Source organism: Xenopus tropicalis, chromosome 5 (genome assembly GCF_000004195.4).
Source record: "Xenopus tropicalis strain Nigerian chromosome 5, UCB_Xtro_10.0, whole genome shotgun sequence".
Taxonomy (NCBI): Eukaryota; Metazoa; Chordata; class Amphibia; order Anura; family Pipidae; genus Xenopus; species Xenopus tropicalis.
In genome coordinates this window covers 2780982-2913939 of record NC_030681.2, presented here as the reverse complement: position 1 = coordinate 2913939, position 132958 = coordinate 2780982, and the positions used below count along the sequence as shown (strand labels likewise).

At 49.7% G+C, this 132958-nt stretch overlaps 6 protein-coding genes and 1 long non-coding RNA gene across 14 annotated transcripts in view; all 7 read right to left on the bottom strand.

The window, feature by feature from the left end:
• Positions 1-27636: 27636 nt before the first annotated feature.
• On the bottom strand, positions 27637-48463 carry cmtr1 (cap methyltransferase 1). 2 transcript variants are annotated; one of them, NM_001130342.1, is given in 24 exon segments: positions 28361-28830; positions 29592-29700; positions 29793-29905; positions 30700-30747; positions 30923-30991; positions 31945-32036; positions 32220-32342; positions 32442-32573; positions 32820-32888; positions 35107-35164; positions 35324-35380; positions 35492-35680; positions 35908-36040; positions 36977-37073; positions 37209-37327; positions 38262-38460; positions 38882-38954; positions 39389-39483; positions 39573-39644; positions 40192-40284; positions 43152-43310; positions 43501-43652; positions 44246-44388; positions 48434-48463. In NM_001130342.1, coding segments are annotated over 12 exon segments (1512 nt in total). In that variant the 5' UTR covers positions 44382-44388; positions 48434-48463; the 3' UTR covers positions 28361-28830; positions 29592-29700; positions 29793-29905; positions 30700-30747; positions 30923-30991; positions 31945-32036; positions 32220-32342; positions 32442-32573; positions 32820-32888; positions 35107-35164; positions 35324-35380; positions 35492-35496.
• Positions 45274-47485, bottom strand: LOC116410850. The gene is made up of 3 exons (XR_004222688.1): positions 45728-47485; positions 45572-45649; positions 45274-45512 (listed from the first exon to the last, which is right to left on the bottom strand). It is a non-coding gene; the product is annotated as an uncharacterized LOC116410850 (long non-coding RNA).
• A 2479-nt stretch (positions 48464-50942) lies between the features above and the next one.
• naglu (N-acetylglucosaminidase, alpha) lies at positions 50943-67837 on the bottom strand. The gene is made up of 6 exons (XM_031902281.1): positions 67203-67837; positions 59104-59251; positions 58403-58549; positions 58234-58319; positions 56001-56257; positions 50943-52835 (listed from the first exon to the last, which is right to left on the bottom strand). The coding sequence occupies exons 1-6, from the start codon at positions 67607-67609 to the stop codon at positions 51601-51603; spliced, it is 2280 nt and encodes a 759-aa protein (XP_031758141.1). The 5' UTR covers positions 67610-67837; the 3' UTR covers positions 50943-51600.
• Positions 67838-70928: 3091 nt separating this feature from the next.
• On the bottom strand, positions 70929-83451 carry LOC101734906. The gene is made up of 6 exons (XM_031901849.1): positions 82953-83451; positions 82513-82584; positions 80711-80776; positions 73659-73730; positions 72860-72910; positions 70929-71777 (listed from the first exon to the last, which is right to left on the bottom strand). The coding sequence occupies exons 1-6, from the start codon at positions 83035-83037 to the stop codon at positions 71578-71580; spliced, it is 546 nt and encodes a 181-aa protein (XP_031757709.1). The 5' UTR covers positions 83038-83451; the 3' UTR covers positions 70929-71577.
• A 7905-nt stretch (positions 83452-91356) lies between these two features.
• LOC100493854 (alpha-1,6-mannosyl-glycoprotein 2-beta-N-acetylglucosaminyltransferase-like) lies at positions 91357-95818 on the bottom strand. Of its 2 annotated transcripts, XR_001169408.3 has the most exons (3): positions 95672-95818; positions 93114-94854; positions 91357-93083 (listed from the first exon to the last, which is right to left on the bottom strand). XR_001169408.3 is itself a non-coding variant. In XM_002943531.5 (2 exons), exon 2 carries the CDS (start codon positions 94833-94835, stop codon positions 93570-93572), a length of 1266 nt encoding a protein of 421 aa, XP_002943577.2. In that variant the 5' UTR covers positions 94836-94854; positions 95672-95818; the 3' UTR covers positions 91357-93569. The 2 variants fall into 2 exon arrangements, 1 of the variants encoding a protein (XP_002943577.2); XM_002943531.5 differs by having other exon boundaries at positions 91357-94854.
• A 7011-nt stretch (positions 95819-102829) lies between these two features.
• rnf8 (ring finger protein 8, E3 ubiquitin protein ligase) lies at positions 102830-111696 on the bottom strand. 5 transcript variants are annotated; one of them, NM_001142100.2, is given in 10 exon segments: positions 102830-102911; positions 102999-103579; positions 105361-105565; positions 105741-105848; positions 106729-106818; positions 106904-106969; positions 108328-108376; positions 108956-109014; positions 109872-110000; positions 111209-111373. In NM_001142100.2, coding segments are annotated over 9 exon segments (1029 nt in total). In that variant the 5' UTR covers positions 111296-111373; the 3' UTR covers positions 102830-102911; positions 102999-103343.
• Positions 111697-113479: 1783 nt separating this feature from the next.
• The window catches only part of crip3 (cysteine-rich protein 3), a 21453-nt gene continuing 1974 nt past the window's right edge, over positions 113480-132958 (bottom strand). Inside the window, 9 exon segments of one of the 2 annotated variants that reach the window (NM_001015811.1) lie at positions 113480-113657; positions 113702-114773; positions 115707-115780; positions 116016-116073; positions 116459-116553; positions 116656-116727; positions 117107-117235; positions 124100-124157; positions 127141-127235. In NM_001015811.1, coding sequence (NP_001015811.1) covers positions 115719-115780; positions 116016-116073; positions 116459-116553; positions 116656-116727; positions 117107-117235; positions 124100-124157; positions 127141-127235 — 569 coding nt within the window. In that variant the 3' untranslated portion in view covers positions 113480-113657; positions 113702-114773; positions 115707-115718. 2 annotated transcript variants of the gene reach the window in all.

The following is a 132958-nucleotide window of genomic DNA, read 5'->3' as shown; positions in this document are numbered from 1 at the left end:
TCTCCATCTTGCCCTACTGTCTCCATCTTGCCCTACTTTCTCCATCTTGCCCTACTGTCTCCATCTTGCCCTACTGTCTCCATCTTGCCCTACTGTCTCCATCTTGCCCTACTGTCTCCATCTTGTCCTACTGTCTCCATCTTGCCCTACTGTCTCCATCTTGTCCTACTGTCTCCATCTTGTCCTACTGTCCCCATCTTGTCCTACTGTCTCCATCTTGCCCTACTGTCTCCATCTTGTCCTACTGTCTCCATCTTGCCCTACTGTCTCCATCTTGTCCTACTGTCTCCATCTTGCCCTACTGTCTCCATCTTGTCCTACTGTCTCCATCTTGCCCTACTGTCTCCATCTTGTCCTACTGTCTCCATCTTGCCCTACTGTCTCCATCTTGTCCCACTGTCTCCATCTTGCCCTACTGTCTCCATTTTGCCCTACTGCCTCCATCTTGCCCTACTGCCTCCATCTTGCCCTACTGCCTTTATCTCACACTGTTACATCTGCTTCCAACCACCCTTCCTACTGAAAATGCCTGCTCTGTGGAGCCCTTCTATGTTTAGTCAAAAAAACAAAGGACGGTGCAGGTATTGCACAATGAGCTGGACTGTGCTGCCCCTGGCAGGCTGCTGTAGGTACTGCAAGAGGAGTTGGACAGAGCAGAGGGGATGAGAGAAGGTTAAGCTGCCCATAAACTTAGTTTCATATGATTTTTGGACCGTCTGTGGGCTCAGAATTATCATCCTAATAATTTGTGTACCATGTTGATCGGACAGGTTAGAAAGTATCGGACGGATAATGATAAAAACTGCGCATCCCTGAGATCCCATCAACTATGGCACATAGGGATTCCCCTGTACTAAGCACAATTCAGCAGGAACAGCCCCCTAAGTTTGCCCATAGCCTGTACAGAGAGATACCATAAAACTATGGCACATAGGGATTCCCCTGTACTAAGCACAATTCAGCAGGAACAGCCCCCTAAGTTTGCCCATAGCCTGTACAGAGAGATACCATAAAACTATGGCACATAGGGATTCCCCTGTACTAAGCCCAATTCAGCAGGAACAGCCCCCTAAGTTTGCTCATAGCCTGTACAGAGAGATACCATAAGACAATTACAGGCTCTTGGCTAATTGCACGTATGACAGGGAAGGGCTGGGAGTTCTGGGCAGTAAATACATGAAAACACCACTGATTCATGTCGACTGTTACGAAAATTGTTTCACTCTGTTTCCAGCCAAAATCAACTTTCGCGAGTGTTACCTAAAGCCCCGAGTATCCGGCTGAGCGGGATCCAAACCAGGATTAGATGAACAATACGGCACTGAGTAAACAGATTATACACATACTGGAAAATACCAACCCAGATTCAAGGGCAAGTATACCTTACTTCTAATTACTGATTAGCTACTGTCTGCTCTCCCTTAATTAGACAGTACAGTATGGGGGTACAGCTTATTGTGTGCCCAGAACATTCCTTCTCTGTATATTTGTATTTATACATATGGGTAGGGGGTGCCATAGTGTTTCCCTTAGACAGTACAGTATGGGGGTACAGCTTATTGTGTGCCCAGAACATTCCCTCTCTGTATATTTGTATTTATACATATGGGTAGGGGGTGCCATAGTGTTTCCCTTAGACAGTACAGTATGGGGGTACAGCTTATTGTGTGCCCAGAACATTCCCTCTCTGTATATTTGTATTTATACATATGGGTAGGGGGTGCCATAGTGTTTCCCTTAGACAGTACAGTATGGGGGTACAGCTTATTGTGTGCCCAGAACATTCCCTCTCTGTATATTTGTATTTATACATATGGGTAGGGGGTGCCATAGTGTTTCCCTTAGACAGTACAGTATGGGGGTACAGCTTATTGTGTGCCCAGAACATTCCTTCTCTGTATATTTGTATTTATACATATGGGTAGGGGGTGCCATAGTGTTTCCCTTAGACAGTACAGTATGGGGGTACAGCTTATTGTGTGCCCAGAACATTCCTTCTCTGTATATTTGTATTTATACATATGGGTAGGGGGTGCCATAGTGTTTCCCTTAGACAGTACAGTATGGGGGTACAGCTTATTGTGTGCCCAGAACATTCCCTCTCTGTATATTTGTATTTATACATATGGGTAGGGGGTGCCATAGTGTTTCCCTTAGACAGTACAGTATGGGGTACAGCTTATTGTGTGCCCAGAACATTCCTTCTCTGTATATTTGTATTTATACATATGGGTAGGGGGTGCCATAGTGTTTCCCTTAGACAGTACAGTATGGGGGTACAGCTTATTGTGTGCCCAGAACATTCCTTCTCTGTATATTTGTATTTATACATATGGGTAGGGGGTGCCATAGTGTTTCCCTTAGACAGTACAGTATGAGGGTACAGCTTATTGTGTGCCCAGAACATTCCTTCTCTGTATATTTGTATTTATACATATGGGTAGGGGGTGCCATAGTGTTTCCCTTAGACAGTACAGTATGGGGGTACAGCTTATTGTGTGCCCAGAACATTCCTTCTCCGTATATTTGTATTTATACATATGGGTAGGGGGTGCCATAGTGTTTCCCTTAGACAGTACAGTATGGGGGTACAGCTTATTGTGTGCCCAGAACATTCCTTCTCCGTATATTTGTATTTATACATATGGGTAGGGGGTGCCATAGTGTTTCCCTTAGACAGTACAGTATGGGGGTACAGCTTATTGTGTGCCCAGAACATTCCTCTCTGTATATTTGTATTTATACATATGGGTAGGGGGTGCCATAGTGTTTCCCTTAGACAGTACAGTATGGGGGTACAGCTTATTGTGTGCCCAGAACATTCCTTCTCTGTATATTTGTATTTATACATATGGGTAGGGGGTGCCATAGTGTTTCCCTTAGACAGTACAGTATGGGGGTACAGCTTATTGTGTGCCCAGAACATTCCTTCTCTGTATATTTGTATTTATACATATGGGTAGGGGGTGCCATAGTGTTTCCCTTAGACAGTACAGTATGGGGGTACAGCTTATTGTGTGCCCAGAACATTCCTTCTCTGTATATTTGTATTTATACATATGGGTAGGGGGTGCCATAGTGTTTCCCTTAGACAGTACAGTATGGGGGTACAGCTTATTGTGTGCCCAGAACATTCCCTTCTCTGTATATTTGTATTTATACATATGGGTAGGGGGTGCCATAGTGTTTCCCTTAGACAGTACAGTATGGGGGTACAGCTTATTGTGTGCCCAGAACATTCCTTCTCTGTATATTTGTATTTATACATATGGGTAGGGGGTGCCATAGTGTTTCCCTTAGACAGTACAGTATGGGGGTACAGCTTATTGTGTGCCCAGAACATTCCCTCTCTGTATATTTGTATTTATACATATGGGTAGGGGGTGCCATAGTGTTTCCCTTAGACAGTACAGTATGGGGGTACAGCTTATTGTGTGCCCAGAACATTCCTTCTCTGTATATTTGTATTTATACATATGGGTAGGGGGTGCCATAGTGTTTCCCTTAGACAGTACAGTATGGGGGTACAGCTTATTGTGTGCCCAGAACATTCCTTCTCTGTATATTTGTATTTATACATATGGGTAGGGGGTGCCATAGTGTTTCCCTTAGACAGTACAGTATGGGGGTACAGCTTATTGTGTGCCCAGAACATTCCTTCTCTGTATATTTGTATTTATACATATGGGTAGGGGGTGCCATAGTGTTTCCCTTAGACAGTACAGTATGGGGGTACAGCTTATTGTGTGCCCAGAACATTCCTTCTCTGTATATTTGTATTTATACATATGGGTAGGGGGTGCCATAGTGTTTCCCTTAGACAGTACAGTATGGGGGTACAGCTTATTGTGTGCCCAGAACATTCCTTCTCTGTATATTTGTATTTATACATATGGGTAGGGGGTGCCATAGTGTTTCCCTTAGACAGTACAGTATGGGGGTACAGCTTATTGTGTGCCCAGAACATTCCTTCTCTGTATATTTGTATTTATACATATGGGTAGGGGGTGCCATAGTGTTTCCCTTAGACAGTACAGTATGGGGGGTACAGCTTATTGTGTGCCCAGAACATTCCCTCTCTGTATATTTGTATTTATACATATGGGTAGGGGGTGCCATAGTGTTTCCCTTAGACAGTACAGTATGGGGGTACAGCTTATTGTGTGCCCAGAACATTCCTTCTCTGTATATTTGTATTTATACATATGGGTAGGGGGTGCCATAGTGTTTCCCTTAGACAGTACAGTATGGGGGGTACAGCTTATTGTGTGCCCAGAACATTCCTTCTCTGTATATTTGTATTTATACATATGGGTAGGGGGTGCCATAGTGTTTCCCTTAGACAGTACAGTATGGGGGGTACAGCTTATTGTGTGCCCAGAACATTCCTTCTCTGTATATTTGTATTTATACATATGGGTAGGGGGTGCCATAGTGTTTCCCTTAGACAGTACAGTATGGGGGTACAGCTTATTGTGTGCCCAGAACATTCCCTCTCTGTATATTTGTATTTATACATATGGGTAGGGGGTGCCATAGTGTTTCCCTTAGACAGTACAGTATGGGGGTACAGCTTATTGTGTGCCCAGAACATTCCTTCTCTGTATATTTGTATTTATACATATGGGTAGGGATTTTATTGAAAATAAAAACATTACAAGTAAAATATAAACATTTCAGAAACAGAAAAGCAAACAAAAATGCATCACATTATTACTCAATGAAATTCAGAAGCAAAGAAGAATCACAAATGAAAATGTACATTTACCCAGAGTGCAACATTCTCTGCCTTTCGCTCAGTCTCTCTGGATTTAATGAAAGCAAGTTCCCTTACAATTGCCCCTGTGACTTGCCCCACCGCTTCCCTCTTCTGACTGAGGGTTAACTTGCAGCGCATATGCCACAGATAATAGCGCATAACAGATATTATAAGATACAGGGTTTCCGTAGTTACCGCGCCAGCACACTCACGCCCCACTATCCCGTACGCCATCTCCGTATAATTCAAGTTCTCCAAAAAACCCAAGTGTAAAGTATTTGCCAGGGAAGATTTGAGGCTCTTGGTAATGACACAGTCTAACAGAAAGTGCTCCTGGGTCTCATCCGTGCCACAGCCCCAGGGGCATTCCCTGTCCCCCACATTCAGATACCGTAGGTTCCCCCTGACAAACAGTTTCCCCTGGAGGGAGAGCCAAGCGTTATCCTGAAACTTTTTGGGCAGTCTCTTACTGTTTAGAAACTTTAGGCTCAGAGCCAGGGTCTCGCTCGTGCAGTCTCTCAGAGCAAGGGGAACACAAAAGAAAACCTCCAAAATCCTGAAATAAATGTTTTTCCTAGGGGCAGACTTGAGTTCCTCCAACCCTATGTGCCACTTCCTAATGAGCTTCAAGGCCTGAGCTACATGGGGTGGGACACAACCTCCTCTTATCCGGACACTCTTCAGCCTATCATTGAGCAGCCAGTCCTTGACAAAAGGCGATACCCAGGCCCTAATACTGCTCTCCCACAGAGAGTCATTCCCCTGAGCCATACCCCCAAGGTTACATTTGAGGAATATGACACAGAAGAAAGCCACCGGGCACAGCATGCCCAAACCTCCCTCCTTTCTCTGCAGGAAAGTTACTCCCCTTTTAACTGGGTTCAGTCTGCTCCCCCAGAGCATTTGGAAGAACAGACTGTGGACTCTTGCGTAGAAAGATTCTGGCAACAAGAAGATATGAGAGACAAACAGAAGCAGAGGGACCAAGAAAGACTTGATAACGTTAATCCTTTCCCTATAGGTCAGCCTCCAAGCCTTCCATCGCTGAACCTTTGCTGCACAGGCATTCAGTTTCTCATCCCAATTTGCCTTTGCATCATCGCCCTTCCCAAATTTTACACCCAAGATCTTAATCCTCTCTGGGGCTACAGGGAAGTCTTTTAGTTGGAAACCCGGCTCTTCCTCTAAGACCCAAAAAGCTTCCGATTTTTCTTGGTTGACAAGAGACCCAGAGGCCTCTGAGTAGCTTCTGATGTGCTCCATTACCATAGACGCCTCCTCTGGTCTAGACAGAACAATGGTCACATCATCCGCGTAGGCTACTAACTTAAAGGGCTGACTCAAGGGAAACCGAACACCCTCCAATGCACTATGCTGTAATGCTCTTAGGAAAGGGTCCAGAGCAAACACATACAAAAGTGGACTGAGAGGGCACCCCTGTCTTACCCCTGCTCCCACCTCAAAGTCTTTGCCTCTCCAACCATTAATCAATGGAAAGCTTCTTGCCCCTTGATACAAAGTCTGTAACCATCTGACAAACTGACCCGGAATGCCGTATTTCAGCAAAGCAGCCCATAGGTATTGGTGATTAACTTTATCAAAAGCCTTTGCTTGGTCCAAGGTCAGAAGATACTTTCCCCATTTATGGACTTTGCACCTCTCTAAGGCCTCTCTTATTGTAAGGACTGCTCCAAAAATGCTACGTCCCTCCACTGTGCAGTACTGAAAGGAAGATAGTAAAGTGCCAGCAAACTTACTTAGCCTTGAAAAGAGAATTCTTGCAAGAATCTTTCTGTCAGTGTTAAGAAGAGCAATGGGCCTCCAATTCTCAACATGCCTTGAGTCCTTCCCCTTTGAAAGCAGGATCAAGGAAGAGTATCCCATAGAGGGAGGAAGACTACCCTTCTCCAAACTCTCATTGAAGACTTCAACAAGAACAGGAGCAAGTTTGTCTTTAAATCTTTTGTAAAACTCTGCTGTTAGACCATCAGGCCCTGGGGCCTTTTTCTTTTGCTGTTTGTCTATGGCCTGAATCACCTCTTCCAGTGTTATTTCTGCTTCCAAAGTGGAAAAATCCAAATGATCAGTATTGGGACCTGGGGTTGCCTTCAAGAAAGCCTCGGTCTTTCCCTTATCCAAAACTCTTTCCCTGAAAAGCCCAACATAGTAAGATCTAACGGCTTCCAAGATCCCCTCCCTTGACTTATGAAAATGACCCTGGGAGTCATAAAGACCCTCAACCAGCTTTTTCTCAACAACCTCTTTGCAGTTCTGGCAAGGATCTGGGCAAACAGAAGCCCCATAGTCTCTTTCCAGAACCAAAGACTTGTACCGGCTGTACTGATGTTGCCTGATCAGTTGCTTGAGTCGGTTTCGCTTTTCAGCCCCCTCCCCTTCCGAAATACAGATCTCTAGCTCCTTTCTCAAGGACTGGTACCTCCTCTCCTTCTCCCTCCCTTTTTTATAAGAGATAGACTTGAAGAGGGACCGGAAAGAATCCTTGGCTGCATCCCACCATACAGATAGAGAATCATACAGCTCAACCTTTGATATCTGCACCAGCAGCAGATCCTCAAAAAGATTGTTCTGCCTGTTCTCCTTCCAGGGAACCTACATCAAGTCTCCATAAACCCCTCCCAATCTTGGGCTGGTTCCGGATACCATACAGAAAGGAGAGTACCGAGTGATCTGAGAACTCAACGGCCTTCTCACAGACCTCTGTAAAAGATTCACCTTTCTTAACAAAAATCATATCTATTCTGCTGCTCCTCTGCCCACAGAAATACGTATGTTTGCCTGCCCGACCCCCCCATGTGGCCACATCTACTAAACCCGCATCCTCAGCCAACTTATTCATAAATGAACCCTCATATTTACAGAATCTGCCAGTCCTGTCTACTGCCCTCAGGACTTGGTTGAAGTCCCCTGCCAAAATGACTGGACTTGATGTATACAGGTACGGTTTGATCTCTAATAAGAGTACCCTTCTCTCTGAGGGCCCCTGGGGGCCATACACATTGATCAATCTGATCAGATTCCCTTGGAATACAATGTCAAGCATCAAACAACGCCCAACCTGGATTTCTATGATTTTTTTAATCTCCAACCCCTGAACATTTTTGAAAAGTATTCCTACCCCTCCTGCCGGCTCCTCAGCAATAGACCAAAAGGAGGGCCCGTGCCACCAATCTCTTTTGGCTTCAAAAATCTCACTTCTGGTTGTGAGCCTGGTCTCCTGCAAGAAAAGGATTTCAGCCTCCACCTTTCTAAAAAAATCAAAAGCCAAAAATCTGGTCTTCCTATTCTTGATGCTACAGACATTGGCTGTAAGGAATGGGATAGGATGATCCATCATTAGGTCTTGTTTTGCTTCTGCCTACCACCAACCCCTTCATCACCCCTTCTTTCACCTGAACTTTTGGGGTACTCTCTGCCCCCTCCAGGTCAACCACCACCTCCTCCCCTGGGGACTCTGCCTCCTGACTCTCCTCCCCACTCTCTTTCCTCTCTCTTTTTTTCCTGTCCTTCTTTGCCAAGGCCCTAGCCTTCCTCTCCTCCTTCCTCTCCTCCTCCCGCAGCCTCTCCTCCTCTTCCTCAGCGAGATCCCCCCAGGTTTTACCATCTGGCAGGACAAATCTGTTGTCTGTTGCTACCGTCATTTTTGGGGGAATGTTTTTCCTTTTCTCTGAGGATTTTCCCCCCGCCACACTCCACTCCCCTTCTTCTCTAGGCTTACTGACCCTCTGCTCTCCTTCCTTTTTCCCACTGTTCCCCTTGGGTAACCTCCCTTGTGCCCCACCCATCACCTTAGTAACTGGGGCAGAGGATTCAGGCTGCACAGCCTCCCTCTCTGGTTCCACTACCTCTGAGGTTTGATCCCCTTCCTCCAGAAGTTCCATTGAGAGGCTCATTTCCTCCTCCAAATTAGAACATTCTGCCACCATATTGTGCCAGGCGTCGGGGCAAGAGCTGTGGGCGTGGCCTAACTTTAAGCACAAATTGCAGCGGATTTTCTGGCATTCCTTACTGGGGTGCCCAGTCTCACCACAGAGGGCGCACTTTAGAACTGTGCATTTAACTGCAAAGTGCCTGTTTGATCCGCACTTGAAACACACCCTGGGTTGGCCGGGGTAGAAACAAACGCCCCTGTCCTTCCCAATAAAAAAGGAATTGGGGAGGTGCTTGGGGACATGGAGATTCATGTGCAGTTTGACCTGCACCTTCCACCCTCCTACCCAGAAACCCTCCTCATCATACAGTGGGGTGAAGGGGGACAGAACGGTGCACTGTCTCTTTAGCCAGATCAGCACGTCATCCGGGTGCACAGACTCAGTCTTAAACATGATGGTGACTGTCTTGGTGTCGGGCCTGGAGACTGGGGTCACCCTAAACCCCTCCCACTCTGGGGCGCCTTTCTTACCCTCATACCTGCGCCAGAAATCATCCAACCCCTGAGACAGTTTGAAGCCAAGATCAAACTCAGTGTCTGTGACACTTATCAGCCCACTTACGTCTGCAGGGGTAAAACCCAGGGACTGTTTGATGAGATTCCTGCCCACAAACCTGCGCCCCGGGAACTCACCCCTCTCCTTCTCCCACTTGATCTTCACTACATTCTTCCTCCTACTGGCAGCACTCTCACCCGCCATAGAGACATTCTGCTGAAACAGTCTCTTACCATCCCAGGCACCTCTCCTCCCTTGTGCCCCTTCACTCTTGGTATTTACAGGGGGATTCCCTGCACCCTCTGTGGCACCACTTTCACCCACTCTTGCTGCAGCATCACATACGGTTTTATCAGTCAATGGTGCAACCATGTCAGTACTCCCTGCAGCCATATTAGTACTCCCAGCAGCCTTGTCAGTACTCTCAGCAGCCATGTCAGTACTTTCAACAGCCATATGAGTACTCCTTGCAGCCATGCCAGTACTCCCAGCAGCCATATGAGTACTCCTTGCAGCCATGCCAGTACTCCCAGCAGTCATATGAGTACTCCCAGCAGCTATACCAGTACTCCCAGCAGCTATACCAGTACTCCCAGCAGCCTTGCCACACTGCACACTCACATGAGGCACACTCCCACCAGACACACTCACAGTATTAACATTATTGCATGGCAAAGAATCAGTCAGTGGATCCCAGGAATCCGCACATGACGGACCCCCATTCCCACCCGCAGGAGTCACAGTCCCTTTAGGAAAAGCAAAAGAGTCTTTCAAACCCTTTTTCAGTTGGTTTCTCTCCATTTCCTGGAACCTCCTGCGGTTATGATAAAGCTCTCTCCAGGGCTCTATAACTGCCAGAACCCCGGTAATGTTACTTTCAATGTCCTCCAAGTCTTTGTTTAAATAAGCAATTTTTTCAACTGCTTTTGCTCTCTGTGCCCCCCTAAGGGCCCCCAGTCCAGCCACCATATTGTCTATACTCCCCTCCAAAATGTTCCTTTTCTCCTCCAGAATGTTAATGTCTCTCAGAGCCCTGATGATCTGGGTCTGATTGGGCCCAGCTGAGCCCACAGTCTCTGGCTTCCCAGCGCCATTGCTAGCAGCTGTCTCTCCCCCATCACACAGGTGTATTGCTCCTACCTGGGCCATTGCAGCAGTCTCAGAACTCTCTCTCAGCGCCTCCTCAGCCACTTCCATAGCCACACAGCCTGCGGCCTCAGCACTTTCCATGGCTGCCTCGCAGCCTGCAGCACTTCCCTCCTGGGTCCCAGCATGCCTTGCAGCAGCTTCCTGGCTTGCCTCTGAACTGCAGCTCCCAGCAACAGAACTGCCGTTTTCCGCAGCAGAACTGCAACTCTCTGCAGCAACCTCGGCTTGGTCGTCCAGGGTGTTAGCTCGCTCAGGGACCTCCATTACAGATGGAACGCCGCACGTGCCGGTACTTTCTCCTTCCTTGTCACTTTTAGCCATGGCCTTCACCTCCTTGCGCACCTCACTGCTCTCAGCCGCTGCTGCCAGATTGGGGGGAGCCGCCTTCCTGCTGGATCTCAGGCAGATCCTCACTCCTTTACCCGGAGTTACCACAACTTTCTTCCTCATTCTTTTGAGGAAATTTTTTTGGGGAAATTGCAGAAAAAAAATAATTCTCCTGAGAGAAATCCTCACAACCTGCAAAGTTTGCAGGTAAAAAGCACTCCTCCCAGACCCAAAAAGGGCCTGGGAAACCTCACCAGTCCCTGGAGCTCACCATCACACCTCCTGCTCAGTATGGGGAGTACAGCTTATTGTGTGCCCAGAACAATTCCTTCTCTGAATATTTGTATTTATACCATATGGGTAGGAGGTGCCATAGTGTTTCCCTTAGACAGTACAGTATGGGGGTACCAGCTTCATTGTGTGCCCAGAACATTCCTTCTCTGTATATTTGTATTTAAACATATGGGTAGGAGGTGCCATAGTGTTTCCCTTAAGACAGTACAGTATGGGGGTTACAGCTTATTGTGTGCCCAAGAACATTCCTTCTCTGTAATATTTGTATTTAATACATATAGGGTAGGGGGTGCCATAAGTGTTCCCTTAGACAAGTACCAGTATGGGGGTAGCAGCTTATTGTGTGCCCAGAAACAATTCCTTCTCTGTATATTTGTATTTATAACATATGGGTAGGGGGTGCCATAGTGTTTCCCTTAAGACCAGTACCAGGTCATGGGGGTACAGCTTATTGTTGTGGCCATGAAACATTCCCTCTCTGTATATTTGTATTTAATACATATGGGTAGGGGTGCCATAGTGTTTCCCTTTAAGACAGTACAGAATGGGGGTACAGCTTATTGTGTGCCCAGAACATTCCCTCTCTGTATATTTGATATTTATACATATGGGTTAGGGGGTGCCATAGTGTTCCCTTAGACAGTACAGTATGGGGGTACAGCTTATTGTGTGCCAGAACATTCCTTCTCTGTATATTTGTATTTATACATATGGGTAGGGGTGCCATAGTGTTTCCCTTAGACAGTACAGTATGGGGGTACAGCTTATTGTGTGCCCAGAACATTCCTTCTCTGTATATTTGTATTTATTAACATATGGGTAGGGGGTGCCATAGTGTTTCCCTTAGACAGTACAGTATGGGGGTTACAGCTTATTGTGTGCCCAGAACATTCCTTCTCTGTATATTTGTATTTATACATATGGGTAGGGGTGCCATAAGTGTTTCCCTTAGGACAGTACAGTATGGGGGGTACAGCTTATTGTGTGCCCAGAACATTCCTTCTCTGTATATTTGTATTTATTACATATGGGTAGGGGGTGCCATAGTGTTTCCCTTAGGACAGTACAGTATGGGGGTACAGCTTATTGTGTGCCCAGAACATTCCTTCTCTGTATATTTGTATTTATACATATGGGTAGGGGGTGCCATAGTGTTTCCCTTAGACAGTACAGTATGGGGGTACAGCTTATTGTGTGCCCAGAACATTCCTTCTCTGTATATTTGTATTTATACATATGGGTAGGGGGTGCCATAGTGTTTCCCTTAGACAGTACAGTATGGGGGTACAGCTTATTGTGTGCCCAGAACATTCCTTCTCTGTATATTTGTATTTATACATATGGGTAGGGGGTGCCATAGTGTTTCCCTTAGACAGTACAGTATGGGGGTACAGCTTATTGTGTGCATTATGCTGGGTATTCCTGATCTCTACTCATACAGAGAGACAGACAGAGAGACAGACAGTCAGAGAGACAGCTCCTGTGTAACTCTACGTGGTGGAAGTCACACATGTTACTAATATCCGGGCCCAGAACTCTCGGCACCAATGACCCAGAATCCAGTTTAATCTCCCAGCAGCTCCCGAGTCTGTGTCTGTGTCTGTGCCCAACCGCAGGGAGGAATCTGCCCCCCCACATGAAACAAACTCTGGCTCCCCTCTGGGCTCATTAAGTTCATTAGACACGGGCCATTAGCCGGGCTCATAACCAATGGGGGCGGAGCTGAGTCATTTTCCACTTAAGCCAATTACAGAGCCGTCAGACTGGGACCCTTTCCTCTCAGTGTGGGGCAGGATTTACTATCAACCCCAAAGCCTCAGGGAGAATCCAGAGCGAGAGGGATGGGTGGGATTCTGCCCCTGGGGGTGATAGTAAAAGTGCACCCCCTGCTGGCACCACTCAGGATCTTGCAGCAGTTTGTGGGCAGAGAGTCCAATTGGCCGGAGTCTTAGATTTAAGTGGGTTCCATCTTGGTGCATGTGGGGTTCCCTCTATGGAGACTTGGGGGGTATTAGTGTGTGTAGCTGAGTGCCCGGTGGCGCTCTCTTACCTGCCCCGGAACTGCCCCTTATAAAAATATACCCCCCCATGTGTTGCCCTCAGTAGGAGGGAGAGTCACCGACCAGTAACGTGTTGTCTCTTCCCCAAAACTGCCAGTAACCAGAGATTCCCTGTGTGGAACTGTAACACTAATCTCACCCTGTTACCCATCACTCTAACCATTCTATCTCATTATCTTCGTCTCCTCTATTCTAATCATTCTATCCCACTCATTATAACCATTCTATCCCACTGATAATAACCATTCTATCCCACTCATTATAACCATTCTATCCCACTCATTATAACCATTCTATCCCACTCATTATAATCATTCTATCCCACTCATTATAAACATTCTATCCCAATCTTTATAATCATTCTATCCCACTCATTATAATCATTCTATCCCACTCATTATAACCATTCTATCCCACTCATTATAACCATTCTATCCCACTCATAATCATTCTATCCCACTCTTTATAAACATTCTATCCCACTCTTTATAATCATTCTATCCCACCCATTATAACCATTCTATCCCACTCATTATAACCATTCTATCCCACTCATTATAACCATTCTATCCCACTCATTATAACCATTCTATCCCACTCATTATAATCATTCTATCCCACTCATTATAACCATTCTATCCCACTCATTATAACCATTCTGTCCCACTCATTATAATCATTCTATCCCACTCATTATAAACATTATATCCCAATCTTTGTAATCATTCTATCCCACTCATTATAATCATTCTATCCCACTCATTATGATTCTATCCCACTCGTCATTATGATTCTATCCCACTCATTATAACCATTCTATCCCACTCGTCATTATGATTCTAACCCACTCATTATAACCATTCTATCCCACTCGTCATTATGATTCTATCCTACTCATTATAACCATTCTATCCCACTCGTCAGTATGATTCTATCCCACTCATTATAACCATTCTATCCCACTCGTCATTATGATTCATCCTACTCATTATAACCATTCTATCCCACTCGTCATTATGATTCTATCCCTCTCACTTGTATCTAACCCTTATATCCTACATATTTTCATCCCTCAGCTTCACTTATTCTGATCTAATTATAATCACTTTATCTTTGTGTCTCCATAGGTTCCTGGCCGACCCCCCCACTACTACTGCTGTTTGCCCCTTAGCCCTTATTACCCTTTCTGTCTGTAAGTTACCCTCCCACTAAGATTGTAAGCTCTATGGGGCAGGAACCTCCCTTCTCTTGTCTCTTTGTTACTTTAGTGCAATGTTCTTTTTATTTATTTGTATAAATTGTCCCGTATTAGCATTCTATCCCTCTCAGTTTACAGACATATACTCTTACATTCTACCCCTCATTCTAACCATTCTATCCCACACATTCTATCCATTCTGTCTCTCACATTGCCATATACAGTATTTATGCCTGAGAGACTGGCACTTGTTCCTGAGAGCGCTGCTTCTGTTGGTCAGTTGGGTGCAACAGATTGGAACCCCCCTTTATTGACACGGACGGAATCTGCTGATAGAACGTGACCCCCATTTGAAAGTTGGAAAGAGGCAGAAGAAGAAGGCAAATCATTTAAAATCTATAAGAAATAAATAACGAAGACCAATTGAAAAGTTGCTTAGAATTGGCCATTCTATAACCTACTAACAGTTTACGTGAAGGTGACCCCCTCTTCTTTAAAGGAGAGCCAAACCCTAAAAATATGGCTAGTAATGCTGTACAGTGTGGGGGGATTGGCTGTGCTGCCTTAGTTATTGGCTCTCCTGCAGCTGCTGTTGAACTACAATTCCCAGCATCCCCACGAGCCCTGATATAAACTGGGCCAGACCCTACTTGCCTTAATACACCAGAACCAGTAAAATCCTGAGATGCCCCCACTCTTCCCCTCATCTGGCTGCATGGGGGGGGCCTCGTTAGGGGCCCATTAGAAAATCCAGGGCGGAGAGTTTGACCAATCAGGTGCCTTATTTGCTGTGTGGGCTCCTGAGGGCCCCAGTGCTGCCGCTATGCCGGTGCCCTTGTATTCAGCATTGGGTCCTTTTGCTAAATGCCCCCCCCCCCCCCCCCCCCCCCAGGATCTGTGGCCCTGACTATTGGAGCCAGTAGGGACCCGCAGGGGGTTCTGTTCAGCACCAATAACTCCTCGCTGTGCTGGGACTGGATCTGGCGGCCGCGCCGGCTGTGGTATGCGCAGAATTCCTGGGAAAGGCGCGTCCGTAGCTCCCGGCACAGATGGGGGGGGAGGGGGGGTCTCGGGTGCCAAATACGGGCGCCGCCATGTTGGGTTCTACTTGTAGATTAAATGCCCATCAAATGTTTGATTTCAAACATACAGCCAGTAAATGCCACCTGCGGATTGGTTGCTATGGGTTACTAGACCAGGAGCAAACTTAGCAACTTAGATAACAATACAGCAACTTATATAACAATGCATACGTTATTACAGGGCAGTTTGTTCCATGGGTACCTGTGTCTCTCGGGCTCTTGCTGTACTACATTACCCATAATCCTCCACCAAACTCCTCCCCTCAGTGCCATAGGAGACATCTGTAATAAGCTCATTCCTATACAATATACTCAGTTTATTCATCTATTGATGCGCTTAATTACATGGGCACATGATCGCCAATTGCTGTATAATTAATGGATTAGCAGATCATGTGACTGGGTACATGTGACCTGTGGAATGAGTCAGGCACCAATCAATAGTTACTATAGGGCTGCTGTACAGGGCAGAAGGTACAGCAGCTTTTTATTTTACAATTCACTGGTAAATGTGTAATGCCCTCTCCCTCTGCCCCTTATCTACCCCATTCCAGCTCCCATTTAATACATTTTATTCTTTCTTTGCCCCAATCCACCCCAAATAAACCCCATGACCTACCTGCCTGTTATTAATCTGCCCCCTTGCATTACCAGTTTACCAGTTTATGCAGTTTATCTTTCCCTGTGCAAAGGCAGAGCTATGATTGGCTGCCCATCCTATTGTCTTTCTGGGGACCATTCCCCCCCCCCCCCCCCACTCACTGGTACCACTGACCCAACCGGATCTATGAGGAGCCCCAATAAAATATACAATTACTTTTAGCCCAAATATTTATCAAGTGTTAATTACCATTAACAAAGCAGAGGGGTCTCCCAACCTCCCGGTCTGGTTCTGCCCTGGTTCTGGCACCTATGGGTGAGACAATCGGAACCTCCCGGTCTGGTTCTGCCCTGGTTCTGGCACCTATGGGTGAGACAATCTGAACCTCCCGGTCTGGTTCTGCCCTGGTTCTGGCACCTATGGGTGAGACAATCTGAACCTCCCGGTCTGGTTCTGCCCCGGTGCCGGCACCTATGGGTGAGACAATCTCAACCTCCCGGTCTGGTTCTGCCCTGGTTCTGGCACCTATGGGTGAGACAATCTGAACCCCCTGGTCTGGTTCTGCCCTGGTTGTGGCACCTATGGGTGAGACAATCAGAACCTCCCGGTCTGGTTCTGCCCCGGTGCCGGCACCTATGGGTGAGACAATCGGAACCTCCCGGTCTGGTTCTGCCCTGGTTGTGGCACCTATGGGTGAGACAATCGGAACCTCCCGGTCTGGTTCTGCCCCGGTGCCGGCACCTATGGGTGAGACAATCGGAACCTTTCCGGTCTGGTTCTGCCCCGGTGCTGGCACCTATGGGTGAGACAATCTGAACCTCCCGGTCTGGTTCTGCCCCGGTTCTGGCACCTATGGGTGAGACAATCGGAACCTCCCGGTCTGGTTCTGCCCTGGTTCTGGCACCTATGGGTGAGACAATCGGAACCACCCGGTCTGGTTCTGCCCTGGTTCTGGCACCTATGGGTGAGACAATCGGAACCTCCCGGTCTGGTTCTGCCCCGGTTCTGGCACCTATGGGTGAGACAATCTGAACCTCCCGGTCTGGTTCTGCCCCGGTTCTGGCACCTATGGGTGAGACAATCGGAACCTCCCGGTCTGGTTCTGCCCTGGTTCTGGCACCTATGGGTGAGACAATCGGAACCACCCGGTCTGGTTCTGGCACCTATGGGTGAGACAATCGGAACCTCCCGGTCTGGTTCTGCCCCAGTGCCGGCACCTATGGGTGAGACAATCGGAACCTCCCGGTCTGGTTCTGCCCCGGTTCTGGCACCTATGGGTGAGACAATCGGAACCTCCCAGTCTGGTTCTGCCCCGGTTCTGGCACCTATGGGTGAGACAATCGGAACCTCCCGGTCTGGTTCTGCCCCAGTGCCGGCACCTATGGGTGAGACAATCGGAAACCACCCGGTCTGGTTCTGCCCCGGTTCTGGCACCTATGGGTGAGACAATCGGAACCTCCCGGTCTGGTTCTGCCCCGGTTCTGGCACCTATGGGTGAGACAATCGGAACCTCCCGGTTTGGTTCTGCCCCGGTTCTGGCACCTATGGGTGAGACAATCGGAACCTCCCGGTCTGGTTCTGGCACCTATGGGTGAGACAATCGGAACCTCCCGGTCTGGTTCTGCCCTGGTTCTGGCACCTATGGGTGAGACAATCGGAACCACCCGGTCTGGTTCTGCCCTGGTTCTGCCCTGGTTCTGGCACCTATGGGTGAGACAATCGGAACCTCCCGGTCTGGTTCTGCCCTGGTTCTGGCACCTATGGGTGAGACAATCTGAACCTCCCGGTCTGGTTCTGCCCCGGTTCTGGCACCTATGGGTGAGACAATCGGAACCTCCCGGTCTGGTTCTGCCCTGGTTCTGGCACCTACGGGTGAGACAATCGGAACCTCCCGGTCTGGTTCTGCCCCAGTGCCGGCACCTATGGGTGAGACAATCGGAACCTCCCGGTCTGGTTCTGCCCCAGTGCCGGCACCTATGGGTGAGACAATCGGAACCTCCCGGTCTGGTTCTGCCCTGGTTCTGGCACCTATGGGTGAGACAATCTGAACCTCCCGGTCTGGTTCTGCCCCAGTGCCGGCACCTATGGGTGAGACAATCGGAACCTCCCGGTCTGGTTCTGCCCCGGTTCTGGCACCTATGGGTGAGACAATCTGAACCTCCCGGTCTGGTTCTGCCCTGGTTCTGGCACCTACGGGTGAGACAATCGGAACCTCCCGGTCTGGTTCTGCCCCAGTGCCGGCACTTATGGGTGAGACAATCGGAACCTCCCGGTCTGGTTCTGCCCCAGTGCCGGCACCTATGGGTGAGACAATCGGAACCTCCCGGTCTGGTTCTGCCCCGGTTCTGGCACCTATGGGTGAGACAATCGGAACCTCCCGGTCTGGTTCTGCCCCAGTGCCGGCACCTATGGGTGAGACAATCGGAACCTCCCGGTCTGGTTCTGCCCCGGTTCTGGCACCTATGGGTGAGACAATCGGAACCTCCCGGTCTGGTTCTGCCCCGGTTCTGGCACCTATGGGTGAGACAATCGGAACCTCCCGGTCTGGTTCTGCCCTGGTTCTGGCACCTATGGGTGAGACAATCGGAACCTCCCGGTCTGGTTCTGCCCTGGTTCTGGCACCTATGGGTGCGAGCCAGACAGAGGAATTCCCAGCTGCCCAACCCCGTGCCCCACACCCAAGGGCAGTGACGCAGGGAATGTGAGGCCTTTAATGCCCAGATATTTATTATGTGACCCCACCCGCCTGCGAGGGACAAACACAGGGGCGGCCATTGTGGCCTCATCAGTGGCCTCGTTACTGTTTATTTACTGTTTCTCCTTAGTGATTATTATAAGAGGTGAGAACTATAGACCTCCGGCCACCAGGTGGGGCTCTAAAGCTGTTCCATTGGCTTCACAACTAGGGGCCCCCCTGGAATTATACACTTGGAATATAAGTGCACCCCTGGGGGCTGGGCCATGTTGGATTTAGCCAATCACTGATAAGATATGAGACAAGTAGCCCCGCCCCCAGACTGTCAGAGCCCCATAGAGACTGACACATGGGGTTCCCCAGCCCCAAATCTATAGCTGGGGGGCCATTAAACTGGGCAGAGGGAATCCCAGGAACTTTGGGGGTGCAAGGTGGCAAGTTAGGTCCTGAGGTCAACTAGACAGCTATGACTATTGGAGGCTTAATGATTAAGGGGGGGCACTGAAGATGCCCTGGGGGGGGTAAGTTTAGGTATGGCATGCTATGGGCACCACACCTTTCCTGCCCACACAGAAATGAAAAACTCGAGGGGGTTTATAGTGGGGGCAAATGGGGGTAAATAGAACGCTGCCCCTGCACCCCACTAGGTGGCGCCACAGGGACAAGTGAAATTACCCAGCCTTTTCCTACAGCTCCATAGAAACGCTGAGCTTTGCCCTGTGCCTGCAGGGGGCGCCACACTTGGGGGTAACAGTAAGGGACTCCCAGAACCCTGAGATTTGAAGGTCCCCCGGTAATTTGTGACGGCCCCGGTCCCAGTCCCACATTTTAATCTGGTCAAGTTCAAATTTGTAAAAATGTTGCCTTTTCCAATCAAATCCTTTTTCACACTTTATATGTTTTTCTGTATTTTTTAAATAGAATTTTTAGATTTTTTTAAATAGAAATAGAGGGTTTTTCTATTGGAAAATGAAACGTTATTATTGTGCGTAGCGGCGCAATTGCACAGATGGATGGGGGCCCATGGGGGGCGCTGCTGCCAAGGCCCTGGCACGTCCCACTGAGGGCGGAATGTGTGTGGCTTAGTGGTTCCCAGTCTCCCGTCTCCCCCAGGTTTATCTTTCATAACCCAAAATGAATAACTGAGCAGGAAATGGGGGAGAAGAAATGTCACTTTCTTTCGGTTGCGGAACATTCCGGAAGGCTCACATGTCCTTCAGCAGGACCCCAGGAGTTGCAGGAATCTCATGTAACAGGAATTGGGTCTAGACGCGGTCTCCCCCCGACTGCTGAGTCACTCGCTGCTTCTGTCTCTTCTGGCAATAAGGGGGGGCTGAGGGCAGGAGGAATGGGGGGACTAAAGGCAGGGGTATTGGGGGCTGAAGGAAGGAGGAATGGGGGGTAAAGGCAGGGGTATGGGGGCTGAAGGAAGGAGGATGGGGCTAAAGGCAGGGGTATTGGGGGCTGAAGGAAGGAGGAATGGGGGGGCTAAAGGCAGGGGTATTGGGGGCTGAAGGAAGGAGGAATGGGGGGCTAAAAGGCAGGGGTATTGGGGGCTGAAGGAATGAGGAATGGGGGGCTAAAGGCAGGAGTATTGGGGGCTGAGGGCAAGAGGAATGGGGGGACTAAGGCAGGGGTATTGGGGGCTGAGGGCAAGAGGAATGGGGGGGCTAAAGGCAGGAGTATTGGGGGCTGAAGGAAGGAGGAATGGGGGGGGCTAAAGGCAGGGGTATTGGGGGCTGAAGGAAGGAGGAATGGGGGGCTAAAGGCAGGGGTATTGGGGGCTGAAGGAAGGAGGAATGGGGGGGCTAAAGGCAGGGGTATTGGGGGCTGAAGGAAGGAGGAATGGGGGGCTAAAGGCAGGGGTATTGGGGGCTGAAGGAAGGAGGAATGGGGGGCTAAAGGCAGGGGTATTGGGGGCTGAAGGAATGAGGAATGGGGGGCTAAAGGCAGGAAGTATTGGGGGCTGAGGGCAAGAGGAATGGGGGGACTAAAGGCAGGGGTATTGGGGGCTGAGGGCAAGAGGAATGGGGGGGCTAAAGGCAGGAGTATTGGGGGCTGAAGGAATGAGGAATGGGGGGACTAAAGGCAGGAGTATGGGGGGCTGAAGGCAGGGGTATTGGGGGCTGAAGGAATGAGGAATGGGGGGACTAAAGGCAGGAGTATGGGGGGGCTGAAGGAAGGAGAAATGGGGGTCTGACTGATGCTGAAGGAGGAACAGGGGGCCAATGGGGAGCTAGATGGAGGCAGACAGAATAGGGGGCTGAAGGCAGGACATATGGGGTTTAAATCAGAGCTGATGGCAGACAGAATGGTGATGAGTCTAAAGGAGGGGTGGGGGCAAAAGAGAAATTTTGGGTCTTGAAACAGAAGAGATTGGGATCAGGAGCAGGAAGGATGGGGAGCAGGAAGGGATGGGGAGCAGGAAGGATGGGGAGCAGAAGGGATGGGGAGCAGGAAGGATGGGGAGCAGGAGAGATGGGGAGCAGGAGGGACGGGGAGCAGGAGGGACGGGGAGCAGGAGGGACGGGAGCAGGAGGGACGGGGAGCAGGAGGGACGGGGAGCAGGAGGGACGGGGAGCAGGAGGGACGGGGAGCAGGAGGGGCGGGGAGCAGGAGGGACGGGGAGCAGGAGGGACGGGGAGCAGGAGGGACGGGGAGCAGGAGGGACGGGGAGCAGGAGGGGCGGGGAGCAGGAGGGGCGGGGAGCAGGAGGGGCGGGGAGCAGGAGGGGCGGGGAGCAGGAGGGATGGGGAGCAGGAGGGACGGAGCAGGAGGGACGGGGAGCAGGAGGGACGGGGAGCAGGAGGGACGGGGAGCAGGAGGGACGGGGAGCAGGAGGGACGGGGAGCAGGAGGGATGGGGTAACGAAACTGCGGGGAATGAAGAGGGAACCCGGGAGCTGCTGCCTGGTCAGGAGGTGCCAGTAGCCTCGGTGCCATCACGGGGCCGTTGGTCAGATGTATTAGGGTTCCCCCACCCATTTCTAATAGACATAAAGGAAAAGAATCTCATTCTGTAATTAGTTTAATGTTACCTGCGGGGAAACCCACCCTGGGGCAAATTCATGCTGCTTGGGGGCAGATGGTGTGACTATCAGTGTATATTCTTTATGGGAGCTATACAGGATCAGAGTGGGCTGGCCGGGCAGGGGGTAAAGCTGGTGGGCCCCAGTGCCCTGACCCGATCCCTGGGGGGTGCAGGGGCCCCTGAGGCAGAAACCCAGTGGGCGGAGCTAGTAGGGTTTTGTGTTTTCCTTACAATATTATTCACTGAGACCCCTGTATTATTAGGGGCCCCCCTGCTGTCAGCGAGCGGTTGTTTTGGTAAGGGGGGGCAGTTGCTAGGGAGACTGCATGTTCCTCCCCCCACGCAGCTTTCCTACTGCTCATTCTGCCACAGAAGCCCCAGCAGAGCTGCACAGGGATTGGATGGATGAAGTTTGAACTTCCCCTGCAGCCCATCCAATCCCCATGTGGCTTTATCGGGACTTGCAGTTCATTGACAAATGGGCAGTACGGAAAGCTGTAAGGGCCAAACTTTATGGGAGATTTGGATCAGATTTTGTGGGTCAGATTTTACCAGATCTTGCCCCGAGATTGGGTTGGAGGCTACAAGATCTGATCCCCATTGGCAGGGCCGCCATCAGAAATCACGGGGCCCTTTCTGGGCCCTCCTCCTCCCACGCCCTGCCCCCAATGGCCCCTCCCCCAGTGACCCCTCCCATCAGTACAAAGGACACACAAACATTGGTAGCTAGGGCCTCCCTAATACATTGGTGCCCAGCAGCAGTGCCCCATATACATTGGTGCCCAGCAGCAGTGCCCCCATATACATTGGTGCCCAGCAGCAGTGCCCCATTGGTGCCCAGCAGCAGTGCCCCCATATACATGCCCAGCAGCAGTGCCCCATATACATTGATGCCCAGCAGCAGTGCCCCATATACATTGGTGCCCAGCAGCAGTGCCCCCATATACATTGGTGCCCAGCAGCAGTGCCCATGTACATTGATGCCCAGCAGCAGTGCCCCCATATTACATTGATGCCCAGCAGCAGTGCCCCCATATACATTGGTGCCCAGCAGCAGTGCCCCATATACATTGATTGCCCGCAGCAGTGCCCCCATGTACATTGATGCCCAGCAGCAGTGCCCCCATGTACATTGATGCCCAGCAGCAGTGCCCCCATGTACATTGATGCCCAGCAGCAGTGCCCCCATGTACATTGATGCCCAGCAGCAGTGCCCCATATACATTGATGCCCAGCAGCAGTGCCCCATATACATTGATGCCCAGCAGCAGTGCCCCATGTACATTGATGCCCAGCAGCAGTGCCCCCATGTACATTGATGCCCAGCAGCAGTGCCCCCATGTACATTGAGCCCAGCAGCAGTGCCCCCATGTACATTGATGCCCAGCAGCAGTGCCCCCATTGATGCCCAGCAGCAGTGCCCCATGTACATTGATGCCAGCAGCGCAGTGCCCCATGTACATTGATGCCCAGCAGCAGTGCCCCCATGTACATTGATGCCCAGCAGCAGTGCCCCCATGTACATTGATGCCCAGCAGCAGTGCCCCCATGTTACATTGATGCCCAGCAGCAGTGCCCCCATATACATTGATGCCCAGCAGCAGTGCCCCATATACATTGATGCCCAGCAGCAGTGCCCCCATGTACATTGATGCCCAGCAGCAGTGCCCCCATATACATTGATGCCCAGCAGCAGTGCCCCATATACATTGATGCCCAGCAGCAGTGCCCCCATGTACATTGATGCCCAGCAGCAGTGCCCCCATAATACATTGGTGGTCAGTGTGCCCCACAGCCCCCCCCCTAACACATTGGCGACCTGCACTTACATCCCCATGCGAATGGAGACAGACCCTTTTATAAGGTTGCACCCCGTGCGTACTGACGTCACATGTACACACGGGGCGCAACCATCCAGATAGCCAATGACAGGGCCCGGATTTTATTAAAGGGGGCCCGAGCGACTAAGAAAACTGTAGCGCCGCCGGGCCCCCTTTAAAAGTAAAAATTGCCCGGGCCCGGTACAGCTGTCCCCGCTGTGCCCCCCTGATGGCGGCCCTGCCCATTGGCTGTGAAGTCGGATCAGATAAAGTTCCTGCATCTCCATCCGACAGTCAATGGATTTCAATGAGAAACAAAAGTCTGTCAGACTCCATGAGATCCTTCCCACGGGCGCGGCCTGTCACATGACAATCTGTTTCCATAGTTACATAATGGGTTGCTACCCGCCCAGTTTTGACCCAGAGAGCCTGGTTTTCAGTCAAAACTACCTGCCCAGTTTTCCCAATTTAGATTGATGTGGCAATTGGCCTATCGCTGATCGCCTTGTCATAGTTCCCCCCCCCCCCCAACGCTTGCGCAGTTACACTGCATTCTGGGATAAAGTGGCACAGGGGTTGGTGGAAAGCTAATCCCACCCCCAGTCTGAGGGAATAATGGGGGGGGAGACATTTGGCCACGCCTCCCATAAGGTACTTCCGACCAATGGGTCTCTCTCTATTACAGGACCACAACTCCCAGCAACCACGGGGGGTTAAGCACCCAGTTCTGTGCCACGGGCCCCCGTGTCAGTGGCACCAATACCCAAGGGTGACCCTTACCTGGGGGGCTATGGGGCTGCTGGCTGTGGGGAATGTAAAGCAGCCCTGTGAATTATTCCAGGAATTTAGTTCCCCTTTAAAGCTTTTCTAAACTTTTCCACATTTTATGGATTTTTCTGTTTTTCTTTCATTGCTACAAACGCTGGAGAGTCGCGTTCCGGCCCCTGGAAACCCGAGCCCCTAATGTCATTCCTGTGGGTTTCCTATTTGTGGATCCCTTGCACAACCGGCATGGCAGCGCCCGGCCACAGCTGACGGACAAGTGGAACATTTTGCGGTGCAAGAATTTCACGTATTTCTGTAAAAGCAAATATTTCCCTTGGCTGCGGCTGGGGGGCTGCTGCACTGGTGTAACTGCCCCACCGCTGCCCAAAGGCCCGGCTATCCTCCGCTGTAACTGCCCCACCGCTGCCCAAAGGCCCGGCTATCCTCCGCTGTAACTGCCCCACCGCTGCCCAAAGGCCCGGCTATCCTCCGGTGTAACTGCCCCACCGCTGCCCAAAGGCCCGGCTATCCTCCGGTGTAACTGCCCCACCGCTGCCCAAAGGCCCGGCTATCCTCTAGTGTAACTGCCCCACCGCTGCCCAAAGGCCCGGCTATCCTCCGGTGTAACTGCCCCACCGCTGCCCAAAGGCCTGGCTATCCTCTAGTGTAACTGCCCCACCGCTGCCCAAAGGCCCGGCTATCCTCTAGTGTAACTGCCCCACCGCTGCCCAAAGGCCCAGCTATCCTCCGCTGTAACTGCCCCACCGCTGCCCAAAGGCCCGGCTATCCTCTGCTGTAACTGAACTACAACTCCCAGCATCCTTTAGAGTGCGATAAGGAAGCTCAGCAAGGCAAGGGAATGGATATAATTATTCAGGAAGGAATATGAAACAATTACAAAACAAATAGTGGTTAATTGGTTTAATTTGCTGTGAGGAGAAGCAGCAGGGGGGGGGAATGATGTGGGCACAGGGCAGGAATATATGGAAAGATCTGTAATTCCCAATACAGGGAGGCCGGGGGGGGGGGGGAGGCCATTAAATAAGCTTGACAGTAGCCAAAATAAACCCCGGCTGTAATGTAATGGGGAATGGAAGTGACCAACTGAATGGAAATATGTGGAGGGGGGAGAAATATTCTCGGCAAAAGAACCATTTCATATTATAAATATTATATTTTGTTAATTCCAACCGTGGCCCAATCACCTTCCCTCCCGGCATTCAGCTTAACTTACCTGCAGCACCGGCAGAGCAGAAAGGTTGCCATTTTGGGCCCCAAAACACTAAATGTGCCATTAACCAGCGACGCCATCATTTCCTATTCCAGGCTATGGGCAAACTTAGGGGGCTGTTCCTGCTGAATTGTGCTTAGTACAGGGGAATCCCTATGTGCCATAGTTTTATGGTATCTCTCTGTACAGGCTATGAGCAAACTTAGGGGGCTGTTCCTGCTGAATTGTGCTTAGTACAGGGGAATCCCTATGTGCCATAGTTTTATGGTATCTCTCTGTACCGGCTATGAGCAAACTTAGGGGGCTGTTCCTGCTGAATTGTGCTTAGTACAGGGGAATCCCTATGTGCCATAGTTTTATGGTATCTCTCTGTACAGGCTATGGGCAAACTTAGGGGGCTGTTCCTGCTGAATTGTGCTTAGTACAGGGGAATCCCTATGTGCCATAGTTTTATGGTATCTCTCTGTACAGGCTATGGCAAACTTAGGGGGCTGTTCCTGCTGAATTGTGCTTAGTACAGGGGAATCCCTATGTGCCATAGTTTTATGGTATCTCTCTGTACAGGCTATGAGCAAACTTAGGGGGCTGTTCCTGCTGAATTGTGCTTAGTACAGGGGAATCCCTATGTGCCATAGTTTTATGGGATCTCTCTGTACAGGCTATGAGCAAACTTAGGGGGCTGTTCCTGCTGAATTGTGCTTAGTACAGGGGAATCCCTATGTGCCATAGTTTTATGGTATCTCTCTGTACAGGCTATGAGCAAACTTAGGGGGCTGTTCCTGCTGAATTGTGCTTAGTACAGGGGAATCCCTATGTGCCATAGTTTTATGGTATCTCTCTGTACAGGCTATGGGCAAACTTAGGGGGCTGTTCCTGCTGAATTGTGCTTAGTACAGGGGAATCCCTATGTGCCATAGTGTTATGGTATCTCTCTGTACAGGCTATGAGCAAACTTAGGGGGCTGTTCCTGCTGAATTGTGCTTAGTACAGGGGAATCCCTATGTGCCATAGTTTTATGGTATCTCTCTGTACAGGCTATGAGCAAACTTAGGGGGCTGTTCCTGCTGCTTCAAGGTCCCAGTACAGAACTGCTGGAATCACAGTGAGATGAGGGAATAAAGAAGTTTATATTTTTTTTATTTGCTGTCCCCTGTATTTTCTATATATTCTGAGAGTTATCAACATCCACCCAAACTCTACACTGTCTGAGGCCTTCATTTGCACTATGTATGTATATACTGACTGTATAGATATGTATATACGTACCCACAGCCTGCTGCCCTGTATCTGTATTCCAGTCTATCTGGCTCCCTCTACTGGTCCATAATTGCACTGCAAGAGAAACAACACTGTATCCTGTGAGTGTGAGATATACACGGAGCCTCATACTGACCCAATCACATGAGTCCCTGTAAAAAGTGAATGTAAACACCCATATTGTCAGTCAGGGGCACTGTCAGTACCAACCTACATCTGTACCAACTACCAGCTATTTATTTCTCTCTGGGACAGGACCAGACTTAGTGCATAAAAGGAGATCTCACCATCAGCATAGGAAGGGGTTTCTTACTGTAAGGGCAGTCAGGTTATGGGATTCCCTACCAAGAGAGGGGGAATGAGTGATACATTGGGGGTGGGGAGGAAAGGGGATCTCACCATCAGCATAGGAAGGGGTTCCTTACTGTTAGGGCAGTCAGGTTATGGGGTTCCCTACCAAGAGAGGGGGAATGAGTGATACATTGGGGGTGGGGAGGAAAGGGGATCTCACCATCAGCATAGGAAGGGGTTCCTTACTGTAAGGGCAGTCAGGTTATGGGGTTCCCTACCAAGAGAGGGGGAATGAGTGATACATTGGGGGTGGGGAGGAAAGGAGATCTCACCATCAGCATAGGAAGGGGTTCCTTACTGTAAGGGCAGTCAGGTTATGGGGTTCCCTACCCAGAGAGGGGGAATGAGTGATACATTGGGGGTGGGGAGGAAAGGGGATCTCACCATCAGCATAGGAAGGGGTTCCTTACTGTAAGGGCAGTCAGGTTATGGGATTCACTACCAAGAGAGGGGGAATGAGTGATTCCTTGGGGGTGGGGAGGAAAGGGGATCTCACCATCAGCATAGGAAGGGGCTCCCTAGAGTAGAGGCAGTCGGGGGGTTCTGGAGGAAGTGGAGCAGAAGACGCAGGGGACACACGGAAATGATATTTATATTTGGGTCTCAGCAGAACAGAACAAAGCTCTAGAGCAGAACACGTAGAAACCAGATTTGCCCCTCGGTGTCTCCCACCACAGTTCATAATCACAATAGAAAAGTCCAAGGACACTGAGGGGGCTCTGGGGGGGGGGGGGGATGACGTGCAAATCTATTGGTGCAAAGGCGGTGGGTGGCACCAAGGACAGTTCTGGCCCAGACTCTGCACAACTTACAGCACTGAGCCGGGACCCACACGGGGCAAATCCAATGAGATCGGGGGGGGGGGGTCAGTTACGCACCAACATAATATTAACCCCAGACCCCCCCCATCGTGGTGATGCATGTCCAGTCTGGCTGATTTATGGCTCCCCAGTACCATGTGACCCACATCCTGCCAATGATTGGGCTCTGGCGCCGCTCCTGAACTTGGTTGGTTTCTTTTCTTTCAATCACAGCAGTCAAAAAAAGCTCCAGCCAATCAGAATAAGGGCTAGTTGGCCAAGTTCAGTTAAAAAAATATACATATTGTTTTCAGCCAATCAGCACCTCAGCCCAAAGCAGGGAGCAGGAACGGGGGAATTAGCAGGTATTCGGGGGGAGAGGCGGGTACCAGTCATGCAGGAATGTCCTGGGTGCTGGGAGCATTAAATGAACCGGGAATTCTGGGAGTTGTAGTCCTTGATAGGAAACGAGGGAGCAAAGGGCATAAAACCAAAGTAGGATTCACTAGCATATAATAATATGCAAAGGCCAGTAATCTGATTGGTTCCAGGGCAGTGCCAATGGGCAGTTCATGTTACTGGAACAGCACCCCAGGCCCCTACAGGGGACGGTGCTGGGGGCCCAAAAGGACTTTAGGAGCAGGTTAGAGCCGGCGCGGGGTCACTGGATCAGCACAGAATGGAGGTAAGTGCCGGGGGCAGGTAAGTCCCAGGGGCAGGTAAGTAACAGGAAGGCAGGAGAACCTCTCACAGTCCAGAACTGACGCTGAGCCTGTCTCTCGGGGCCCCCAGGGGCCCTATTACCTGTCTTCAGTCAGGCCGGAGGGGTAGCACGGATGATGCTCCTGAATGAACTGCAGGACGGTGTCTCGGGAGAGTTTGCCCGAGTCGGGGTCCTGCTTCTGGGACTCGTGGATCTGCACCCCTTCTCCCCACTCCCAGAACAGCCGCTCGTAGTAGCAAACACTGCAAAGGAACGGAAAGTGGGGTGAACCCAAGGGGCAGAAGGGCAACTGGGTGTCATGTTATAAGGGGGGGTTGTAACCAGGTGATTCTGGGTAGCAAACACTGCAAAGGAACAGAAAGTGGGGTGAACCCAAGGGGCAGAAGGGCAACTGGGTGTCATGTTATAAGGGGGGGTTGTAACCAGGTGATTCTGGGTAGCAAACACTGCAAAGGAACAGAAAGTGGGGTGAACCCAAGGGGCAGAAGGGCAACTGGGTGTCATGTTATAAGGGGGGGTTGTAACCAGGTGATTCTGGGTAGCAAACACTGCAAAGGAACGGAAAGTGGGGTAAACCCAAGGGGCAGAAGGGCAACTGGGTGTCATGTTATAAGGGGGGGTTGTAACCAGGTGATTCTGGGTAGCAAACACTGCAAAGGAACGGAAAGTGGGGTGAACCCAAGGGGCAGAAGGGCAACTGGGTGTCATGTTATAAGGGGGGGGTTGTAACCCGGCTGATTCTGGGTAGCAAACACTGCAAAGGAACGGAAAGTGGGGTAAACCCAAGGGGCAGAAGGGCAACTGGGTGTCATATTATATGGGAGGCAGATTAATATTGGGGGGGGAAGGAATTCTGGGAGTTGTAGTTCTACAACATGAAATCAGTAGCACCTTTATAGCAGTTAAGTAACCCCTTCAACTGGAAGCATCTAAACTGTATCTAAGAGTTAAATGTAGTTAAAAGCAGAGAGTAGTCCGACTAACCCAATGAGTTGACACTTACTGAAATGGCGCAATGGACTCCACTGGGACCACAAACTGTGAGGTCTGAGTCTTGGAGTTGTAGAAATATTTGCGTTTCTGCCCTTTGCTGAAGGCCATGGTCCAGGGATCTGCGAGATGATAAATACCGTAAGGTAACAAAGCAGCGCGTATTATAAAGCGCTATGGCAGCTTCCGGCACAGGGAATAAAGCCGCTCTCACCGTTTATAGTTTTGACAATATAGAGGCCACATGGCACGAAGTGACGGTCATCTCTGCCGGTGTAGGAGAGGCGCAGGAACCCCCCGGAGCTCTTAATGTGCTTCATTTCTAACCTGCAGATACAAACACGCGTGTAAGTCGGCCGGCAACTACATACGTGTTCTGGCATTACCCTCGGAACATATTCAAACTGTGACTGGGAAACTGTCGGGTACACGGCTGCATACGTTAGGGGCTGGGTACTTTACCTTGGGTCCCCAGATGCTGGTGGACTACATATCCCAGCATGCTTTCCTTCCTGATTATATGCTACACAATGCTGGGAGTTGTAGTTCATCAACATACGGGTCAGTACTGAATATCTCTGGGGGAAGGGAATATCCCAAAGCAGCAAACAGAGCGGTACAGTGTGCGTTATATGGAGTGTCTCCTTTAAAGGGGTTGTTCGCCTTTGAGGTAACTTTCATTTTCAGTTCCTTCAGGAGTTATTTGGTTGGTAGGGTCCAAGTTTTCTTAGCAACCAGGAGATGGTTTGGACGAGAGACTGTTAAATGAATAGGGGAGGGACTGAATAGAAAAGAAAATGACAAAGTAACGATAACAATAAACCTGGAGCCTCACAGAGCAATAGGGTTTGGCTGCCGGGGTCAGTGACCCCCATTTGAAAGCTGCAAAGAGTTGGAAGAAGATGCCAAATAGTTAAAAAACTATAAAAAAATAAATAATGAAGACCAATTGAAAAGTTGCTTAAAATTGGCCATTCTATAATCTACTAAAAGTGAACCGCCCCTTTAAGTTCTGGACATTTCTTTATGATGCAATTTATTAGGGATAAAGGTGAGACTGAGTGCCGGCGCCTGGGTGTCTCTAGCCGGCAGTCAGCACGGAGTTAAAGAGAGAACCTCACCGTAAAAAGATCTTTTCTATCTCTTCCAGCCGATACACTTCCTTCACCCTGAGAGAAAAAGACTGAGTTAGTGCCACTCTGCCCAGTGGGTAAATGGGAAATTGTGCCGCCCTAGTTCTGCCCCAATGCCCCCTGGGGCTTTGCTCACAGCCTGTACAGGGCAATTCCTGCCAGAAGCTTTAGCACAAGCCGTTTGGGTGGAGCCAACGAAACCGGCACCTACCTGATTGGATTCATGTCGGGCCGACTGGGCTTGGAAACTGCCCGAACGAACTTCTCTGCCATTTGGATTCTAGGGAAGAAAAGCTGAGAATTGTATTGGATTCAAGTCTGTTCCATAGGGGTTTGGTTACTGGTGGGGGTCTCTGTAGCAACGCACCCACAGCCCATTCCCAGGGGATTATGTTGTCAATTCAATTTTTATTTATTTGATCAAGAAGAAAGAGGAAGGGGAATCGGGGACACTAACGTATGGATACAAAGGAAAGGAATTAGGGTAAATAGCACAATAGTCCGGTATTAACGAGATGAGTAATGAACTCAGAGGCAGAGAAAGGAATGAAAACCTGCCTGGGGCGGAGTTACGTTTGGGAAATCAGAAGCCATTTTTGTACAGGGAAGATGGAAGAGTTGGGCGGGCAGAACCCAATGGGACAACGGGCGAAACAAATAGAAAATCCACGGGCGAGGGTTCTGTTACTGATGGAGCTTGTACAGGTTGGACAGATGGAGCTCCCTGAATGTTGGACAGAACAGATGAGATGGGGAAGGGGAGTGGCCTGGGCAAAGGGAGTGGCCATGGGGAAGGGAGTGGCCAGGGAAAAAGAGTGTGCGGGGGGGGAAGGAGTGGTGGCGGTGGGGGGGGCTGGAAGAGAGTGGCGGGGGGAAAAAGAGAGTAACCGGGGGAATGGCTGGGAGAAAGGGAGTGGCTGGAGGAAAGGGAGTGGCCGGGGGGAAAAGGAGTGGCCGGGGGAAAAGGAGTGGCGGGGGGAAAAGGAGTGGCCTCGTTAATGGCTGGGAGAAAGGGAGTGGCCAGGAGAAAGGGTGTGGCCAGAGGAAAGGGAGTGGCCGGGGGGAAAGGGAGTGGCCTGGTAATGGCTGCAACAAAGGGAGTGGCCGGGAGAAAGAGTGTGGCCAGAGGAAAGGGAGTGGCCAGGGGGAAAGGGAGTGGCCAGGAGAAAAAGTGTGGCCAGAGGAAAGGGAGTGGCCGGGGGAAAGGGAGTGGCCGGGGGAAATAAATGTTACCTCTGAGTAAAGTGGTGCGTCCGTACATCAGTCCCATTGAGAAACAGGACGTCGAGTACATGGATAGCACTGATCTTCCTCTGCGCCTTCCCCTGCACACAAACAAACACTGTCAGTCCCATGTTCCCAGACTGGCACCCAGGGCAAACTCTAACGTAAGGGGCATTAATCCCAGGCACTGCCTCTTCTACCCAAGTGACTATTTAGTGCTGGACAGAAAGGCAGTGGTTACGTAGGCGGGCAGACAAACCCCCCCCCAGCCCCTGACCAATCACCTCTCCCTTCAGTTCATTGACAATCTCCACAGAAAGCAGGGTGTCCCGGGGCAGCTCCGTTTTCAAGTCCAGTTTAGTCCATCGGTCGTTGGATCGGCCCCCCCAGGTGTAGATCTGAGAGCGCTGTAACGACAGAGAGACAGACGCCATCAGCGCGGCTACATAACGAGGCAGAAGCTCATTGGTCGGAGGTCTGTTTCAGCCAATAAGGAGAAGTCTCACCCCCATGCCGAGCAGGAACTTGGGCTCGCTCCCGCACACCATACACCGGTAATCAAACACGTGGATCAGCTTCTCCAGGGTCTTGGCAGTCAGAGCCGTCGGCTTGTAACTAAACACGTCAATGTTCTGGCTCTGAAAATGAAGAGAAATGTAAGTTAGCCCCCTGACGTCACCATGGGAGCGAGGGACCCCCAGCCCCAAGAGAGATCGCCCCTTTTGATTGGCTGAGCCACTGACTGACTGCTTAGGTCTGAAGCTGTAAAGCTGCAGGGGTCGGATTCTGCTCCTGACAGCAGTTCTATAGGGGGAAAACCTATAATGCAGCACCGACACTGCTATGGGGGACTCCACTAACTGTGATTGGTGGGTCCCTTGTACCTGAATCAGCTGGAAAAACTTGGTCCTGGGATCAGTGTTAGTTGGTGCCACTCGCGCCTGGTCCGGAATCTGAATGGAGCAAATACCATAGGCAGGGGGTTATTTTTATGTTTAATACAGTGCCAATTCCATGTATAATACCCCAGAACCCACAGCAGGATAAATACAGTGCCAATTCCATGTATAATACCCCAGAACCCACAGCAGGATAAATACAGTGCCAATTCCATGTATAATACCCCAGAACCCACAGCAGGATAATCATACAGTGCCAATTCCATGTATAATACCCCAGAACCCACAGCAGGATAAATACAGTGCCAATTCCATGTATAATACCCCAGAACCCACAGCAGGATAAATACAGTGCCAATTCCATGTATAATACCCCAGAACCCACAGCAGGATAAATACAGTGCCAATTCCATGTATAATACCCCAGAACCCACAGCGGGATAAATACAGTGCCAATTCCATGTATAATACCCCAGAACCCACAGCAGGATAAATACAGTGCCAATTCCATGTATAATACCCCAGAACCCACAGCAGGATAAATACAGTGCCAATTCCATGTATAATACCCCAGAACCCACAGCAGGATAAATACAGTGCCAATTCCATGTATAATACCCCAGAACCACAGCAGGATAAATACAGTGCCAATTCCATGTATAATACCCCAGAACCCACAGCAGGATAAATACAGTGCCAATTCCACAGCAATAAATACAGTGTATAATACCCCAGAACCCACAGCAGGATAAATACAGTTGCCAATTCCATGTATAATACCCCAGAACCCACAGCAGATAAATACAGTGCCAATTCCATGTATAATACCCCAGAACCCACAGCAGGATAAATACAGTGCCCAATTCCATGTATAATACCCCAGAACCCACAAGCAGATAAATACAGTGCCAATTCCATGTATAATACCCCAAACCCACAGCAGGATAAATACAGTGCCAATTCCATGTATAATACCCCAGAACCCACAGCAGGATAAATACAGTGCCAATTCCATGTATAATACCCCAGAACCCACAGCAGGATAAATTACAGTGCCAATTCCATGATATAATACCCAGAACCCACAGCAGGATAAAATACCAGTGCCAATTCCATGTATAATACCCAGAAACCCACAGCGGGATAATACAGTGCCAATTCCATGTATAATACCCCAGAACCCACAGCAGGATAAATACAGGGCCAATCCATGTATATACCCCAGAACCCACAGGTAATACAGTGCCAATTCCATGTATAATACCCCAGAACCCACAGCAGATAAATACAGTGCCAATTCCATGTATAATACCCCAGAACCCACAGCAGATAAATACAGTGCCAATTCCATGTATATAATACCCCAGAACCCACAGCAGATAAATACAGTGCCCAATTCCATGTATAATACCCCAGAACCCACAGCGGGATAAATACAGTGCCAATTCCATGTATAATACCCCAGAACCCACAGCAGATAAATACAGTGCCAATTCCATGTATAATACCCCAGAACCCACAGCGGATAAATACAGTGCCAATTCCATGTATAATACCCCAGAACCCACAGCAGATAAATACAGTGCCAATTCCATGTATAATACCCCAGAACCCACAGCAGATAAATACAGTGCCAATTCCATGTATAATACCCCAGAACCCACAGCGGGATAAATACAGTGCCAATTCCATGTATAATACCCCAGAACCCACAGCAGATAAATACAGTGCCAATTCCATGTATAATACCCCAAAACCCACAGCAGGATAAATACAGTGCCAATTCCATGTATAATACCCCAGAACCCACAGCGGGATAAATACAGTGCCAATTCCATGTATAATACCCCAGAACCCACAGCGGGATTAAATACAGTTGCCAATTCCATGTATAATACCCCAGAACCCACAGCAGATAAATACAGTGCCAATTCCATGTATAATACCCCAGAACCCACAGCAGGATAAATACAGTGCCAATTCCATGTATAATACCCCAAAACCCACAGCAGGATAAATACAGTGCCAATTCCATGTATAATACCCCAGAACCCACAGCAGGATAAATACAGTGCCAATTCCATGTATAATACCCCAGAACCCACAGCGAGATAAATACAGTGCCAATTCCATGTATAATACCCCAGAACCCACAGCGGGATAAATACAGTGCCAATTCCATGTATAATACCCCAGAACCCACAGCAGGATAAATACAGTGCCAATTCAATGTATAATACCCCAGAACAAACAGCCAGATACCCAGACTTACCCCCCACAGCTTCAGGCACTCCTTCCGTATATCCGCCTGGCGCGGCTCACTCAGAGTCCTAAAGAGAAAGACAAACCCTTGTTATTGGGGTGCACATAACAACCATTAACACTATGAACTCTTGCACTGAGGGATGGATAAACAGTCACACAATGAAGGGCTCATATTTAGGGGCCCCCTACAGTACAAAGCAGGGTATGAAAGACCCAGTACTTACGAATCTTGAACAAAAGCGTGAATTTTCGCCAGGGCCTTGATCTGCACTTCACAGTGGCTGGGGGGAGACAGAGAATAATTCCTCAGTGGGGCGGTGGACTGACAGACACCCCCCCGATGTTAGAGCTGTAGCAGAACCAAATCCCCCCACAGCAAGCACCTTTCTTACCTCTCTTACCTCTCATTAGAACGGACCATGTAGTCATAGAACTGCCTGTCCCCCCTCAGCACCTCCATCGGAACCACCAAACTGACATCCTGGTCCGAGTCGCGCAGGTGATTGAGTCGGCGATTTACAGTGAACAGGTAATTGCGCACGTCATCAATGCCCTCTTTCAGCCCCCGGCAAACCACGTATCTAACCGGGGCAAAGACACCTTAAATACCAATACAGAGTTGGCACGCACTATAGAGTACAGTCCCCGGGGTAAAGGTAATGGGGGGCCCAGAGCGTTGGGCATGTCCCGAACGTCTGATTGGAGAATACACTGCGACTAGATGATTAGATTAAGATTATTGGCTTATTGAGAATGGAAATATGCCACGTATTCCCCCTGGCACCAAAGGACAGGAAAATAAAATCACCTCTCGGAGTTGGCCGGCCGGCTGGTCAGGGGCTTGAATAGGCAAATTCGTTCGAAGCAGCAATACAGCAAGTAAATGAGGCCCACGCTGAACGGAGTGAATAGGTCGAAGGTCTTGCAGATGAAATGTCCCCCTGCAGAAGGCACAAGGACTATGGTGAGCCTGGCATACCGACAGCACTGCCAATCTGTGGTGCCCACGCCGGGATACAGAGGACCTGCCCCAGATGTGGCAGCAACAGTACAAAGGGTGGAAATGAAATGCAACAAATGCAGGGCTGAAGGGGAGGAGCAGCGAGGGGCAATTAGAAATAAACGGCCAATAAGCAGCCAATAGACTAGCTATATAGGTGTGAGAGTTACTATGTGACTTATATTATACACATAAAATGCCTGTGAGGCTGCCGCTGCCCTTCTCTTCTGTTTCTTGCAGATCCAGCAATCAGCCTGATGCACCTCTGTTACAGGGGCAGTAACTTTGGGCAACTTCTATAGTGAGCACTGACCTGGCCACCGGCTATTAGCTACACAAATATGGGGGTGCACGATCATATAGAATTGTCCTATATCCCACTGCATATTGCAAGTCAGATTTATGGGGAGTGGTGGGCAGACCTGACTATTTACCTAAAGGCGGCTATATCTGCCTGTGTATGGGAACCCTTGATGGGCCTGCCAGGGGCGTATTTATAATAAGGCACCCTGTGTCTTGGTCAGCGCATTTTGGGGGGCAGCCCTCAAGTGCCTGTATTTTTTTTTAATGAAAAATAGAAAAAAAATGCCCCAGCCTCTGGTGCAGATTTCCATAGGAAACCTAGCAACAGAGTGGTTACGGGCCGCAACGCCTAGGGCACAACCACACCTAAATACACCCCTGGGGCCTACCCAACCCCTATATCTGGCCTCAAGTTGTCAAGATCTCAATTGGGCAGGTTTGATTTTCCCGTTGGATCGTGGACTGCATTGGCCCTCAGGCCAACGGCCCAAATACCCGCCGTTTTAATTCGACCTATTGAATTAGCCCAAAATCATCCATTGTGGGGTGGGGGTGGGAGTTACAATACAGTCACCTGTCCGGACGACAGAGAGTCCCACCAGGAACTGGCACAGAAGGAGCTGCTTGCTGAGAATCTCCTGAATGTTCTCCTGCCCTTCCACAGAGAAGCCCTGCGGGGAAGCAAGAGTCCGGCTTACACCCTTTCCTATCCATCTCTGAGCTAAATAAGATCCCCAAACCCAACTGTTACAGAAACGCGCAGAAGCGGTTCTGATCCCACTGAAACAGGGCATCAGGGAACTTACACCATCCGCCATCATAAAGTGGACCCCCTTGTGCTCTGTGTTGTCGAGGATGAAGTTTCGGAAGGCTGTGATGTTCTCAGGGCGGGTAACATCTCCGTCACCATCCACTCCCCCTTCCCCTGGAAGAAGACAACAAGGATAGAGAAATGTGACAGACTAGCCAATCACCTCTCACTGCCCTGGTTAGCAACCCCAGGAAGTGTCAGTGTAGGCAGCGGTGGCACACAGGAAACAGGATGCACCTGGAGCAAAAATAATAGGACCTGCCTAAAATAACTGTATTTGTTCCCTTAGGCTTAAGGCATTGTGGCATTTTATTGCCAATAGATTAGCCACAACAGTACAAGCTAGAACCCTATATTTATTCTGCAGAACCTGTACCTGCCTGAGTAACAGCCCTAGAAGCTCCCCCTGTTTGTTTAAGATAGCAGCTGCCATTTTAGCTCAGTCTGACTTCACTTCCCTGCCTGCACCCTGCTCCTGGATCAGCTCTAGGCTCAGATTGCACAGCAGAAAGGGGAGGGGGAGAGAGATGAGAGGAAGAGGAGAAGGGAGGGGGAGAGATGAGCAAACTGAGACTAACGCTGTGCCCTGATGGAGTTTTCTGAGAGCAGAAGTCAGACACAGAAGATCATGTGTACAGAATAAAATGAAAGAAATGAGGTGTTTCTTTTCACTGAGGACTCTAAGTATTTATGGCTTTATTTACATAGACCTTTCTGATAAAGCTTACTGAGTTTGTACCTTTCCTTCTTCTTTAAATGCAATAGATGTGCAGACACCCTGGAGCTCATTTATAAACACTGGGTAAATTTGCATCTGGGCAGTAACCAATAGCAATCAGATATAGCCAGCTGCGCCAATCATCTGGTTGCCATAAATGACCCCCACTATCGGGCATGCACAGCATTACTGAAGCATCTGGGGACACCTTAACAAATCCCAATACAGGCAGGGGTAGGAGTCTGCTCCCTTACCCGGCTACTTGGCTCTATTAGAACATAGGAAAGAGCCCAGGAGCAGAAATAAGGAATAAAATGATTTTTTTCTCACCATAATAAGGCTCAAAGAGCTCACTAGGAGCAGCGTAAAAATCCTCCAGCTTGAAGTCATTGGGTCCCTTTAGGGTCATGCCGAAGCCCTTAGTGTGCCACTTCTTCCTCCATAGCACGTACTCCGAGAAGCCCCCGGGGCCGGCGCAGACGTCAGCAAAATACAGCAGCTCCGACTCCTTATCCTTCAGCTTCGGCCTCTGAAACACACAGCCAGTGGCATTGGGGTACAAACTCCCATTAAATACACACGTGACCCTCAGCCCAGCATCCAATTGGTTCCTCCAACTTCTCCTTTATCACTAGGTAGGCTAAGGAACGCACCTCAATAGGTATATAACTAGTACATCAGGGCTGTACTAATCACATAACTAGTACATCAGGGCTGCACCAATCACATAACTAGTACATCAGGGCTGCACCAATCACATAACTAGTACATCAGGGCTATTTTGTTTATGTGTAGCTGCTCTGCACCATTATGAGAGAAAGAAGGAGGCGGCTTCTGGGTAAATGCACTAATTACCATGATTGCTGGCTTCTGATTGGCCTACAGAAAGCTCAAGGAGACCCCCAACTAGCACAGAATTGGGCCCTTTAGAGAGGCAAACATTATCTCACCCCATGAGAGTCTTTAGGGTTGGTAAACATGTAGTCAAACACATGGTCGACGTTGGCCATTTTCATCGCTGCTCTGTAGGGAGAGAAGAGGTGTCAGTGAAGGCAGCACACTAGATACATTTAATATAAAGTCAATTCCCCAACAGAGAGACATTGTACCAAACAATGTAAAATCCCTAAGCTCCACCCCGTTTTCTTGTGAATTCTCCCACAGTTCCCTGCACATGTTATGTCAATAAAGGGAACATCACAGTGCAATGCATTGTGGGTTATGCAGTTCCTGCAGGCTGTCTGTAAGCGGTGGAGAAGTTGTTACAATCTGTAACATCAATGTTTTAGACCCTCCTCCCCTGCCAGGGATTTCAAATGAGGCAGAAAGAGAGGAACTGTTTTGCAGTTGGATTTCAGCCTATAAAATGCTATTTATTTCTACTCTTTGAAGGAACATATAACATTACTAGGGGTTTCAGTGTTGTGTGGGACTCTTTAGCAAATTTTCAGACCCACCGATTAAGGAAAAAGGCTCCTCGGATCATCTCGTACGGGTTGGACCGGGTCCTGGCACGTCTCATCTCCTCCCCTTCCAGCTCATCGAAGGCACTCTGCGAGCACAGGAGAAGCCTGATCTTACCCAGAGTGAAACCCCACAACAAGCAACCGACGGTATTGCGGTCTCTCGGGACGCTCTTACCTTGCACTCAAGCAGGTTGGTCAGGAGACTGTCCCGGCAGAACTCAGTCTCGTCGTCTATGATCAGCTTTCGCTACAGCACAATAAGGGGAGGAGTCGGCTATTACTAACGGGGGCGCACTCATTATAATAAAGAAACACTCCTATTCTAATGCAATTTCAAGGGAAACTATACCCTCAGAATGAAAATCTCACCAAACTGGAATATATATAACAGGAAGTAGTGTGGGAGCAAAAGGCAGAACTCTGCCCATTCATTGGCTGATGGGGCCTAGCATGTATGTGTGCCTTGGCTTGTTTTCTATTTAGGATTACCCAATGGCACATACTACTAAGTATATTTATATGAAAATCGTTTATTTAGATGAAACAGGGTTTTATATAGGAGCTGTTTATGCAATATATTTTTATAGAGACCTACACTGTTTGGGGGTATAGTTTTCCTTTGATGACAGACACCAGTAAGGATACAGTTAGATACAGTTGCAGTGATGCAGATACAGGCAGACACAGACATACAGAGAGGAGTGCTAGGCAGGACCCCATGTACCAAAGCAATTCTGTAACCTACAGAGCTGTATCACACTGCCCCCTGGTGTCCTAAACATGCCCTGCAGTACCTTCTCCACGGTCATCCAATCGGACAACTCGTCAGCATCTGGGATCTCAGTGGTGCATTCTGGGAACCAGTCCACTTCTTCATAAGCGGTAGCCTGAAACACAGAGAGAGCTCTAAATATTCGGAGAGGATTTTTTTAATGTGAAAGCAGTGAGATTGTGGGATCCCCCCTGAATCAGTGGTACTGGCTGATATATTAGATAGGTACAAGAAGGGGTTAGAAAGTGAGGGAATACAGGGTTATGGGGGACAGCTCTCAGTACTAGTAAGGGAATACCGGGGTATAGGAGATAGGTCTCAGTACAAGTGAGGGAATACAGGGGTAGGGGGGATAGCTCTCAGTACAAGTGAGGGAATACAGGGGTATGGGAGATAGCTCTCAGTACAAGTGAGGGAATACAGGGGTAGGGGAGATAGCTACCAGTACAAGTGAGGGAATACAGGGGTAGGGGGTAGAGCTGGGCGGTATGACCAAAAATTTATATCACGGTATTTTTCAAAATTATATCGGTATCACGGTATTTGACGGTATATAAATAAAAAATAAATAATAAATATTGGTGGCCCCCCCCCCCCCCCCAACCCAGCATTAGTAGGGGGGATAGCTCTCAGTACAAGTGAGGGAATACAGGGGTATGGGAGATAGCTCTCAGTACAAGTGAGGGAATACAGGGTTATGGGAGATAGCTCTCAGTACAAGTGAGGAATACAGGGGTAGGGGAGATAGCTCTCAGTACAAGTGAGGGAATACAGGGGTATGGGAGATAGCTCTCAGTACAAGTGAGGGAATACAGGGGTAGGGGGATAGCTCTCAGTACAAGTGAGGGAATACAGGGGTATGGGGATAGCTCTCAGTACAAGTGAGGGAATACAGGGGTAGGGGATAGCTCTCAGTACAAGTGAGGGAATACAGGGGTAGGGGGGATAGCTCTCAGTACAAGTGAGGGAATACAGGGGTATGGGATAGCTCTCAGTACAAGTGAGGGAATACAGGGGTAGGGGGATAGCTCTCAGTACAAGTGAGGGAATACAGGGGTAGGGGGGATAGCCTCTCAGTAACAAGTGAGGGAATACAGGGATATGGAGATAGCTCTCAGTACAAGTGAGGGAATACAGGGGTAGGGGGGATAGCTCTCAGTACAAGTGAGGGAATACAGGGGTATGGGGGATAGCTCTCAGTACAAGTGAGGGAATACAGGGTAGGGGGATAGCTCTCAGTACAAGTGAGGAATACAGGGTAGGGGGGATAGCTCTCAGTACAAGTGAGGGAATACAGGGGTATGGGAGATAGCTCTCAGTACAAGTGAGGGAATACAGGGGTAGGGGGGATAGCTCTCAGTACAAGTGAGGGAATACAGGGGTATGGGGGATAGCTCTCAGTACAAGTGAGGGAATACAGGGGTATGGGGATAGCTCTCAGTACAAGTGAGGGAATACAGGGGTAGGGGGGATAGCTCTCAGTACAAGGGAAACAGGTTGGGAGATACCCAGTACAAGGGGTAATACGGGAGGGATAGCTCTCAGTACAAGTGAGGAATACAGGGGTATGGGAGAAGCTCTCAGTACAAGTGAGGGAATACAGGGGTAGGGGGGATAGCTTCTCAGTACAAGTGAGGGAATACAGGTGTAGGGGGATAGCTCTCAGTACAAGTGAGGGAATACAGGGGTAGGGGGGATAGCTCTCAGTACAAGTGAGGGAATACAGGGGTATGGGGGATAGCTCTCAGTACAAGTGAGGGAATACAGGGGTAGGGGGATAGCTCTCAGTACAAGTGAGGGAATACAGGGGTAGGGGGGATAGCTCTCAGTACAAGTGAGGGAATACAGGGGTAGGGGAGATAGCTCTCAGTACAAGTGAGGGAATACAGGGGTAGGGGAGATAGCTCTCAGTACAAGTGAGGGAATACAGGGGTAGGGGGATAGCTCTCAGTACAAGTGAGGGAATACAGGGGTAGCTCTCAGTACAAGTGAGGGAATACAGGGGTAGGGGATAGCTCTCAGTACAAGTGAGGGAATACAGGGGTAGGGGGATAGCTCTCAGTACAAGTGAGGGAATACAGGGGTAGGGGGATAGCTCTCAGTACAAGTGAGGGATATAGGGGTAGGGGATAGCTCTCAGTACAAGTGAGGGAATACAGGGGTAGGGGAGATAGCTCTCAGTATAAGTGAGGGAATACAGGGGTAGGGGGGATAGCTCTCAGTACAAGTGAGGGGAATATAGGGGTAGGGGGGATAGCTCTCAGTACAGTGAGGGAATACAGGGGTAGGGGGGATAGCTCTCAGTACAAGTGAGGGAATACAGGGGTAGGGGGGATAGCTCTCAGTACAAGTGAGGGAATACAGGGGTAGGGGAGATAGCTCTCAGTACAAGTGAGGGAATACAGGGGTAGGGGGGATAGCTCTCAGTACAAGTGAGGGAATACAGGGGTAGGGGAGATAGCTCTCAGTACAAGTGAGGGAATACAGGGGTAGGGGGGATAGCTCTCAGTACAAGTGAGGGAATACAGGGGTAGGGGAGATAGCTCTCAGTACAAGTGAGGGAATACAGGGGTAGGGGGATAGCTCTCAGTACAAGTGAGGGAATACAGGGGTAGGGGGGATAGCTCTCAGTACAAGTGAGGGAATACAGGGGTAGGGGAGATAGCTCTCAGTACAAGTGAGGGAATACAGGGGTAGGGGGGATAGCTCTCAGTACAAGTGAGGGAATACAGGGGTAGGGGGGATAGCTCTCAGTACAAGTGAGGGAATACAGGGGTAGGGGGGATAGCTCTCAGTACAAGTGAGGGAATACAGGGTTATGGGAGATAGCTCTCAGTACAAGTAAGGGAATACAGGGGTAGGGGAGATAGCTCTCAGTACAAGTGAGGGAATACAGTGTGTCATTTTTCAACCTAACTTACTATGTTACTTTGTAATAACCTGACTCCATGTAGTGTTTGCTGCACTCACAGTGCCACTCACCTCTGGTTCCGTCCGCCAGTTTATATTCAGCTCTTTCTCGAACCCTTTCAGGACCATACCCAGACCCCTTCGGCCTTTCTGCTTGGAAGTTTCAACAATTTCTTTTCTGCCTTGGCCGAATTTCCCCAGCCCTTCGCCCTCGCGGAAGCCCATCTTGGCCTGAGAGAGAGAAACAAGGCAATGGTCACATTAGTCACAATGCAAAGCAACATTACAACATGCTCAACTGTATCTCACAGCAGTGGGAGCACAGACTATTTTCTAACCCACAAGCCCCCCCAACCTAATCAGAGACTCTGGGGCACTCAGCCCCCCGAAGCCTTGGTGAGAGTTGCCTGGAAGGGGTTACCATGAGTTTCTGGGAGACGCTGTTGTACATGGAGTAACGGGAGGAAGTGCCTTCAGCGAGAGGATCAGACATGGCGTCAATACTGGCAGAGCCAAACACAGGCCTCTTCTCTTCACTGTCACTGTCAGAGCTTGTGCTGCTCGTGGAAGACTCTGAAACAACAGGAATATTCTGATATAAACGTAACCAGTTACACAATCTAATCCCCCTGCTCCTACCCAATATTGCCCAGGAACGGCTCCTTGGGGGGGGGGGGGGGGGGGATATCACCCCAACTTGCAGTAAAGTGTGCCTGAGTCTGAGCTTTCAGCCAGTGCTACACATTAGAACTGCTTTCACCTAACCTATTGTTTCTCCTACTCCCATGTAACTGGAGGAGTCCCAAGCCGGACTTGGATTTCTTACTATTGAGTGCTATTCTGATACCTACTGGGAGCTGCTATCTTGCTCCCTTCCCATTGTTCTGCTGATCGGCTGCTGGGGGTGAGGGGGGGGGGATATTACTCCAACTTGCAGCGCAGCAGTAAAGTGTGCCTGAGTCTGAGCTTTCAGCCAGCGCTACACATTAGAACTGCTTTCAGCTAACCTATTGTTTCTCCTACTCCCATGTAACTGGAGGAGTCCCAAGCCGGACTTGGATTTCTTACTATTGAGTGCTATTCTGATACCTACTGGGAGTCGTGACAGTGTGTGCGCCATAATGAGTGATCCCCACAGTGAATGAGTAAGGAGATGCTCCACTCACCCTGAGTCCCATGGTTGCTGTACTGTGTATCATCATCAGAGGTGGAGCTCAGGTTGAGCCCTAACTCTTCAATTCGCTTCTTCTTGCGGCTCTGGACGCTGCTGGGCTGCTGCTCGGGGTCAGATCTCCTCTTCATTTTCCTGCTGAGTAAAATGGCAAACAGATGTGGCTGAAGTTCAATCAGATCATGAGCAACACAGGACACAATATGTAGGGGGTCCCCAGGGCGTCAATGTGGGGGGCGGAGCTTGCAGGATTCTGAGGAGCTTCATTGTAAAGGGGACGTTAAGCTTAATAATAAATTACAAATGTTGCACTTTATTCTGGGCTTTTGTACCAGCCCCCCAGCAGGGAAAATCTGTGCCCTTGCAGATGCCCCCAGTAGCCCCCCATCTTCTATTCTGCTGTCAGTCACATTACATGACAGCATATAAATCAGTACAGTCTGCATCAGAATTGATGCATATTCAGCCCTGTAGCATCAGATTCTATGAAAGATGTGACCTCACTTCCTGCTTGATTTGCCACGCCCCCTAAGCTTAGCTCCCCCCAGCAGCAGCCCAGAGCCCACTGAGAACGTGCAGTGCCACTGACACACAAAAGATGACCTAACAAGACCCAAGATGGGGGGCTGCTGGGGGCAACATTAAAGGGCTGGATCATCAAGATTAGTAAACAAAAATACAGCATTTCGCATATTCTTTCTCTCATATTGATTCGCGTGTAATTGGGACGGTTATGCGGTTGGTCTGTAACAGAACGGCAGAAAGAGAAGATGCAGAGCGGAGGGTGTATGATATAAACAAACAGGGTGCCATGGGCAGAGTCAGGAGCACCAATCGTAGAACAGTCACTTACACAGCACATGGGCTGCAAAAGCCCAAAGGAACCAACACACACCCAGGCAGGGAGGGCACAAGCGGATCCCTCGGGGCATCAGCGGGATGTTACTGGGCAGGAAGTAGGGGCCCCTCAGGCCTCACACACCTGTACAGAGAGGGACAGGGTCAGATTCACTGCTACCCCCCCCCCCCCCCCCCCCCGGGCTCAGTTCCCCTGTCAGTCACTCAAACCATCCTGGGACTTGTTAGTACATTAATCACTTGCCTATATCACTACTGCCCAGCCTACCTACCCCTTCCCCAGCCTACCTACCCCTTTCCCAGCCTACCTACTGCATCCCAGCCTACCTACCCTTCCCCAGCCTACCTACTGCAGCCCAGCCTACCTACCCCTTCCCCAGCCTACATACTGCAGCCCAGCCTACCTACCCCTTTCCCAGCCTACCTACTGCAGCCCAGCCAACCTACCCCTTCCCCAGCCTACCTACCCCTTCCCCAGCCTACATACTGCAGCCCAGCCTACCTACCCCTTCCCCAGCCTACATACTGCAGCCCAGCCTACCTACCCCTTTCCCAGCCTACCTACTGCAGCCCCGCCTACCTACTGCAGCCCAGCCTACCTACCCCTTCCCCAGCCTACATACTGGTGCCCAGCCTACATACTGGTGCCCAGCCTACATACTGGTGCCCAGCCTACATACTGGTGCCCAGGCTACATACTGGTGCCCAGCCTACATACTGGTGCCCAGCCTACATACTGGTGCCCAGCCTACATACTGGTGCCCAGCCTACATACTGGTGCCCAGCCTACATACTGCAGCCCAGCCTACATACTGCAGCCCAGCCTACATACTGCAGCCCAGCCTACATACTGCAGCCCAGCCTACATACTGCAGCCCAGCCTACATACTGGTGCCCAGCCTACATACTGGTGCCCAGCCTACATACTGGTGCCCAGCCTACATACTGCAGCCCAGCCTACATACTGCAGCCCAGCCTACATACTGGTGCCCAGCCTACATACTGGTGCCCAGCCTACATACTGGTGCCCAGCCTACATACTGGTGCCCAGCCTACATACTGGTGCCCAGCCTACATACTGGTGCCCAGCCTACATACTGGTGCCCAGCCTACATACTGGTGCCCAGCCTACATACTGCAGCCCAGCCTACATACTGCAGCCCAGCCTACATACTGCAGCCCAGCCTACATACTGGTGCCCAGCCTACATACTGCAGCCCAGCCTACATACTGCAGCCCAGCCTACATACTGCAGCCCAGCCTACATACTGCAGCCCAGCCTACATACTGCAGCCCAGCCTACATACTGCAGCCCAGCCTACATACTGCAGCCCAGCCTACCTACCGCTGCCCAGCCTACCTACCGCTGCCCAGCCTACCTACCCCTTCCCAACCTACCTACCCTTTCCCAGGCTACATACTGGTGCCCAGCCTTCCTACCCTTTCCCAGCCTACCTACCCCTTTCCAAGCCTACCTACCCCTTCCCAGGCTACATACTGGTGCCCAGCCTACCTACCCCTTTCCCAGCCTACCTACCCCTTCCCAGGCTACATACTGGTGCCCAGCCTACCTACCCCTTTCCCAGCCTACATACTGCAGCCCAGCCTACCTACCCCTTCCCAACCTACCTACCCTTTCCTAGGCTACATACTGGTGCCCAGCCTACCTACCCTTTCCCAGGCTACATACTGGTGCCCAGCCTACCTACCCCTTTCCCAGCCTACATACTGCAGCCCAGCCTACCTACCCCTTTCCAGCCTACCTACCCCTTTCCAACCTACCTACCCTTTCCCAGGCTACATACTGGTGCCCAGCCTACCTACCCTTTCCCAGGCTACATACTGGTGCCCAGCCTAACTACCATTTGCCAGGGCTCCTACCGCTGCCCAGCCTACCTACCATTTGCCAGGGCTCTTACCGCTGCCCAGCCTACCTACCCTTTCCCAACCTACATACTGCTGCCCAGCCTACCTACCCTTTCCCAGCTAACCTACCGTTGCCTACCCTTTCCCAGCCTACCTACCCATTCCCAATTTACATACTGCTGCCCAGCCTACCTACCGCTGCCAACCCTTTCCCAGTCCTCCTACTTCTGCTCAGCCTACCTACCCCTTTCCAACCTACATACTGCTGCCATTCACTGAGAAAATCCCCTTAAACCCTTTCCTATATCACTACTGCCCGGACTACCTACCACTAGGGTTGCCACCTACCCAGCATTTTACCAGCCTAGACACTAAGAGTGGTGCTTAATGCCAATATTCTTAACAGGGCAAAAACCATAAACCTATAGAAAGGCCGGTATTTATTTCTAAAAAAGATGGCAACCAACCCCTTCCCAGCCTACCTACTCCTTCCCAGCCTACCTACCCCTTCCCAGCCTACCTACCCCTTCCCAGCCTACCTACCCCTTCCCAGCCTACCTACCCCTCCCCAGCCTACCTAACCCTCCCCAGCCTACCTAACCCTCCCCAGCCTACCAACCCCTCCCCACCATACCTACCACTGGCCAGCCTGCCTACCTACTCCTTCCCAGCCTACCTACCCCAGGCCAGCCTACCTACCTACCTACCCCTTCCCAGCCTACCTACCCCTTCCCAGCCTACCTACCCCTGCCCACCATACCTACCCCTGCCCACCATACCTACCCCTGCCCACCATACCTACCCCTGCCCACCATACCTACCCCTGCCCACCATACCTACCCCTGCCCACCATACCTAACTACCCCTTCCCAGCCTACCTACTCCTTCCCAGCCTACCTACCCCTCCCCAGCCTACCCCTCCCCAGCCTACCAACCCCTGCCAAACCTTACCTACTCCTGCCCACCATACCTACCACTGGCCAGTCTGCCTACCTACTCCTCCCCAGCCTACCTACCCCAGGCCAGCCTACCTACCTACCCATTCCCAGCCTACCTACCCCAGGCCAGCCTTACCTACCTACCCCTTCCCAGCCTACCTACCCCGCCGAGCAGGCTCACTTACAGTTACACATGGGCAATGAGTGGATCCCAGGCAGGGAGCTATAGGGGAGGGGGCGTTCCCAGATGATTCCCTCCCGCAGAGCCGCATGGGGATTGGACAGGCGGGGGGAGCGCTCACACTGGGCCCAGCAGCCCAGCCAATCCCCCTTCAGCTCTACCAGAAGCAAAACCCTAGTGAGATAAGGATCAGAGCTGCAAGGTGCGCAGGGGACAGGGACCCGCAGGCTCCATAGCACTGCCCTGCCTTCCCCACACAGCGGGGGCCGGCTAACCCCAGTAAGCGCAGCCCGACACTCCCGCTTTCCCTCACGCTGCCCGGATCGCTATTTACATCTACCGAAAGCTGTTACTGCGCCTCCTGTTCTACAGCAAATCCCGCCGCCCCATCTCGCGAGAGTTTGGCGTCACGACTACACGTAAAGCGCAATGACGCAATCACGTAGCCGCCTTGTGGGAGTGACGCATAGAAAGGGGCGGGACTCGTCGTCCTTTTGTTCGCTCCTCCCACCTGCCTATTCTGTCAGCTTCCAATATTTCCTCAGAAGTGGTTTCTATGCGCTGCTCAGAGTTGGGCATTTTCCTCTAGTTTGGCTAAAAAGAGACGAGTTTTGAACAGAATAGGGAGAAATTATACAATCTTCTTACATTTTCTTTTACCTTGAGGGTCCGGGTGTTTGTTATAAACAACTGCAGGTTGAATTCAGGGACATAACAGGAGCTAATGTATTAGAAGATAATGAGTGACACTGACCTGCCCAATAGGCCTTTAGTGTGGTGCTTGAATTGGGTTCCACAGCCATGTGACCTGTGCTCTGATAAACTTCAGTCTCACTTTACTGCTGCGCTGCAAGTTGGAGTGATATCCCCCCCCTCACCCCCAGCAGCCAATCAGCAGAACAATGAAAAGGGAGCAAGATAGCAGCTCCCAGTAGGTATCAGAATAGCACTCAATAGTAAGAAATCCAAGTCCGGCTTGGGACTCCTCCAGTTACATGGGAGTAGGAGAAACAATAGGTTAGCTGAAAGCAGTTCTAATGTGTAGCGCTGGCTGAAAGCTCAGACTCAGGCACACTTTACTGCTGCGCTGCAAGTTGGAGTAATATCCCCTCCCCTCACCCCCAGCAGCCGATCAGCAGAACAATGGGAAGGGAGCAAGATAGCAGCTCCCAGTAGGTATCAGAATAGCACTCAATAGTAAGAAATCCAAGTCCGGCTTGGGACTGCTCCAGTTACATGGGAGTAGGAGAAACAATAGGTTAGCTGAAAGCAGTTCTAATGTGAAGTGCTGGCTGAAAGCTCAGACTCATCCCACACAAGCAGAGCAACCCCATTCCTTTTTGTCTCAGTAACACATCTCATAGTCACGGACTGGAATCTGAGCTGACTTGGAACATTCCGCAGTGGAAAGCCATGGGCAATTCTGCTATCCCTATATGCAGGCCAACATATTTATATAGAGACTGGCCCCCCCCCCCCCCCCCCCCCCCAAAAAAAAAATCACGAAAGTTAGTGTAGAACCCTATTGAGTGTTGTACTTTTTCTGAGTGTAAGGGGGTACTGCAAGCGAGGCCGTTGCCAGTTTGTCCAAGGGGAGAATATAGGGGATCAGAGAACCCTGTCCCGTTTCTCAGTCTGTGATCTCATCCCGCCTAGCTACAGCCTGGGAAGGGATACGGTTGGCTGGCTGCCCCAGTGCACGTCTGGGAGAGGTGTGCCTAAGCTTTGGAGCCAAAAATCTAGGGGCGGGCAAAGCAGTTTATAAAGGGAGCCCCTGCTGTTGTTTGCCAGTGCAGAGAGAGAGAGATCCAGAGTGAGCAGCCAGTACAAAGTGTGGTGTGTTCAGACTTGAAAGAATAAAAGTCTACTGGGCTACCAGGGAGTATAAAGTCCTCTGTGGAACTCTGTGTGTGTGTCCCCTGGAGTGAACAGGTATTGCCCAGTTGCCTGCTACATGGGAGCAGCCACCCCTTTCAACAGGGAAGGTACTCTGGGGCAGGTAGCGCTACCTGGGGGGACTTAATAGCTCTTGGGGAAGCGACTGAACTGATTTAAGGGTTGGGGTCTATCCAGATCCAAGTTGGGGCTGGGCAATTACAGAGACTGTGCCAGCAGTGGATAGCCTACACAAGTTCCTCAGGGCAGGATTATCAGTCATCCCTAAAGCTGTTCTACTTTCTATTTCAAAAGTTATATAAAGTTTGATATTGCTGCAAACCTGTGTGATTATTCCTATCGGGAACCCCCTTGAGGTGTGTTCCTCAGTGTCCACTAGGTGGAGGCACTGCGCTGTTTCCCAGTTCCCAGTATCAATATTTCACTGAGAAGACACATCTCCTGTATATACAGCCCAATATTAAGTGAATGTGCTAAGAAAGGGTTACATTAGGTCCCCCTGGTTCCAAGATCACTTCCCTGAACTAATGGGAGGGAACAGTTAGCTACAGCACTCCAGTCTTTGACCTAATCCTTACACTGGGACGATTTTATCTCTAAGGAGTAGCGCTCCACCTGCTGTTACTCTCTGGAAAATTGTTGAGGTTGGGGCCCTCCTGCTGTGGGCCTTCACTAGGCGCTGCTGGGTCACCTCTTTAGCAGTTCGGCCACTGTTACCCAGGGTTTCATATCCCTATCTGGTTGCAAGTTAAGGTAGGTGCTATTTAAGATGAGGCGCAATGTGAGGCTATTTGTTGAGGTCCCCCCCCCCCAGTATAAGAGTCCGAAAGCATGGCTGCTGATAGCCCATTTATACTTAACCTTTCCGGTTTGTCCCTTTTAGGTTCAGCCTGAATGGTTTAAAAGCAGGGATGAATAAAAACCTGGTTCCCAAATCCAAACCAAAAAGCAAACACAGATGAAGCCCATTCTTTTATTTGGTGTGTATACATTACTGTATTTACTGCCATGGAATTGGTGCTGCACGGTATTATTATACTAATATACCACTAATTAAGAGAAAAATTGTAGGTAGAACTATTGGTCACAGGAAAAGATAGGAATGGAGCAAAAAAAAAAAAAAAAATATATATATATATATATATATATATAACATTATATAAACCAAAAAAAAAAGTAAATTTAGCAAACATTCCGTGCAGGGTCAGTGATTCAGTGCAATTAGTCTTGGTCATGAGTCGGAATTCTTCAGGCAAAGCTCTGAAGGTTCTAGCTCTTCATTATGGTGTTAAATCTAAAGCGAGGGGCCATTTTGTTGCAGAAGAGGAGGCTGGCACTTCACATATATGGCCTTAGCAGAATGGGCTGCAATAGAGAAATGGTCAGGAACCGATTTTGAAAAACATGGAAGGGGAGGAGGGAAGAAGAGTCAGGATCCATTCCATCCCCACAATTTGTACCAGAAAGGACGGAAAATAGAAAAATACTTCTGTATAAAAATCAATGCGCAAAAGAAAAACTCCTCATTATAATAAAATCCCAAGAATTTCTGGAAGGAAATAAGGCACCGGAGGATAAAGTCATATTCGGCGACTCATAGACGTCCCCTGGTTACAGGTTCAGCTCGAGGCCCTTATTCCTGCGGAGGAATCGCTTTCGGGCGTACGGCTGGTACTTCAGATAGATCTTATTGGCTATCTCCAGGGTGTCTCCAGTAGGACTCGCCATGTACTCCTTGCCATTGTACACAAAGTCTTCTTCTAGGACAAAGACAGCCTTGTTGAACTTGTCCTGATTAAAGTGCTCCCCCTTGTTGAGGCTCTGAACGAGAAACCAGACAAAGAGGCCCCAGCGCTCGGTGTAATAGTCCTGCACCAACCCGCCATATTGCTTATTGGCATAGTCCAGGATGTTCCCCGTTGGCCCCCATAAGGTGATCTGGTTGCGCGCGTTCATGTCATACAAAGCCGCTTCGGCCGGAGTGGACGCCATTGATTTCGCTGCTTTTAGCCACGAGCCCAGCAGGAACCCGGGTTGGCTGGAAAGAAGACTATCAAGCTCAGGTAGAAGGTCATAAACCAAGACCCCTCCTGCAGTCATCAGCTGTTGAAGAGACTTTTTCCCATAAGCCTCCTTAATTTCCAAGTAATACTCGGAGACCAACTGCTGCACGGCCTCCCTAGTGATATCCACCAAGTCGTACAGGAAGGTGGCGCTCTTTCCAAGAGCGAAGGACGCGTTGTGCATGAACCTCCATGCCTCGTATATATCCGCCTTGTTATAGCAAATATCCGTGTTCATATTCAGAGACGGCCTACGTACCAGCGGGCTATGGTTGTGGTTGTGCAAAATCTGGGTGCAGTTGTAGACGCTCCTGAGGAGTATCTGCCATGCCATCCTGGCATCTGTATTGCTCTGCCCGTAGCGTCTGTCGGAATAATTGGAAATCCATTTGGTCAGGTTGATGGGTTGCGAGCTCCAACCGATTTCGTTCATAAACTCGTATATCATGTCATTCTGCTCAATGCCTTCAGGGGTTAACCCTGTGCCCACCATTGTAGAGTTGGGAAACTTGGCGGCATCAAAGGGTCCCCTATTAACTCCTTCTATGTTTCCAAACAAACCATGGTTCCCCCCAAAGTTATTAAGCATGCACCAGATGAACGGCTGGCCGTAAAAAGACTCTGTCGTTAGGTAAACGGGCACAGTCTCTGCGAACAGGTCCAGCACGATGATTCGGCCGATCGGCGCGCCGTGTAACAACGCCTTCGTCTGAGCCGGCTGCCAGAACGATGGGTTGTTTATAAACAGCCAACCTTGCATCAGCCATATGGCGTCCGGGTCAACTGCAAAGATAAGGATATTGCAAGTTATGGAATGCATCAAGCTGATTGATTTATATAAACCTTTCTGTATCCCACAAATGTACAGGGCTGTCCAACCAACACAGAGCCTTATGTGTAACGTCACTTATAGGGGTAGTTCCCCTTTAAATTAATTTAGTATGATATATAGATTGTAAGCTCTTATATGGATTGCAAGCTCTATGGGGCAGGGACCTCCATCCTCTTGTGTCTTTGACTCTTAACTTATTGCAACTGTATCTTGTATTTATTTATTTATTGTTATACTGTGTATTTATCTATTATTATCTTAATAACCCCGTTTGTATTAATGTATTCTACTGTACAGCGCTGCGTACATAAGTAACGCTTTATAAATAAAGCTATACATACATGTAGAGGGTGATATTATATTAGAAAATGGTCTTCATTTTTTATTATTTGTGTATTTTGCATTATTAACTCTCCAGTTTGGAATTTCAGCAGCTATCTGGTTGCTAGCATCCACATTACCCTAGCAACCAAGCAGTGATTGGAATGGGAGACTGGAATGTGAATAAGAGAGGGCCTGAATAGAAAGATAAGTAATAACAAATGACAATAACAGTAACATTATTGCCTCTCAGAGCAATATTATGGGCTGCTGGGGGTCAGTGACCCCTATTAGAAAGCTTGAAGGAGTCAGAAGACAATTCAAAACTGAAAGCAGAAGAAAAGTCAACTTGTATTCATAGGGATCAAGGTGGCCAACCCCAAACAGCACGAGGACCAATTACTGGGTCCTGACCCATAGGGCAAGAACCCCTGTCCTACTGGGAAAGCAGGAAGAGGAGCAGCTGACTTGTACTAATGGGATTTGGGAGGAATATGTTAATAAAAACAATAAAACAAAGCAAAGTCCTTGTAATAGAGATGTATAATGCAATGAAAAATGCTTGTTTTGACACAATTTGACCCCTTTAAATAGTTTCAGTAACAAGGGGGGGCACCTGGGGCTACACTTTGGAGACAGTGCCTGTATAGGAGTGTGTGGGGGTCAGTGCTGATAGGAACAGGAGCTTATAATGAATCAAAAGGGAATAGATAGGAGGCAGCAAGGGATGGACAATGGAAGGCAATCTCCCATAGACTCCACTGTAAGCAAATAATTCACAATTTTAAAAATGTTTTTCCTTTTCCTCTGTAATAATAAAACAGTACCTGTACTTGATCCCAACTAAGATATAATTACCCCTTATTGGGGGCAGAACAGCCCTATTGGGTTTATTTAATGGTTAAATGATTCCCTTTTCTCTGTAATAATAAAACAGTACCTGTACTTGATCCCAACTAAGATATAATTACCCCTTATTGGGGCAGAACAGCCCTATTGGGTTTATTTCATGGTTAAATGATTCCCTTTTCTCTGTAATAATAAAACAGTACCTGTACTTGATCCCAACTAAGATATAATTACCCCTTATTGGGGGCAGAACAGCCCTATTGGGTTTATTTAATGGTTAAATGATTCCCTTTTCTCTGTAATAATAAAACAGTACCTGTACTTGATCCCAACTAAGATATAATTACCCCTTATTGGGGCAGAACAGCCCTATTGGGATTATTTAATGGTTAAATGATCCCCTTTTCTCTGTAATAATAAAACAGTACCTGTACTTGATCCCAACTAAGATATAATTACCCCTTATTGGGGCAGAACAGCCCTATTGGGTTTATTTCATGGTTAAATGATTCCCTTTTCTCTGTAATAATAAAACAGTACCTGTACTTGATCCCAACTAAGATATAATTACCCCTTATTGGGGCAGAACAGCCCTATTGGGATTATTTAATGGTTAAATGATCCCCTTTTCTCTGTAATAATAAAACAGTACCTGTACTTGATCCCAGCTAAGATATAATTACCCCTTATTGGGGGCAGAACAGCCCTATTGGGTTTATTTAATGGTTAAATGATTCCCTTTTCTCTGTAATAATAAAACAGTACCTGTACTTGATCCCAACTAAGATATAATTACACCTTATTGGGGCAGAACAGCCCTATTGGGTTTATTTCATGGTTAAATGATTCCCTTTTCTCTGTAATAATAAAACAGTACCTGTACTTGATCCCAACTAAGATATAATTACCCCTTATTGGGGGCAGAACAGCCCTATTGGGTTTATTTAATGGTTAAATGATCCCCTTTTCTCTGTAATAATAAAACAGTACCTGTACTTGATCCCAACTAAGATATAATTACCCCTTATTGGGGGCAGAACAGCCCTATTGGGTTTATTTCATGGTTAAATGATTCCCTTTTCTCTGTAATAATAAAACAGTACCTGTACTTGATCCCAACTAAGATATAATTACCCCTTATTGGGGCAGAACAGCCCTATTGGGTTTATTTCATGGTTAAATGATTCCCTTTTCTCTGTAATAATAAAACAGTACCTGTACTTGATCCCAACTAAGATATAATTACCCCTTATTGGGGCAGAACAGCCCTATTGGGTTTATTTCATGGTTAAATGATTCCCTTTTCTCTGTAATAATAAAACAGTACCTGTACTTGATCCCAACTAAGATATAATTACCCCTTATTGGGGCAGAACAGCCCTATTGGGTTTATTTCATGGTTAAATGATTCCCTTTTCTCTGTAATAATAAAACAGTACCTGTACTTGATCCCAACTAAGATATAATTACCCCTTATTGGGGCAGAACAGCCCTATTGGGTTTATTTAATGGTTAAATGATTCCCTTTTCTCTGTAATAATAAAACAGTACCTGTACTTGATCCCAACTAAGATATAATTACCTCTTATTGGGGCAGAACAGCCCTATTGGGTTTATTTAATGGTTAAATGATTCCCTTTTCTCTGTAATAATAAAACAGTACCTGTACTTGATCCCAACTAAGATATAATTACCGCTTATTGGGGGCAAAACAATCCTATTGGGTTTAATTACTGTTTAAATATTTTTTTTAGTAGACTTAAGGTAGGAGATCCGAATTATGGAAAGACCACTAAATCTGGAAAACCCCAGGTCCCAAGCATTCTGGATTATGGGTCCCATACCTGTACACCTAATAGTCCAAGGTGAATGATATCATCCATAGAATAAATTGAATAAATGACATGTGTAGGAGCGAGACACCGCCACCCTTTACTCCCTGTTACCTTTTGCCATGGATTTGAATATAGCGCCGCTGACTGCGGACAAGTAGCCGGGGTCGGACGACGTGGGGGACATCTCATTGAATGTGTCTGCGCTGTAGATATGGTCAGTGCCAAATGACTGGACCATCTGGCTCAGGAAGAGTTCCCCAATCCACTGAAACAGGGGATCTTCTGGATCCAGGAGGTAACTACAGGAATACGTGCAGTTAAAATTGCTCCATCCGCCCAGTCTGCTCACAGTGACTTTGGGGAAAACCCTACGAGACAAATATTAGCAACTATTATCTACCTGTATGCTGATCAGGAGTCAGAACCAGCAGTGCAGAGAAGGGAAAGGGACAGACACAGTGACAGTTACACATAACTATAAACCCAGTGAGAATGAGGAATGAATGGGTATTGGGGAGTTGTATCAGGAGTCAGAACCAGCAGTGCAGGGAAGGGAAAGGGACAGACACAGTGACAGTTACACATAACTATAAACCCAGTGAGAATGAGGGATGAATGGGTATTGGGGAGTTGTATCAGGAGTCAGAACCAGCAGTGCAGGGAAGGGAAAGGGACAGTGACAGTTACACATAACTATAAACCCAGTGAGAATGAGGGATGAATGGGTATTGGGGAGTTGTATCAGGAGTCAGAACCAGCAGTGCAGGGAAGGGAAAGGGACAGACACAGTGACAGTTACACATAACTATAAACCCAGTGAGAATGAGGAATGAATGGGTATTGGGGAGTTGTATCAGGAGTCAGAACCAGCAGTGCAGGGAAAGGGACAGACACAGTGACAGTTACACATAACTATAAACCCAGTGAGAATGAGGGATGAATGGATATTGGGGAGTTGTATCAGGAGTCAGAACCAGCAGTGCAGGGAAGGGAAAGGGACAGACACAGTGACAGTTACACATAACTATAAACCCAGTGAGAATGAGGAATGAATGGATATTGGGGAGTTGTATCAGGAGTCAGAACCAGCAGTGCAGAGAAGCGAAACTTAACACTTTCTTTAGAAGAATGTACTGATTGGACAATGACAGGCCCATAGGCCTGTGTACAGGAGTAGGTGCCCCCCAGTACAGTGGGTGTCGGTAGCAGTACCCGCGTGCCTTAACAAGTAGCTGTGTCTCCACCTTCTGCATGTGGCCACAAGTTCCTCTTTGAACTGACTTTGCCCTCACTGGGTTTGATCCTTGTCTCTGCTCTAGATCTGCCCCCAGGGGGGTGAAGTCAGGGCCTGTACATTTTGTACCACAAACAAATAATGTGACTACAGATAAGGGACAAACTGTTAACCGTTAGTATCATATAGAGAGTGATATTCTGAGACAATTTGCAATTGGTCTTCTTTTTTTAATATTTGTAGTTTTTTTTAGTTATTTCCCTTTTTGTTCAGCAGCTCTCTGGTTGCTAGGGTTCAAGTTACCTTAGTAACCAGGGAGTGGTTCAGATGAGACACTGGTATATGAATAGAAAGTTATAAAAAGTAACAATAACAATAAAACTGGAGCCTCACAGAGCAATAGGGTGTGGCTGCCGGGGTCAGTGATGAAGAATAAGGCAAATAATTCAAAAACTATAACAAAGAAATAATGATGACCAATTAAAAAGTTGCTTAGAATTAGCTGCTCTGTAAACTACTAACAGTGAACATAAAGGTGAACAGTCGGCCCTGCTGTGGCTTTTTGCATATTCAGTGCAGCTGAGGATGCTGGGAATTGTAGTCCCCCTATAAATTATGTGAGAGTGATAAGTGCCTGTGATCTGGGGGGGTGTCAGGCTGAATGTCGGGCATTGATGAGGGGTCCATACTATCTGAGGAGCTCTGCCCCAACTGAACTGCAAAGCTCAACCTGTCTGGCTGCTGACTGCACTGACAGCAACACTAGGTCATGTGATCATTACAGGTCACAAGATTTCAATACCATGTAAGGAAGGAGAGGATTATGTAAATCCCTGTGAGAGCTCCGCCCCCGAGGGGCGAGGCAATCCTGTCGACAGATTTTGTTTCCTGTCAGGCAGATAAATTCTACAGAAAACGAGTTATCTAGATGTTTCTACGATAAACTAATAACACTTCTGTCATTTGTTATCTAAGAGAATGTTTTGGTTTTTTTTTTACACAATACTTCCCCTTTAAACGTTCTCCATGTCAGGCTGTTGTATATGAAGCATTAATGGGTGAGGGGGCTCTAACAATATTCCTGCTACTGGGGCCCCTTGGGGGCTTTACCTCAGGATCCCCTCCGGGATGTGTCCGGCAAACGCTGGTAACACGGTGATCATTCCCAGGGATCTCATACGCTCAGTGATCTGCAGCTGGGGGTACAGAGGGGCACGGGGGGGGTTAAGGGGAGACAAACACATCAGCGGATTGGCTAGAAATAAACACGGGGCATTACCTGCAGGGACAGCCGCTTCTCCATCCATGAAATGGACAAAGGGCCCCCCCACGTGTGAATATTCCCCATTCGCCCCCATGCCAGGAACGCCGGCCCAGTGAAGAAATCAAAAATCTCAGATTCATTCAGACCCAATGATAAATATACCTGGAACGTAAAGACAAGCAGGTAAAGTATAGGGCCCCTACTGAGCCATAAACATCCTGTAAAATATATCTTTATAAGTGGTGCTTAGTGATGTCATTGGTTCTTATATCCTTATCATTTACAGTAGGGGGTACAGTATCCCTTATAATACATGAGTGATACTCAGAGTTCCCTGTATAACTCAGCCTGCAGCCTTGTGCCTTTATATGGGGGGCACAGAACCCCTCAGTGACTGCTAATATCCTTATCATTTACAGTAGGGGGTACATTATCCCTTATAATACATGAGTGATACTCAGAGTTCCCTGTATAACTCAGCCTGCAGCCTTGTGCCTTTATATGGGGGGCACAGAACCCCTCAGTGACTGCTAATATCCTTATCATTTACAGTAGGGGGTACATTATCCCTTATAATACATGAGTGATACTCAGAGTTCCCTGTATAACTCAGCCTGCAGCCTTGTGCCTTTATATGGGGGGCACAGAACCCCTCAGTGACTGCTAATATCCTTATCATTTACAGTAGGGGGTAGCTGCAAATGTTCATCACTTACTTTATACCAAATGGCTTCCTGGCCGGTGAAAGCGAGGGGCATGTTGATCCCGCTGAGTGCCATCCAATCAATCTCTTTCTCCCAGCGCGCCCAGTCCCACCACACAAAGGAGTAGCTGGAGGTGCAGACATTCTGGTAGTAGTGGAATCTGGAAGCAATGAGATCTGTTAGCAGGATGTCGGAGTTTGGCTAAAGGGAAAGTAAATAAACAATTATTAATACAGAAAGAGCAAACATTGGAGAGAAAGAGATAAACTGCGCTCCTACCTATGGGGGTAGATAACAGGGGCCAAGAAAGGGGTCTGTTTAAAGGGGTTGTTCACTATTCTAATACAATCTGCAATTGGTCTTCATCTTTTATTATTTGAAATTATTTTACTTTTTTTCTGCAGCTCTCCCGTTTGGAGTTTCAGCAGCTATCTGGTTGCTAGGGTACAAATTACCTTAGCAACCAGGTAGTGGAGAGACTGGAATATGAAGGAGAGGGGTTGAATAGAAAGATAAGGAATATAAAGTAACAATAACAATAAAACTGGAGCCTCACAGAGCAATAGGGTTTGGCTGCCGGGGTCAGTGACCCCCAGTTGAAAGCTGCAAAGAGTCAGAAGTAAATAATTCAAAAACTATAACAAATAAATAATAAAGAGCCATTTGAAAAGTTGCTTTGAACTGGACATTCTTTAACCTTTTCTAACTTAAATGTAAACCAATGCTAAAACCCCCTACTTGCTCAGCCGAATCCTTTGTATAAGGTTCAGCCAAATACCACAACACAACATAGAATCGACAGTGGGCAGATAAAGGGTTAAATATAAAAGCTGCCGGAACTCAGCGGAACTGATGGCAAACACATTGCAATGGGACACGGCAGTTGGACATTTGCCCAGGGGCCGGGGTGCCCAGACTGTGCCCACGTGGCCACTACTGACACTTTCCCATTGTGCCATAATGGCCTCCTGAGTTCTCTGGGTTCTGCATGACTGGGCCCTAAAGGCAAAGTTAAACACATAAGATTAATGGCAGCCCCATGTAAGGCAGGCAGAGGCACATTATACAGGGTGGGGGGTCAGGGGGGTGCGGGAATGACTTCCAGGTGTCGGGCAGGAATTTGAGGATTGGGCAAGAGTGGAGCAATATTTATGTCCCCTGCAAGGAGCCCGGGGCCCCAAGCTGTGTATAGTCAGGATTTAGTTGTGTAACAGAGCTGGGGGTATCGGTGCAGCTGCCCCCACACGGGGGTTATTATATGTATTGCCACACTCTGACCCCAGATGTAGAAACGCAGGCTGAGCTCGGGGCCAATAGAATCGGGATTTAGGGGTGCCAATGTCGCCCCCCCCCCCCCATAGATGAGCACAGGGCGGCTAGACTGTCAGACAGTTCAGCCGCACGGGTCACTTCCTATTGGTTGTGGGATGGGGGCGGCCCACCAAGTGTCTGGGCTCCGGCTTCTTCTGTAGCTCAGACTGCTGAGGATTCCAGTGGCTCAACATTGGGTCGGACCCTCACGTACTCATAACGAGGTCATTAACACATGCAAATAGTGTCATAGTGACATCATCCTGCTATAGTTCCACAGTATTTATATAAATAAGCATTTAAAGGGGAACTCCGCATTCAAAACCAAAATTTGTTAAAAAGCCCCACACACTATCACTGTAGTGATAGAGATCCTGGCAGGGGAGGAGGGACTAAAACACTGATGTTACAAATTGTAACAACTTCTCCCCAGCTTTCAGACAGCATGCAGGAACTACATAACCCACAATGCATTGCACTGGGATGTTCCTTTCCTTATTGACATCACGTGTGCAGCAGGGGATTGTGGGATTGGGAGGAGGCAGGCTGAGGACAGGCGACTATTGTTACATCTTACTGGAGTCTCAGCCAGTAGCCAGTCAGATCAGCAGGGGAACAGGGGGGCGGGGCTTGGGAAACTGTCCAAACCAGATTATTACATTAAAATCATGAAAAAGATGTGTATTTCTTAATTGATGTTTACTATGTTTACTTTTAAAAAACATCAAGTTGGGTTTGGGTGGAGTTCCCCTTTAAGTTCCCACAGCTTAGTGCTCTGCCCAGGGGTTGGGTTCTGCCAATTAAACACAAAGGTATGAAGTTAATTGCCCCCCCGCCCAGAAATACCCCGTGTGTACAGCCCAGCAGCACAGCCCAGTGAGACACGGCACATACGGGTTCAGTGCCCGGCAGCCACAGCGGCTCAATCACATTCCCACAGTCACATGAGCAGGGAAAGAGGAAATAAAACACTTTTTGGTTCACTTCACTTGTCTGATATTGTATTGTGCAACTCACTGGGCTAACATCACCTGACCCCTTCTGCTTCCTGCGCTACTATAAGGATTGTGTCAGCTCAGCAATGTGTTACAGATCATCCTCAGTCACCCCTGCAGTCTCCTACTGCTTCTAGAGTCAGAACCAGCAGTGCAGGGAAAGGGACAGACACAGTGACAGTTACACATAACTATAAACCCAGTGAGAATGAGGAATGAATGGATATTGGGGAGTTATATCAGGAGTCAGAACCAGCAGTGCAGGGAAGGGAAAGGGACAGACACAGTGACAGTTACACATAACTATAAACCCAGTGAGAATGAGGAATGAATGGATATTGGGGAGTTATATCAGGAGTCAGAACCAGCAGTGCAGGGAAGGGAAAGGGACAGACACAGTGACAGTTACACATAACTATAAACCCAGTGAGAATGAGGGATGAATGGATATTGGGGAGTTGTATCAGGAGTCAGAACCAGCAGTGCAGGGAAGGGAAAGGGACAGACACAGTGACAGTTACACATAACTATAAACCCAGTGAGAATGAGGAATGAATGGATATTGGGGAGTTGTATCAGGAGTCAGAACCAGCAGTGCAGGGAAGGGAAAGGGACAGACACAGTGACAGTTACACATAACTATAAACCCAGTGAGAATGAGGAATGAATGGGTATTGGGGAGTTGTATCAGGAGTCAGAACCAGCAGTGCAGGGAAGGGAAAGGGACAGACACAGTGACAGTTACACATAACTATAAACCCAGTGAGAATGAGGAATGAATGGATATTGGAGAGTTGTATCAGGAGTCAGAACCAGCAGTGCAGGGAAGGGAAAGGGACAGACACAGTGACAGTTACACATAACTATAAACCCAGTGAGAATGAGGGATGAATGGGTATTGGGGAGTTGTATCAGGAGTCAGAACCAGCAGTGCAGGGAAGGGAAAGGGACAGACACAGTGACAGTTAAACATAACTATAAACCCAGTGAGAATGAGGGATGAATGGGTATTGGGGAGTTGTATCAGGAGTCAGAACCAGCAGTGCAGGGAAGGGAAAGGGACAGACACAGTGACAGTTAAACATAACTATAAACCCAGTGAGAATGAGGGATGACTGGATATTGGGGAGTTGTATCAGGAGTCAGAACCAGCAGTGCAGGGAAGGGAAAGGGACAGACACAGTGACAGTTACACATAACTATAAACCCAGTGAGAATGAGGGATGAATGGGTATTGGGGAGTTGTATCAGGAGTCAGAACCAGCAGTGCAGGGAAGGGAAAGGGACAGACACAGTGACAGTTACACATAACTATAAACCCAGTGAGAATGAGGAATGAATGGATATTGGGGAGCTGTATCAGGAGTCAGAACCAGCAGTGCAGGGAAGGGAAAGGGACAGACACAGTGACAGTTACACATAACTATAAACCCAGTGAGAATGAGGGATGAATGGATATTGGGGAGTTGTATCAGGAGTCAGAACCAGCAGTGCAGGGAAGGGAAAGGGACAGACACAGTGACAGTTACACATAACTATAAACCCAGTGAGAATGAGGAATGAATGGATATTGGGGAGTTGTATCAGGAGTCAGAACCAGCAGTGCAGGGAAGGGAAAGGGACAGACACAGTGACAGTTACACATAACTATAAACCCAGTGAGAATGAGGAATGAATGGGTATTGGGGAGTTGTATCAGGAGTCAGAACCAGCAGTGCAGGGAAGGGAAAGGGACAGACACAGTGACAGTTACACATAACTATAAACCCAGTGAGAATGAGGAATGAATGGGTATTGGGGAGTTGTATCAGGAGTCAGAACCAGCAGTGCAGGGAAGGGAAAGGGACAGACACAGTGACAGTTACACATAACTATAAACCCAGTGAGAATGAGGAATGAATGGATATTGGGGAGTTGTATCAGGAGTCAGAACCAGCAGTGCAGGGAAGGGAAAGGGACAGACACAGTGACAGTTACACATAACTATAAACCCAGTGAGAATGAGGAATGAATGGATATTGGGGAGTTGTATCAGGAGTCAGAACCAGCAGTGCAGGGAAGGGAAAGGGACAGACTGACAGTTACACATAACTATAAACCCAGTGAGAATGAGGAATGAATGGATATTGGGGAGTTGTATCAGGAGTCAGAACCAGCAGTGCAGGGAAGGGAAAGGGACAGACTGACAGTTACACATAACTATAAAACCCAGTGGAGAATGAGGAATGAATGGATATTGGGGAGTTGTATCAGGAGTCAGAACCAGCAGTGCAGGGAAGGGAAAGGGACAGACTGACAGTTACACATAACTATAAACCCAGTGAGAATGAGGAATGAATGGGTATTGGGGAGTTGTATCAGGAGTCAGAACCAGCAGTGCAGGGAAGGGAAAGGGACAGACACAGTGACAGTTACACATAACTATAAACCCAGTGAGAATGAGGGATGAATGGGTATTGGGGAGTTGTATCAGGAGTCAGAACCAGCAGTGCAGGGAAGGGAAAGGGACAGGCACAGTGACAGTTACACATAACTATAAACCCAGTGAGAATGAGGGATGAATGGGTATTGGGGAGTTGTATCAGGAGTCAGAACCAGCAGTGCAGGGAAGGGAAAGGGACAGACACAGTGACAGTTACACATAACTATAAACCCAGTGAGAATGAGGGATGAATGGATATTGGGGAGTTGTATCAGGAGTCAGAACCAGCAGTGCAGGGAAGGGAAAGGGACAGACACAGTGACAGTTACACATAACTATAAACCCAGTGAGAATGAGGAATGAATGGATATTGGGGAGTTGTATCAGGAGTCAGAACCAGCAGTGCAGGGAAGGGAAAGGGACAGACACAGTGACAGTTACACATAACTATAAACCCAGTGAGAATGAGGAATGAATGGGTATTGGGGAGTTGTATCAGGAGTCAGAACCAGCAGTGCAGGGAAGGGAAAGGGACAGACACAGTGACAGTTACACATAACTATAAACCCAGTGAGAATGAGGAATGAATGGATATTGGGGAGTTGTATCAGGAGTCAGAACCAGCAGTGCAGGGAAGGGAAAGGGACAGACACAGTGACAGTTACACATAACTATAAACCCAGTGAGAATGAGGGATGAATGGATATTGGGGAGTTGTATCAGGAGTCAGAACCAGCAGTGCAGGGAAGGGAAAGGGACAGACACAGTGACAGTTACACATAACTATAAACCCAGTGAGAATGAGGGATGAATGGGTATTGGGGAGTTGTATCAGGAGTCAGAACCAGCAGTGCAGGGAAGGGAAAGGGACAGGCACAGTGACAGTTACACATAACTATAAACCCAGTGAGAATGAGGGATGAATGGGTATTGGGGAGTTGTATCAGGAGTCAGAACCAGCAGTGCAGGGAAGGGAAAGGGACAGACACAGTGACAGTTACACATAACTATAAACCCAGTGAGAATGAGGGATGAATGGATATTGGGGAGTTGTATCAGGAGTCAGAACCAGCAGTGCAGGGAAGGGAAAGGGACAGACACAGTGACAGTTACACATAACTATAAACCCAGTGAGAATGAGGAATGAATGGATATTGGGGAGTTGTATCAGGAGTCAGAACCAGCAGTGCAGGGAAGGGAAAGGGACAGACACAGTGACAGTTACACATAACTATAAACCCAGTGAGAATGAGGAATGAATGGGTATTGGGGAGTTGTATCAGGAGTCAGAACCAGCAGTGCAGGGAAGGGAAAGGGACAGACACAGTGACAGTTACACATAACTATAAACCCAGTGAGAATGAGGAATGAATGGATATTGGGGAGTTGTATCAGGAGTCAGAACCAGCAGTGCAGAGAAGGGACAGACAGTGACAGATGGATATTGGGAAGTTGATTAGAATTAGGGATGCATTGGATTCAGTTCGGGATTCGGCATATTTTGCAGGATTTAGACCTGGCTGAACCGAATCCTTAAAATCACGAAATTAGGTTTTGAATTCAGTTTGGTATTTGGCCAAATCTTTCACAAAGGACTCAGGGTTCGGCGGATTTGGTGCATCCCTACTTAGGATCCCATTTTCTTTTATAAAGCAAAAAAAAAAAAATACCCTTTTTGGGTTGAGTTCCCCTTTAAAGACACAACAGCTTCAGGCTTGGGAATGGGTTTAGAATTCAGTAGATTTTCCGTGTGGATAATTGGAGCCCTGAGGCTAATGGCATGTAATGTCGGGGGTCCTGAGGCTAATGGCATGTAATGTCGGGGGTCCGCAGGGTCACTATCTCTGATATTCAAACAATTCGGCCCCGGGCAGCAGTGTTAGAGCTCAGGGCAGGGCTGTAGGACATGGGTGGGGGGGCAGTTACTGACATATAAATGCCCTGGGAATCACTATCAGCGTAACCCCGGGCAGCAGTGTTAGAGCTCAGGGCAGGGCTGTAGGACATGGGTGGGGGGGCAGTTACTGAAATATAAATGCCCTGGGAATCACTATCAGCGTAACCCCGGGCAGCAGTGTTAGAGCTCAGTGCAGGGCTGTAGGACACGGGTGGGGGGGGGCAGTTACTGACATATAAATGCCCTGGGAATCACTATCAGCGTAACCCCGGGCAGCAGTGTTAGAGCTCAGTGCAGGGCTGTAGGACATGGGTGGGGGGGCAGTTACGGACATATAAATGCCCTGGGAATCACTATCAGCGTAACCCCGGGCAGCAGTGTTAGAGCTCAGTGCAGGGCTGTAGGACACGGGTGGGGGGGGGGCAGTTACTGACATATAAATGCCCTGGGAATCACTATCAGCGTAACCCCGGGCAGCAGTGTTAGAGCTCAGTGCAGGGCTGTAGGACAGGGGGGCAGTTACGGACATATAAATGCCTGGGAATCACTATCTGCACCTCCTGTGCCTAAGCGGGGCCTCACTGCTCTCCCTGTATAACGAATAAAACGGATTCTGCGATACGGTTTGGGCCCCTGATAAATAAGGTTAAGGGCCACAGATCTATAATAATGGGTATACATTAGCCCAGTCTGGGCCCTTAGGGGCTGCACTTATTACCCTCTCATTGGCGCCTGTTTCCATTTAGATTGTAAGTTCTATGGGACAGAGACTCCTTTCCACCCCCATGTAAAGTTATATTGAGATTCATCTCCCAGAAACCTTATTCTGGGGGCGACAGCAGCCCAAACACATCCAACCCCCTAAGATAAGGTTCTGGCAGTTGGGCTGTACATCCCTATGGGCTCTAATTGCACGGGGACCTTGGCCCGAGAAATATAAATCTGTTCCCCCGGATATTGGGCTCTGGCACTGAAACACATTCACTACCATGTTACTTCCCCTTTAAAACTGAGATGATAATAATAGGGATGCACCAAATTTTTTCGGGATTCTGCAGAATCCGTCACGGTGGGTTTGGGGGTTCGACCGAACCCAAAAAAGTGGGTTCGGTGCATCCCTAGTTAATAATAATAATAATAATGAGGTAATAAAATTATGAAATAATAAATGGATATTTAATAATATCCACTAATAATGCAATAAATAAAATTTGAGATGTTAATAACGAGCTAATAAATAATGAGAATAAATAACAAGATAATGAAATAAGATGATAATAAGATAAATAATGAAATAATAAATGAGAATATAAACACTTAGATAATAATGAACTAAAAAGGGAGGTAATAATAAATAATGAGATGAAATAATAAATAATGAGATAATAAATGAGAATATAAACAATTAGATAATGAACTAATAAATGAGATAATAAAGAAGTAGATAATAATAATAACAACGATCCAATCAGGCTGAAGGCATTACCTGTGGGGGGCGGAGCGAGTGAGGGGGGCGGGCACAGGGGGAAGGGCCGGCGGCAGTTGCAGTTGGGCCCCTGACCAGGAGAGGTGGGCCCCACAGAAGGCTTTCAGGTAGGTATAACAGCCCGAAGCTGCGGCCACCCCACTGCTCCCCACAACCAGCACTGTGCCCCCGGCCCCGGAGCTGAGCCGGTAGGTGTCCCGCCCTCCCTCAGCCAATGAGCTATTGACAGTCACTGAGAATTCGCTGGCCCTGCCCCCGAGTAGCCGTGCGAGCAGCTCCCGGACCGCCGCAGTCTGTACATCATCGCCCTTCTGGGGCTTCAGGTGGGACAGGGCGGGGAACACACGGGTCGGTACCACAGTCTCACTGCAGCTCAGGAGAAGCAACACCAGCAGCGCCGCTTTCATTGTGGAACCCTCGGTTGTCACTGTCTCCTCATAACTTCACAGAACTGCCAACCGTAACATGGCTGTGGAACCCTTGCTGGTCACTGTCTCCTCATAACTTCACAGAAGGTGCCAACCATAACATGGCTGCCGGCGCCTCCACTCTCCGAGTCTGAGGGGACAAAGTAGCCAAATCCCCTCTCCCAGTGAGTTCCAGCCGCAACACTGAGGATCTGACAGAGAATCTCTGTATTAGCCTGGTGGGCGGGATGTGGGCGGGAACGTGACGCGTGTAGGGCGTGTCCATTTACCACTATTGAGCTAAAGGCCCGCCCTCGGCCAGCACCACGTGACTTTCTGAGAGACTCGGGTGTCGGGAGTTGGAAAGCTGCGGTACTGAGGTGCTGCCTGGGGTAATACCGTGGCGGGGTTAATACAGTGACTAAACCCGGGGGGGGTTTGGTAAGATCCCAGGGTTCTCCTTGTGAGGGGGAGTGGGGTGGGGGCTGTTACAGGCATGTACTTGAGGCAAACTGAGGGGCTCACGGGCCCGGACTGGCAATGTGTAGGTTCTGGCTAATGCCAAAGGTGCCAGGTAACTGTGTATTGGGCTGGTGGGGGCTGTTTGGGCCTCTGTGAAATGAGACGCCGGCGGTGGACAGTGGGCTGTGGGGACAGCAGGGGTATATGTAGAGGGGGCTGTGGGGGACAGCAGGGGTATATGTAGAGGGGGCTGGGGGGAGAGCAGGGGTATATGTAGAGGGGCTGGAGGGAGAGCAGGGGTATATGTAGAGGGGGCTGGGGAGAGCAGGGGTATATGTAGAGGGGCTGGGGGGAGAGCAGGGGTATATGTAGAGGGGCTGGGGGGAGAGCAGGGGTATATGTAGAGGGGGCTGGGGGAGGGGAGGGGTATATGTAGAGGGGGCTGGAGGAGAGCAGGGGTATATGTAGAGGGGGCTGGGGGGAGGGGTATATGTAGAGGGGGCTGGGGGGAGAGCAGGGGTATATGTAGAGGGGGCTGGAGGGAGAGCAGGGGTATATGTAGAGGGGGCTGGGGGAGTGCAGGGGTATATGTAGAGGGGGCTGGGGGGAGAGCAGGGGTATATGTACAGGGGGCTGGGGGGAGAGCAGGGGTATATGTAGAGGGGGCTGGGGGGAGAGCAGGGGTATATGCAGGGGGCTGGGGGGAGAGCAGGGGTATATGTACAGGGGGCTGGGGGGAGAGCAGGGTATATGTAGAGGGGCTGGGGGGAGTGCAGGGGTATATGTAGAGGGGGCTGGGGGGAGCAGGGGTATATGTAGAGGGGGCTGGGGGGAGAGCAGGGGTATATGTAGAGGGGGCTGGAGGGAGAGCAGGGGTATATGTAGAGGGGCTGGGGGAGGGAGGGGTATATGTAGAGGGGGCTGGAGGGAGAGCAGGGGTATACGTAGAGGGGGCTGGGGGGAGGGGTATATGTAGAGGGGGCTGGAGGGAGAGCAGGGGTATATGTAGAGGGGGCTGGAGGGAGAGCAGGGGTATATGTAGAGGGGGCTGGGGGGAGTGCAGGGGTATATGTAGAGGGGCTGGGGGAGAGCAGGGGTATATGTAGAGGGGGCTGGGGGGAGTGCAGGGGTATGTGTAGAGGGGCTGGGGGGAGGGGAGGGGTATATGTAGAGGGGGCTGGGGGAGAGCAGGGGTATATGTAGAGGGGGCTGGGGGGAGTGCAGGGGTATATGTAGAGGGGGCTGTGGGGGAGAGCAGGGGTATATGTAGAGGGGGCTGGAGGGAGAGCAGGGGTATATGTAGAGGGGGCTGGAGGGAGAGCAGGGTATATGTAGAGGGGGCTGGAGGGAGAGCAGGGGTATATGTAGAGGGGGCTGGGGGAGAGCAGGGGTATATGTAGAGGGGGCTGGGGGGAGAGCAGGGGTATATGTAGAGGGGGCTGGAGTGAGAGCAGGGGTATATGTAGAGGGGGCTGGAGGGAGAGCAGGGGTATATGTAGAGGGGCTGGAGGGAGAGCAGGGGTATATGTAGAGGGGGCTGGAGGGAGAGCAGGGGTATATGTAGAGGGGGCTGGGGGGAGTGCAGGGGTATATGTAGAGGGGGCTGGAGGGAGAGCAGGGGTATATGTAGAGGGGGCTGGGGAGAGCAGGGGTATATGTAGAGGGGGCTGGGGGAGAGCAGGGGTATATGTAGAGGGGGCTGGGGGAGAGCAGGGGTATATGTAGAGGGGGCTGGAGTGAGAGCAGGGGTATATGTAGAGGGGGCTGGAGGGAGAGCAGGGGTATATGTAGAGGGGGCTGGAGGGAGAGCAGGGGTATATGTAGAGGGGGCTGGGGGGAGTGCAGGGGTATATGTAGAGGGGGCTGGAGGGAGAGCAGGGGTATATGTAGAGGGGGCTGGAGGGAGAGCAGGGGTATATGTAGAGGGGGCTGGAGGGAGAGCAGGGGTATATGTAGAGGGGGCTGGGGGAGAGCAGGGGTATATGTAGAGGGGGCTGGGGGGAGAGCAGGGGTATATGTAGAGGGGGCTGGAGTGAGAGCAGGGGTATATGTAGAGGGGGCTGGAGGGAGAGCAGGGGTATATGTAGAGGGGGCTGGGGGGAGGGGGGGTATATGTAGAGGGGGCTGGAGGGAGAGCAGGGGTATATGTAGAGGGGGCTGGGGGGAGGGGAGGGTATATGTAGAGGGGGCTGGGGGAGAGCAGGGGTATATGTAGAGGGGGCTGGAGGGAGAGCAGGGGTATATGTAGAGGGGGCTGGGGGGAGTGCAGGGGTATATGTACAGGGGGCTGGGGGGAGAGCAGGGGTATATGTACAGGGGGCTGGGGGGAGAGCAGGGGTATATGTAGAGGGGCTGGGGGGAGAGCAGGGGTATATGCAGGGGGCTGGGGGGAGAGCAGGGGTATATGTACAGGGCGGGGGGAGCACAAGTAATGTTTAAGTAAGTCTGTACGGGAGAGAGATTGGAGAGTTGGGGGCCCACCAGGCAACCAGAGGAAGGGGCCAGTATTAACTCTTTAGTAACATGTCCCAGGGGCTGGACATTTCTGCCCCCCACACTCCCCTCAGTGTCTCCATCTCTTACTGCCATCCTCACTCACTGCCACCTCCCGTCTGTGACCATTCTGTCTCGCTGCCCCTTCCTTAGACTGTAAGCTCTGCTGGGCAGAATCTCCCCTCCCCTTACAAACAACTCTTGTTGGGCAGGGGTCCCCAACCAGCGGTCCGGGGACCAGTGCCGGGCCGTGGGTTGTGCTGAACTGGGCCACCTCTGGTCCCAGTTACCTGTGATCCCAACTCCCCGATGTGTTACACAGCCACGGCAACAGCTATGCGAAGCCCAGGAAGATTTCTACTGATCAGGACAAGGACCAAAGTACTTTATTAAGCTGTATATAATTATAATAAAGTGCATAATATAACATTTAATAATGATATTTACATTATATATGTAATTAAATTATATACTATGCACTAGGTGCGCCCCCCCATCCCCGGTCCTTGGGAAAATTGTCTTGCTTGAAACCGGTCCGTGATGCAAAAAAGGTTGGGGACCCCTGTTGTTGGGGATGCCCATAACCTGACTGTCCCCCCCAGTATCACTGGCTGCCCTCCTGCCCTGGCACCATCATATGGAAAGCTCAGAGACAGATGTTGGCATTGCCGGTTGCTATGCGTTGTATAGAGAAGCAATGTTCCCAGTATAGAGCCCCTTTCCCTTTGTTAATTGCCCTTAGTTGGTTGCTGAGTATATTTGCCAAGCTGTGCCCAAAACTGGGACCCTAGTTTAAAATGTTGGCCTTTCCATTGCCCGTAATCAGCGGCTTATTGGCGCCCGTTGCACAACATGTCGTTATTCCGCTGGTTCCTACTTTCATCCACTAGAAAAAAAATGCCCATTTATTTAGGTACAAAAAATGTCACTCCCTGTCACTCCTCTGGGTTCTAAATGGAAACCCCATTCTGATCCCCTTTGGGGCGGTGGTGCTGGCAGCTGGCACTGCCTCATTAACTGGCGTTTTCTGTGGCGTTACTGCCCGTGTCCCTGAGAGGTGAGCGCGTTGGTTTCTTGCGTTTGCTCTCACTTTCCTCATTGCCTGTGCTGTGTCTCCTCTTCGGGTGGTTTTTCTCCCCTTGATTGGTATCACTCGGGCTCCAATAGATATTCATCTGGTTTACAAAGAAGATCTGCGTGGCTTTATTCCCATCTGAAATACAGAAGAGAATGAGACGCTGCTGTCTCGGCGCTCTCTCTATACCGTCTCGGCGCTCTCTCTATACCGTCTCGGCGCTCTCTCTATACCGTCTCGGCGCTCTCTCTATACCGTCTCGGCGCTCTCTCTATACCGTCTCGGCGCTCTCTCTATACCGTCTCGGCGCTCTCTCTATACCGTCTCGGCGCTCTCTCTATACCGTCTCGGCGCTCTCACAGAATGTTCTACACAGGAACATTATTGCCTATAAGGATCCCTCACAGTGTGCCCACAGGTCACCCACAGAAGGGAATTAGCAGGGGTGCACTGTAGGTGCTACTGGGTGTAAACCAGGCTGCCATGAGGGGGTGCAATTGTGCTGGGCCCTGTATAATCATCTTCCGTAGAAGCGCCACATTGCCCTCAGGCTAAAACATGGAGGTGCCACAGAGAGATGTGCCCCCCAGAGAGAGTGCCCAGCAGCCTGTGAGTTGGCGCATCAGCACCCGTCTCAATAGGAAATGAAGGGATAGAATCACACGGGTGTGTGCTAGAACAGTAGGGGGGAAAGGTATCCACTGTGCGCAATGGGCAGAACCCCTGGGATTTAGGTCACCCTGTGCGTAATGGGCAGAACCCGTGGGATTGGGTCACCCTGTGCGTAATGGGCAGAACCCGCGGGATTGGGTCACCCTGTGCGTAATGGGCAGAACCCGCGGGATTGGGTCACCCTGTGCGCAATGGGCAGAACCCGTGGGATTGGGTCACCCTGTGCGCAATGGGCAGAACCCGTGGGATTGGGTCACCCTGTGCGCAATGGGCAGAACCCCTGGGATTGGGTCACCCTGTGCGCAATGGGCAGAACCCCTGGGATTGGGCAGAACCCGTGGGATTGGGTCACCCTGTGCGCAATGGGCAGAACCCGTGGGATTGGGTCACCCTGTGCGCAATGGGCAGAACCCGTGGGATTGGGTCACCCTGTGCGCAATGGGCAGAACCCGTGGGATTGGGTCACCCTGTGCGTAATGGGCAGAACCCGTGGGATTAAGTACAGAACTATGCTGCGGACATATAGTCTGGAATAGATCATTCTCCACCTTCAGATCCATTTTTCTTGTCCAGAGACTCCTCCCTCGGCCCGTTGGTACCTGGGGCAGAACAGAGACCAAATGATTAGAGAGGAAACATTAAATGCAGATGCAGAACGTGGCCGTGTCCCACATGTGGGCAGAACCAGTCAATTTTTATAAAACATTCTACACAATTGTGCCTGATTTGCAGTGAAGGAAATGGCACATTGTGGGGAAAAGACTGCACTTTGCCGGCAGCCATTGAGGACGTGAGTGAGCTCTTATGTCCCCTTTGCACCCAATTTACAATGGAAAGTCAATGTATATTGCTGCCATCTAGAGGTGGCACAGAGTATTGCCATGAATGGAAAGTCACTGCCATATTGGGCCACTGCTTGGGCCTTGCCCAGTCATTTGAGGACAGCGCTTCCTTATAGGAAATGTTGTTCCATTTGTATATAAATCAGAGTTAAAGGGCAAGGCAACCCAAAAAGTAATCGCTACCTAATTCAGCTACATATGGCCGCTGTCCTGAGCAGCATCATAAAGATAAATCCAACCAGACCAACTGTATAACGCCAATGAGTGGCGCCACTGTTGAGTGGAACAATTACCCCACAACGTGGCATCAGCAGTGGCACAGTGGGTAAAGCTGCCGGTTCAGACTGGAAAGCCAAACTGGAAAATCCAAGATGGCGGCCGCAAGCTTGTGAGTAACCATCACATGAAGGGTGATACACGGAGGGAACCAATGTTATTAATACAGCCATTAAGGAGGGACAAGGGGCAAATACATTGAATTCTCCAGAGAATAATAATAAATTACCGTTGTCATTCGGGTCACTGGTGCCGGAGTTTCCATTGAAATCATTCAGCTTCGCACAATTCGCATTAGAAACTGCAGAACACAAAGAGAGTATTTAAAATATTGTACTGAAAATTGCTGGGTGGGGGGTGGCAGGGTCTCACGGGACCTCCAATAACCTACCGGAACCCAGTCTCCCAGTGATTTCCTGGGTGTCTCTGCACAGAGTGTCTTGCATTGGGTAATCAGGGGAGATTTAATGGTGTGTGACAAGTGGATTTCAGGGAGGGAGGCAATGTCTGTTCCTGCTGAATTGTACTTAGTACAGGGGAATCCCTATGTGCCATAGTTTTATGGTATCTCTCTGTACAGGCTATGAGCAAACTTAGGGGGCTGTTCCTGCTGAATTGTGCTTAGTACAGGGGAATCCCTATGTGCCATAGTTTTATGGTATCTCTCTGTACAGGCTATGAGCAAACTTAGGGGGCTGTTCCTGCTGAATTGTGCTTAGTACAGGGGAATCCCTATGTGCCATAGTTTTATGGTATCTCTCTGTACAGGCTATGAGCAAACTTAGGGGGCTGTTCCTGCTGAATTGTGCTTAGTACAGGGGAATCCCTATGTGCCATAGTTTTATGGTATCTCTCTGTACAGGCTATGAGCAAACTTAAAAAAGGAGAAGAAATACAATACAATACAAACAGGTGGTCCCTGTCTAGACTTCAGAATTGCTGCACCGTTAACCCCAAAAAAGAAAGAGAAAAAAGGTGAAAATTATAATAGGCAATTCACTTGATCAAGTGTCATGGGACATTAAAACTTAACCTTTATTGGTAAAAATTAAAAGAGTAAAGTATATCTAGAAATAATCCCCATTAAAAATCGCCTGGGGTGATATTCAATTAAAGTACAAACTATGAGGTATTATAAGGCTGCTCAGAGTTAACCTGCTTCATTCAATTCATTAAATGTATCAGCTTAAAAAATAACTATTGTATCAAACACTCTCCTCAATTCAAAAGCCCCGTAGAGGCAGCCAAGGAGAGATTGCAAAAACACCTGCAACAATTGTTGCAAGATTGTTTTCCTTATGAGCTATATTACCTGCTGAAACGGGGTAGGGGATTCAGACCTCGTGGTAGCTGTGTTAAAGTACAGAACTCTTTCAGCTACAGGCTACAAATTCGGCCGTTTTCTGTGCCCCCCACCCCACCATGAAATGAGTGCAGGTAGCTCAAAATTGCAGCTTAACCTCCCGTTTTTTTTTTAACATTGAGGCACCCCTGCTTACTAAAATGCACATCAGTCGTGCAGACAAATCAGCCCACCCTTCCAAACCCAGAGCCCCGCATCAACACCCGCTCCACCCCCCTTCAAGCCCGACGCGCGTTTCGCCCCTTCACGAGGAGCTTTGTCAAGGACTGGCGCGCGCCCCCCAGGATGTCGGCTTTTAAAACTGGTGTAGCACTTCCGATTGGGCAGCTGGCGTCTCAACAGGGAATTCCCCTATGACGTCATTGAGAGACCCGGACTGCACATGCTATTTCTGGTTCAGAGAAGGAGATGTAGATCTGCTACATATTCTGACACTAGGGGGCGCTGTATTAATATTATAACTGGAACAAAGGGGGCAGAAATAATTTGGGATATCATATATTGAAACTTGTTGAATTGATGTTGAATAAAATATGAAAAATAAATTTAATGATGAGTGTTTATTTTATTCCAAAAAAGCATTCAGGGTGATGCTTCTATTCAGACCATTGGGGATAGCGAGTTTAACAAGAAGATCCACTCACTCTCTTTCTTGATTAGGGCTTTGTCAAGATCTCCTCCTCGTAGTCCTAAGCTAATTTTGCTGAGCCCTGACATCTTCAGACCCACGCTTTTGCCCTCATGTTTTTCATAGAAATGTCTGGCGATGGGGGTCATTTTGATGTTGCTGCAGGCATCTGTATTTGACTGTTCAATGTTCCTGACATGTTCGAGTAATCTATCTTTAAGCATCCTAATCGTTTTACCCACATATTGTTTGCCACAAGGGCAAGTAATGAGATAGATAATACTTTCCGAACGGCAGTTGAAATAATCTCTCACTGCATGTTTGATGTTAAATCTATCTATTACTGAATTGAGGTTGTATATATATTTGCATGCTTTGCAATGGCCACATGTGTAGGTCCCCTTCAGTTTCGTGCTGCTGGTAACAGTGGATGATTGAAAATGACTCGAGACCAGTTTATCCCTTAAATTAGGGGATCTCCGGCAACATGTACTAGGGGATTCTCCCACATATTTCCGCAGCGTTGTATCAGTGCGTAGTACATGCCAATGTTTTTTCAGAATAGCAATAATCGAAGGCCATTGATTATTAAAGGTACTAACAAACCTTATGCATTCTTCTGATGATTGGGTCTTTTTCTGACCAGTCAGTAAGAGATTGGTACGTTTGAGACCACAGGCACGATGGTAAGCCTGTCTGATTATTCTTCCGCTGTACCCTCTATCCCTAAACCTTGTCATCAGTTCTTTTGCTCTTTTTACAAAAACAGTGTGATCAGAGCAGTTACGTCTGAGTCTGATGAACTCACCATAAGGGATTGCTCTCTTAGTAGATTTTAGATGATGGCTTTGGAAATGTAAAATAGAATTGGTCGCCGTCGGTTTTCTGTATAGGTCAGTTGTAAGCATGCCATCTGTCATAATGTCGACAGTAATATCAAGAAAATCAATTTTGTGGGTGCTATAGGTGTGAGTGAGTTTGATGTTAAGGCTATTCTCATTCAATTGGAGGAGGAAATCATCCAATAATTCTATCGTCCCTGTCCAAAGAAAAAACAGGTCGTCGATATAGCGGAACCAATCCAATACAAATTGAGTGTAGTGTGTCAATTCATCATTGAAAACCCAATTTCTTAAACTTTCCAGCACAGGAACTTCCAATTTGAGCCAAGGTGAAAGGTCAGCCATTTCACAAATTAAAAATTGGGACGATGTAGTTATTAAACCATCTGACAAGGGGGGCAATGTTGTGATCTGGCCAAAAATTTTATACATAGCCAAAGCACTTAAGCAATTGACTAATGTCAAGTGCTACAGCAAATTACATCATGACCCAACCCTTGCCTTCCGTGAGTCATACAATGTCATTGTTCAAGATGGTTACCACACAGGGCTACTTACCAAACCTGAACTTAAAGCTTTGATCAATATACACTCTAGAACTCCGACCTTTTATATGTTACCAAAGATTCACAAAAATATTACCAAACCCCCTGGGAGACCAATAGTGTCAGGGAATGGTAATTTATGTGAACAGGCGAGCATATATATAGATAAGAAATTGCGTCCGTTTGTTTGTAGACTACCTTCGTACACACGTGATACAAGCGATTTATTATCCAAAATTGAGAATGTCAAAGTACCACCTGGAACAATCCTGGTCACGTGTGATGTTGAGTCTCTATACACGTGTATTCTACACAAATTTGGCCTAATGGCAATCAGGTTCTTTCTGGAGACAGAGAGTGACTGGGATCCCCAGTATATTGATTTCATTATATCAATTACTCAATTCTGTTTGACACATAATTTTTTCATCTTTAATAACAAATTTTATCTACAACAACGCGGGGTGGCAATGGGAGCTGCTTTCGCTCCTACATATGCCAATTTATTTCTTGGTTGGTGGGAAGCAAATTGGGTTTTCAATGATGAATTGACACACTACACTCAATTTGTACTGGATTGGTTCCGCTATATCGACGACCTGTTTTTTCTTTGGACAGGGACGATAGAATTATTGGATGATTTCCTCCTCCAATTGAATGAGAATAGCCTTAACATCAAACTCACTCACACCTATAGCACCCACAAAATTGATTTTCTTGATATTACTGTCGACATTATGACAGATGGCATGCTTACAACTGACCTATACAGAAAACCGACGGCGACCAATTCTATTTTACATTTCCAAAGCCATCATCTAAAATCTACTAAGAGAGCAATCCCTTATGGTGAGTTCATCAGACTCAGACGTAACTGCTCTGATCACACTGTTTTTGTAAAAAGAGCAAAAGAACTGATGACAAGGTTTAGGGATAGAGGGTACAGCGGAAGAATAATCAGACAGGCTTACCATCGTGCCTGTGGTCTCAAACGTACCAATCTCTTACTGACTGGTCAGAAAAAGACCCAATCATCAGAAGAATGCATAAGGTTTGTTAGTACCTTTAATAATCAATGGCCTTCGATTATTGCTATTCTGAAAAAACATTGGCATGTACTACGCACTGATACAACGCTGCGGAAATATGTGGGAGAATCCCCTAGTACATGTTGCCGGAGATCCCCTAATTTAAGGGATAAACTGGTCTCGAGTCATTTTCAATCATCCACTGTTACCAGCAGCACGAAACTGAAGGGGACCTACACATGTGGCCATTGCAAAGCATGCAAATATATATACAACCTCAATTCAGTAATAGATAGATTTAACATCAAACATGCAGTGAGAGATTATTTCAACTGCCGTTCGGAAAGTATTATCTATCTCATTACTTGCCCTTGTGGCAAACAATATGTGGGTAAAACGATTAGGATGCTTAAAGATAGATTACTCGAACATGTCAGGAACATTGAACAGTCAAATACAGATGCCTGCAGCAACATCAAAATGACCCCCATCGCCAGACATTTCTATGAAAAACATGAGGGCAAAAGCGTGGGTCTGAAGATGTCAGGGCTCAGCAAAATTAGCTTAGGACTACGAGGAGGAGATCTTGACAAAGCCCTAATCAAGAAAGAGAGTGAGTGGATCTTCTTGTTAAACTCGCTATCCCCAATGGTCTGAATAGAAGCATCACCCTGAATGCTTTTTGGAATAAATAAACACTCATCATTAATTAAATTTATTTTTCATATTTTATTCAACATCAATTCAACAAGTTTCAATATATGATATCCCAAATTATTTCTGCCCCCTTTGTTCCAGTTATAATATTAATACAGCGCCCCCTAGTGTCAGAATATGTAGCAGATCTACATCTCCTTCTCTGAACCAGAAATAGCATGTGCAGTCCGGGTCTCTCAATGACGTCATAGGGGAATTCCCTGTTGAGACGCCAGCTGCCCAATCGGAAGTGCTACACCAGTTTTAAAAGCCGACATCCTGGGGGGCGCGCGCCAGTCCTTGACAAAGCTCCTCGTGAAGGGGCGAAACGCGCGTCGGGCTTGAAGGGGGGTGGAAGCGGGTGTTGATGCGGGGCTCTGGGTTTGGAAGGGTGGGCTGATTTGTCTGCACGACTGATGTGCATTTTAGTAAGCAGGGGTGCCTCAATGTTAAAAAAAAAACGGGAGGTTAAGCTGCAATTTTGAGCTACCTGCACTCATTTCATGGTGGGGTGGGGGGCACAGAAAACGGCCGAATTTGTAGCCTGTAGCTGAAAGAGTTCTGTACTTTAACACAGCTACCACGAGGTCTGAATCCCCTACCCCGTTTCAGCAGTTAATATAGCTCATAAGGAAAACAATCTTGCAACAATTGTTGCAGGTGTTTTTGCAATCTCTCCTTGGCTGCCTCTACGGGGCTTTTGAATTGAGGAGAGTGTTTGATACAATAGTTATTTTTTAAGCTGATACATTTAATGAATTGAATGAGGCAGGTTAACTCTGAGCAGCCTTATAATACCTCATAGTTTGTACTTTAATTGAATATCACCCCAGGCGATTTTTAATGGGGATTATTTCTAGATATACTTTACTCTTTTAATTTTTACCAATAAAGGTTAAGTTTTAATGTCCCATGACACTTGATCAAGTGAATTGCCTATTATAATTTTCACCTTTTTTCTCTTTCTTTTTTGGGGTTAACGGTGCAGCAATTCTGAAGTCTAGACAGGGACCACCTGTTTGGGTGTCTCCTTGTATTTCTTCTCCTTTTTTTTGTACAATTTTACTTCAGTTGCACGTTACCTCAGTGTTCTTACTCCATTTCATACAATCTTAAGATAGGAGTGTAGACAGCTACAAGCTGAAAGTGCATAGTTAGTGAGGACGGTGCTAGCTTTTTCCATTTCTATATTATGAGCAAACTTAGGGGGCTGTTCCTGCTGAATTGTGCTTAGTACAGGGGAATCCCTATGTGCCATAGTTTTATGGGATCTCTCTGTACAGGCTATGGGCAAACTTAGGGGGCTGTTCCTGCTGAATTGTGCTTAGTACAGGGGAATCACTATGTGCCATAGTTTTATGGTATCTCTCTGTACAGGCTATGAGCAAACTTAGGGGGCTGTTCCTGCTGAATTGTGCTTAGTACAGGGGAATCCCTATGTGCCATAGTTTTATGGGATCTCTCTGTACAGGCTATGGGCAAACTTAGGGGGCTGTTCCTGCTGAATTGTGCTTAGTACAGGGGAATCCCTATGTGCCATAGTTTTATGGGATCTCTCTGTACAGGCTATGGGCAAACTTAGGGGGCTGTTCCTGCTGAATTGTGCTTAGTACAGGGGAATCCCTATGTGCCATAGTTTTATGGGATCTCTCTGTACAGGCTATGGGCAAACTTAGGGGGCTGTTCCTGCTGAATTGTGCTTAGTACAGGGGAATCCCTATGTGCCATAGTTTTATGGGATCTCTCTGTACAGGCTATGGGCAAACTTAGGGGGCTGTTCCTGCTGAATTGTGCTTAGTACAGGGGAATCCCTATGTTTTATGGGATCTCTCTGTACAGGTTGGTGAGGGTGATGGCTGACAGCAACACCATGTCATATCTCTGTGCTGATGGGTAATACTTTAATAAGATGCATATAACACAATGGGAGAGCTATGAGAGCTATATATAAGAATAATACATTCACTTCATAATGAGTAAAGGTACAAGGTGCATTGTGGGGGTGGGATACAGGCAGGCTGCACGGGGGCTCTGTATTCCATTATATTGTGAAAGGATGAGCTTTATTTATTTGTCTATAGGGGCCCATCACCTTGATTTATTCCATTTGCCTTTTGGTTTTTTTTTTTTTATTTTGATGAATGGGGCAGAACCCCTGCCCAGACCCAGATGTAGTTACCTGTCGGCTCACAGTCCTTGCTCTCAGCTCCATCAGTATCTTGGCTTTCGGAACAGTCCATTTCACCTACGGGGGGGGGGGAAACGGAAAGTCAGGAAGGAAAGCTCTCACACAGTCATTCCTATAGCACGGGGGCAACATCGGCAGAAATGACTTTAGGGACAGTAGGGCAAGATGGGGACAGTAGGGCAAGATGGAGACAGTAGGGCAAGATGGGGACAGTAGGACAAGATGGAGACAGTAGGGCAAGATGGAGACAGTAGGGCAAGATGGAGACAGTAGGGCAAGATGGAGACAGTAGGGCAAGATGGGGACAGTAGGACAAGATGGGGACAGTAGGGCAAGATGGGGACAGTAGGGCAAGATGGAGACAGTAGGGCAAGATGGGGACAGTAGGACAAGATGGAGACAGTAGGGCAAGATGGAGACAGTAGGGCAACATGGAGACAGTAGGGCAAGATGGAGACAGTTGGGAAAGATGGAGGCGGCGGGGCAAGGCGGGGGCGGCAGGTTACTCATGATGCTACAGTGAAATGGGTTCCATACATTGTATCATTGGTGCTGGCCCGTTGGTACCGATGTGTTAGTTCTATCTACGGTGCGGAAAGGGTTGTGTTCAACTGCCAGCACCCACGTTTGGCATTTGTAGTTCAACAACAGCGTTGGGGCCACGGGTTAGATAGTATTGGTTCAATAACGTTGGTAGCGCCCCCTAATACACTGGTAGCCGGCCCGGCGGCGCCCCCTAATACACTGATAGTTGGCCCGGCGGCGCCCCCTAATACACTGGTAGCCGGCCCGGCGGCGCCCCCTAATACACTGATAGTTGGCCCGGCGGCGCCCCCTAATACACTGATAGTTGGCCCGGCGGCGCCCCCTAATACACTGATAGTTGGCGCCCGGCGGCGCCCCCTAATACACTGATAGTTGGCCCGGCGGCGCCCCCTAATACACTGATAGTTGGCCCGGCGGCGCCCCCTAATACACTGATAGTTGGCCCGGCGGCGCCCCCTAATACACTGATAGTTGGCCCGGCGGCGCCCCCTAATACACTGATAGTTGGCCCGGCGGCGCCCCCTAATACACTGATAGTTGGCCCGGCGGCGCCCTAACACTGATAGTTGGCCCCGGCGGCGCCCCCTAATACACTGATAGTTGGCCCGGCGGCGCCCCCTAATACACCGATAGTTGGCCCGGCGGCGCCCCCTAATACACTGATAGTTGGCCCGGCGGCGCCCCCTAATACACTGGTGCCTCCCTCTCTAAGATGCTGCTGAACAAAAAACTAAATCATTCCAAAATCCCAAATAATAAAAAATGAAGACTAATTTCAAGTTGTCTCAGAATAGCACTCCCTACATCCTACTAAAGGGTTAACGTAACAATCCTGTTTTCTCAGAATATTAAAAGTGAAAATTGCCTGGGCCCCTGTGCCCCCCTGGATAGGGATGATGTCATGGGTACACTAGGCTTCAGTTCCCTATCAGGTCAGCCTGGCTGCTGATTGGTTCCTATCCTACAGTGCCGCCGCCCCCCTGCACAGCCTGGGAAAGGAGGTGGCAGGAAGTAGATGGGCGGGGCTAGTGGGGTTTGGGGGAAACTACTGTATAAAGCCCACCCCTTCTGTATTTAGTTCAGTACAATTTATTGGCACAATATTGTTTTTCCCACAATACGTCCCCTTTAACCCTTTTCATGCCAGCATCAGTTCCATCCATGGTGCGGAAAGGGTTATGTTCAACTACCAGCACCCACATAGTTTAACAGCGTTAGGGCCCCAGTCCTACACTTGGGGTACCTACCTGATTCCAGGCTGCTGGATGCACTCCTCATTTCCACAGTGTTGGATGGTGACGCCGGTTCCACTGATGACTCTGGGGGGGGGGGGGGGGGGAGAATATCCAACATTAGGCTACGTATCGGCCTATCAGCAATTCGCTTTGAGTGGTGTGCTACATTAGATATGAAACTAAAGATCTGATTAGTTGCTGTGGGTAACTGCATTGGTGCAATGTAGCTCCTCCCCTTGTAAATCAGCCCCATTGTGTTCCATGGTGTTTGCCTAATGGGGGGTTCTTTCCTTTTCCTGGAGCCACACCGCCGGCTCATACCAAGTCACTGATGGGGGGGTCACTGTGTTTCACTGCCAGGGCAATTCTATTTGGGGCAAATTACCCCACTTTATACAGATGTCTCACACTTGCACCCCCAGCCATTAGTTGCACCCACAGTAAGGACTTACCAGCCATGGCCGTGCCCTGCGTCCCCCTCTCCTTCAGTCCGACCAGGTGCCCAGCCCCCAACCTGCAACAGGAAGATAAGTGCATGTCAGCGTCCGACTGTCAGCTCCTCTGCCATAAAGTGCCATTGGCGAGCAAAACAGAACAGTAAGGGGAAGCGTTAGAGCAGAGTGATAGGGGGGCAGTGGGGGCCCCATTGATTGGGGGGCATGTGTAGCTTATCGGGGGGCATAATCAGCACAGACAGCCGCGACTCCCATGGGTGTAAGCCAATGTTTGGGCGCCCCGGCCAAATTATGGATTCGCTAACTAAGTGAATTAGGGGTGCAGGGGAATCGGCCACGCTGGAGCCATTTTCAGCAGAATTAGGGCAAAGCCAAGTGCCTGGCCAAAACTATTCCGAACCCTAAAAATCACATGACTAGGTCACGCCATTAAGCACACAATTTGCATATGTAAATCAGGATCCAGATTATTTCACTCGGCCGGGGCGCCCAAACCTTTGTACAATGGGCAAATAAGCAAATTTGTAACAACAAGAAAAAAGAAAATCACACAATGTTCAATATAGGGGATCCATATTGGGAACACCATGCAAGGTGACACACGTGCTTATAACCCCTGTGCAACACCATAGCCATCCCCTTTAAGAAAAAATAGTTATATAATACTAGCAATACTTGCTTTAATGCTTCCTTTTAGATAAACGCATACAGGCCATATTCTCTATTCAGTCCCTGCAGATGTAATGCCTGCAACTTGTGAATCCAAAACTTCTCTCAATGGGGGGGGGGGGGCATCTCCATCTGAGCTGTTGAATAAGGAGGTGTCTCATGTGAGGGGTGTAGATCGTGGAACTATCATACAAGCAAAAATTCATGAACGTAAAAACCTTCCCAGAATCCCATTGGTACATACATATCCCCCTCGCACGCGCCAGATGCATCACATTATCAATAAGCATTGGCCCCTTGTACAAAGGGCAAACCCTGATGTGGAGGAACTTAGGCGCCCCCGTAATCTGCGTGACAGGTTGGTGAGAGCTGATCTGGGTACCAAACGTAGGTTATTAATGCCCCTAAAGAATGGGATGTACCCTTGGGGCAGGTGTAACCAGCGCTCGAGTGTAATACGCACAGATTCACTCGCCCCTACGCCGCTCGCAGGTTTGCTATTAAAGGTCCCTATACATGTGCCTGTGAGTATGTGGTGTATGTGCACAAGTGCCCGTGCAGACTGGCGTACGTAGGAGAGACCATCCATCCTGTTCATGATCGGATCCGCTATCAGGAAGGAAGTGGTTAAGTTACTGGTTCCGGCACATTTTTGCACGGCTCGCCATACAGCGGCTGCACTGAGGTTTCTTGTGATAGAGACTGTTGCCCCCCCCCACAACTCCAGAAACGAGAGAAGTTTTGGATTCACAATTTACATCCATGGGGACTGAATAGAGAATATGGCCTGTATGCATTTATCTAAACGGAAGCATTAAAGCAAGTATTGTTAGTATTATATAACTATTTTTTCTTAAAGGGGATGGCTATGGTGTTGCACAGGGGTTATAAGCACGTGTGTCACCTTGCAGGTTGTTCCCAATATGGATCCCCTATATTGAACATTGTGTGATTTTCTTTTTTCTTGTTACACATTTGCTTATATTAGGAACGTTACATGTTATGCATTTTTATTTTCCGAAGGGGGAACCCATTGTGGAATGTCCCTACTTGGATCCAGTAATCTGTTGGGGGAGTGACCTTTAGACTTGCCCCTATTTATACCCTGTGGGCTTTGTGTTCATTACCTTGCTACTTGATAAAGAGGTGGGAGCCTTGAAACGTTGTAATGCAGTTGTTTTGCACAATGCACTAAAGATTTTTTCATTTTAACGAGTCTGGACCTTTTTGTTTCTTTCTATATGTATTGTCCGTTGGTTTGGACTAGGTCTTCAGACTGGTACGTTAGCTGCACTTTAGTTTGTACATATACATGTACATATATATATATACACACACATACACACACACACATACATACATACATACATACATACGTGTGTGTATATAGACCCTGAGGAAGAGCACCGTCAGTGCTGGAAACTTTGGACCTTTTTTTCAAATAAACTTTTCATTTTTTTGCAAAGTCCCGGTGTGTGCGGCTCACTGTCTGTATACTATTATTATTTTTGCCAGCACCCTGGGCGTTTGAGCCTTTATAGAGTGTGCTCTGTTTGTTCTTGTACATATGTGTGTATATATACACAGACACATATATATATATATATAGCAAGACAATGAGCCGCACACGCAGGGACTTTGTTAGAAAACAAAAATTTTTTTAATGAAAACGATCCAACGTTTCGAGCACCAACTGTGCTCTTCTTCAGGGACGAACCAAAAGACAGTGCAAACCTCACCCCCCATAAATACCCCACCACAACAAAAAGGGCGCCAAAAAAATCGGTAACCATGGTAACCAATGTACATGAACTGTGCTGGTACAGGTAGAAAGAACATAAAGGAAAAAGTTTCAAAATAGTAAAAGGTGATAGAACAGAAATAAACACAGCTTGTGCAATGTAACAATATGGATAACAACAATATCAATGATCAGGGAAATGTATATAATGCAGATCGCTAGTGAACCAAAAATAAAGGAAGCAAAAGTGCAGACATACAGAAAAACAAAGCAGATAAGGGAAACTGCAGTATGAGGGAGTACAACCGAAGAAAGCAATGAAGATCGTACTTGCCAGGGAGAGAGAGCCTTTGTCAGATCAATCAATCAATTTCAATCTGATCGCATAGCCCCCAAAACAGAAGTTTGTTATATTTTATCCATTAATATATGTCCAATGGAACTGTATCTTCCTGTATGTCCCATTAACGCCATGGACATTTTTTTGTCCCCAGTGCCTCATTTTTTTGTACTTCAATCATTACTAGCAATACTCTTTACTCTACATCTTTTATTCCTTATTTGTCTGTTCTCCAGATTACTTTATATGGCCATCTATATTGTCACAGCCTTGCCGTTTTGACATCACAGGTCCTCGGACCTCATGTGCTGAATGCCATGAACGCCAGTGTGATACTAATTACTCCGACAGTGCTTGGAACAGTGTCCGTAGGGCTGCGGGGGGCACCCGTAGCGGTGTTATCCAAGACCTGAAATGGTTTGGAAGCCGTAAAGCAGCGCCGGTGGTGACACTTGTGAAGTTACAGAGAGCTCTCTGAATACCATCATTACCGCTGGAGTAATACACGTTTTTATTATTGGGCACATACAGCAGCACGGGTATTGCTGTTTTTGGCACTATACATGCCTGACACAGCATAACTTGTCGCTCAATGCGGGGCAAAGTATACCCCTGTGCCTCTCAATATGTTATACAGCACTTCATATGGTGCTAGACCAACTGATGTCCTTACCTTGAGCTCACTGCGGGGGCTCTTTCCCTAGTCGTGCACTACCTTAGTGTCCCTATACGGCATGTCCCTTGAACTGACAATTGGCCCTGTCTATTTGCTATTTGTTTCCTACTACTCGTTTCAATGTTCTGTGTCTGTCATTTCTTTTTTGCAGCCCTGCCTTTTTTTACTTATTGATCTAATTTTTCTGTTCTACTTTAGTTTCAAGTTTTTTGTTTTAGCCACTTAATATTTTTTATTTTTTTTATAATTTTTGTTCCTTGAGCCACATACTCTGCGCTCCACTGGCAACATGTTTTATTACCCCAGTGGAATGCCATCAGTGTTACAGCCTGCTACCTCTCTGGTAGCTATTCAGGCTCGTATAACTTTTTCTGACACTGGACGTTTCCATGACTACGGGGCACACTAGGCTCTACATGATGACGTCATCTGCTGCCGGTTCATTACACCATCAGCTCCAGCGCTTCTGTTCTGGACAATGATTGATCTGACAAAGACTCTCTCTCCCTGGCAAGTACGATCTTCATTGCTTTCTTCGGTTGTACTCCCTCATACTGCAGTTTCCCTTATCTGCTTTGTTTTTCTGTATGTCTGCACTTTTGCTTCCTTTATTTTTGGTTCACTAGCGATCTGCATTATATACATTTCCCTGATCATTGATATTGTTGTTATCCATATTGTTACATTGCACAAGCTGTGTTTATTTCTGTTCTATCACCTTTTACTATTTTGAAACTTTTTCCTTTATGTTCTTTCTACCTGTACCAGCACAGTTCATGTACATTGGTTACCATGGTTACCGATTTTTTTGGCGCCCTTTTTGTTGTGGTGGGGTATTTATGGGGGGTGAGGTTTGCACTGTCTTTTGGTTCGTCCCTGAAGAAGAGCACAGTTGGTGCTCGAAACGTTGGATCGTTTTCATTAAAAAAAAATTTTGTTTTCTAACAAAGTCCCTGCGTGTGCAGCTCATTGTCTTGCTATATACATGGTTTTTGCAAGCACCTGGGGCATTTGATTACTATTAGGGTGTGCTCTGTTCTTTTCTGTATATATATATATATATATACACACACACACACAGTTGCAAGAAAAAGTATGTGAACCCTTTGGAATTATATGGATTTCTGCACAAATTGGTCATAAAATGTGATCTGATCTTCATCTAATTCCCAACAATAGCCAATCACAGCCGGCTTAAACTAATCCCCCACAAATCATGAAATGTTTCCATGTTTGTATTGAACTCACCGTGTAACCATTCACAGAGCGGGGGGCAAACATATGTGAACCCCCGAGACTAATGACATCTACAAGAGCCAATTGGAGTGAGGTGTCGGCCAACTGGAGTCCAATCAATGAGATGAAACTGGAGGTGTTGGTTACGGCTGCCCTATAAACACACAGCAGTTTGGGTTTGCTTTTCCCCAGAAGCATTGCCTGATGGGAACGATGCCGCGCACAAACGAGCTCCTACGATTAAGAATTGCTGACTTGGATAAAGCTGGAAAGGGTTATATGAGTATCTCCCAAAGCCTCGCTGTTCATCAGCCCCCGGTAAGTCAAACCGTCTATAAATGGAGAAAGTTCAGCACTGCTGCTACTCTCCCTCGGAGCCTGTAAGAGCGCCGCGCAGACTGCTCAGTGAGGGGAAGGAGAACCCTAGAGTGTCAGCGAAAGGCTTACACAAGTGTCCGGTATCTGTTAGCCAATCTACGATACATAAACCACTAAACAAGAACGGATTTCATGGGAGGAGACCACAGAGGAAGCCAAAAAACCATTGCTGCGCATTTAGAGTTTGCAAAAGAGCAGCTGGATGTCCCACAGCGGTACCGGAAATATATTCCCTGGGCTGATGGAACCAAAGCTGAGTTGTTTGGAACAAACACACAACACTACGTGGGGGGGAAAACAGGCACAGCACCCCAACATCAGAAGCTCATCCCAACTGGGAGTACGCTGGTGGGGGCTCGTGGTTTGGGGCTGCTCTGCTGCGTCAGGACGGATTGCTAGCATCGATGGAAAAATGATTTCCCACGTTTATCAAGACATTTTGCAGGAGAACTTAAGGCCATGTGTCCCCCAGCCGAAGCTCAGCAGAACCTGGGTGTTGCAACAGGACAACAACACAAAGCAGAGAAGCAAATCAACAACAGAATGGCTTCAACAGAAGCAAATACGCCTTCTGGAGTGGCCCGGTCAGAGTCCGGACTCAACCTGATTAGAAAGCGATTTACACCAGAGACCCCAAGAATATTGCTGAACTGAAACAGTTCTGTAAAGAGGAATGGTCTGGAATTACCCCTGAGCACTGTGCCCGTCTGATCTGCAGGGAACGTTCAGTGAGGTTATTGCTGCCCAAGGAGGTTCAACCAGGTATTAAATCCAAGGGTTCACATACTTTTTCTTACAACTGTATATATATATATATACATATATAATATATGTGTGTGTGTATATCTATATATACACACACACACACTCACTCTGCATGGCAGCTCATAGCTTTCAGTGCCCCCTGGTTCTGCCCCGTCCCGTTACCCCTCTTACCTTTTTTCTCTTGCCAAGTAATTGGGGGACAGTGACTCTACAGGGGCAACAGGCAAATTTAAACATAGACCTAAAGCTCTAGCTCCACCCATTTCCCCCCCACCCCTTACATCTCCAAAACACACTAACAGGCCTGCCCTCAGGATATGATTGGCTGGGAAGGCGACCTGCCTGCCCCCCTTACTGACGGTCCTGCCGCAGGCTCCAATGCTGTTTAAGTCAACTGAACTCTAATTGGAGCTTAAAACTTCTGCAGTTGCACAGCTCTCTTTACAAACAGTAAAGTGTACCGACCAATCGCACAGAAGCAGGCGGAGCTTAGGGGAGAATAGAAACTGAAAGCAGAAAAGAGGGGTCCTCATTAAATCTGTATATTAACACCCCCCCCCCTCCCCAGAGTAATGTCCGGAAGCCTCTGAACTCCCACAGTAACTGCATTAACCCTTCTCTTGCCCTCACCGTGAGTGCAATACAACCCCCCATGGGGTAAATATTGGTCCCAATAAGCATTACATTAACTTTGAGTTAACCTTTAGTATGACGTAGAGTGTAATATTCTGAGACTATTTGCAATTGGTCTTCATTTTTTTATTATTTGTAATTTTTTTTCATTATTTCTATTTTATTTAGCAGCTCTCCAGACTGGAGTTTCAGCAGCTATCTGGTTGCTAGGATCCAAATTACCTTAGTAACCAAGGAGTGGTTTGGATGAGAGACAGGAATATGAATAGGGGAGGGGCTGAATAGAAAGATAAGGAATAAATAGTAACAATAACAATAAAACTGGAGCCTCACAGAGCAATAGGGTTTGGCTGCCGGGGTCAGTGACCCCCATTTGGAAGCTGGAAAGAGGCAGAAGAAGGCGGCAAATGATTCAAAAACTATAACAAATAAATAATAAAGACCAATTAAAAAGTTGTTCCATGCTATAACATAATTATAAGTGTAAATAATAATAATAATAAGTGAACTGAAAGGTGAAGTACCCCTTTAAGAAACAGAAATATTCTGAGACACCAGGTGGCGCTGCAGAGAGATCATTCAGCCAAGAAGGTTCCTTTACCAAAATGCACATTTTAACCGACCAATGGGAACTTGGCCCTGTGCTGAGCCCTGAACCCCCCCATTACAGGCAGCAGAGCAACATTGTAGAACCCAGATCTATTAACTGCTTCCTCCCACCCACAGTCCTGCCTCCTGCCCATCACTAAACCCTTGTGCCTAAAAGCACTTACCCCTTGGGCAGAACCAGGATCCAAAATGAGCACAGACTGCAGGGGCGGTACCGGGGTGCCCCCCATGTCCCTCCTGTCTGTGCCATTCATTCTCCGGCCAATCCAGGGCAGCAGGGCTACTATGGGCGGAGCTTATTGGTAGCCAAATGTGCCCCTGCAGGGTAGGTGCTCAGCTGCCTAATGTGCCCCGGGAGGGGTAGATCAATAGCAGTGTAATGTGCCTCTGTGGGGTAAGTGCACCTGTCTGTATTGCCTCTCAGCTCCTAGAATACTCCTGACCGGGGGGCCCCCATATCAAGGAATTGGCCCCTACACTCTGGGGATTCACAGGAACAGCTTCTAAACCAAAGTTTGGGGGCACGGAGAGGGGTCAGTGGGGGGCATTCACCCTAAAGTGTAACAATCAGGAGGGGCTTCTCCCAACAATACCAGGAAGGGACGAGCACAGGAAATCCTGAGAGTCTATGGGCACGTGGCGCTGACAGCACCGGGGCAGGGGGTCGCGGGTCAGAACAGAACTCTGAGATCTTACAGCACAAATAGCTCCGAGGGGGAAATAAACATTGAAAAATACTGTCTAAGGGAAACACTATGGCACCCCCTACCCATATGTATAAATACAAATATACAGAGAGGGAATGTTCTGGGCACACAATAAGCTGTACCCCCATACTGTACTGTCTAAGGGAAACACTATGGCACCCCCTACCCATATGTATAAATACAAATATACAGAGAAGGAATGTTCTGGGCACACAATAAGCTGTACCCCCATACTGTACTGTCTAAGGGAAACACTATGGCACCCCCTACCCATATGTATAAATACAAATATACAGAGAGGGAATGTTCTGGGCACACAATAAGCTGTACCCCCATACTGTACTGTCTAAGGGAAACACTATGGCACCTCCTACCCATATGTATAAATACAAATATACAGAGAAGGAATGCTCTGGGCACACAATAAGCTGTACCCCCATACTGTACTGTCTAAGGGAAACACTATGGCACCCCCTACCCATATGTATAAATACAAATATACAGAGAGGGAATGTTCTGGGCACACAATAAGCTGTACCCCCATACTGTACTGTCTAAGGGAAACACTATGGCACCTCCTACCCATATGTATAAATACAAATATACAGAGAAGGAATGTTCTGGGCACACAATAAGCTGTACCCCCATACTGTACTGTCTTTTTAATAGAAATAATTAGAAGATAGAATACAAATATACTTCCCCTTTACAACAGAAATCCAATTATTTTGTTCGAAGCCGAAAACAATAACAACTCCCCACCCCCATTACAAACAGATGACTATACAATACTTAGGGGGGGGGGTATTTATTACAGGGAATGGGGCAGAAGGAAGGGACAAGGTGACTTTATATTCTTTAAAAATAATTAATAAATAAGGGGAGGGGCATGGCCTTTGCACAGAGTAAAATGGTTCCAAAAATACAAATCCCATGATCCCCTGACAGGAGGGGGTGGGTTCCACGTTTCTGTAACGGTTGCTATGGACAAACTGGTTTTTCTAGAAGTGCCCACATTCTCCCCGGCCCTGATGGAAAATCCCCAGCACAGCAAGCGAGGGGTTAAAGTGAGACATTCTGCAGGCGAGACTGTTCTGCCGCCGTTCCACCTGCGAGAGATCCGAGCTGGGGTCAGACTCACTAGTTTGTACTTAGGAGGGAACACTCCCAGCCACTCCCATCTATTTACTGTCAACCGCGGAATGTCGGTTTAACCCTCTGTTTGCCAGGCACACACCTTGGGCTGGTGTACGAGACCCGCAGTGGTATGAACTATAGTGGGGAGGGCAAGAGATCCTTCATTTCTACCCTCCTGTCCTTTAAAGGGGAAGTTAACCCAAAAACATTTGAATGACTTCACCTCTTACAGGGGCCCAGATCCCCCCCCAAAGAAGAACTGGCTGTGGCAGGTTGATGACCTGAGTGTCGGGGGGGGGGGGGGGGGGTACATTGTGTAATTACATTAATTAACATTAATTAGCATATTCACAACAAATTAAAAAACAAGTTGGACATTAACCCTTAACAGAATCTCTGGCTGAGCCCAAACGCGACTAAAATAAAAATACAGAAGAGAAATATTGGTGCGGCTGTAGCGGCCGACTTCCCCTTTGATCAGAGCGAATCGGTCGTAGCGGAGGGGCCACGGCCAATCACGTAGGAGACGGCGACTAGGCGCCGCCCCGAGCACCATGTGACCCAGAATATCCCTGTAATTAACCGAGAGGTTTCCCTGGGGAGCTGAGGGGAGACACCCCCCCCCCCCCCGAGCGAGCCACCCAGCACCACCTTGTGTGCCCTTCCCTAATACTGTGTGTGCGGGGGCTGCCGTATTGCCCAGCTCCAATATGGAGAGACTGGGGGGCAAACTCTCCTACCCTGGGGCAAGTTAAGGGGAACTTTAACCCATTAGCAACTGCCTCAATCCCCTCTCTCATTAACCCTGCAACCCCCCCCCCATACACGTAACTCCCTGCACCTCTGGTTCTAAAGCAAAGAACACAGGTATGGCACTTGGGGGTATTTAGCTTAGGGGCACAAAGCTTGAGGTATATAGCTTGGGGTATATAGCTTGGGGTATATAGCTTAGGGGCACATAGCTTGGGGTATATAGCTTAGGGGCACAAAGCTTGGGGTATATAGCTTAAAGGCACATAGCTTGGGGTATATAGCTTAGGGGCATATAGCTTGGGGTATAAAGCTTAGGGGCACAAAGCTTGGGGTATATAGCTTAGGGGCATATAGCTTGGGGTGTATATAGCTCAAAGGCACATAGCTTGGGGTATATAGCTTAGGGGCACAAAGCTTGGGGTATATAGCTTGGGGGCACAAAGCTCAGGGGCACAAAGCTCAAGGGTATAAAGCTCGGGGGCACATAGCTTGGGGGCACATAGCTCGGGGGCACATAGCTCGGGGGAACGTCAGTCACATGACACATACCCAGTGCCAGGCTACAAGGCACACAAAGGCTCCCTGTCAGTTTTGGTTCTTATATTCTTTGGTTACGATATAACAAATACCCTGTTGCCCCGGCAGGGGGGGCACCAAGAGGGAAATGGTAGAATCAGTGTAAAAACAAAGACAATTTTACGAAATAAAAATCCATTTCTGTCTTTCCAGAAAGAGCTTTAAAGTGTGTAAAACCCTTCGCCGCTCCGGGGACCAATCATCTGCAAGGCCGCGCCCATCGCTAAAGGCACGGGGGCGGTGAATGCGCCAGAGGGCGGAGCCAAGTACAAAAAGCAGCAATTTGGGGGCATTTGGTCTCTTGTGCAATTCAATTCCTGAGATAATTCCTGAACTTTGGTCACAGTTAAATCCGTAAGGACCGCGTCTGGGAACGGTATTGGGGGCGGGGCCATCAGAGCCTGGCGTACGATTGGCACAGAGCGTGGTCCCTAATGTCCCCCCAGCCGCCGTTCTTGGTTTGGGGGGGGTTGCGCACCTCCTGCTGCCGACTGGCCACCGTTATGGTTTTTGGGAAGAGGCGGCCACTCAGCTGCCGGACCTGCTCCCTGAGATTTTGGGACGCGGCGTCGGTGCTGGGACACGCCCCACTGCGCCCGCATTCACCCTCTTTGGGGACGGAGGGCAGGTTGAGCACCCGGGGGAGGCGGGCGCTGAGCACCTTGAGCGGGTGGGAGAGGCAGGAGGCGGAGAGGTGCTGCAGGCTCCAGTCCCAGTTGTAATCGTCGTAGGTGCAGAATTCTGTCAGGCACCCCATCAGCTGGTAGTAGAGTGGGCGGGGCATACCCACGGCGGAACGGTGCTTCGGCGCCACAAAGCCGCTTACTTCCGTGTGCTGGGGGTCGGGGGAAGGGTCGGGACTGGCGGTGCCCCCCAGGCTGAGCAGCTGACACCCTTCCTCCTGGCACTGCTTCTGCATTAGGCGCAACATGTGCTGCCAATCAGGGAGCAGGTAACTGCCCTCCTCCAGGAACACTACGTACCCCCCGTAGCCACTCACCTCCCGCACCCGCTCCCACGTGAAATGGAGCTTCCACCACCAGTGGTGCTTGTCCAGGGCAAACGGCGCCTCCCTGTAGTGCCCGTGGCTGTCGGGGAACTCGGCGTTGTTGCACCGCCGCTGGAGGGCAGACTCCTTGGACAGGTCCCTGGGGCAATCGTTGGGGTCAGCCCCCGGGAATTCCTCGGGGTAGAAGCTCAGGCTGTAGGGGAAGTAGAGGGGCAGAACCCGGCAGAAGTCTATGGAGAGCATGGCGTCGGCCACCTCGCGGCACGGCTTCTCCATACTGAGCACCAATAGGAGGCGCCCGTTGGCCCGGGGCCCCGCCGCCCGCAGGGACTCCGCTAGGAGGCGCAATCGAGCGCCGCTGCCCGGCCCCCCCCGGAACTGCACCACCACCACCAGCTCGGGGCGAGAAGGGAACCGGTCGGCGTTCAGAACAGGTTGGCGCAGGTTGTTCCGGTAAGCGCCCAGTCTCATCTGCAGCGGGGGGCCGGCCGGCAGCCGGAAGCCCCGGGGGTTATTGCCCTCGCTGGGGCCCGGGGTTGTTAGCTGGAAGTTGCCCTCGTTCTGCCGGGTGGAGAGATGGAGCAAACCAGCGCCGGCGAACAGAACCAGCACCAGGGAGGCGATCTTCTTCTTGTGCAGCGTCAGCCTCATGGTTGGGCCTAAAGTTACCCTGGGGGGGGGGGGCAGAGATAAATAGGATTAGTGCCCTGTACCTGCCCCACAGGGGCAGAAAATAACATTCCCTTACTTTCTATCTCAGACACTTTGTATTATTGCCCCCAGCAAATCCCCCATCCCAGGGCAGAATGAAATACCCCCTGACTCCCTGCCCCTGTTACCGGGGCAGATAAAACACCCCCCCCTCTACCCACTGTTGACAGATAATCTCTCTCTTACCCCAAGCAGGGGCAGATATTCCCCACCCAGGGGCAGAAAGGAATACCCCCTGACTCCCTGCCCCTGTTACTGGGGCAGATAAAGCACCCCCCCCTCTACCCACTGTTGATAGATAATCTCTCTCTTACCCCAAGCAGGGGCAGATATTCCCCACCCAGGGGCAGAAAGGAATACCCCCTGACTCCCTGCCCCTGTTACTGGGGCAGATAAAGCACCACCCCCTCTACCCACTGTTGACAGATAATCTCTCTCTTACCCCAAGCAGGGGCAGATATTCCCCACCCAGGGGCAGAAAGTAATACCCTGCCCCTGTCAGATTACATACAAGTCAATGCAGGGGCAGACACAACAGCTCCCTGTCTCTCCTACCCCAGGAAGGGGCAGATATAACCTATTACCCCATAGAGAGGCAGATAAAGTACAACCCGGTGTAGCCAGGGCAGTGACAGGGTTAATACCCCGAGAGTTGATCTCTGCCCCCCCCCCAAGCTGCCAAAGTTCCCTGACTGTTCTAAACTGAACTTTCTCTTCCTGTTCTACTTTCCCTTTACTGCCCCAATAACCTGCCCCAGTGTGTGGGCGGCACTTACGCTGCTGAGCTGCCCTGGGGCGGGTTCCCGGCTCCTCTCTCGGTGTTTGAGTCCCTTCAGCCCCGGAGCCGCTCACCCTCACCCTCACACACCGAGAGCCACACTGGGTTCGCTATGAGCTCCTCCCACAGCAGCCAATCGTACAGCGCTGACGTATTTTTCCGAAGGCGGTGCAGCCCGCCTTCTTCCTCTGGCCAATCGAAAAGTGACACTTCAGTGACGTTTCTTAGGACGGTCCGGTCGCCATATTTAGTGAGGGCAAATCTGCCCAAAGCACAGACATTCCAGCAGGTGCCGCTCAGTACAGGTGCGGGGGCCCCAGGGCAGGAAGCGCAGGGGCAGATAAACTGGTTCCTGGTTTGTTTGTGTTTCAGCTTTTATCTTCCCATCTCCTTTTGAGTCTTTATAGAGTACAAACCTGTATATGTATGTTGCCTTCTTCTTCTGACTCTTTGCAGCTTTCAAATGGGGGTCACTGACCCCGGCAGCCAAACCCTATTGCTCTGTGAGGCTCCAGTTTTATTGTTATTGTTACTTTTAATTCCTTATCTTTCTATTCAGCCCCTCCCCTATTCATATTCCTGTCTCTCATTCAAATCTCTCCCTGGTTGCTAAGGTAATTTGAACCCTAGCAACCAGCTGCTGAAACTCCAAACTGAAGAGCTGCCAAACAAAAACTGAAATCATTAAAAAACTACAAATAATAAAAAATGAAGACCAACTGCAAATTCTCAGAATATCACTCTCCACGTCATACTGAAAGTTAACCCAGCGGTGACCGACCCCCTTTGCTCAGGATTTTGTGCTTTACGGCAGTGACCTAACATGGCGGATACAGTGACTCGAAGAGAAGAATTTAGAATATTTTGACCAATGATTTTTCCTATTCTTTGGTTGCTAGGGTCAGTGACCCCATAGACCAGACTGGGCAGTTGCTAAGTAGAAAGTTTAAAAAACAACAGATTAAAGGGGAAGTTAATGCCATTGTACCAGATATTCCCCTATTATTCATACACTCGTCAGGATTCCATAGAAAGAAACAAACTCCGCCTCCGGGGGTCGTATTGCGCTTTAGACTAGTATCTAGTAGAATTAAGTCTAAAACAACTGGACTTTTCTGAGTTTTTCTTGAAAACGTTTCACCACTCATCCGAGTGGCTTCTTCAGTTCAAATGACTGGTAGGGAATTCCCCGGTATTTAAACTCTTGATGGTAGTAGAGTCACAGACATCCAATCACAATGGTTCCATCCTTACCCCGGCAGTTTCACAACAGTTCACACTTCCAGTCATGTACTTTGAAGGATTAACACCTTCATCAATGAGAATCTTGGTACCATTGTGATTGGATCATACCTTCTTACACCTGTCAGTTTCAGCTAACACCTAACTGAACAAGTTCAATGGAACCATTGTGATTGGATGTCTGTGACTCTACTACCATCAAGAGTTTAAATACCGGGGAATTCCCTACCAGTCATTTGAACTGAAGAAGCCACTCGGATGAGGGGTGAAACGTTTTCAAGAAAAACTCAGAAAAGTCCAGTTGTTTTAGACTTAATTCTACTAGATACTGTATATCATGGCCTGGATGAATGAGAATCTTCATAGACATATTGCTACTCAATTTGGGGAGAATACCCTAAAATTGGTACGGGAATATGAGAGGACGGCCAGAAAACTTGCGGATTACAGAAACCATCTTCGTTTTAACCTACGATGCCGATATCAGGGAATCACACCATGCAGCCTACGTCTGGGTTCTTCGGTTAAAGGTCACAGGGCCAAGGTGATCCTTCAGAAAGCCCAGAAACAACTGTTAAATGAACGGGTGAGGCAGACTAACTTCTCAATTGAGGTCCTGGTTCATAAATTTGATAATGCAAAACAGAGACTGACAGCAAAACTACCGGTGCTGACGTTGCAAAGAGTGGTTGAATTCACAGAGCGGGCGCAACTTGCACAACATGCCAAGGGCAAGGAGAGGCAAATAAACAAATTCACCAGTTTATTATCACGTACCAACAACACCCAGCGAACAGACAAATCAACAGGGAGGAAGGAAGATGAAAACAAGACATGCCAGAACATCAAGGATCTGTGGGTAAAGAATTTATCAGACAGGGAACTCACAGAACCAGAGAAGGATGTCTTAGCCAAGGGACTGAACTTTGCAGTGGCCCCACGGTATGTACCAGTGGTAGACTTCATCACAGCCACAGAATCATCCATCCACAACAATAAGATACCAGTGGATGAGGCTGAAAACATCCGGTTAAAAGTATCAGCAGCCCTAGCTAATGCTAAAGCTCCCCCTTCCAATCTAAGTCTGCAAGAGAGGAGGGCTCTGACATCACTTGCCAAGGACTCAAGTGTCACCATCCTGCCTGCGGATAAAGGAAGGTGTACAGTGGTACTGAATACATCAGACTACCATGCCAAAGTGTCCACACTGCTCAACGATTCAGACACATATGAGCAACTCAAGAGAGATCCAACAAGCAACTACAAGAAGAAGGTTATAGACTGCTTGCAGCACCTTGAGAAGGAAAAGGTCATCAGTCCAGCTTTGTATCGTCGCCTTTACCCAGGCGAAGCCACTCCATGCCTATATGGACTCCCAAAAATACACAAAGAAGGAGCCCCTTTGAGGCCAATTGTCAGCAGCATTAACTGTGTGACTTATAACATTGCTAAATACGTGGCCAACATCTTAGCCCCCTTAGTTGGAAACACAGTACACCACATTCAGAACTCCATGGACTTTGTCAAAAAAGTGAAGGAGTTAAAGCTGGAGATCGATGATACAATGGTGTCCTATGACGTAACATCTCTGTTCACATGCATACCCACTGCCGAGGCAATTGATACAGTGAGGAAACGGCTGAAACAAGACACCACCCTCAGCAGCAGAACAAAGCTGACCCCAGAACAAGTTTGTTCCTTACTGGACCTATGTCTCAATACCACTTACTTCAAGCACAAGGACGTTTTCTATAGACAAAAACATGGCTGTGCCATGGGTTCGCCTGTGTCTCCAATTGTAGCGAACCTTTACATGGAAGAAGTGGAAAAGAAAGCCCTGGACACCTTCAAGGGAACAACACCAAGTCATTGGTTCAGATATGTGGATGACACCTGGGTCAAAATTAAAGAACGCGAGGTTCCAGCCTTCACCAAACACATAAACTCGGTGGACAAAAACATCACGTTCACAAGGGAAGATGTGAAAGACAGCAAACTGGCTTTTTTGGACTGTGCTATAGTTATCAAAGAGGGGAGGGACCTGGATATTGAAGTATACAGGAAACCCACCCACACAGACCAGTACTTGCTGTTTGATTCCCACCACCCTTTGGAACATAAACTGGGTGTAATTAGGACTCTACATCATCGGGCTGAAACTGTGGCATCCAATGCAGAGGCCAAGGAGAAAGAATATAAACATCTAAAAGGAGCTCTGAAAACTTGTGGGTACCCAGACTGGGCCTTCATCAAAACCAAATCAAAGACCAACAGAAAGACCAGACCTACAAACAGAAGGGAGGAACACAGCAGGCGAAACAACATAGTCATTCCATATGTTGCTGGAACATCAGAAAAACTTAGGAGAATTTTCAACAAACATCGCATTCCTGTGTTTTTCAAACCCAGCAACACCCTGAGACAAAAGCTGGTGCACCCGAAAGACCCAACACCCAAGCACATGAAAAGTAATGTGGTCTATGCTGTCCAGTGTAGTGAAGAGTGCTCAGACTTATACATTGGGGAGACAAAACAACCTCTCTGTAAGAGAATGGCCCAACATAGGCGGGCAAACTCCTCAGGACAAGACTCAGAAGTCTATCTACACCTCAAAGAAAAAGGTCACCCTTTTGAGGACAGTAACGTGCATATTTTGGACCGAGAGGACAGATGGTTTGAAAGAGGTGTGAAAGAGGCCATTTATGCCAACCTGGAAAAACCATCCCTGAACAGAGGAGGGGGCCTGAGACACCGCTTGTCACCAACATACAATGGCGCGTTGACATCCTTACCCCGGCGGTTTCACAACAGTTCACACTTCCAGTCATGTACTTTGAAGGATTAACACCTTCATCAATGAGAATCTTGGTACCATTGTGATTGGATCATACCTTCTTACACCTGTCAGTTTCAGCTAACACCTAACTGAACAAGTTCAATGGAACCATTGTGATTGGATGTCTGTGACTCTACTACCATCAAGAGTTTAAATACCGGGGAATTCCCTACCAGTCATTTGAACTGAAGAAGCCACTCGGATGAGTGGTGAAACGTTTTCAAGAAAAACTCAGAAAAGTCCAGTTGTTTTAGACTTAATTCTACTAGATACTGTATATCATGACCTGGATGAATGAGAATCTTCATAGACACACTGCGCTTTAGACGTTTCACCCAGTAACCGGAGCCGGCGGCCGAGTGTGGGACCCGGGTATCTCCCCCCCCCAGGAACAATACGAGCCTATAAATGGGGGGCATTGTTGCCTTTATCAGCCAATCGCAGCCGCTGCAACCGAGACGCAATTTGACTTTGAAATGAAACTGCAGGAAAGTTGGGTTCAATGTGAATATCACAGGGGGGGGGAGCGGCGGGGGCTTCTCCCAGATGTATTAACCCCTTTCCTCCCAGAACCCTCGGTTGCCTGTGCATTGGCTGATATATATTTATATCTCCTGCCCTACAGAAGGTTTAATCAAAAGCTACAAATTAAGTTTAAATGAGTGCCCCCCCCCCCCCCCCCCCCCAGTACTTTATTGTGATGCACTTCACCCTTTGGCTCGTCCCACTGTGGATCATGGATACAGCCTCCCCTTTTCTCCCCCTTTGTTTGTTTAAATGAATAAGCTCTGAATAAACAAACCCCTACCATCCCAAAGCTGCAGCCATTGCCCATTTTTTTCGATACAGAGCAGCTCATTATACTACTACTAATGTGTTTAACTACCTGCTCCTCCTTAAACAGTGGCTCAGCAGAACCAGGAAGTTAAAGGGGCGTTTCACTGTTAGTAGGTTATAGAATGGCCAATTCTAAGCAACCTTTCAATTGGTCTTCATTATGTATTTGTTATAGTTTTTGAATTATTTGCCTTCTTCTAACTCTTTCCAGCTTTCAAATGGGGGTCACTGACCCCGGCAGCCAAACCCTATTGCTCTGTGAGGCTCCAGTTTTATTGTTACTGTTACTTTTTATTCCTTTTCTTTCTATTCAGCCCCTCCCCTATTCATATTCCAGTCTCTCATCCAAGCCACTCCCTGGTTGCTAAGGTAACTTGGACCCCAGTAACCAGATAGCTGCAGAAACTCCAAACTGGAGAGCTGCTGAACTGAAAAAGAAGACCAATTGCAAATTGTCTCCGAATATTACTCTCTACATCAGACTAAAGGGTAACTCAAAGGTGACCAACCCCTATAAGGTGGGGCCTGGGGAAGCCATTCTGCCTGAGTGGATAGTTAAGGTACAGGAGCTCCGCCCACCCCTTTGATGGGGCAGTTAACTCCTGCATGTAGTGTATGTACCCCGTAGTTACAGTTGCCGAGGGCCCATAGTTGCAGTATTTCCCAGCACTATTGGTATGGAGAGTATCCAATGGATTCTGGGAGTTGTAGTTTAGCAGCAGAAAGTTCTAATCAGCTGGACCAGAACCTAAAAGCAAATCCAAACCAGTCTGTGGCGCCGAGTCCCATTCTCCCCATTAGGGAACAGACCGTTTTGGGCCAATCCCGATCCCAGAGAGAAACAGCCGGAGCCCTGGGCCGCGGCCAAATCTCTTTTCCTGGGAAATGAAAATGTTTCTTCATTGGCCGAACCCATCGCTCAGCAGAACCGGTACCAACATGGCGACGCCGCGGCCGGGAACAAACATGGAAACGGCTTCCAACCTGCTGTGCAACCCAAGCGCCAATTAGCCGGCCAGGAAGTGGTTAATTGCATTCTTGTCCTTAATTTGTACTGGGAACCCCGCCTGCACTTAGCCCCACCCACATATTGCCACGCCCCTAGTGTCCCCCTTACTGGCTACTCCCAGACTCCCTTCAGCCCCCCCTTATTGGCTACTCCCAGACTCCCTTCAGCCCCCCCTTACTGGCTACTCCCAGACTCCCTTCAGCCCCCCCTTATTGGCTACTCCCAGACTCCCTTCAGCCCCCCCTTATTGGCTACTCCCAGACTCCCTTCAGCCCCCAGTGCCCCCCCCCTTACTGGCTACTCCCAGACTCCCTTCAGCCCCCCCTTATTGGCTACTCCCAGACTCCCTTCAGCCCCCAGTACCCCCCCCCCCTTATTGGCTACTCCCAGACTCCCTTCAGCCCCCAGTGCCCCCCCCATTACTGGCTACTCCCAGACTCCCTTCAGCCCCCCCTTATTGGCTACTCCCAGACTCCCTTCAGCCCCCAGTGCCCCCCCCCTTATTGGCTACTCCCAGGCTCCCTTCAGCCCCCAGTGCCCCCCCCCCGCCTTGGGTTTGCGACTGCCCCCCGGCTCCTTGTCTGTCTCTGCTCGGTGATGCAGGGGTTAAACTGGGCCCCCAGAGAGGCGGGACAATAAGCAAAGCCGCCTCCCTGCACTGGGGGGGGGGGGGGACCCTCAGCCTGTGAATAGAAACCCCCCCCAGCCAGTTTGGATTCCCGGCAGCTCTGAGCCGACAGGAGAAATCTCAGCAAATAAACCCCATTCTGTAATGAACTTCACCTTGGAACAGAGCAGGGCGGGGCCTCAGCGCTACACCGGGGGGGGGGGGGGGGGCGGGGCAATTAAACAGAACCACAGGCCGCCACTTCCTTAAAACCCACAGAAGAACTTAAAGGGGAAGTAATAAAAATGCTCCACGTGCCCCAATAGCCCCTTTACCTTCAAGTTACACAACATCCTATTCTTCTCCCCCCCCCCCCCCCCCCCCCCTCCAGTCTCATTCACACCTCTGCCTGGTTGCTAGGGAAAACAAACCTAGCAACCAGTCAGCTGCTGGGGGGGGAAAAAAAACTAAATAACTCAACAAAGCAAAACTAAGGAAGCCCAACTGCATCCTGCAGCCTAACTGTTCATATAAAGGTGAATTACCCCTTTAGACTTTTTTTTTACCCCAAACCCGGCCCTAACTGCCCTTCAGGCTGCCCCATAAGAAAAGACAAGAGGCTGAATAAAGTTATTTCCAAAAATCTTTTCAGTAACAAAATAGAACCTTATCTGCCCCCCCCTATACACCAACAGGCGTTATGGTACCTGCACCCCCCCCCCCCCCCATACACCAACAGGCGTTATGGTACCTGCACCCCCCCCCCCCCCATACACCAACAGGCGTTATGGTACCTGCCCCCCTGCCAGGATACTGCCCTTTTTGACCCCCCTACAGAGGGAGAGGTGACAATAGGGGGCGCACAGCATCCAAAGTGCCTTTAATAACTGCTCAGCCCCCGACCCAATAGAACCAACAGAACCACCCCAAACACAAAGAAAAACCCAGTCCCCGGTGCGGCAGAATCCTCGTTGCTGCAGTGTCACATGATGCAAAGGAAATAAATACACGAAGGAAAGTAGATCTGTACATGTAGAGTGTATGTGTCACGCGTGTAACGGTCCGGTACCGGCCCAGCTCCAGGCCACGCCTGTGATTGGCTGCTCCACGGCCGGGGGGGGGGAGCGCATTCATGATATTCAAAAGTGGCCTTCCTCATCGTCATCATCGTCAGACTCAAAGTCCGAGGAGTCCAGATCGTCGGTTCCGCAGTCGAACAGAGACTCCTGGTAGAACTCCTCCTCCTCCTCTTCCTCTTCCTCATCGTTCACCAACCAAAAGAGCTCGTCGCTGTCGGAGCTGCTGCTGGAGAAGTGGAACGAACTGCTGTCACTGCCCACGAGAATTGGGCTTGGTTCCTCCACTTGGACCATCTCTGCAGGGAGACAGAACAGAACCGTCACATCCTGTGGCCCGACCCCCAGGGAGCCCCCGACGTGCAGCCCTCGCTCACTGAGAGAGCATGCTGGGAGTTGTAGTTCAACAAGACCAGGTTACCCATAACGCTGCCCCACTGCGCCCCCTAGTTTTGCTATAGAAGTTCTCGAAAAACATGTGATTCTCTGGGATTCTCATTGGGGGATTTCTTGCATTTTAATGGGGGAAAGTTTTATTGGGCAATATTGCTTTAAGAATACAGCCCTGATGTTGCTGGACTACAGCTCCCAGCATGCCTCACCCTTCATTATATGTTACATTATTCTGGGATTTGTAGTCCGGCAACAGCTGAGTAACGTTTGGTTGGGCCGCGCTGTGCCGCAGGGTTTAGTTCCCCATATATATATATATATATATCCCCCCCAAGGCCCAATCCCATACAGGACTGATTCTTGGCCCATATAATCACCCCACGTGGCTGCACCCCAACATATTTGAGTGTAATGAAGAGCAGAACCAATGAGACCCGGCAGTACCACTCTCTATAGCCGCACAATAAGAATTAGCCCGGGGCAGGAGATTTACTGCAGGCTTTGGGGTGAACATAGCGACCTCTGCTGGCGGCTCTTACAATTACAGGCCTTTCCCCTTGTTCTGGGTTCTACCAATTAGCGACACCCAGAGCTCACCCACCTGCCCAGCACCCGAGCTGCCTCCCTTACACCCCTACACTCACCCTTGGAATAAAACAGTTATTATGCACCTTACTCAGCACTGAACGGGGTCCAGCTATTTTTAGAGTGCAAGCTCTTTAGGACAGGGACTGCTCTACCTGTACAGGTTATTGGTTGTTTTTTTAATGGAATCTGTAGGCTCAATGCAATTATCCATTCATTTATAAATACACGTTATTAATATAGTGAATGAAGTACCCCCTACTGTAAATGATAAGGATATTAGCAGTCACTGAGGGGTTCTGTGCCCCCCATATAAAGGCACAAGGCTGCAGGCTGAGTTATACAGGGAACTCTGAGTATCACTCATGTATTATAAGGGATAATGTACCCCCTACTGTAAATGATAAGGATATTAGCAGTCACTGAGGGGTTCTGTGCCCCCCATATAAAGGCACAAGGCTGCAGGCTGAGTTATACAGGGAACTCTGAGTATCACTCATGTATTATAAGGGATAATGTACCCCCTACTGTAAATGATAAGGATATTAGCAGTCACTGAGGGGTTCTGTGCCCCCCATATAAAGGCACAAGGCTGCAGGCTGAGTTATACAGGGAACTCTGAGTATCACTCATGTATTATAAGGGATAATGTACCCCCTACTGTAAATGATAAGGATATTAGCAGTCACTGAGGGGTTCTGTGCCCCCCATATAAAGGCACAAGGCTGCAGGCTGAGTTATACAGGGAACTCTGAGTATCACTCATGTATTATAAGGGATAATGTACCCCCTACTGTAAATGATAAGGATATTAGCAGTCACTGAGGGGTTCTGTGCCCATATAAAGGCACAAGGCTGCAGGCTGAGTGCTTTTATACAGGTAACTGAACCCAGAGGTGACTGCTAATATCCTTATATTTTACAACAGGGGGTACTGTATTTATTAGTGAGTCATGTGACAGAAATGACATCACTAAGCTCCGATTATAACTGATGACATCACTAAGCAGTGTTTATAAGGATATAATTTCCAGTTTGGTCCCATAGGGAGATAATAAGGATAATAATGAGACGCTTCCCTACGGGGTCACCCACCTCTCACCTTTGCGCTCCAATATCAGGGCGGCCCGCCGGTTCTTCATCTCGGGGCTCAGCTTGGCCACCATACTGTCGATGCAGTTGTCCAGCACGAGGGAGCGCGTCTCCGACAGGATCTCCTGGCGACAGATAGGACACTCCTCCTTGCGCTTCCGCCATGACTTGATGCAGTAGGAGCAGAAGCTGTGGGCGCAGTTCAACGTCACCGCCTGGGGGGGCAGATGTGAGAGCCCCATTATAGCAGCTGACTCAGGGGCAGCACTCACACTCACACACAGAGTGAATACCGACTCTGGGATACAGTGCCTGAGAGTGAGTGGGCCCCTGTAGGTAACCGACGTATCAGTATACGGGGCCCCAGGGGGCGGGGCTACAAGCTCTTACCTCAATAAAATGCTCCGAGCAGATGATGCACTGAAGCTCATTATCCAGAACGTCGTTCATATGGTTCAGTACCTCCTCCTTCTGGGCCCGAACCTTCTCCTTCTCCTCCTGCAACAAACCCAACAGAACCATCAGAACCTCCAGCCCAACGGCAGCTCCCTAGTAACGCTAAGTACCTTACTCATATTGCTGTCAGCCCCCCAGATCCACTCAGCGCCCCCCAGATCCACTCAGCCCCTCACTCACACTCCAGGGAGTAACTGCCCTATACACTCAGCCCCTCACTCACACTCCAGGGAGCGACTGCCCTATACACTCAGCCCCTCACTCACACTCCAGGGAGCGACTGCCCTATACACTCAGCCCCTCACTCACACTCCAGGGAGCGACTGCCCTATACACTCAGCCCCTCACTCACACTCCAGGGAGCGACTGCCCTATACACTCAGCCCCTCACTCACACTCCAGGGAGCGACTGCCCTATACACTCAGCCCCTCACTCACACTCCAGGGAGCGACTGCCCTATACACTCAGCCCCTCACTCACACTCCAGGGAGCGACTGCCCTATACACTCAGCCCCTCACTCACACTCCAGGGAGCGACTGCCCTATACACTCAGCCCCTCACTCACACTCCAGGAAGCGACTGCCCTATACACTCAGCCCCTCACTCACACTCCAGGGAGCGACTGCCCTATACACTCAGCCCCTCACTCACACTCCAGGGAGCGACTGCCCTATACACTCAGCCCCTCACTCACACTCCAGGGAGCGACTGCCCTATACACTCAGCCCCTCACTCACACTCCAGGGAGCAACTGCCCTATACACTCAGCCCCTCACTCACACTCCAGGGAGCGACTGCCCTATACACTCAGCTCCTCACTCACACTCCAGGGAGCGACTGCCCTATACACTCAGCCCCTCACTCACACTCCAGGGAGCGACTGCCCTATACACTCAGCCCCTCACTCACACTCATGGTACCTTGGTTTCCTGCAGTTCTTTATTCTTCGCCTGAATAATCTGCTCGAAGTCATTCTTGTTGCGGTTCAGTTCCTGCATCAGTTGCGTGTGCTACAGGGAGACGGAGGGTGTCACTCACTGCCCCCCAGTAACCCCGCCCCCGCCCATAATGGCACAGTCACCCCCCTGCCAGTACCTCCTGCAGCGCCTGCGCCAACTGCTCCTTCAAATGCTCCTCCTCCTCCGCGCGCTTCCGACCCCCCTGCAAGAGAAAACATGGCTGCTATTGGCCGCAGACACAGAACAGAGGTAGCCCCACCCAGAAGCTCCAATGGGAGGGGACAGATACAGAACAGAAGTAGCCCCACCCAGCAGCTCCAATGGGAGGAGACAGACACAGAACAGAGGTAGCCCCACCCAGCAGCTCCAATGGGAGGGGACAGATACAGAACAGAAGTAGCCCCACCCAGCAGCTCCAATGGGAGGGGACAGGCACAGAACAGAGGTAGCCCCACCCAGCAGCTCCAATGGGAGGAGACAGGCACAGAACAGAGGTAGCCCCTCCCAGCAGCTCCAATGGGAGGAGACAGACACAGAACAGAGGTAGCCCCTCCCAGCAGCTCCAATGGGAGGAGACAGACACAGAACAGAGGTAGCCCCACCCAGTAGCTCCAATGGGAGGGGACAGGCACAGAACAGAGGTAGCCCCTCCCAGCAGCTCCAATGGGAGGAGACAGACACAGAACAGAGGTAGCCCCACCCAGTAGCTCCAATGGGAGGAGACAGATACAGAACAGAGGTAGCCCCTCCCAGCAGCTCCAATGGGAGGAGACAGACACAGAACAGAGGTAGCCCCACCCAGTAGCTCCAATGGGAGGAGACAGACACAGAACAGAGGTAGCCCCTCCCAGCAGCTCCAATGGGAGGAGACAGACACAGAACAGAGGTAGCCCCTCCCAGCAGCTCCAATGGGAGGAGACAGACACAGAACAGAGGTAGCCCCACCCAGCAGCTCCAATGGGAGGGGACAGGCACAGAACAGAGGTAGCCCCTCCCAGCAGCTCCAATGGGAGGAGACAGACACAGAACAGAGGTAGCCCCTCCCAGCAGCTCCGATGGGAGGGGACAGGCACAGAACAGAGGTAGCCCCACCCAGCAGCTCCAATGGGAGGGGACAGGCACAGAACAGAGGTAGCCCCACCCAGCAGCTCCAATGGGAGGGGACAGGCACACAACAGAGGTAGCCCCACCCAGTAGCTCCAATGGGAGGGGACAGGCACACAACAGAGGTAGCCCCACCCAGTAGCTCCAATGGGAGGGGACAGGCACAGAACAGAGGTAGCCCCACCCAGTAGCTCCAATGGGAGGGGACAGGCACAGAACAGAGGTAGCCCCACCCAGTAGCTCCAATGGGAGGGGACAGGCACAGAACAGAGGTAGCCCCACCCAGTAGCTCCAATGGGAGGAGACAGGTTCAGAGATGGGGGTCAGTTTCCCTTTAAAGAGCGCCATATTGACTTGTACTGGGAGGGAGAGAATAAAAAAAGGGGGTGGGGACTCTCCGCCCAAGGGCCGGGTCAGGGGCCCCAGTGATGGCAGCCATTGAGGCCTTGGGCTCACCATGTTGTGCTGTTCCTGCTGGAATATCTGCTTGAGTTCCTTCACGCTCTGCAGATGCTGCTCCTGCTCATTGCTCAGTTGGTTGCGCAGCTCCTGCAGCTCCTTCTGCACCGCAAGGACACAGTTGGGGCCCCGCTGGCTCTCGGGGGGGCAGTTCAGCCTCTCCTGCACCTCCATCTGTTTCTCCTGCACTTGCACATTCAGCCGGCGGATCTCCTCCATAGTTTGCCGGACCCGGGAGAGCTGCAGGCTGCTGCGGCACTGGCGCTGGGTGGGGGCCACCGCATCGGCATCCAGAGAGTCATTGAGTTCAGGCTCCACCCCAGGGAGCGTGGGCCCCGCCCTGACCGTAGGCTGCGTGACCAGGGGAGGGGGGCGGGAGGATTTGGTCGAGGCCTCGCCCCCCCTGGAGACCCGGCACAACTTGGACGGACCCTCATTTCCCGAGGCGTCGGCCTCCTCCGCGGTGAATTTGCGCTTGGCCCTCGGGGCTTTGGCCTTGCCGGGCAGCGGCCGCATTACAGAGCCCGACACCTTGTCCAGATGCTCCCGGACCAACCTGTACTCAAACTCAGCACTTTCCGCGTTGGGTGGGGGCACCCCCAGTTGGATGAGGGCCCCCTCGCTCAGGGTGTAGGCCTTGTGGGGCTCCAGTCTCTCCTTGTTCCTCCAAACCCCATTCAGACTCTGGGAAGGGAGAGACATTGCAACAGTGCAGGAAATGAAAGCACCAGACTGGGCTGAATAGGAAAGCAAAGCCCCGCCCAGTCATACCCAGCCCCGCCCAGTCATACCCAGCCCCGCCCAGTCATACCCAGCCCCGCCCAACTGCAGAGCCTGCACCCCCCCAACCACAACCCTACAAATTATACAGAGTCCATTGATTGCTGCTTGGCCGCTATGGGTTACTACTCCTGGGCAATTCAGCAGGAACAGCCCCCTAAGTTTGCCCATAGCCTGTACAGAGAGATACCATAAAACTATGGCACATAGGGATTCCCCTGTACTAAGCACAATTCAGCAGGAACAGCCCCCTAAGTTTGCCCATAGCCTGTACAGAGAGATACCATAAAACTATGGCACATAGGTATTCCCCTGTACTAAGCACAATTCAGCAGGAACAGCCCCCTAAGTTTGCTCATAGCCTGTACAGAGAGATACCATAAAACTATGGCACATAGGGATTCCCCTGTACTAAGCACAATTCAGCAGGAACAGCCCCCTAAGTTTGCTCATAGCCTGTACAGAGAGATACCATAAAACTATGGCACATAGGGATTCCCCTGTACTAAGCACAATTCAGCAGGAACAGCCCCCTAAGTTTGCTCATAGCCTGTACAGAGAGATACCATAAAACTATGGCACATAGGGATTCCCCTGTACTAAGCACAATTCAGCAGGAACAGCCTCCTAAGTTTGCTCATAGCCTGTACAGAGAGATACCATAAAACTATGGCACATAGGGATTCCCCTGTACTAATTACAATTCAGCAGGAACAGCCCCTCACAGACACAGTAGGGGGTGTATCTGGGGGTGCAGGTACCTTGTTATCAGTCACAGTCCACTCGCCCCGGACGTTCTGCTTGAAGAGACAGTGGGTGCGGGAGATCATGAGGGGGCACAGGGTGGGTTTCAGTTGGTAGGTGACCCCCAGGCCTCGGCCCATAGTGACCTGAACACAAACAGAGAAATGAATGAGACGCACAGACCGATATAATCACTGGGGGGTCAATTCTCTGGGCTCCCCCACCCAAACTCATAATGCTCTCTGCACCCCAAGTTTCCCCCAACCAAGGGTCTCTCCCCCAAACCTTCCTCCCCCCCCCCCCACAGTGCCCCCAGGAAACTGCCCCCCCACAGTGCCCCCAGGGAACTGCCCCCCCCCAGTGCCCCCAGGGAACTGCCCCCCCACAGTGCCCCCAGGGAACTGCCCCCCCACAGTGCCCCCAGGGAACAGCCCCCCCCCACACAGTGCCCCCAGGGAACTGCCCCCCCACAGTGCCCCCAGGGAACTGCCCCCCCACAGTGCCCCCAGGGAACTGCCCCCCCACAGTGCCCCCAGGGAACTGCCCCCCCACAGTGCCCCCAGGGAACTGCCCCCCCACAGTGCCCCCAGGGAACTGCCCCCCCCACAGTGCCCCCAGGGAACTGCCCCCCCACAGTGCCCCCAGGGAACTGCCCCCCCCACAGTGCCCCCAGGGAACAGCCCCCCCCCACACAGTGCCCCCAGGGAACAGCCCCCCCCCACACAGTGCCCCCAGGGAACAGCCCCCCCCACACAGTGCCCCCAGGGAACTGCCCCCCCACAGTGCCCCCAGGGAACAGCCCCCCCCCCACACAGTGCCCCCAGGGAACAGCCCCCCCCCCACACAGTGCCCCCAGGGAACAGCCCCCCCCCCCACACAGTGCCCCCAGGGAACTGCCCCCCCACAGTGCCCCCAGGGAACAGCCCCCCCCCCACACAGTGCCCCCAGGGAACAGCCCCCCCCCCACACAGTGCCCCCAGGGAACAGCCCCCCCCCCCACACAGTGCCCCCAGGGAACAGCCCCCCCCCACACACAGTGCCCCCAGGGAACAGCCCCCCCCCACACAGTGCCCCCAGGGAACAGCCCCCCCCCCACACAGTGCCCCCAGGGAACAGCCCCCCCCCACACAGTGCCCCCAGGAAACTGCCCCCCCACAGTGCCCCCAGGGAACAGCCCCCCCCCCACGGAACAGCCCCCCCCACAGTGCCCCCCACGGAACAGCCCCCCCCACAGTGCCCCCCAGGGAACAGCCCCCCCCCCCCACAGCGCCCTCTCTGTTCCTCCAAGAGCCCTGCCCCCCCAAACTCCCCTAAGCCCCCCGGACTGTTTGGCTGCTACAGGCCCCGCCCTCACCTCCTCCCCGTCAGGCAATGGCAGCGACTCCTCGCTCCTCCCGCAGCGCCTCAGGTACCAACACATCCCGGGGCCTCCGTCCGCCATGTCAGGGGCCCGGCCCTTCGCCCCGGAGCAGCCAGATAAACCGAGATGTACAACGGCCGCCTATCCGCACAGCCCCGACCAACCGCAGCCCGAGTTATTCACCCGCCGCCCGCAGGCAGGAACAATCGAGCGCCATCTGTGTAAGGTCTGGGTACGGGTCGCTGTTGGGTCCAAGCGGCGCTTCGGCCTCCGGGGACGTCATGCACACGTGATGCGCCGCGTCCCTCACTCCGAGCGTCTATGAACCGTATAGAAACTGTATATAAACCGTATGTATGAGGTGCGGGAATCCCTCCCGTTACACCGCGCCGCCCGCTCTCACGGATTAGTGATGTTTAATACAATATTCTGCGTTTAAACCGTCCCTTTAGCTCTTGCGCTGACGCCGATCCTGATTGGCCGCTTTGGCGCGACGTCACTGTAATCTCGCGAGAATTCCGACATTTCCCGCCCCGTTATTGGGTTTGTTCAGCTTGGGGTGTTACGGAATAGTATATTCTTAGCAAATTTTCAATTGGTCTTCATTTTGTTTTTATTTTTGTCTACTTGTGTAATTATTTCCCTTCTTCTGACTCTTTGCAGCTTCCAAATGGGGGTCACTGACCCCGGCAGCCAAACCCTATTGCTCTGTGAGGCTCCAGTTTTATTGTTACTTTTCATTATTACATTTCTATTTAGGCCTCTGACCCTATTCATATTCCAGTCTCTCCTTCAAAGCACTGCCTGGTTGCTAAATTCAATTGGACCCTAACAACCAGATAGCTGCCTCTTCCAGCAGTATAAATCTCTCTGCAAGGGCTGATTTATTGAGAAATTCCACCAAAACCCCACTAGCCCCGCCCATCTGTGCCACTTCCTGCCGCCTCCTTTCCCAGGCTGTGCAGGGGGGCGGCGGCACTGTAGGATAGGAACCAATCAGCAGCTAGGCTGACCTGATAGGGAACTGAAGCCTGTCTGTGCTTGTGTGAGTGCAGGGCTGTGATTGGCTCTCCCCCTCCTACTGTGCTTCTGGCAGGGACCGTTAGGACACGCCCACCCCTCATGAAACGCAGACACCAGTGATGTTGCCTATAGCAACCAATCAGCAATTAGAATTTAATGGTCGCCTACAAAAGCAAAGATCTGATTGGTTGCTATGGGCAACGTTACCGATGATGTTGCCCTACACACTATAATAAATATGCCCCAGCTTGGGGTGATTGCGGCAGTTCCAGGTATTTATGTTACAGTCCTTTATTTCCATCCTCAGTGGGTGCGAGCATTGGATCAGTAGCCCCCGCGGGAGACCGTGGCACCATGTGACACTGTGGTCCAATGATAATGCCGCCCTGCCCACTCATCCCTCTTCTTTTATTGGCTCGTGGGCAAAACCTCTCTTTAGTGAGAATCCAAGGGCCACTTACCTGCCTGTAGAACCTTTACAGCTGCCCCCCCCCTCTGGTTTGGGTAAGACTATGGGTGCCCTGGTTCCTTCTCCCCATCTTCCCCCCCCCCCCGCGCCAACAAGCTGACCCTCAATGATTTGCCCCAGGAGGCTGGAGGCCTCGGGGTCTTAGATCCTCCCCTTGTTACTTTGTGCTCCTCGTCTCATTGGCAGAAGCCTGGTGATGGGGCAGGGGAAGGGCCAAATCCATACTATATACACATTGGAGGTCCGTTATCCAAAGCCGGATCCACTCCCCCAAATCCCTGACAGCCGGGTCAGCACACATGGGGTTTGCTCAGGCTGAAATAAAGGCTCCCAGGATGCTTTGCACTTGTTTTGTAAGAAGCCCAGGATTCCCTCTGGGGCCCCCGCAAAGATAGGGCCAATCCGAATGATTAACCCCCCTTGCTAATGGCACCACTGGGGTGTGATATGAACTTGCTTTACTGCACTACTGGAGCACGTTGCACTGCATTATGGGTGACAGTACTATAGACTGACTGGGGGCTCTATAAGCCATTTGGGGGTGTGAGTGAATGTGGGTGCAGGGGGAGTAACTGATCCTACTCTGTGTCGCGGGGCAGTTGTGTATCCTAGAATCCCTGCCATAAAGCAAGGCGAGACCTCTGTGCCACCAATGGGGCTGTGGGGTGGGGGGGTGGGCCCCCCTGAAAGCAATGAAAGGGCCAAGAACCTTTCCAGCCGAAGAAAGAATAGTTTTTCCCAAAATGTCGCTACGTTACAGAATATTACATGTCTTTCCCAGGAAAAAGTAAATATTTTTTATTTTGTTTTACAGTATCCCTTTAAAGGGCAAGTAACATTGAATCATTAAAGAGACAGTATCCCTTTAAAGGGCAAGTAACATCGAATCATTAAAGAAACAGTATCCCTTTAAAGGGCACGTAACATCGAATCATTTAAGAGACAGTATCCCTTTAAAGGGCACGTAACATTGAATCATTAAAGAAACAGTATCCCTTTAAAGGGCAAGTAACATTGAATCATTAAAGAAACAGTATCCCTTTAAAGGGCACGTAACATCGAATCATTTAAGAGACAGTATCCCTTTAAAGGGCAAGTAACATCGAATCATTAAAGAAACAGTATCCCTTTAAAGGGCAAGTAACATCGAATCATTTAAGAGACAGTATCCCTTTAAAGGGCAAGTAACATTGAATCATTAAAGAGACAGTATCCCTTTAAAGGGCAAGTAACATTGAATCATTTAAGAAACAGTATCCCTTTAAAGGGCAAGTAACATTGAATCATTAAAGAGACAGTATCCCTTTAAAGGGCAAGTAACATTGAATCATTAAAGAGACAGTATCCCTTTAAAGGGCAAGTAATATTAAATGATCGCAGGGGCTTCGCGTGCATTAAACATAAAGTTCCGGTCTTTGCTCCGGAAGCTCTAAATACAATGTAAATAAATAAGGTTGATTGGGGCAGTTTCGCAGGCGCCCGGTACTGTATAGAGTTCATAGCTGGGCAGGAAACGTCCCGCTTGGGCACATGTGGGCCAATATAGTTTGAGACCAATTTGGCCGCTTGTTGGGAAGTGTATGGGACCTGCCCGGCCAATGGGCCCCAGACTGTGGCAGATACACAGGGGGCAGGTAGGAATAGCTCAAGGGGAACAGGCAGCGCTGAACTACAGCTCCCATCCCTGTGGGTCGGCATTGGGAGCCTTTATGATCTGATGGTTGATCTGGGGACAAATGATTGGATGAAACCATTGGGCCGAATGAGAGTGAATAAGGCAGGATCTGACAGTTATAGAGTTACACATGGGGCAGGGTGCCCCTAAGGTTCTGGCGCTGGTTCTGTACCCCAGTGAGACACCGTCCCACACACACACCCTGTAATCGGAGGCATATTATGGGCTCCTTTTATTATCCAGAACCAGAGGATCCAGCCCACCGTGGGATAAAGTGAAATGTTCCGGGCTTGGTTCCGCTGGGAGAGATGGAACCCGCCGTTTCCCTTCAGGAACCCAGTGCGATACAGTGAGGCGCCGGAAGCAGCGAAACTTGGGGGCACAAGCACAGACTGCGGCACAGGGAGGAGAGAAATAAACTGTCACATATGGATCAGTGCTGAGGGGTTATGGGTAAGGAGGAGGGGCTAGGGATACACTGAGGGGTTATGAGTAAGGAGGAGGGGCTAGGTATAGGGATACACTGAGGGGTTATGGGTAAGGAGGAGGGGCTAGGTATAGGGATACACTGAGGGGTTATGGGTAAGGAGGAGGGCTAGGTATAGGGATACACTGAGGGGTTATGGGTAAGGAGGAGGGGCTAGGTATAGGGATACACTGAGGGGTTATGGGTAAGGAGGAGGGCTAGGTATAGGGATACAATGAGGGGTTATGGGTAAGATGGAGGGGCTAGGTATAGGGATACACTGAGGGGTTATGGGTAAGGAGGAGGGGCTAGGTATAGGGATACACTGAGGGGTTATGGGTAAGGAGGAGGGGCTAGGTATAGGGATACACTGAGGGGTTATGGGTAAGGAGGAGGGGCTAGGTATAGGGATACACTGAGGGGTTATGGGTAAGGAGGAGGGGCTAGGTATAGGGATACACAGAGGGGTTATGGGTAAGGAGGAGGGGCTAGGTATAGGGATACACTGAGGGGTTATGGGTAAGGAGGAGGGGCTAGGGATAAGGGATACACTGAGGGGTTATGGGTAAGGAGGAGGGGCTAGGTATAGGGATACACTGAGGGGTTATGGGTAAGGAGGAGGGGCTAGGTATAGGGATACACTGAGGGGTTATGGGTAAGGAGGAGGGGCTAGGTATAGGGATACACTGAGGGGTTATGGGTAAGGAGGAGGGCTAGGTATAGGGATACAATGAGGGGTTATGGGTAAGATGGAGGGGCTAGGTATAGGGATACACTGAGGGGTTATGGGTAAGGAGGAGGGGCTAGGGATACACTGAGGGGTTATGGGTAAGGAGGAGACACAAAGCCCAATACTTACTGGAAGAGACATCTAATTGACAGTCTCGGTTAATGGATCGTACAGGTAACAGCCAACGTCACCAATGTTCACTCCTGGAACAAAATAACAGTTTAATGTTACAGAAAATTTGCATTTAGCGCACAAGAACCACAGCTTTGTGCCCCGGCTGCGTGCCAGTACCGGCGCCGCTAATCACTGTGCCCATAGCAACGCCGCAGGCTGCAACTCTCACTGCACACATGGGGGGGTCACTTTCTTTGCAGCACTGTGTGTGGGGCAGCATCTCTTTACTGGCCTCAGACTCACCAACATCCCTCCCGCACTAACCTTTTGGTCCAAAGAGGTAGCCGTAGCATGGAACATGGCAGTATGGCAGCCCATCATGCTGAAAGGGAAAAGGGGAGATTTGCATTAACGGGGACACACAATGAGAGGAGCTTGTTGGTTGGTTCAGAGTGTTAGTGTATGTTAGTCTTTAAAGGGCAACTAAAGCTGCTGTCAGCTTGTGCCTTGTGCACCCTGTAAGTTTTATTATCGGTATTTCTTCCCAAGAAATCTACTCTCATCTAGAAGCGCTAAGCTCCAGTATCTGCTCCACTTTATCCATTACAGGCTGTTCCCACGTTGCTGAACCTATAGTTGAACACTAGATGGCAGTGTTGTATGGAAGATGCTTTCAGGATACTCTTCTGCCTCGGTATTCCGACTACTCATACTGGCCAAGCCCTTGCCCCTGTATTGGTTATACAGCTGGCAGCCCCCCGAATTACCTCTGCGTGCCCCCCTGCAGTTAATGTTTTGTTGCAGCGCTGGCATCTCAGGCACGGGCGGTGCCAGTTTCTCCCTAGAGACATCACTTTCTCAGCTGCAAAAGAGAGAGACACCATGATGGTAACACGGGACAGACAAGAGAACCCTCCGTGCCAGCGAGATGCTAAAGTGACTGTCACTGAATGATCAGACTCACCGAAGAACACTGGTTTCCCGCAGCCCGGGCACAGCGCCGTCTCGCCAGCGAAGGTTCTCATTGGTGCTGGGGCTATGAGAGAGAGACAAGTTAAGTACACAGTGATATTCTGAGACGATTTGCAATTGGTCTTAATTTTTTATTAGTTACCGTTTTCAAATAATACTTTTTGTTCAGTAACTCTCCAGTTTAGAATTTCAGCAGCTATCTGGTTGCCAGGGTCTGAATTACCTTAGCAACCAGGGGGTGGTTTAAATGAGAGACAGGAATATGAATAGGGGAGGGGTTAAATAGAAAGATAAGGAATAAAAAGTAACAATAACAATAAAACTGGAGCCTCACAGAGCAATAGGGTTTGGCTGCCGGGGTCAGTGACCCCCATTTGGAAGCTGGAGTGCTAGAGTACAGACGGGCAATAACCTCCAATTCTGCCCACGTGCCGCGCTCTCACCTTTAGTTGCTGGTTTTGTGTTGGTGCTACTGGAGTGGTTTGGGACACACAGGGTGGGAGATACTGGATTCTGTGAGATTTGGGGGGTCGTATCATAGATGTAGGATCCGACACCGCCGATATTCACCCCTGTAAAGGGAAGAAGACAGCGGATGAGTAAAGACACCAAGCCAGGGGCATCTTTCTAGGTTTGTAGCTGGAACCTCAGGCTTACAGATAAGGAGGAGTTCACTATACAAAGAGTTTAAAACTGTAATGTAAGGGCAGTCAATCACAATCCCACATGCAGGTGGATAGGTGGGGTGGGGTAGCCAATGGGACCCTAAATGCTTGGGGTGCCAGCACTTAATATATCTTGCTGGGCCCTGAGCCTGGTATGGGGGCTACTGATACAGAGCGACAGTAAGTCCTTCCCTTACTAAAACTGCCACTTAGATATCAGGACTTCCTATAGAGATTTGCAGGCTGCGGCGGAATTCTCCTATTGCCACAGAATGAATTGGGTTATTAGTAAGGGAAGTGATTACAGCAGCGCATTGGAACTGTGAATGATTTAGCAATAGGGCCCCTGCCAGCTCTGTGCCTATGAGTTTGCACCAGAGACTGCTGGGTAGAGGGGGTGCCAGCCCCCCAAGCCCAGTCGGCAGCTCCACGGTGAGTGCATGTAATATGGAAGGAATGTTCAGCTCTGTTGCTCCTGTCAGCACTCAATGAAAAGAGACAGCTCGGTCACGCTCCTTCCTTCTGTCATTAACAGCGACACCAACTGCGCCCCCCCCCCGCGGACCCCTGTGACTAAAGCAGTGGCAAGTTTAGCCAGAGCCACCAAGGCCCCCGGGAAATGTCAGAAGCCGGGTATCTGCTTTATATCTGACAGGCTCATTGCTATTAACCCACCCCTGCTGTGTGCCCCCCCCCCAAACCCACCCCCGCTGTGTGCCACCCCCCAAACCCACCCCGCTGTGTGCCCCCCCCAAACCCACCCACCCCGCTGTGTGCCCCCCCCAACCCACCCACCCCGCTGTGTGCCCCCCCCAACCCACCCACCCCGCTGTGTGCCCCCCCCAACCCACCCACCCCGCTGTGTGCCCCCCCCAACCCACCCACCCCGCTGTGTGCCCCCCCAAACCCACCCACCCGCTGTGTGCCCCCCCAAACCCACCCACCCCGCTGTGTGCCCCCCCAAACCCACCCACCCCGCTGTGTGCCCCCCCAAACCCACCCACCCCGCTGTGTGCCCCCCAAACCCACCCACCCCGCTGTGTGCCCCCCCAAACCCACCCACCCCGCTGTGTGCCCCCCAAACCCACCCACCCCGCTGTGTGCCCCCCCAAACCCACCCACCCCGCTGTGTGCCCCCCCAAACCAACCCCCGCTGTGTGCCCCCCCCCAAACCCACCCCCGCTGTGTGCCCCCCCAAACCCACCCCCGCCAAACCCACGCCCACTGTGTGCCCCCCCAAACCCACCCCCGCTGTGTGCCCCCCCAAGCAGCGAGGGGGCCACCTTACAGCCACGTATCCTTATTATATAAGGATGAGGTAAGTATGATGAGGTAAGTAAGAAGCTGGACAGTGGGGGGCAGTAGTGGGACAGTGGGGGGGGCAGTAGATATCATCTATTTGGATTTTGCCAAAGCATTTGATACCGTTCCCCACAAACGACTGCTTTCTAAGCTAAGGTCTATTGGTCTTAGTGAAGTCGTTTGCACATGGATAGAAAACTGGCTACAGGATCGGGTACAGAGGGTGGTTGTTAATGGCACATTCTCTACTTGGAGTAAGGTTCTCAGTGGGGTCCCTCAGGGTTCTGTACTGGGTCCACTTTTGTTTAATTTGTTCATAAATGACTTAGGGGAGGGTATTATGAGTAATGTATCAGTGTTTGCAGATGACACAAAACTCTGCAGCCCAGTCAATTCTATCCAGGATGTGACATCCCTGCAGCAGGATCTTGGCCAACTGGCAATCTGGGCAGCTAAGTGGCAGATGAGATTTAATGTGGATAAATGTAAGGTCATGCACCTGGGATGTAACAATATGCCCCCACTTATACCCTTAATGGGACTGCACTAGGCAAATCCATAATGGAGAAGGATCTTGGAGTCCTTGTAGATAATAAACTTGGCTGTAGCAAGCAATGCCAGGCAGCAGCTGCAAGGGCAAACAGGGTATTGAGCTGTATTAAATGGGGTATAGATTCACGGGAGGAGGGGGTTATTCTTCCCCTTTACAGAGCGCTGGTAAGGCCCCATCTAGAATATGCTGTAGGGGGGTAGGGGAGATAGCTCTCAGTACAAGTGAGGGAATACAGGGGTAGGGGGGATAGCTCTCAGTACAAGTGAGGGAATACAGGGGTAGGGGAGATAGCTCTCAGTACAAGTGAGGGAATACAGGGGTAGGGGGGATAGCTCTCAGTACAAGTGAGGGAATACAGGGGTAGGGGAGATAGCTCTCAGTACAAGTGAGGGAATACAGGGGTAGGGGGGATAGCTCTCAGTACAAGTGAGGGAATACAGGGGTAGGGGGGATAGCTCTCAGTACAAGTGAGGGAATACAGGGGTAGGGGAGATAGCTCTCAGTACAAGTGAGGGAATACAGGGGTAGGGGGGATAGCTCTCAGTACAAGTGAGGGAATACAGGGGTAGGGGAGATAGCTCTCAGTACAAGTGAGGGAATACAGGGGTAGGGGGATAGCTCTCAGTACAAGTGAGGGAATACAGGGGTAGGGGGGATAGCTCTCAGTACAAGTGAGGGAATACAGGGGTAGGGGAGATAGCTCTCAGTACAAGTGAGGGAATACAGGGGTAGGGGGGATAGCTCTCAGTACAAGTGAGGGAATACAGGGGTAGGGGGGATAGCTCTCAGTACAAGTGAGGGAATACAGGGGTAGGGGGATAGCTCTCGGTACAAGTGAGGGAATACAGGGGTAGGGGGATAGCTCTCAGTACAAGTGAGGGAATACAGGGGTAGGGGGGATAGCTCTCAGTACAAGTGAGGGAATACAGGGGTAGGGGGGATAGCTCTCAGTACAAGTGAGGGAATACAGGGGTAGGGGGGATAGCTCTCAGTACAAGTGAGGGAATACAGGGGTATGGGAGATAGCTCTCAGTACAAGTGAGGGAATACAGGGGTAGGGGGGATAGCTCTCAGTACAAGTGAGGGAATACAGGGGTAGGGGGGATAGCTCTCAGTACAAGTGAGGGAATACAGGGGTAGGGGGGATAGCTCTCAGTACAAGTGAGGGAATACAGGGTAGGGGGGATAGCTCTCAGTACAAGTGAGGGAATACAGGGGTAGGGGGATAGCTCTCAGTACAAGTGAGGGAATACAGGGGTAGGGGGGATAGCTCTCAGTACAAGTGAGGGAATACAGGGGTATGGAGATAGCTCTCAGTACAAGTGAGGGAATACAGGGGTAGGGGGATAGCTCTCAGTACAAGTGAGGGAATACAGGGGTAGGGGGGATAGCTCTCAGTACAAGTGAGGGAATACCGGGGTATAGGAGATAGCTCTCAGTACAAGTGAGGGAATACAGGGGTATAGGAGATAGCTCTCAGTACAAGTGAGGGAATACAGGGGTAGGGGGGATAGCTCTCAGTACAAGTGAGGGAATACAGGGGTATGGGAGATAGCTCTCAGTACAAGTGAGGGAATACAGGGGTAGGGGGGATAGCTCTCAGTACAAGTGAGGGAATACAGGGGTATGGGGGATAGCTCTCAGTACAAGTGAGGGAATACAGGGGTATGGGGGATAGCTCTCAGTACAAGTGAGGGAATACAGGGGTAGGGGGGATAGCTCTCAGTACAAGTGAGGGAATACAGGGGTAGGGGAGATAGCTCTCAGTACAAGTGAGGGAATACAGGGGTATGGGGGATAGCTCTCAGTACAAGTGAGGGAATACAGAGGTAGGGGGGATAGCTCTCAGTACTAGTTGCCCCAGGGACTGGTCCGATTGCCATCTTGGAGTCAGGAAGGAATTTTTTCCCCTCTGTGGCAAATTAGAGAGGCTTCAGATGGGGTTTTTTGCCTTCCTCTGGATCAACTAGTAGTTAGGCAGGTTATATATAGTTACTATATTATGGTTGAACTTGATGGACGTATGTCTTTTTTCAACCCAACTTACTATGTTACTATATATACAAGCAGCGAGGGGGCCGCCTTACAGCCGTGTATCCTTATTACATATACAAGCAGCGAGGGGGGCGCCTTACAGCCGTGTATCCTTATTATATATACAAGCAGCGAGGGGGGCGCCTTACAGCCGTGTATCCTTATTATATATACAAGCAGCGAGGAGGCCGCCTTACAGCCACGTATCCTTATTATATATACAAGCAGCGAGGAGGCCGCCTTACAGCCACGTATCCTTATTATATATACAAGCAGCGAGGGGGCCGCCTTACAGCCGTGTATCCTTATTATATATACAAGCAGCGAGGAGGCCGCCTTACAGCCACGTATCCTTATTATATATACAAGCAGCGAGGAGGCCGCCTTACAGCCACGTATCCTTATTATATATACAAGCAGCGAGGGGGCCACCTTGTAGCCACGTATCCTTATTATATACAACAGCGAGGGGGGCGCCTCACAGCCGCACTGTTAGTAGAAGTTCTACACGCAGTGGGAGGGTCTCCATCACAATATAAAGCCCCCCGGCCCAGTTAGTCTGTATCACAGCACAGTCATTATATGTGAATAAAAGGCCTTTGTTCTGCTCAGCCCGGAGCTGCCTCAGGGAGACACAGTCACACAGACAATATTGGCCTTTATTCTCCTGCACGATTACGCTCGGGGGTTGTTTGGAAGAAACGGCAGATCAAACAATGGGGAACGGGGTGAGGTTACACACACAGGCCATAAAGCACAGACCTGCGAGTCCAAAATGATCAGAGGCCAATCAGTACAGATGGCCCGGTACCAGGGAAACCCCAGGGGGCCCAGATGGGTAAATGATAGGGAAGAGAAGGGGCTATGAGCATACAGTGAGTGTAGAGAGTGAAGAGAGGAGCAAAATGTGGCCCCTGGCGCCCCCAGCCCCACACTGCCCCCGGTACCCCAGCTCTACACTGCCCCACACTGCCCCCGGTACCCCAGCTCTACACTGCCCCACACTGCCCCCGGTACCCCAGCTCTACACTGCCCCACCACTGCCCCCGGTACCCCAGCTCTACACTGCCCCACACTGCCCCCGGTACCCCAGCTCTACACTGCCCCACACTGCCCCCGGTACCCCAGCTCTACACTGCCCCACACTGCCCCCGGTACCCCAGCTCTACACTGCCCCCTCCCGGTACCCCAGCTCTACACTGCCCCCGGTACCCCAGCTCTACACTGCCCCCGGTACCCCAGCTCTACATGCCCACACTGCCCCCGGTACCCCAGCTCTACACTGCCCCCGTACCCCCAGCCTACCCAGCTCCACACTGCCCCCGGTACCCCAGCTCTACACTGCCCCACACTGCCCCCGGTACCCCAGCTCTACACTGCCCCCACACTGCCCCCGGTACCCCAGCTCTACACTGCCCCACACTGCCCCCGGTACCCCAGCTCTACACTGCCCCACACTGCCCCCGGTACCCCAGCTCTACACTGCCCCACACTGCCCCCGGTACCCCAGCTCTACACTGCCCCACACTGCCCCCGGTACCCCAGCTCTACACTGCCCCCCCCCGGTACCCCAGCTCTACACTGCCCCCGGTACCCCAGCTCTACACTGCCCCGGTACCCCAGCTCTACACTGCCCCACACTGCCCCCGGTACCCCAGCTCTACACTGCCCCCGGTACCCCAGCTCTACACTGCCCCACACTGCCCCCGGTACCCCAGCTCTACACAGCCCCACACTGCCCCCGGTACCCCAGCTCTACACAGCCCCACACTGCCCCCGGTACCCCAGCTCTACACTGCCCCACACTGCCCCCGGTACCCCAGCTCTACACTGCCCCACACTGCCCCCGGTACCCCAGCTCTACACTGCCCCACACTGCCCCCGGTACCCCAGCTCTACACTGCCCCACACTGCCCCCGGTACCCCAGCTCTACACTGCCCCACACTGCCCCCGGTACCCCAGCTCTACACTGCCCCACACTGCCCCCGGTACCCCAGCTCTACACTGCCCCACACTGCCCCCGGTACCTCAGCCATTAATTAACCCTTTCTCTGTGCATTCCAGGAGCGGTTAGAGTGCTGCCATGTATGTATGTTTATTTATTAAGTGCTACTTATGTACGCAGCGCTGTACAGTAGAATACATTCATACAAACAGGGGTATTGAAATAGACAAATACAAAGTATTATAATAAACAAAAATAAATAAAAGATAGTTGCAATAAGAGTCAAAGACACAAGAGGATGGAAGTCCCTGTCCCGTAGAGCTTACAATCTATATGGGAGGGTGAACTATCATGTGGTAATACCATCTTTGGGGGGGCAAAGTCTGACAAGGACCCCAAAATTGACTTGACTGGCACAGTGAGCTACTCGGCATTCTGTAAATTCCACAGCAACACGGTGGAGCAGATTAGCAATGAGACTAGTAATACAGATTACTCCTCGGCCCTGTACCGTGCATCCTATAGGTGCCCCCACACTGGGCAAGGCTCAGTACGCAGGAGAGGTGGGAGCAGCATTGGGCAGTGCCTCTTTGTCCCGTTATTTTTAGCCCGGCACCGGCCTATTTATGTCTGAGTGGAAAATATTTCCCTGCTGTAGATTAAACAGCACTTTCCCTCCGCTCCTTATAGAGATTCCCATGCACTGGGGGGGGGGGGCTGCCAAATACAGAACTGGCATTCAGGTATCTGGGGAACAGGGGGGCAGCCAAGTGTCACAGGGGGCAGATAAGAACATTCCATGGGGGTTTCGTCACAGTGAAACAGAGGGCACTTTGCCTTGCGGAATGACTCCCAGTGTCACCAGCAATCTATCCCCCCCCCCATTATGTGCTGGAAATAGATGGGTTATCTGTCTGTGTAAGTACTTTCACTTACCTTTGGGGCCAAACAGGGCACCGTAGCAGGGCTTGTGGCAGTAGGGCTGTCCGTCATGCTGGGAAACGACACAAGCGTTAGTAAATAGCCCCGGCCAACCTGCACATTGTATTATATGTAATATTGGTGTGTAGGCGCCATCCCCGTGCCTTGTGCCGGAGTCTGAGCTTTCAGCCAGCGCTACACATTAGAACTGCTTTCAGCTAACCTATTGTTTCTCCTACTCCCATGTAACTGGAGGAGTCCCAAGCCGGACTTGGATTTCTTACTATTGAGTGCTATTCCGATACCTACTGGGAGCTGCTATCTTGCTCCCTTCCCATTGTTCTGTTAGTAAGTCAGTTTATAAAATACGGCATTTTGTAGCAATTTTAGTCTTTTATGGTTAAGTTCTCCTTTAAAAGGGAAGTAAAGCCAATTAGAGATCACAGCACCCCCCCCCTCTTCCTCCCAAAGAAACAAGGATCCTGAGAAACTAGTCAGTTTCTCAGGATCCTTGTTTCCTGGGGAGGAAGAGGGGCCCCTGTGCAGTTGGAGGGAGCCCCATGGTCTGTAATTGCCTTTACTTACCCTTTAAATGAAAAGTTAACTATTCCCTGGAATGATGGAGTCGCCGCCCCCCATGACAGACTCCTGGGCATTTTCTCCATGGGAACATACAGAGCTACAAATAAAAGTGCCAGCCTTGTGGAAATGGAATGGGGGGGGGGGGCATAGCGCAGCAGCCCGCAAACACAAAAAGGCGTCTGTGGGAGAGGAAATTCCTCAGCCTGGGCTTCTGTCCAATCAGCTGGGAGCAGGAAGAAAAGCAAAAATAACAGTGGCAGCTCCTACCCATCAGGCTCCCTAGGAATGCAGTGAGAATGTGCAATGGCTTGTGGGTCATTAAGCAGCACAAACACAGCTGGGGGGTAATAACATGGGGCACAAACACAGCTGGGGTGGGGGGGGGTAATAACATGGGGACTAATTGGGGCCACGGGGTCAGACCAAAGAGACCTTTGTTTGTTCCTAATGCACTTATTTATTCTTCCCGAAATGCTTAGGAATATAAGCCCCCGAGCAGCAAGGTGCATACACAGTACTATAGAGTGCAAGCTCTGCAGGTGAGGCCCTCATTACCTAATGTTCCCGTCTGTCAGTTACTATCTGCCCTTATGCACAGCATTTATATATAAATATAATCATAACCTGCAAAATCCACTGGCTGTACAGGTATGGGACTCATTATCCAGAATACTTGGGACCTTGGGTTTTCCGTATAAGAGATCTTTCTGTAATTTGGATCTCCATATCTTAAGCCTACTAAAAAACATTTCCATTAGGACTGTTCTGCCCCAATAAGGGGTAATTATATCTTAGTTGGGATCAAGTACAGGTACTGTTTTATTATTACAGAGAAAAGGGAATCATTTAACCATGAAATAAACCCAATAGGGCTGTTCTGCCCCAATAAGGGGTAATTATATCTTAGTTGGGATCAAGTACAGGTACTGTTTTATTATTACAGAGAAAAGGGAATCATTTAACCATTAAATAAACCCAATAGGGCTGTTCTGCCCCAATAAGGGGTAATTATATCTTAGTTGGGATCAAGTACAGGTACTGTTTTATTATTACAGAGAAAAGGGAATCATTTAACCATTAAATAAACCCAATAGGGCTGTTCTGCCCCAATAAGGGGTAATTATATCTTAGTTGGGATCAAGTACAGGTACTGTTTTATTATTACAGAGAAAAGGGAATCATTTAACCATGAAATAAACCCAATAGGGCTGTTCTGCCCCAATAAGGGGTAATTATATCTTAGTTGGGATCAAGTACAGGTACTGTTTTATTATTACAGAGAAAAGGGAATCATTTAACCATGAAATAAACCCAATAGGGCTGTTCTGCCCCAATAAGGGGTAATTATATCTTAGTTGGGATCAAGTACAGGTACTGTTTTATTATTACAGAGAAAAGGGAATCATTTAACCATTAAATAAACCCAATAGGGCTGTTCTGCCCCAATAAGGGGTAATTATATCTTAGTTGGGATCAAGTACAGGTACTGTTTTATTATTACAGAGAAAAGGGAATCATTTAACCATGAAATAAACCCAATAGGGCTGTTCTGCCCCCAATAAGGGGTAATTATATCTTAGTTGTCCACCTTTGAGTTAAGTTTTAGTATAATGTAGAGTGTAATATTCTAAGACAATTTGAAATTGGTCTTCATTTTTTATTATTTGTAGTTTTTTTACTTATTTCAGTTTCTGTTCGGCAGCTCTCCAGCGTGGAGTTTCAGCAGCTATTTGGTAGCTAGGATCCAAATTACCTTAGCAACCAAGGAGGCAAGTTATAAAAAGTAGGGATGCACCGAACCCACCCAGCAGGATTTGGCCGAATCCCAAACCGAATCCTAATTAGCATATGCTAATTTATGCTAATTAGGATTTGGTTCGTGGTTGAAACCGAATCATTAAAACCGCCGGGATTCGGTGCATCCCTAATAAAAAGTAACAATAACAATAAAACTGGAGCCTCACAGAGCAATAGGGTTTGGCTGCCGGGGTCAGTGACCCCCATTTGAAAGCTGCAAAGAGTCAGAAGAAGAAGGCAAATAATTCAAAAACTATAACAAATAAATAATAAAGACCAATTGCAAAGTTGCTAGGAATAGGGCATTCTATAGCATACTAAATGTTAATGTAAAGGTGAACCCCCCCTATAATAAGCTACCCATACGTGGGCTAATAAAGGCTACAGATTAGGGGAGAGTGTGCCCGACCAATACCTCACCCCCAAACCAGCTGGGTAAGGACCCACTAATGCATCACTAACTGATGGAGACCCCCCCGGACCCCTTTATGATCATTGCCCCCAGACGATTGGATCGGCCCACTCTGGTTCACCTCACCCCCAACTGGGACGCTGTATCAATGTAGGGGCAGCTTCAGACTGGGGGCCCCCGGGTACCATTATCAGTACCCCCAGCACCCCCACAGATTCCTTGGCACCCCTCGTGTTTACTTTCCCCGCCGTTACGCTTCTCTTACCTCGGCATGGCCGCCCGCAGACAGGATCTTATTGCACAGCTCGCATTTCAGGCAGAAGCGATGCCAGTTTTTCCCCAAGGAGCTCACTTTCTCTGCTGCACGGAAACAAAGACACGAGACACAATAAATTATTAGCACTCTAATGTGAGAGGCCAGAGAGTGACAGCTCTGCCCGTGCCCGGTGCCCCCCCCCCCCCCGCGCAATGGGCTCTCCTGGCAGAGAATGTTGCTCTCACAATATAAACAGTCACAAAGGTATTTGAAGGCCCCCCGTCTGTCTGTGGCTCCATGGGCCACGGTGTACGACATATAGATTGTCAGCTCATTGGTTCAATACAGGGATGTAGCACTGCTGCCTAGAGAGGCCTGTGCCAATCTGATTGGACAGACTGGGTCTGATTAACAAAAGATCTTAGCAGAGGCTGAATAAAGTACAAACCTGTCAGGGGCCACACAGTATCATTATATATATATATATGCTACTTGGTTGCCCTATTGGGTGTCAGGATGCCCATTGGCACCTGTATGTATGGAGCCTTATATTGGGCAGAGGGGGAGAAAGGGAACGGCCCGGTGTTACCTGAAGCCTCACAGTCACGTTCCCTACTCACTTTCTGGCACTTGGTAAGTGGCACTTTAGCCGGTAATCAGAGCCGCGGGACACGGCAGCGACGGTGTTAGTTTGCCGAGCTGGAAACTGAGCTAAAATAATGAATTTGGGCCCAGTGCCCAATTAGGGACGGACTGGTGCCCAGTTCCAACTGGTGAGTGTTGTATTGGAAATGGTATCCAGTAGGGGTAAATAGGAGAGGGCACAATGGGATCAGGCTCTTACTAACTATACCCACCCAGAGGCAGGTGATTATTTAAAGGGTAACCTCTCCCTCCCGTTCTTCCGAGGGGCCTATTGCTCATTCCACGGACCCCCCGGCCGGACATCTGGTTATTTTATAGGCCCCCCCTGTGAGCTGCTTCTGCCCAGCAGGGAGGGTATTTGTATCTCAGCAACTCTAGTGTAGCCCCAAAATTACAAGCAGTGACCCCTATAACTCATCAGCCTGATGTGGCCCACCCCCAAAATAGGCAGAGCCCCCTCATCCGGCAATCTGACCAACAAGTGGCTATTAGTGTGTGTATAGCCAGTCAGCGCAAACGGAATAACTAGGGGTCCATGGGTTCTACTACAAAATTGGGGGTACAGACCCTTCCTTGTTACTATCTAACATGTAAGTGCCCTATGGCTGCAGTTACTCCCCCTACAGGTGGAATTGTGCTCCGTCATCTCTAAATTGAGGCTCATTGTATCCACGGGGGCCATCGCAGTGGCAGATTATAACAGGGCCCAAGTGCCCACCTAAGGGTCTATAGTTCTGGGGGGGGGACCCAGCACAAGTAGGGATTTGATGGGCAAGTGATCATTTGCTTAACCCCCCCCCCCAACCCATTCCCCTCAGGTTCAGGCACCCCAAGTGCTATAAATGATTAACATCGCTGCACTTTATCCCCGTTTGGTACTACGGCCCAGCAGCGCCGCTGCCCAAAGCCCAGGAATTAGCTGGGAAGGGTTTGTGCGGCTGGACGGGGGCCCAGTTCTAACTGGTGATCTTTGTATTGGTAAATATCCAGTGGGGGCCACGGTAAATAGGCAGGAGAAAATGGGATTGGGCTCTTAAAGGAACAGTAACACCAAAAAATGAAAGTGGATAAAAATAATTACAATATAATGTATGTCTATGAAGATTTTCATTCATCCAGGTCATGGTCATTATACTAGATATACAATATAATATACTGTTGCCCTGCACCGGAACAGCTGGGGTGTTTGCTACAGAAACCCTACTATAGTTTATATAAATACCCCGCTGTGTAGCCCCGGGGGCAGCCGTTCCTGCACCGGTACAGCTGGGGTGTTTGCTACAGAAACCCTACTATAGTTTATATAAATACCCCGCTGTGTAGCCCCGGGGGCAGCCATTCCTGCACTGGTACAGCTGGGGTGTTTGCTACAGAAACCCTACTATAGTTTATATAAATACCCCGCTGTGTAGCCCCGGGGGCAGCCATTCCTGCACTGGTACAGCTGGGGTGTTTGCTACAGAAACCCTACTATAGTTTATATAAATACCCCGCTGTGTAGCCCCGGGGGCAGCCATTCCTGCACTGGTACAGCTGGGGTGTTTGCTACAGAAACCCTACTATAGTTTATATAAATACCCCGCTGTGTAGCCCCGGGGGCAGCCATTCCTGCACTGGTACAGCTGGGGTGTTTGCTACAGAAACCCTACTATAGTTTATATAAATACCCCGCTGTGTAGCCCCGGGGGCAGCCATTCCTGCACTGGTACAGCTGGGGTGTTTGCTACAGAAACCCTACTATAGTTTATATAAATACCCCGCTGTGTAGCCCCGGGGGCAGCCGTTCCTGCACTGGTACAGCTGGGGTGTTTGCTACAGAAACCCTACTATAGTTTATATAAATACCCCGCTGTGTAGCCCCGGGGGCAGCCGTTCCTGCACCGGTACAGCTGGGGTGTTTGCTACAGAAACCCTACTATAGTTTATATAAATACCCCGCTGTGTAGCCCCGGGGGCAGCCATTCCTGCACCGGTACAGCTGGGGTGTTTGCTACAGAAACCCTACTATAGTTTATATAAATACCCCGCTGTGTAGCCCCGGGGGCAGCCGTTCCTGCACTGGTACAGCTGGGGTGTTTGCTACAGAAACCCTACTATAGTTTATATAAATACCCCGCTGTGTAGCCCCGGGGGCAGCCATTCCTGCACTGGTACAGCTGGGGTGTTTGCTACAGAAACCCTACTATAGTTTATATAAATACCCCGCTGTGTAGCCCCGGGGGCAGCCATTCCTGCACCGGTACAGCTGGGGTGTTTGCTACAGAAACCCTACTATAGTTTATATAAATACCCCGCTGTGTAGCCCCGGGGGCAGCCATTCCTGCACTGGTACAGCTGGGGTGTTTGCTACAGAAACCCTACTATAGTTTATATAAATAATAATAATTCCTGCACTGGGTTTCTGTAGCAAACACCCCAGCTGTACCAGTGCAGGAATAGCTGCCCCCGGGGCTACACAGCGGGGTATTTATATAAACTATAGTAGGGTTTCTGTAGCAAACACCCCAGCTGTACCAGTGCAGGAATAGCTGCCCCCGGGGCTACACAGCGGGGTATTTATATAAACTATAGTAGGGTTTCTGTAGCAAACACCCCAGCTGTACCAGTGCAGGAACAGCTGCCCCCGGGGCTACACAGTGGGGTATTTATATAAACTATAGTAGGGAGAAAGGTGGTCCATGCTATACACACTCACAGGTGAGGCTACAGCCCACAGGTATGGCCACTGGTGTTGGTCAGAGTGGGGAGGCTAGTGGTGCAGGTTTAGGTAGGGCCCAGGCCCAGCTGCAATAGGGCTCGACCCCCAGCAAATTACTAAGGATTGTGTGTAAATGCCACTGCTAAATACCCACGAGCAGGGTAACCGGACATTGGGGCATATATAGTAGATGCAGGAAGCAGTACTAACGCCCCGTGGGGGGGACGCTGGGCGCCCAGGTCCGACTTCCAAGCTAAACTTAAATTATTTATCAACTTTCCCACAATATCAAACCCATTGTACTTTCTTTCTCAACTCTGAAGTGTTTTCTCTGTATTTGGGTTCCCGCCCTGCCCTGCCCTGCCCTACCCTACCCTAAAGCCGGCACGGGAGCTCAGCGCTTCTGCTTCTGTTCCTACAGTCATTTGGTGCCAGCAAACTAGCAACTATAACTCCCAGCACCTCGTGTGGGGGAGGCAAAAGAGAATGCTCCTGTAGAGGGGAAAAAACCAAAGAGCAAACAAGTCTGGGTAGAGCGGAAGAATTTGACAAAAGACTGGGGGGGGGGCACAGGGACCCTATTGGAACCCACATCACTCGGCCGCAGAACTCCCACACACAACAGTCGGGTTACGGCTCATTAGCAGCAGATTCCAACAGCGTCTGACAAGTTCCTAAACGAGCCGAGGAAGTAAATGGAGGGAAGTAACACAGAATAGAGATAAAATGAGAATGAAGATAAGGTGGGGGAGTATGGGGGGGGGTCAGAAACAGCTTTAGGGCTCATTACAGCACTGCGCTTGGTCTATTGAATATTCTCTATTGGGTAATAACATTTTCAGGTCAATTAAAGGGCAAGTAAAGTTAGAGAATGTGAAGGTGTAAGTGACGACACACAGAGAATGACAGCTAGAGGGAACAATTGGGGAACAGAGTGAATAGGGATAAAGGGGGGCCAGACATGTTGGGCAATCTTTCCCCCGACGTGCCCACCTTGGGAGGGGGATATTGTGCTGAACGATAGCATTGCAATGAAGGGGAAGGAAAAGTCAGAGCGAGGGCCCCGTGTCACCACCAATGAGCCGGCGCGGTCGCCCATCAGACTATATATCAAACCTGTCCCATAGACTTCTGCCCAATTATAGGCCGGATAGGTCGGGCTGTGGGGGGGGGGGGGGGGGGCCATACACGGGCTGATAAGCTGCCAAGTTGGTCTGAAGGGCCTCAATCAGCAGGTGAAATCTGTCTGTGTATGGCCCCCCTTTATATTGGGGGGTGCGTAAATGATAAAATACGTAGAAACTAGGGATATGGGGTCACCGTATATGTAGAAAACAGGAGCAGAGGATCCCATGGGGGGGGGGGAAGGAATATATCGGGGTTCTGTACATCGGGAAGATTATCCAACAGGGAAACATGGGAAGTCGACAAGGAGAAAATATATCATCTATGGGGGTCAGGGGGAGACGAGAGGGGCAGGGCAAGTAACGGAGTCTGTAGGGGGCAGTAACAGAGAGTATATGGGGGGGCATGAGAGAGAATAGGGTCCATGAGGAAGACTTGGCCAGACTATACTGGGGGGGGCATAAGGAGGGGAGAGGGAATATGGGGGGCGCATAAGGAGGGGAGAGGGAATATGGGGGGGCGCATAAGGAGGGGAGAGGGAATATGGGGGGGCGCATAAGGAGGGGAGAGGGAATATGGGGGGCACATAAGGAGGGGAGAGGGAATATGGGGGGCGCATAAGGAGGGGAGAGGGAATATGGGGGGGACATAAGGAGGGGAGAGGGAATATGGGGGGCACATAAGGAGGGGAGAGGGAATATGGGGGGGGACATAAGGAGGGGAGAGGGAATATGGGGGGGGACATAAGGAGGGGAGAGGGAATATGGGGGGGGGACATAAGGAGGGGAGAGGGAATATGGGGGGGGACATAAGGAGGGGAGAGGGAATATGGGGGGGGACATAAGGAGGGGAGAGGGAATATGGGGGGGACATAAGGAGGGGAGAGGGAATATGGGGGGGACATAAGGAGGGGAGAGGGAATATGGGGGGGACATAAGGAGGGGAGAGGGAATATGGGGGGACATAAGGAGGGGAGAGGGAATATGGGGGGGACATAAGGAGGGGAGAGGGAATATGGGGGGCGCATAAGGAGGGGAGAGGGAATATGGGGGGCGCATAAGGAGGGGAGAGGGAATATGGGGGGGCGCATAAGGAGGGGAGAGGGAATATGGGGGGCGCATAAGGAGGGGAGAGGGAATATGGGGGGCGCATAAGGAGGGGAGAGGGAATATGGGGGGCGCATAAGGAGGGGAGAGGGAATATGGGGGGCGCATAAGGAGGGGAGAGGGAATATGGGGGGCACATGAGGGGAGAGGGAATATGGGGGCACATAAGGAGGGGAGAGGGAATATGGGGGGCACATGAGGGGAGAGGGAATATGGGGGGCACATGAGGGGAGAGGGAATATGGGGGGACATA

Bases quoted from the DNA above. Each gene is read 5' to 3' on its own strand.
- cmtr1 (XM_031901553.1), bottom strand. From the start codon at position 44,381: ATGAAGAGGAGATCTGACCCCGAGCAGCAGCCCAGCAGCGTCCAGAGC. The intron at 43,311-43,500 runs GTAACCCCTTCC...TCTCTCTCTCAG, and splicing joins GCGTCTCCCAGAAACTCATG to GCCAAGATGGGCTTCCGCGA. The intron at 39,484-39,572 runs GTAAGAGCGTCC...CTGTGCTCGCAG, and splicing joins CCAACCTGCTTGAGTGCAAG to AGTGCCTTCGATGAGCTGGA.
- naglu (XM_031902281.1), bottom strand. From the start codon at position 67,609: ATGAAAGCGGCGCTGCTGGTGTTGCTTCTCCTGAGCTGCAGTGAGACT. The intron at 59,252-67,202 runs GTAATGCCTTCA...CATTGCTTCCAG, and splicing joins ACTCGCTCCGCCCCCCACAG to ATTCCACTACTACCAGAATG. The intron at 56,258-58,233 runs GTAAAGCCCCCA...TTTGTCTCGTAG, and splicing joins ATCCCGGAGGGGATCCTGAG to GGTTTTCCCCAAAGTCACTG.
- LOC101734906 (XM_031901849.1), bottom strand. From the start codon at position 83,037: ATGCACTTATCTTCCTGTTGCAGGTTGGGGGCTGGGCACCTGGTCGGA. The intron at 82,585-82,952 runs GTAAGTCCTTAC...CCCCCCCCCCAG, and splicing joins GCAGGGCACGGCCATGGCTG to AGTCATCAGTGGAACCGGCG. The intron at 72,911-73,658 runs GTAATTTATTAT...GTTCTGCCCCAG, and splicing joins CAGTGACCCGAATGACAACG to GTACCAACGGGCCGAGGGAG.
- LOC100493854 (XM_002943531.5), bottom strand. From the start codon at position 94,835: ATGAGGCTGACGCTGCACAAGAAGAAGATCGCCTCCCTGGTGCTGGTT.
- rnf8 (XM_031901567.1), bottom strand. From the start codon at position 111,295: ATGGCGGACGGAGGCCCCGGGATGTGTTGGTACCTGAGGCGCTGCGGG. The intron at 109,015-109,871 runs GTACCTGCACCC...CTCCCTTCCCAG, and splicing joins GGACTGTGACTGATAACAAG to AGTCTGAATGGGGTTTGGAG. The intron at 103,583-105,360 runs GTGAGAGGTGGG...TCTGTCTCCCTG, and splicing joins CCTGATATTGGAGCGCAAAG to CAGAGATGGTCCAAGTGGAG.